General features: G+C 44.3%; 4 protein-coding genes across 5 annotated transcripts in view; 2 read left to right on the forward strand and 2 right to left on the reverse strand.

The window, feature by feature from the left end:
* RARRES1 (retinoic acid receptor responder 1) overlaps nucleotides 1-4,800 on the forward strand; it is a 36,111-nt gene extending 31,311 nt beyond the window's left edge. Inside the window, exons 5-6 of the mRNA XM_027876022.1 lie at nucleotides 3,895-3,957; nucleotides 4,053-4,800. Of these exons, the coding sequence (XP_027731823.1) occupies nucleotides 3,895-3,957; nucleotides 4,053-4,205 (216 nt within the window). The 3' untranslated portion in view covers nucleotides 4,206-4,800. The remainder of the gene's footprint in view (nucleotides 1-3,894; nucleotides 3,958-4,052) is intronic.
* An 8,020-nt stretch (nucleotides 4,801-12,820) lies between these two features.
* On the reverse strand, nucleotides 12,821-59,600 carry GFM1 (G elongation factor mitochondrial 1). The gene is made up of 18 exons (XM_027875834.1): nucleotides 59,497-59,600; nucleotides 55,000-55,149; nucleotides 54,121-54,253; nucleotides 53,002-53,206; nucleotides 51,181-51,297; nucleotides 49,827-49,977; nucleotides 41,768-41,922; nucleotides 41,124-41,208; nucleotides 40,508-40,645; nucleotides 38,877-38,978; nucleotides 37,930-37,986; nucleotides 36,458-36,595; nucleotides 35,214-35,296; nucleotides 25,320-25,482; nucleotides 24,017-24,161; nucleotides 15,438-15,598; nucleotides 14,716-14,769; nucleotides 12,821-14,219 (listed from the first exon to the last, which is right to left on the reverse strand). The coding sequence occupies exons 1-18, from the start codon at nucleotides 59,554-59,556 to the stop codon at nucleotides 14,088-14,090; spliced, it is 2,229 nt and encodes a 742-aa protein (XP_027731635.1). The 5' UTR covers nucleotides 59,557-59,600; the 3' UTR covers nucleotides 12,821-14,087.
* LXN (latexin) lies at nucleotides 28,244-35,192 on the forward strand. The gene is made up of 6 exons (XM_027875835.1): nucleotides 28,244-28,419; nucleotides 29,432-29,494; nucleotides 30,657-30,834; nucleotides 31,344-31,480; nucleotides 34,469-34,531; nucleotides 34,932-35,192. Exons 1-6 carry the CDS (start codon nucleotides 28,291-28,293, stop codon nucleotides 35,028-35,030), a joined length of 669 nt encoding a protein of 222 aa, XP_027731636.1. The 5' UTR covers nucleotides 28,244-28,290; the 3' UTR covers nucleotides 35,031-35,192.
* A 9,371-nt stretch (nucleotides 59,601-68,971) lies between the features above and the next one.
* On the reverse strand, nucleotides 68,972-120,593 carry MLF1 (myeloid leukemia factor 1). Of its 2 annotated transcripts, XM_027875959.1 has the most exons (8): nucleotides 120,470-120,593; nucleotides 89,617-89,755; nucleotides 82,751-82,831; nucleotides 79,397-79,480; nucleotides 77,984-78,112; nucleotides 74,984-75,143; nucleotides 70,599-70,737; nucleotides 68,972-69,093 (listed from the first exon to the last, which is right to left on the reverse strand). In XM_027875959.1, the coding sequence occupies exons 1-8, from the start codon at nucleotides 120,514-120,516 to the stop codon at nucleotides 68,988-68,990; spliced, it is 885 nt and encodes a 294-aa protein (XP_027731760.1). In that variant the 5' UTR covers nucleotides 120,517-120,593; the 3' UTR covers nucleotides 68,972-68,987. The 2 variants fall into 2 exon arrangements, with proteins under 2 accessions (XP_027731760.1, XP_027731761.1); XM_027875960.1 differs by lacking the exon at nucleotides 82,751-82,831.
* Nucleotides 120,594-144,179: the final 23,586 nt, after the last annotated feature.

Raw genomic sequence — 144,179 nt, forward strand, 5'->3', positions numbered from 1 at the left:
CCGTGCAGGCCAGGCATGGTGGACAGCTTAGTCTTAGAATACGGCCCGGGGCACCAAGAGGTTAAGTGACTATCCCAAGCTGAGGGCTGTAATGCCCACCTATCTGAGCCCCTGATTTTAAAGCGCTTGTAATTAGAGATCATGGGGAGAGTCCAATTTGGTGAAAGCCTTGAGCTCCCTTCTAAAAAGTCATTTACAGTAAGATGTTCAGACTGTCTGACCTCGTGACCACTGTGGGGGTTCTATGACCCTTCACCCAACACACGAGGCCCAAAGCATTTGGCTCAAGCAGACAGTGCCCAGGGCAGCCGCGGCCAGAGAGAAAGAGCTGATGCAGATCTGAGCAGCCAGAGGTGGCCTGCGCATGTCCTTTCACAAGATAACTGTGGGTCAGAACTGGCTCCATCCCAACCAGCTGGGTGGGGGCCGTGACCCCTCCTCCTGGTTCCCGATGGCTTTTTGATGCAATAGTGCTAGGAATCACAGGCCCATCAACTCAGAAACAAATGGCGCCCGAGATACATCAATAACACCGGGGAAGGAGGATTTAAATAAAAACATAGGCTACAGATGAGCAAATGGTGCTTCTTCAGGCTCCGTGCCAGCCATATCACTCTCAGCCCACTGGGGACTTGGGGAACAGCTGGGGAAATTCTGAGGACAGAAAAGAATTAAGGTATTCTTTGCAATAGTCTGAGCCCCTGTCCTAGAGCCCTAGGCCTCTTATTCAAGTCGAAATCCCTCCCCCAACACACACACACACACACACACACACACACTCACACACTCACATTCACACATACACTCACACACACACTCGCACTTCTTTGAGCACTCTTTTCCAACTTGACAGTGCATATGAAGAGTCACCAAGAGAACCCTGATCCATAATGGAGGAAGCCCACTGAAAGTTTGAACAAATGTACCCCAGTGCCCTCAGAGAGGGGAGATGAGGACCACAGTAGCTGCAGACAGAACACAGAAGGCACATAACGATCATTCCACCCTGGAAGTTTTCCTTGGGAATCTAGATTTGCCCCACCTCTGACATCAAAACCAGACCAGCCCTGCCGTGGCTCACCATCTCATTATAAAAAGTAAAAGACAAAATGAGGGGAAACAAAAGCCAAAGGAATGAGCCCTAGCTCTGAAGTCCAAAGTCCTGGGTTCAAATCTCATCTACCTGTGTGGCTTTGGGCAAATCTCCTCATCCATAAAATGAGGGACTTGGAATAAGGCGTCTTTGAGGTTCCTTATAACTCTAGCCCTGTGATCCAGTCTTTTATCAGGTGGAACAGATTCATCAAGGTAATCAAAATTGCATCATTACAGTGAAATCTCATCTACTCAGCCACTTCAGACTCTGTGATAATTCACTCAAAGCCTCAACCCCATTACATCTGGGACTGATAAACAAGAGGATATTCTCCTCTCACATCTGCCCTTCCCTACTGAGTCAGTTCTAATCAAGGGGTGAGAGTGAGGGAGAAAGATGGTTAGATAAGCGGTATTCCCCCCAAGCCCCAGGACCCTACCAGTAAGGACTTCTCCATGGAAATCAGCCGAGAAGCCTTCACTGAGGAAGGCAGTAGCCGTAAGAACAAGAGCTTCAAAACTCAGAGAAAGCTGGAAATTGCCACGCCTTAAAAAATGGGGAACTGCCTTGATTTATCTGATGTGTCTTCAGTAACATATTTCATGCGGGGGGCCAGATTCCCACCATTGACTTCAACACGAGCGCTGTCTCCGTTCAGCCTAAAATCAGCCTCCATGGTTTCCTCCAGGGCTATTCAGCCACTCTGAAGGACAGAGTTAGGAGAAACTGTTCTGGGAACACCATCCAAGATTTAAAAATAAAACAGATTTTTTAATTGCTGAAGATGACATACAGCAGTCAGGTCTTGAGAAGTATAGCAAAGGAAGAGAGCAAGCTAATGAGATGAGTTGGACAAACAGAAGCGTGGGACCTGGACAGAGCAGTTTCCTCTCAGACCCAGACAGAACAAAGTGAATCTTGTCACCCCAGAAGGATCAGAGCCAAACAGGGACTGGAAATCAGAAAAGCATTTCCTGAAGTACAGGGAGGGGGATTTTCTCTTCTGAGTTCTCTAGCCCTCTCCAGGGCCAGTGTTTCCGCCAGCATTTTACTGGCCAGCTGGTTCTACAGCAGAGTTGCTGGCTGACTCCATCTAAACAAATCACTCGGAGGGTGAGCTACCAAGAGCGGAAAGAAGCTACCAACAAGGCGTGGCCAATTCTAGATTGTAGATTATCCAGATTCTATCCTTATCCCCCACGCTGGGCACCTCATGATTTAGGGTCATGGATTTAGAGCTGGAAAAGACCATAGAGATCATGTAGCCCAACCCCCTCATTTTACAGATGAGGAAACTGAGGCCCAAAGCAGTTCAGCAACTTGACCCAAGGTCACACATGGAGTAAGAAGAGCTGGAATTCAGGATTTTTTCTGCTACATTATGGTGCCTCCTGAAAGGAGGGACCTGAGCAGCCATCTGTACCTGGAAAAGAAACCTCCACACACGACATCCAACATGAACCCCTTGCCTTGGGAGCCCGTGGGCTCCTCCTCCTCCTCCTCTTTCTCTGGAGGCCATTAAGCAGAAGCTGGATGACCATTTCTTGGGTACTTTAGTTGGGGGAATTTTTTTTTATATGGGTTGGACTGGATGGCTGAGGGCGTACCTTTCTAACCCTCAAATTTTGTGTTTCTATGACATCCAAGAAGGGGGAACCCATGACTTCCCAAGGCAGTACATTCTACTTTTGGATAATGTCGTATAATAATTATTAGGAAGTTGTTTTTTTTAGCTAGGCATCTAGGTAGAGCAGTGGATAAATTGCTGGACCTGGAGTCAGGAAGATGAGTTCAAATCTTTCAGACCATGAGTAGCTGTGTGACCCTAGGCAAGTTATTTAACCTCTCTCTGCCTCAGTTTCTTCATCTATAAAATGAAGATATTAATAGCACCTACCTCCCAGGGTTGCTTTTTTTTTTTTCCTTTTTGGTGAGGCAATCAGGGTTAAGTGACTTGCCCAGGGTCACACAGTTAGTAAGTGTCAAGTGTCTGAGCCTGGATTTGTACTCAGGTCCTCCTGACTCCAAGGCCAGAACTCTATCCACTATGCCACCTAGCTGCCCTCCAGGGTTGCTTTGAGGGTAAAATGAGATAATATTTGCAGAGTGTTTTACAAATCTTAAAGCATCATTATTTTAATTATTATTAATTTGCTTCTTCATATCCATCCTTCTGAGTTTTGTCCTTTGGAGCCAGAGGAAGTCTAACCCCTCTTGCACCAGGAGACAACTTTTCACATACCTAAAATCAGTTACCATAATCCCATTATATCACCACCCAACTCTGAGACTTAGGAACTATTAACACCTACAACATGTTTTATAAGGTCATGTTACAAGCTGGTGACAAAGCAGAAACCTTCCTCTTCCATCATTCGAGAACATCATCCCCAAGGAAATGAGGCAAGAAAAATATCTAGGAAAGAAAAGGAATGCTGAGTTAACGTCAGGCAACAAGCATCTATTAAGCACCTAGTATGTGCCTGACACTGGGCTGAGAGCTGAGAATAATAAGGAAGGTAAAAACCATCTTCGCCCTCATGGAGCTCAGTCTCATAGAGAAGACATCATGAGAACAACTATGTACATACAAGATATAAACAGTATAAATTGGAGTTAATTATCAGTTAAATTGAATTGAATAACAACTCATTATAACGCTTATGTAGCCCAGGAGTTAGAACAGTGCCTGGCACATCACAGGCATTAAATAAATACTTGTTGACTTGTTTTGACCTGACTAGACCTGGTACCAATTCAAACTATTCCTCACATTCATTCTTCTTTCCTTTTGCCAGATAACAAGAGGTGATTTTATCAATTTCAACTACACCGTCCTACTCCATGAATTTTCAACCCAGGTGAGAGATCCTACATGCCCTTAATAAATAAACAGGGCACTCACTCTAGGTCGCTGTACATGCAGTAATGCTACTTCTCATCCTATCTTCTCTAGGAGATCATTCCCTGCCAGATTCATCTGCTCTGGTATCCTGGCAAACCCCTTAAAATACGGTATCACTGTCAAGATCCTGGGACACAAGAGGAAGGTTCTGGGAATGGCGAAGGCTCAGCAGAGAACCCTACAGAGATCCTTAGTAACTTCTGAAAGATGGAATGCCTACTTACTACACTTACACCAAATTAAAATGACCATACTCAAAAGCTTCAGCTGCCATCTGGTACCATAACTGAGTAGAATCAACTCCAGGGATTCTGGAGATGTAGGCGACGGAGTGATTAATAGTCAATGTTCAGAAAACCCACAGTATTTTTTTTCTTAAATTAACTTCTGGGAACACATGCCTGATTCCAGTAACTCACGAGTGTACTTAAGTCCACTCAGAGCTACTCTGGGGCCACCTGAATGTCAGGACTGGTTAAACCCAAAAACACTCCGCATAAAGCTGGTAAGAATTAACAGCTAACAGAGTAGATGCTTCAGGCCGAATTTCCTATTCTCAAAAGCTTGTACCTAACATTACTTCAAAAACTATAGCTGATTATTTTATACCACCCAAATCTGAGAGTGTCCATGCTAGTAGGGAAATAAAGATAATCTATTTCAATAAAAGCAAACTGAAAGGGAACTATCAAGCTGGGTTAGAACAAAGTTTGAGATTTTTAAGGTTCCCAGAAGAATGATCTCTTCTTTAGCCTGAGAATCGACGGTGAAATAAATATGGTTACATTTCTAAATAAGACAATTGGCTTTGTCATCATTTGGCTTGACTGGCAAGGTTTGCTTAGCGTGGAGAGTGAAGTTAAAGCTGAGAGCGTGAAGTATAGATTGGCAAACAAATTCTAAGGGAAGATCTTCGGGCAGGATATTTAGGGCTGCTGGAGACTAAAGAGGCTACCCAGTCCACCTTTCTCACCTAACCGATGAGGAAACTGAGGCCCAGGAAAGGTAAATACCTTGCCCAGGCTCACAAGCATCTGAGATGGGATCTGAACCCATGATTTCAGGATTCTAAAGTCAATCATCCTTCCATTATATCCAGCTTCCTTCTGTTTTTCACTTACGGAAAGACCTTTGCACCCTGGATTTGTGCCCTTAGCCTGAGTAATTTAATAGCAAGCAGTACAGCACATAATGGAAGCTATAATTGAATTTAATGGAGTGCCTCCTTGGGGCAGGACCAAAATGACTGTGGGGAGGGGGAAAAAAAAGAGGGATGGAAAATAATGTTCCCGTTATCTGATGGTACCCAGAACTGGCATGTCATGGAAGGTCAGTATCAATGTCAGAAAAGTATTGAGCAAGTTACTTAGGCCAATAATGAGGAAGCAGCAGCCTTAAAAGCAGTTGACAAAAATACTGAACATTTCCCCATTTGCACTGAATATTAAAATACACGGCACAACTTTTATGCCTAACTGGAAAGTTCTCCAGGCTTGGACCCAGTTCTGGGTCAAAGGATGACTGCCAAAGTTAGTTAGTCCAACATTCTCATTCTACAGATGAGGAAACTGAAGCCCCAGAGGGTAAGTGACTTGCCTAAGGTCATACAGACAGTAAGAGGCAGAGCTGGGAATCGAGCTCATGTCAGAGGGCCACGGATCCTAGAAGCCATCTGGTTCCACCTTCTGACTTTACAAACAAGGAGAAGTGACTGCCCAAAGTCACACGAGAAGGGAACAGAGGTAAAATCTTCCACTCCAACACCAGTGTTCTTTCCACTATACCATGATGTCATATGACCATCAGTAACACTATGAACTACCCAGGTTTCTACTGCATCTCACACATTGGCATCCATTTGCCCAGCACCCCTCTCTCCAGGGATGGAGGCCAATGAAAATGTAGGCTGGGAGACCGAACATCTGGTTCAAGGAACAACAGAGGCCAGTGTTACTGGACCACAGAGTATTTGAGGGTGGGGGTACGGTGCAAGAAGAATGGAAAGGTAGGAACAGACCGGGTTATAAAGGACTTTGAATGCCAAATGGAGAATTTTGAATGTGATCCTGTAGGTGCTAGGGGCCCACTGGAGTTTACTGAGTAAGTGGGAGTCATGGTCAGACCTGGGGATGGACTGGAGTGGAGAAATATTTGAGGCAATGAGAACAACCAGAAAGTTAACCACCATAGTCCAGATGTGTGGTGATGAGATTTGGACCCAGGTCTTCCTAAGTCTACAATCAAGCATCTAACCATGATTTCACACTTCCTCTCTAGATCAGCTTCCATAGATTAAACACCCCCTTGAAATACAGTAAAATGAATGGCACATGTTCAAGCCTGCTCCCCAAAACAATGCATTATAGTAATCCAATGGGTGTGACACTTTCAGAAAAAGACTTAAAATTTTCAAGAGCTTAGCTCTTCTGAATAAGCACTCAGCCTCCCATGACCACGCACAGAAGAAGGGACTTTTGGTCTCTGATGCTAAAGCCAAGGGTCTTTGTGCAGTCTTAGTCCTGAGCCAAGAAATGCAAAAAATGCTTAGCTGGGTTATAAATCTACAGGTAAATGAGTCCTCCCCACTACTGACGGGGTATGGACCTAAGCCGAGACCACTGCCCCTTGCCCCCAAAAGAATGTGGGTCCCATTTGTCTAAAGGATTCTCCTTGAACTCTCCCACTTGATCAAGGAGGTCTCTGGAGTTCCCCTGAGGCTACAGTCCCATCAGCTGGCCTTTTGTTATTGCCTATGCCCAATCTCCCAATTCTGTTACCCTTAACCTAGCCTAGCTCTCCCCTGTCTTACGTTCCTATGGCCCTCAGCCACTTCCCACCCTAGACCCTATCTGGACCCCATTCTCAACCTCCCAGTCACTCCCATCAAGATCCTTCCTAGATCCCTCCCACAGTCTTTCTGTATATAAGGTCCATTTTGTCTCCACTAAGGTGCTCAGATTCCTTAAGAACCTAGCCAATGGCTTACAAATGTTAGAAATAAGGCCTTAGAGACTCTCACAGTGAAGCTTAAGCCCTGGCAAGCTGCCTCAGCCAATTGTCCCTCGTGGTAAGACTGAGAAATCAAGCCTTCTAGTTAAAAACAAAACTAAGCTCAAAATGAGTGAAGAATTGTTTATTATGGTTCTTGGGAGAACTGGGCACAGCTCTGGGAAAAGAGTGTGCCGAATACAGAAGCGAGAGACAGCTTTATGCTGTTAGAATGCCTCGACTCCTCCCTTCCAGGCCCGGATTGGTCCGTTCCTTTCCAGGTTACAATCTTCCTGGTCCGCCCATCCCATGTTTCCCCTTGTCCCTCCTCTGATCAGTTAATGAGGCTCTAATTCTATTCGGGGTGTGTAGCCCGTGCCCTTTGTCCTACTTAGGGCTGGTTAAAACCGGTTCTGCCCTCTAGAATTTTGGGGTTTATTAAAAGATTAGGGCCCTTCTCACTGGCTTGCCCTTTCCCCTGTTTTCGCAAGGTTTTACAAGCTTGTTAAAACAATGCAACTTGTTATTACCAACTTGTTTGCTGATGTTGTTAAGATTATCTTAAATTGTGGGAGCATGATACCTTGTCCCTTACACAAATGTTCAGATTCCTTATGAGTCTGACCAATATGGTGGATCATTAATAAATTTTGTCTTTTGCTGAAAGAACGTTTGGGTCGAATTCATTTTGGCAGAACCCACGTGTTTTGATTTTGGGGTCCCATTACCCTAAACCTCTAGATCTCATCAACTACTTTGTGGGATTCTAAGACCTGAGGTCTGCAAACACAGTGAGTTAATCGAGAAAGGAAATCTGCTCCAAAAAAGGCTATAAGGGAAGAATATACAAGGAGACACCAAGTATCTTGGCATTTTATTTTAAAATTAATACAAAATTCATAGAAGGGAAAGAAAAGGGTACCAATTTAGCATGAAACAGTTTTCTCAAAAATCTCCCCTTTGGAAATGGAAACTAAAATGACCTATCATCTTATTTAACTGAATACTTTATTATTCATGTTCTTTTAGGATACCTCATCCCAAATAACTGGAATCATGTCATTTTTATGCTCTGCATACAAAAATTAGATAGAAAATAAAGACTGGATAGATGTCAATTATTTAGAATAATAGTTAAATAGCTTCCCTTTTCCAATTTCATTTCCAATTTCCAATTTCATTTATCTAGCTGGTTATACTAATAAGTAAGGTTTTTCCTCTGAGAATCAGACTTAAAGCAGGAAAAGATCTCAGAAGTTGCATACAACCTTTTCATTTTATAAATGGGAAAACTGAGGCCCAAGTTCACATAGGAAGTAAGTAGCAAGAGTTGGGATTTGAACTCAAGTCCATTGCTCCCTCTGCTTTACTGGGCTATTCATTACCTTTCATGTTCAACAGATTCAAAGAACACCATCTATCTGGTTGAATGAGAGAATTAATCTATTTAATGGGATATTCAGGAGAAAAAGAAAAACTTGCAGATCTAGAAAGAGAACAATATGAAATATAAGAAAGGAGTCTACAACATTAAGCCTGTAATTCTTTTAGTAGCTTTGTACCAGGTTCTTTCCTTGGGGCTAACAGGACTCCTGAAAGCATAAAAATTTAAACCATTGTGACCAATGAAAAGTCTAGGAGACATAATTTCTGGGTAATTAATAATCAATTCATTAATTATGGCTAGCAAATAACCAATAAAATGAGGTCAGTGGCCAAACACTAACCTGAGTGGGTGTTCCCAACAGGTGGCAATCAACTCTGATTGGTTAACAATTAATGACAGAATATTACGAGAGGTAGGCTTATTCTAATGAGGGACTGGGGCACTATTTTGTCACTCTTTGGACAAAGAGACTCATCTCCACCCAGACCACCCCTACCTCAGGGCAAGTTACCTGAGTAAAACAATGGTGGAGTTACCTTAAGAATTCCACCTAGACAAGATGGTCTTTACCCTTTAATCAGAACTAAGCTTTCCCAGTTGGGTGGGGTCCTGCCCAACTTTGATTGAACCCAATCTCATCATCAGCCCTGTCCTTCAGAGACTGCTTTGACCTACAGTAGCTGGTTTCTGAATGAGGAAATAGAAAGGGAAAGAAACCCTGATCACCCCATATTTATCATTATTTCTCTCCCATTCTCTCACCAACTCTCACCAAGTTACTAGTGTATTGCATAGAACAGGAAACTTTTTTTTTTAGTGAGGCAATTGGGGTTAAGTGACTTGCCCAGAGTCATACAGCTAGGAAGTAATATGTGTCTGAGGCTGGATTTGAACTCAGGTCCTCCTGACTCCAAGGCCGGTGCTCTATCCACTGCACCACCTAGCTGCCCCTGAAACTTTTTGTATGTTTGCAAGATTTTATTAGAAAACTTAAAAGAACATGTGATAAGTCAAACCCTCCTGCCCCTAAACAATAAACCCTCCCCAGCAAATAGCATCCACTCTTTTCCTTGAAATTTACAGAAAAAGGCAGGAGTTCCTGAGTGCTTGCCATTGCCTAAATTCTTCCTAGCGGAATTGTGTCCAAAAATAGGGTCCTCTGATTACTTGTGAAATTATTTTTATGCAAAAAATTGAGACCTTCCTTTTATTTAGGTGAGAGAACTTCTGGCCCATATTAGGATGCTACTGAACTTTGGGCTAAGGATTTAACCTACAGAGAACTAAAGACATCTATAGAACCTAAGGGGAAATGGAGTTCATGGCTATTTTCAAAGGTTGAGTTATTTAAATACTTAGTGTGATGCAAAAGACCTAATGCCAAGCTAAGGTCCAATGGCCCACACACTGCCACAAGAGTGGGAACACGAGTTAGGAGGAAAGTGCCTTGGTGTTCCTAAACAAATCATCAAGTGATTCGATTCTGGCGGGAAAGGGCCAGGTTCAGTTCACATTTTCTTGTGCCAATACCTGTCGTCCGTTCATAGTATCTTCGAGTTAGAAAGTGATTATCCTTCACTACAGCATAAACGCTGACTTGTGCCTATCCTAATCACTCTTCCTCCAAACATGGGAGAGCTAGTGGTTGGTTTTTACCCATTTCAGCTCTTCGAGGTGATCAAGAGCTTCCTCTCTGCGAGTTCGCTAAGCCAACGAAATCACAGGTCTGTTCTGATTCAAAAATAAGATGGTTGTAACACGTAGACTTTGGGTCCACCCCACAACCAAGGAGCATGTGATGAAGTGCTTGGACCCCAGCTAAGGACCAGGAAGACCTATCTATCTACTGGTCTTGGGGCATGTCTATCAGCGTAAGCTAATCAGCCTCGCCTGGGTTGGTAGGTTTGGAATCACCTGGGAAGAAAGCGCTAAAGGTCCAGAGAAAGAACACGTTAGTTGGGTGGGAACCAACATGCAAAGAGCCAGAAGGCCCAAGGTGCCACGTGGTGTCAGTAGGAGACTTTGTTTGAGAGGCCCGAACCAGCTCAAAGGTCTAGCTTATGGGTGGAAAGAGAGGCTTTGAATAAGGTCAAAGCAAGATGACCTCGAAAACAGGCAAGTAGCTCTGCAGCCCGTTTCAGGTGGTCATTTCTTCACTGCGACCTTGGTGGCTTGGAAGGGAGGGGAGAGTAGGCTTGTCAACACCTCGAGGTTTGAGAGTGAAGTATTGCAAGATGACCGAGATGATGGCAGTGGAAGGGCTTTTCCATCCTAGCCACACACATACTCACACACACACACACACAGTACGTTCCCCTCTAGTCTTTCATAGTTAATTTTTAAATACCTAAGAGATTGGTGTGTTAACATTAGAGAACAGGAGAATGAGCAGAGTGAAGAAAAGCCTGTAATTCTCTTCCTATAAAGGGGGATCTTAGGTTTGGGATGTCAATAAGCCAGGAGAAGAGGATCTAGCTTGAAACCTGAAAGTGGCACCAATGAGCCAAGACCTGAATTAGAAAAAAGTGTGATTATCAGTGACACACAGAGATATTAGACTGGTAACCATGGTGCCATTACCAAAGTATGCCTAGGGTCTCAGCAAGACATTTGATGATTGCTCCTATCACGGTAGACTAGATAATAGTAAAATTAGGAAGATTCAGAGCAAGGTGAATAACTAGCCCCAGATAGTAGTAGCCTCCAATGTGGCATCACACCTTTTTCTTTGGCCCTATTATTATTTTTTTTTTTTGGTGAGGCGATCGGGGTTAAGTGACTTGCCTAGGGTCACACAGCTAGTACATGTCAAGTGTCTGAGACAGGATTTGAACTCAGGTCCTCCTGACTCCAAGACTGGAGCTCTATCCACTGTGCCACCTAGCTGCCCCGGCCCTATTATTTTCAATATTTCTCTTGATGCCTTCCTGAAAGCCTTTCCCCTGCCCTGCCCTAGCTCAACATGGCAGGGAGGGCAGGGACATCCACCAGCAGTAAGAAGACAGAGCAGCTCCACTTGCCACAATTGAGGAGCCCACCACCTAACCCTCACTGTCCAGTCCTCACCAAGTGCTGGACACTCGCTCTTGGGTGGATGCTGACCCCCATATGTCCTCCCTTGTGGAAGGTACTCCAGAGCCCCATTCCACTCTAACACTTGAACCCTCTGTCCTCCAGCTTGGGGATCATCTGACCTAACATTGCTCCCCCAAGTCTGGAGCCCAGGCCTTGCCATCTGCCCTGATGTTTTCCCTGCCAAAGAACTACCCGGCCCTTCTGTCTGCCATGAAATGAACATGAACACACACCCTCCTTTATGTTATCTTGCCCTGCCCTCCCCCCCCATTAGAATGTGAACTCATTGATGGTGAAGGCTATCTCTTCGTCTGTGTCCCCAGTACCTAGAACAGTGCGTGGCACACAGTAGGTGCTTAGTAAACGTGTTTCCATCACATTCCATTCTATAGATGGCACGCTATGTACTGTGAGGCTTGAAGAGATGGCCAATGGACCGGATGGTAACTCAGAAGCAAAGACTAACAGGCTGGTACAATGGGATGGATTTATCCTGGTCACGTTTTCTTATGAAAATCTTACACTTAGGTTCAAAAATTGAACTGCAAATGTACAGGATGGAGGGGCCATGGCTCAAGGGCAACAGTTCAGGTGACCCTAGGCTGCGTTCGGATGATGACAGCACCCCAAAGTCTGCGACGGTGTCACTGTCCTCTGGCCTGTCCAGCTGTATCTGATGCGTTGTGTTTAGCTGCGGCCACACCATCCTAAGAGTCCTCGAGATGCTAGAATGATTCCAAGATCTGGGTGGGGAGGTGACCCAAAAGCATGTCAGGAGAATCCGCCAAAGGAACTGGGGATGTTCAGTCTAGAGAACAGAAGACTTGAAGGAATACTCAAGCGCTCCCTGTGAAAGAATTAGACACGCTTTCCTTGGCCCAAGAAAGCAGAATTAGGACTAATGGCCGATTTCAGCTTGAAAGGAGTAAAAACTCCTGAAATACGCATATATTTATAGAGAGAAAGCAGCACCAAAGTCAATTAAGTTGCCTTGGGGAGTAGTGAGTGTGACCACTTGTCAAGGCTATCGAAGAGGGGTTCAGTTGTATGGTTCCTAGGATCCCTTCCAACCCTGAAAGCTTAATTTTGTAAGTACTCAGCAAAGCAAAGAGCCTCTTGGGTTAACTCATCCCTATTGCTAATATCCCAGAAAATCTGAACATGCCTAGGGCAGCTGGAGCAAATATGGCTGATGCAAAGACACAGTCCACGGGGACATTCTTCTCAAAAAATCTCAACCCAACTCTGAGCCTCTCTTCTCGTAGGTGGCCTCCAATGTTGACAAGTGATTCCTGGGAATTTACAAACAAAACAAACTCTGCAACACCGATGCTGAGTCAGTGACAACAACACTTACAAGGCTAATGGATTTGTCTCACAATCATAACTCATTTATTCTTTTGTGAACCTCTAAACACAAAGCCATGCCAGAAGATACTTCCAAAAACCACAAGGAACCTAATGTCATCTTGTAGCTACTTTTTTTTTTTTTTTTTAAACATCTCAAGAAAGAGGTGGGAAGTCTTCTATATCCAGATGGTCTTTGGAGGAAATGATCAGTATTTTCAACTTGGCTTAAATCAAACTGTTGATACAAATGAACGCCTCCCCTTTCTCTCATTTCTCACCACCACCCCCCTCACACCCAACAAAATACCAATTTTCCCCAAAACCATACACAATTATTTCATGCCTCCAGACCATCATTCATTCGTTTGCAAATAGAAACCATCTCGGTAAGAAGAAAGACAATAGTCTGCTGTGTGCACATCTCAAAAGGCTGGATACTAGGCTCTTTCGAAACCAAGGGATTCTATGGAAAGACAAACTCTTCTGCTACGCCAGACAGACTCTAGAACAATATGCCATCACAGCTATCCAGAATGTTTAATTGCTTTTATAAGCAATTATAGGCAAACGCTAATCAATGACCCTCTTTCAGGGAGCCAGCACTGGGGGCACTAGACCCAAGGCTGATCATACCCAGAAAAGGTTGACACTGACAGGGCCCTTGAGGCTGTCCATGGTGCTGCTGAGCTAAGGGTCACCTTCTGACTAATCTAGGCAGGAAATACTTTATGGCAATCTCCCTTATTTTACATAAAGCCCCACTAGAATGCCCCCTACCCTCCTAAAACCAAACAGAGTTATTAGGGAGCTGCCAGAGCAGCAAACTTAGGAGCTTAAACCCTTTGTAGCTAAAAATTCAGGCCAACACATCAATTTCCTAAAGCAAGGACCCAAGCCTGAAAAAGTTCCTTTCTGCCCTTTCAACAACCAAAAATATTCGACTACTTGGAATGCAGACACCAGGATTTCATTCGTATTAGTAGCCTTTGGTAAGAAAATAACATCAGTCCAATATGGTAATCCCTCAAATAAATGTTTGTACAGTACAGTATAATCATTGTTTTTAATAGACATTTTACAACAAACTAAAAAAACGAATCCATGGCTGTAGGGTATCATACATACATTATCTCTTGGTTGCTTCTGAATAAAAAGAGAGGAAATCTCCCCAAATCCCAGTCTCCTCGGCCTAAATCCACTCCCCTGGAGTCCATCAAATTGGGGGAACATGTGAGACCGCAGAGCAAATCTGAACCAAGTAGAGTGCTTGGCACGAGAGAGAAAAATCAGCTCTTGGCTTTTCCTTTCCTCACAGGGAGCTGACCGGTGGCTTCCAGGTACTTGTGGATGAGCCCTTCTTGGGTGGCAGGCAAACACTGCTGGTACCGAGAGTACTCCATTGTATATTCCCCTTTCCCCTGCAAGACGGAAAGGAGAGCACGATCTATCGTCCTGTGCTTATTTCAACTATTATGGAAAGACATGCAAAAACAGGATCCATTACCCAACTATCCAGCATGCATCTACATGCTTATTGTGTGCCAGGCATGATGCTGGGAACTCACTGGGAATACAAAGACAGAAATGAATAGTGCTTTCCCCCCAGAAGCTCATGTTCTATCACAGGAAATAAAATTAAATATAAAATATGCACAAAGTCAATACAAGGTGATTTGGGGTGGGGGTCAGGCTGTGGAGGTCATGAGGGCAGGGAGCGCTTTGTAGGAGTTTTAACCTGGAGACAGGACCATTCATTTCCCTTTTCTCCATAAGACAGAGAAAAGAGAAATCACTAGGTTTCTTACAGCTACCAGGTACAGCCAGGCTCAGATAAGACTGATTTCCTAGATCTCATCTGTTAGATGGGTGGTCTCTTCTAGCACACATGCGTCCCTAACTGAAACCCTGGCTTACCTCTGTGCACGACCGAAGTTCTGTGGCATAGCCAAACATTTCATTCAGTGGCACCTGAAAATCAATGCAATCAACATTTCAGCGATACTTCCAAAAAAATATTTAAACATAGAAAAGGCTCAGTTATTTCACTCTTGTGAAGTGAATGTTACTGTTAGAGGAAAAAGGCTAAAAGAACTCAAAAGGAACCACTTATTTCTTGGCTTCCAACAACCAGTAACTTAAAAGCACACTCCCATCTGGCCATCCTCAGCAAGCATCTGTCGATCTGACCCCTCTGCTGTGTGTGCCTCTTTCCTCTGGCTTCTTCAATCAGCTGCCATTGGCGCTGCCTCTGGGGAGGCCCGAGGCCTCTTCTCACATCACAGGGGCTCCTGTGACACTACCCCGATGTGGTCATCACCCATTGAATCTGAAGGCCTATGTTTCCAGGGAGGCAGCTAGACATATAAATCCATACTGAGAGAAAAACAAGACCGGGACGCATCTTAAAAAGATTTCAAGGCTCAGACCATATTCCGGGTCAGAGGTCTCTTTCTACAGCCGTAAGATGCAGACCTCACTGCAGACGCCACACCCTCTCAATACCCGGCCATCAAGTTCCCCCACATGGACATACAAAGTCAGGACTGAGAGCACCAGAAAGGGGCGTCTGCTTGAGTCCATAATTATCATAATGGACCTGCATTTCTCAGAACTCTCCCAAGATCAATGGCACTTACATCTGCATACAAAGTGAAGTAGTCCTCTACACCATCTTGTCCCGTAATCACTCCGTGGCGGCGGTTAATCCCAGCGATCACAGTGCCCTGGAACTCGTTAGGAGCCATCACCTCCACCGACATCACAGGCTCCAGGATGCACAGGGTAGTATTTGCCAAGGCTGGGGAGAAAAGGCCAGAGTCAGCGTGTTGGTCTCACAATCACAAGGTACAAAGGGTATCTGCCATCACCGCAAGCATGTGTGTGAATCTGCCAGGAAAGAGCTCAAAGGAGGGAGAATAGATTCACCAGCACCAACTCAGCTTTACTGTGCTTTGGGATGGATAAACATTGGGTGAATTGACCTGAATTCTGGCACCCACGAACGATTCTGCACAGTTGCAATGTTTGATCTGCACACATTTCCCTAACTGTGATTGGTTTCCCCAAAAGAGAAACTAGTGAACTGGGGCTTCATTCTGACATAAGGAATCTTTCCATTAGCAAACAGCTCCCCCCAATCACAGAATCCAGGAACACAGAGCTAGGAGGGCCCCTGAAAAGGACAATGAGCACAGCAGTATAGTACATTAGTACCTTGTCTCTAGGCATGTGAATGCCTAGACCACCCTGGGAAAAAGAACCAAGAGTCCACCCGGTACAACTTACTGTGGCAGCCCCTCTGGGGGCTTGGTTTTAATCACATCATCACAAAGTTCTTCCTTTTATCTAAACAAAGTCGTTCTTGTTTCAATCTAAATCCATCTTTTCTTTTCCTGTTCTTGTCAGACATGGAAACCAACCGCTCCTTTGGTCCCTGAATCATGCCTTCGGCCTTTCCCTTTTTAAGCTAAAAAACCTAATTCTCTTCACTTTTCTTCCTATAAATTGGGTTCCCTTCCATAAGTGACTTTGGAGATTTAAACACACCCAAACTTAAATGCATCTGCTGCTATCATGGAAAAGCCTGTTTAAGCTATCCGATACACAAATGAGTCATTTGTAGTTCGGGAGAACACAGTAATGCAGACCACTAACGTGACCTTTGGGATCACTCTGACAAAGGCAGGGCTGAAAATGGCTTTTGTGCTAGTTAACAAGGAAGGGTCTGCCTAAGTCTGCTAAGCCCTATGGACGTCTTCTCAAAATGTTTTTAAATAGCTAAAGAAATTTCAGTTGCTTCATGCTAAATTTCTGTGTGAGGGAAGTGAAAACAAGCTATCTATTTTCCCCCATCCAAGGTTACAAACTCTCTGAGATCTGTTCAAGGTTAAAGACATGGATCCCTGGGTAAGCATGCCTTGCCAACATAAAAAGAGTCAAAGGCCAAGTGTTCTAACCTCCTCCAGAAGTGCCCAGTTACTTCAAACATCCTAATTACCAGTCATGAAAGCATCTGCCCAGAACCTGAGCAGCTACAGCTCTGTTAGCCTAACTGAAGTTGTGTTCTTCAAAGTCAATGAACTGAATTTCTTGAAAATGTTCTATAATTCAGAGCAATCTGACCAAGCAGACCCCAATTCAGTCCAAACAAGTGAGCTTTATGGCATTTTTTTAAAAAGTCATTAAATGTAAAAGGCTATTCCAGACTCCTAGGCTCCCTTCAAAGATCCCTCAGGGGGCCGAGTTGGAAACACAGAAGCACAGATAGGAGAACCAGGAGGAACAAAGAACACAGACAGCTCTGGAGCTTTGTCTGCTGCACATGGAGGCATTACATCCACATCACAGGCTTCTCTAGCTCTAACAACAGCTGGGGGTTTGTTTTTGTTTTGCATTTTTTGGTTTTTTTTTTTACATGGACATGTTTTAACCAGATGATAAAATCCCCAATGAATAACAAAGTCATAGGAGAATTTGCACAGCTCTACAATGACCTTAAACTCTCCCTCTCTCTCCCTAAATCCTCCCGATTCTCCTCTCACCCTTTACTTTCTCCCACTACAGCCCACACCACAGGGCAAGATTCCAGAGTCGATCTGTAACCGTCGGTTGGCAGTCACCATGAAGGTAGCCAGTGGACCTGCGTGAGAGTGCCAAGGTGGGACCCTGAGGACAAGGAAGAAGACTGGAAGAGTAGAGACACCTTCAAGCCAAGGGCTGCAGCACAGAATCCCATGGGATGGCAGCTGAGGGGCTGACTTGAATAACAGGGAAACGTAGGTGTAGGGTAAGGTCAAACTGCTCAACAGACAGCATTCATCCAGAGCGCGGCCTAGCTGATCTAGAGGGCAATATGGATGAATGGGGTAAAAGTCAATTAGTCAGTTAGGCAACATTTATTAAGAGCCTACTATGCATCCTGTACTAAGCCCTGGAGATACAATTCAACAAGCAAACAAATATGTACAAAGCAAGATATATACAAGATAAATAGGAAATAATGAAGACAGGAAAGGCACTAGAATTAAGAGGGACTGGGAAAACCTTCCTGTAAGACAGGGGATTTTATTTGGGACTTAAAGGAAGCCAGGGAAGCCAACAGGTAGAGATGAGCGGGAAAGCATTCCAGGCAAGGGGGACAGCTGGAGAAAATGGAGAGAGAGAGAGAGAGAGACAAAGACAGACAGAGACAGACAGAGACAGAGAGAAAGACAGAGAGAGAGAGTCAGTCTTGTTTGTGGAAAAAAGCTAGTCCAGAGCTTTGGACATGCAGAGGCTGGAGGGTGTGATCATGTGATCATGATCCAGCAAAGGATTCAGAGGACAAGTGGTCAGCTACGTAGGAGAATACCTGGAGAGAAGAAAGGATCAAGGAGGGGAGGGTGATCCTCAGTGTCAAAGGCTGCAGAGAGGTCAAGGAGAAGGAGGATGGAGAAAAGTCCATTAGGCTTGGCAGCTAAGAAATCACTAGTACCTTTGGAGAGAGACATTTTGGTGAAAGACTGGAAGCCAGAGTGTAAGGGGGTAAGCAGACAGTGAGAAGAGCCAGGGAAGGCCGCCATGGTAGATGCCCTTGGATACAGGACGACAATCAGCAAGGAGGGGAGGGAAGGGAAGGCAAGGGCATGGAGATGTGTCTGCCACCTTGTCCCTCACAGGCTTTCTTCTTTTTTCTAAAGAAATGCTTTGTAAAGCTTAATGCTCCACAGAGTTCTGGTCACTAAGCTGGCTCAGTCAGGACCTTGGTTTACCCTGCAGTATGGCTAGAAGACAGGCATATTGAGCAAGGTACTTTTTCAGCAGAAAATGAGCAGAAGAAATAGTTGTAATAATTCCACTCACAAGGTGAAAAGCAGGCAGTGAAGGGAAGGCCTGCCATTTTTTATTGTAATAAAGACAAAGCAATATTAAGTCCCAGAGACAAAGTGCTGAGTTCAGATTCTGCCCTAGTGATTTAACCAAAAAACCAAACAAACAGTCCATTGAAAATGTGAGCCAGAAAGAACTGACAAGAGAAGGGATAATTCAACTGGGGAATGGCTGAACAAGATGGAAAATGTGATCATGATGGAATACTATTTATAGTGCTATAAGAAATGACGAGCAGGATGCTCTCAGGAAAACCTGGAAAGACTTACATGAACTGATTCAAAGAGAAGTGAGAAGCAGGAGAACGTTGTACACAGTAACAGTAATATTCTGAGTATAATCAACGGGGAAAGAATTGGCTACTCTAATCAAGATAAATATCCAAGACAATTCCAAAGGTCTCACGATGACAAAGGCTGTCCATCTCCAGAGAGAGAACTGATGAACTCTGAATGCAGACTGAAGCAAACTTTTTTTACTTTCACCATTTTTGGGGTTTTTAGTCTTTTTTCTTTTGCAACATGGCTAATATGGAAATATGTTTTGTGTGACTTCACATGTATAAATATCATATTGCATTCTCAAGGGGAGGAAAGGGTAAGAGAGAGAGAAAGAGAATTTGAAACTTAAAATGTTAACAAATGAATGTTAAAAATTTCTTTTACATGTAATTGGGAAATATTTAACAAAATAAATAAAAATATATTAAAAAAAAAAAAGAGAGAAATGTGAGCCAGATGAATTTATGCTGCCATCAATGTGAAGCTATTCGTCTGGGATGGAGAACACCCACAAGAGGATTTATTCTAATGTTTTCCCATCTTCAGCAATGATATATGGATCATCTCAGAAGGAGCTGAGGTAGAATTAGCAATGAGGTGCAGTGACCAGCATTTTGATTCTAAGCATTAAGATGGAAGACCAGTAGCAAGGAACCTGGAAGAACTGAAATGCCCACATTGGGCTTTTGGGTTCTTTCTTTTTACCCTAGAACAGCTGCCCCCTCTCAGTGACTAAAGCAGGGGGAGAGGAGGAGGAAAACTGACATTCTGAACTAGCAAGTTTAAAATAAGAAAAAAAGGTGAAGAAACAGACATTCACAATGAGCAAGTCAAACCAGCACTTTGCTTGCGGGCCTCCTGCTTGCTTGAGCCGGTCTGCGGGTTCTGCATAGCTGTCCAGTCTGCTGGGAAGTGACTGTCTAGACATGCATACACACATATGTATGCGTGCATGTGCGTGTATGGATGTGTGCATGCATGTATAAACAGAGATTTAAATGATCCGGAAATGACTCACCCTTAAATGTCTACTAGTTAACACTGATGGATACTTCTTTTCAGCATTTTTATTTAGGGTGGAGTGGTGGATTGAGCCAGGAGTGAAGCCAAGATAAGACCTAGAATCAAATCCTACCTAACAAATGCTATTTGTGTGACCCTGGGCAAGTCTAGGCCAGGGTGTGAAACTCAGCCATGAAAACTCCTGGATTCAAGACTCAAATGTAACTGGGAAATGTTTAAGAAAATAAATAACACAATAAAACATAACACTAATTTTTGGCCTTCTAAAGCAATATTCAGCAGAGTTTGATCTCACTGCTCTGGGCCACGCCTAAGTCCACCAGTGGAGGAGAAGCTGCAGAATGGGACCAGAGAAGGCATCATTGCAAGGCCAAGTCTCACCCCTCTAAGGCCAAGTCTCACCCCTCTATTTATCCTCAAATGCTTTCTTTAAAGGGATAGAGCTTTAAAAAAACGGTAAATATGGCAAACCTAGCTGTTTGTGTAATCCCTGCCCTCCAGGGAAGCCAATCCGTCTTTCGCTAGTAATAACTGAGAAGTGCACAATTTCAATTTTAAAAAAGTAATTTGCTTTCAGCACACTGCTCTAAAGAAAGAGGGGCTGATGCTTCATTCCTGGCTTTGGATTTATTAAAAAAATTCATCAAAACTAAATCCACCTACACGAAACAATGCTCAGAATATCATATAGTTCTTGAAATCTGGTATTTACAATGGATAAAATGTACAAAACATTCCTCTTCTCTACTGATGTGAGCATTTCCCCTTTGCTTTCAGCAGAAGGCTTAAGGCTACTGTCTGTCTTAGCTGTGTAAGCTTTAGAATATCTTAAGATTTCAGCTTAATTTTTTTTTTAAACAGGGAAAGATGGCTGAGTTCAATGGTCTTAAACCCAGAGCTCAAATTCATTTTAAGTTTACAGCCCTTAAAGTATTTTTGTAGTGGCAAAGAACTGGTAGCTAAGGAAGTGCCCTTCAGCTGAAGAATGGCTAAACAAGTTACGGGATATGAGTGGAATGAAATGCAACAGAGACGATTTCAGAGAAGCCTAGGAAAACTTGGATGAACTGATTCAGAGTGAAGTGGGAAGAGAAAGGAGAATAATTTACACAATACAACAATACCGCAAAAGAAACAACACCGAAAGACTCAGGAACTCTCATTAACCCCACAACACAGGCCACACACCTCCAGACAGTGCAGACTGAGATGGTTTTTTAGACAAGGCAAATGGAGGAACGTGTTTTGACCGACTATTCATGGCTCTTACCAGTGTTTTTCTCCCCCCTTTTATTTTTCTCCCAATAGTGGGTAGGGAGATGAGTGAGAAGAGACAATACATGTTGGGTAAATGAAAGTAAAATAAACTGATTTTTTAAAAAAACACGTTTAATAGGAATGTATATGCATAGCCTACGTAAGACTGTGGGCTGTCTTGGGGAGTGAGATGGGAAGGAGGAGAAAAATTTAAAACTCAAAAGCTTATGGAAGTGATTGCTGATAATTCAAAATAAATTAAAGTTAAGAAAAGAATAACCCCAAAAATGTTTAAAACACTCAGATGGAACACAACAATCACTTCAAAACAAGATGGCTTAAAAAACAAAGCAAGCCAAACTCCCCCGAGTCTCCTTGTTTGAAGAGGGTCACCAGACCAGCGGAACAAAGCTACGACTTAAACACAGCGCACCCACTTAATCAAGGCCCTGACAAAGGCTTGTCGTATCTTTTTGGAAAAGCTGGGCTGATATGAATCGTGGCAGTTCTGTCGATCTGGAGTGCTGATCACCTCAACCCAAAGGGTGGGGATTAATGGACTGATCTCAACCTAGAGATTGGCCTCTAGTGAGGTGAACCAGTGAAATGAATTGAGTGTCAACTCAATTCTGTTCTAAAGCCGTCTGCGGTATGCTTATCACAAATGCAGGGGATATGGAACACTGAAGGCAAAATTGGGATCCAAAAAGACCTTGAGAGACTAGAAAGATGAGCTGGGTCTAAGATGATGAAATTAATGGAGCTACTTAAGGTCTTCAATGGGGTTCCAGATGGAGGATAGGAGTCAGGGACACACAGTTCACATGAAAAGAATGTAGGCGTTTTCAGGGACACCAACACTCCTGTGACCTAGGTGACATTAACAGAAGCGGTGGATTCAGACCAAAGGGGTGTTGTCAGGCTTGCTGTGCACCCTCTGCCCAGGTCAGACTACAGCATGAGGCCAGGGGGCCTTTCTGAGTGCCGTATCTTAGGAGAACACAGTGACAACCTAGAATGCATCCAGAAGAGTCATCAGGAACATGAAGGGCTTAACAGCTGAAGGAAGTGGAGACAGATGGGCTGGGGAGAGAAGAATGCCTGGAGAAACGGGACAGCTGTCCTTAAGAATCTCATGTCACCACATGGACGTGGGAGGAGCCTTCTTGGATTTGCCACCAAGGGCAGCTCCAAGACCAGGGGGTAGTACAGAGGCAAATTTCAGCCTTACATAAGGAAAAACTTGCACGTGACTGGAGGGATAAGGCCAGATTGCCACTTACGGAGGTTGTGCAACTCAGAAAGGGACAGAATCCTGAGTTCAAACTTCTACTGATACAACAGGACTTTGGTTAAACAATGGCTCTGCGCATGGAGTGTTTTGGCCAATTTACCCTTTAGGTTAACTGAAAGTTAATCCTGAAATCCTTTTTGTTTCACTGATAAAAAATTCTTTCTGCCACAAACTCTCTCCTCTGCCTTAAGTACAAGGAACAGACTTTCATCATACTGTGGTGACTCGCAAGGCCACAGGGTCATCCTTAGGAACACAGAGCCACGGTCGGGGTGATGGGGGCAGTCTGTTCACCAGTGCAGCATGCCACCTGTCCACGTTTATCCATCCTGTGATTCTTATCACAGGACCAGAGAGTTAGAGCTTAAAGGGCCTTTGGAGATCACCCAGTCCAACCACCTCATTTTACACATGAGGAAAATGATGGCCACAGAAAGGGCCACATGGCCCTGGGGAGATTCGGACCCAGATCTTGCTGGCTCCTAGTCCAACCCTCTCTCCACCAGGCCTTCTCGTCCCTGTCCTTCTATAGATCCTCCACAGAACATCTACCCCAAACACGAGAAGCCTTCCTCTAGGCCTCTGAATATTCTGTGGACATTTGGACTGTCCATCTGTTATTGTTTGCTCTCAACTCGTGCCAGAACCTCCTCCTCTTCATTAAGATTGAGAAAAGCTGTTGAAGTAAATGAACATTATGGCTCATTACCTTTCTATCTCATGTTTCATGACAGTCATCACTATTAACGCACCACAGCCTGTCTCTGGGTCACCCGCACTTCCGACCCTTGTGAAGCGTTTTCCAGGACTCAGCCACAGGCCTTAGGGCATGGAGAAGTCCGGAAGCCCTGAATGTGTTGTACAAATTCCCCATGTGATCTAACCCATTCTTTTCCTCTTGCTAGGTCCAGGAGATTGAACCTTTGTGCCTCAGCACAAAGCCTCACAGTGGCTGGCTTAGATACATTTCTGATGTCAAGTGTCTTTCTTGTCATTTCTTTCTTTCATAAAAGTCCACTACAAAAAGAAAAACTGGGCAATTGAGGATTCTAGTGTAAATGAGTCTATGCATGAGAGGTTTCTGATTTCTGCCATACTACAAAGCTGTCTCTCCTATAAGGAGGGTCATTATACTTCTTTGCCAAATGATGAGCATTTTCTATGTCCCCAATGCCACAGATATAAAGAAGTCCGTTTCATGGGTAATCATGTATTTTCTGCCCTTTGCATAAATCACTTAAAAATTAGAACAAGACCACAGGGAATTTATATAAAAAATGCTTTTTTGAAATTCTGACTCTTCTTGGCTTGTATACAAAAGGCACAGGTGATAGACTCCCAAGATTGATCAAAGTTGTTTTTTTTTTTTTTAAAAGGCAAGAAACAGATAAGAGAAGTGGAGCTTTGTTGTTTTCCACAAGAACTCATCACCCCCACCCCACCCCCATCCCTAATGTCCTACAAAGAGCAAAATTCAAGAGATTTATCCTACCTTGCTTAAGTGCACCTTCCCCGGCTCGGATGAAAGAGATTTCATTGGAATCTACCATGTGGTGCGCTCCATCTTGTATGATAAATCGTACCCCAGATATCCGGTGACCCGAGAGGGGGCCTTTCTCACAAGCATCCAAGAACCCCTGAAAAAAATTATATAAAAGTGTGTGTGAGCCTCCAAAGTGAGTGATTCTTCACAACCTCTCTAAGAACCCCAGACACTCAGGGGTTTGAAAGTTGACGGATGCTTCTTCAACACCATTACTTGGGCATAAGACTGCAAGTGAATACTGAATGAGACATTATTTTACAGCTCTATTACACAGGTATTAGAGCAATACGAAAAAAAGGTCTGCCATCTTTGGCCTCTTTCCTTAACAGTAATTACTTCATTTCTGCAGCCGTCATAAAGAGAACATTATTATGATTTTCCAATGAGGAAACTAAGGAAGGGAGAAATGAAGCTACTTCACATCCCACTACAAAACCTCCATCAAAAGTGAGTTTGCACTATAGATCCCACTCTCTCAAGTAATAGGCCTACAGTAACAGACCATGCCTTTAAATGGTCCACAACATCCACAAGGACTGAAGTGTGGAAGATGTAATAACCTGCCATTTCCACGGAGCTGTAATGTAAGAGTATATTTCTTTAGGTTTTATAAATTTCAGTTCTATGTAATTAAAACAAAAATATTTGCCTACTTGAGGCAGGCTACTGAACAGAGAACACTGGAAAGAGTACAAAGGACACATATGACTGAAACAGAAGTACAAGGAAAAACTCAAAATCCACAGAAGTATTAGCCAATGCTACCTAAAGTACAGCCTGTCGACAAGGAACCTCTAATTTAAAAAGGGGGAGAAAACTTTGGAATTAAACAAGAAACAAAAATCAGCTGCAACTTTAAATTCTGCCCCAAAACAGGTAAATTGAGAAAAATAAAACAGCCAAAGTCCATGAAACTAAACATACATAATAAGTAAAGATTCCAATTTTTAAAATTATTTTACTAGGACTTATTAGCAACCAACTAAACATTTTTCAAGTTATTATCAGACAGCTACAGTTTACTATCATTGAGAAAGTACAATCTCTTACTAACCTCAAAAAGGCGTCAATTTATTGGCCACATAATTAAAGAAAAGAAATTCCTTCAATCAAATGAGAAGTCTAATAATGGTCAGCTATAAGAACAAAGCTATAATTAAGGCAAAGAATTTAGAGAGGAATGAGATGAGATGTTAAGTCAAAAGTTAGTCAGCCCACTGTTAAAACAAACCAAAGTTAATTTTCTCACCTTCTCTATGGCAGGAATAAACTGCTTTGGAATATTTGTCCCGTATGTTTTGTCTACAAATTCCAGCTTGGTGTAGTTCTCAGGTTCCAGAGGTTCTAAGACGCCTATCACTTTCCCATACTGGCCTGCACCCCCAGATTGTTTCTTATGAGTAAAGTCAAACCTGTACATGAAGTAAAGAGAGACACAAAAGTGACAGCATCTCTTGCTATTTTAATGGACCCAGGATTTCACTAACATGGCCACTCCCTCCACCAGTGAAAACTACACTCCCTTCTCCCTCTGCTCCTCAGGGGTGATTGCTGGCAATGCTTTCCCATGGATCCCCTGGAGGGAATCTGCCCTGTGTCCCAGGCTTTCCTTGGGCACCTTTCTGGGTCTCTGGGGAGCCAATGTATTACTCCAGCCCCCCCCACCCCTTCTTAGCTGTTCCTCTACAACATTTTTTGTCATTAAAATTAAGGATATTTCCACCATATCTCTCTTTCCTTCAGTAAAGAAAAAGAGGTCCCTTGGATTAAAATTCTACAGGAGAATTCAATCAAGGTGGGTAAAAAACTCTCAAGAATGAAGTTGTATTTGACGAAGAGTTAAAATAAGTGGTCGCTTAAGACAGGTGTGCAGTGGCCTGGTTCGCCAACCCAACTTAGACTGTAAAAGGAAATGCAGAGAATACGGAGGCAAGGCCAGGGGGCCATAGGATGACTCTAAGAGTGTGGCCTGGTCCTGCAGAACTCAGGGTAGGCTGCCAACACTCAGAATGAGCTGAGGCTGGCCTGGAAAGCTGAGAACAATCAAAAAGAGATGACCGTCTTTTAAAGTTCTATTGAAGGAAAGAGGAAAACCTAAGAAGGGCAAGGCCTGCTTCTGGGAGTGGATGGGGGGATGTCAACAGCCAACAGAGCAGGAATTGATGATCAGTTCATATTTCACTACTGTTTTCTCTACCCAAAAGAAGGACCTTTGGAGAAGGCAGAACCAAAATAGCTCCTAAGATGATACCCCAAATGTCTTCTCCATTTTCCCATTAGTGCCGAGCTCCACCACCCTCAGTGTCATCTCCCCCTCTCTCTCACTTCCCCTGCCCCTATACCAAATCTTGTCCTTTCTACCTTTCCAACATTTTTCACATATGTGTCCTCTGCCCTCACGACGCCCCCCATCCTGGCACAGGCCCCTGTCACCTCTCACCTGGACCACTGAAAACATCTGCCTGCCTCAAAACTCTCCCCATTCCAGTCCACCCTCCATTCAGTCACTAAAGTGATTTTCCTAAAGCACAAGTCCCACCATATTACTGCCCAAAATATAAAGCTTTCTATTTGGTATAGGCATAGGAAAAGGACTTCCTATCTTTCTGTCTTTCTTACACTCTCCACTTCTCTGTCTCCTCTGTGATTCAGCTATTCTGATTACTTGCAATGCCTCACACACAACACATCTGACTTCCTGGGCCTTTTCACTGACTGTCCACCATATTTGGAGGACAGCTAGTGGCACAGTGGAAAGAGTTCTAGACCTGAAGTCAGGATGACTCATCCTCCTGAGTTCAAATTCAACCTCAGACACTTACTGCTGTGTGACCCTGAACCCTGTTTGCATCAGTTTATTCATCTGTAAAATAAGCTGGAGAAGGAAACGGCAAACCACTTCAGTATCTTTGCCAAGAAAACCCAAATAGGGTCATAGAGTCAGACACTACTGAAAAACAACCAAACGACAACAACACTTGGAATGCTCTCCCTTTGGCCTTCCCAGGCCCCCTTTGGAAGGAGGCCTTTTTCAGTTCCAACTCCACAGAGGCTGGCACAGAATTAAGTACTTAGTAAATACTCATTGCCCCTTACTACCCTCGATGAATTCAAATCACCTGGCCCGGATGAAGTCCCTGATTACTCCAAGAATGAACAGATGGGATCATGAGCCACTGTCAGTGACATCTGAAAGACCAAAGATGGGAGAGGTTCTGAAGGCCTGGAGGACAAATGCTGGCCCAGTTTACAAATTATAGCCAGCGAGCTTAGCTTCAATTCCTCAGAAAATTCTAGATGGCTCTTTAAGGAACATCAAGAACAGAAAGCAGTGATTCTGGCTTCCTCGAGTCCTGGTCATGCCTTAGTACTGCCCTTTCGGACCAGGGGCACTTTCACTTGTCTCTTGAGCCCAGAACCTAACACCAACTCTGGTGCTAGCCTTAGGAAATGATTTTTAATTGATGGAAGAATTTCACTTCTGATTTGATGAGTCTGAGATGCCTAGGAATATCCAGGTAGGGAAGCCCGGTGGGTTTTTGGTGATCTGGATTTGGTGTTGGAGAGATTAGGGTAGGGGGTATAATTTGGAGAGTTCTCTGTACAGAGATGACAAGTAAATCACCTAAGCTGAAAACCCCAAGTCGCAGGCTGGGAAAGCCACAAGCCACCGATTGTGACGGCTCCCTGTTTGGGGGTGCCAACTTACTTGGGGTGGGTGGCCAGAGAGGGAAAAGAGCATGGAAACTGAGCCACTTCCCCTGGGCCTACTAACAGGTTTCATTCAAGGAGAGCGAGCTGCGTGGCAGGGGGGGCAAAGGGCAGAGTCCCGTCCCGCCCCGCCCGGCCCCGCCCGGCCCCGCCCAGAGCTGAGCCCTTGCCTCGGGGTATGGACCACACAAACGCTAAAAAGAAAAAATCCCAGGGGATGCAGTGAGTGGAGGTCCGCCCAGGGCAGCCAGAGGAACCAGAGGAAGCCAAGGCGGGAGGAGCCCAGAGGGCTCACGGCTGGCCGGGCTCTGCTTCCTGCCTCCCGGGAGGAGGGGAAGAGGGAGGGAAGGAGGAAGGAGGAGAGAGTGGAGGAGTCTCCGCCCCCGCCGCCCAGCCCGCCAGTGGCCGCCTCCTTTTTCGCGTCTCCACATCCTCTGCCCATCTGTCCGTCGGCGGACCCCGGAGCCCCAGCCCAGCCGCGCCCCGGCAGCCGCTGCTCGAGGCCAGGGATGGAGATCCCCCCGACCCACTTCCCCGCAGCCCGGGCGGCCTCGGTGGCGGAGAACTGCATCAACTACCAGCAGGGCACCCCGCACAAGGTGTTCCTGGTTCAGACGGTCACGCAGGCCAGCCTGGAGGTGAGTGTCCGCCGGCAGGGAAATCCCTTAGCCACGCCTGCCTCCTCCCGCTCCCGGGCCGCTCCCACTCCCCAGGGCTGCTTCTTCGGGGCCCACTTCTTGGTTTTCAAAGCTCAGATCGTCAAGTTAATTCATCGGGGCGGTTATTGCAGCCGGCGAGCCAGCAGCAGGTGGAGGGGTCGGCCAGCTGGCGGCCAAAAGCCTCCTCCCACGACAGCCCCCCATCCTTCCCAGAATTAACATTCCTAAGACCGAAAGGCGGGCGGGGGGGGGGGGGGGGGGGGGGGGGGGGGGGGCGCCCAACGAAATGAGAAATGCCCGATGCGTGAGGGACGAGCTGTCACCAATCCCGGCGGGTAAAACCCCAGCCCAGGCTGGAAGCCCCACTTCCACACCGTACCGCCACACCAGAGCCCGTCCCCTCCCTCCCCGATGGTCTGCAGGGGCTGGCCAGCCCGCGGACCCAGCAGAAGCGCCCCTTGTGTGCATTTCACTGCGGCCGGCCGTGGTCACAAACACGTTTGTGTCACAAAAGTCTGGCTAACGCGGAGCCACAACAGCTCCCAAACCGGACGGCCTGGATGATTCCAGGGGAGAGCATTTCCCGGGGCTTGAGAGCCCCGCTTCCCTCCCCAAGCCTCCGGCTCCCATGCGGCCGCTCGGACCGCTCCGCTAGCCGCCATTCACGGGGCTAAGGGGGGAGGCTGGACGAGAGCTTGGTGCTCTAACTGGTCCTGACTGGGCGAGCTGCTAAAATCATCTGAAAAATCCGACTGTGCTTGCCCCTTGTGTATGGAACCCTCTCTCTCCCAGGCTCTTCCTTAGGTCTGTTCTCATTCTGAAATGCCTTCCCTGACCAGCAAACCCGCTGTTGCTACCCACACGAGCACATCTTTACTGCTTCCTACGGTCCCAGGTCCCCTAACAAATTAGACCGGATTGCACCCCCTCCCAAACCAGAGAAGGAGAAAGGCTATTCTTCTCTTCCCTTCTCTCTACATTGTTAATTCAGGACATTCCAGGAAGTGGACATAAGTACCACCTGAAATTTTCCGTGGAAGAAATCATCCAGAAAGTAAGTAACACTTCATTTTTTAATGTGATTTGGGTTAATCTTTGAACAGAACATAAGGTTGCTGTTTTTGGTCCCTATTTTAAAAGACAAGATGAAATCCTTGCCTCCTAAATACTGAAATATTAACCTATACTGGAGGAGCTTTGTGGTCTGTATACTCAAAGACCCAATGGGGAAATGGGAATTTTTGCTGCATTATATATAAAACAAATCATCCATTTCAAACAAGATATGATCATGGTTAGTCTGATCTTGTGGATAACATGACTGTCCACGGCTTTACTGGAACTACCTTGAAGGAATATGCTTTTTCAATTATAGTTATTTTTTCAAATTGCTTTCCTCATTCCTGTTCTGATTTACAAGGGGTTGGAGGGAAGGAGGAGCGAATGTCTACTTCCAGGTATCTATGAGTAATAAAATGGCCAAATGATACCAGTGGACAAATATCCTTCCTAACATAATAGCAAAGATAGTAAGACATCAAATAGGCTTAGTAAAACATATTAATGTTAATATGGCAAGAAAAGGGAAGTTTGGGCCATTGCCCTGATAAAGACTGACATGAGGTAGTCTCAGAGTTTAAGTTTTGCCATTGGCACAAGATGTCAAACAGGATCCAGAGAGATACTGGGTCAGATAAGAATGATAATATAAGGCATCCATGTTACTAGACAACCAACCACCTTTAAAACAGTATGAGCTGTTGCTGCCTTCTCCTAAGGGATGAGAGATGAGGTACTTTCAGAAGCCAATAATAAACCTAAATGTTTGATTTTCCTCATTAGCACCTCACTTTGATACTGTAAAGGGAGGGGACTCGGGGTGATTTCACTTTGAAATCTGGTTCTGCAAATGGTTATTATTCATATTTAAAAATATTTGGTGTTACAATGCAAGTTGGAGTATGAGGATTCCACAGGATGTTCGTGTGTGTATGCATGTATACAGACACACACACATATCAGGGCATTTAAATGCTTCTTCTAGAAGAGCACAGAGTGGGGCCAAATAAGTCACCCTGATTAATGGACACCCAGATTAATCACAGAACCAGCCCAGAGCAATAAAAAGACAACAGAGTATTCTGACCCAGAGCACCAGGATAAGACCTTTACTGCATTCTACAGATATGAACTTTGTGTAAATATATTTTAAACAGCAAATTACTGTGAACTGCCGAGCACAAGTACTCTACCCAACAGCTGGACAAAGCACTGCACCAGAAGTGGACTTCACGTTTGAGGGGGAGATTGGGAAGAACCCAGATGAGGAAGACAATAAATTTTATGAGCAACTCAAATCCATGAAGGAACCACTGGAAGCAAAGAATATTCCAGGTACATATAAAAATGATACAGACCTTATTTTCTAATTTCAAAGGTAAAATGGAGTCATCCATAGCCCAATTTTAAAATACCAGCGGCTATTCACATTGCACAAAAGCTCTGTGAGTGAGGTAGGTCAAGTTAGCACCATCTCCACTGGACAGATAGGACCCCAAGAAACGGCAGGCAGACCCAGCACCCCACAGCTGGAAAGGGAGAAGGAATGGATCCTGGGTCTTCTGATGCCAAGCTGATTGCTTGGGGCGGCATCCCCCTGGTTCCCTCTCGGGTTCAGGAGATTCAGCTTTGGCACAAAGGGTAACTGAGTCAAACGACAAGGGGGTGCTTAAGAGTGGGCAGGCAGTCACTTTTCATGGTTTTTCTGCACATAACTTTGGAGATTCTCAACTTTCTATAGCTGAGAGGAAAGCTCAACTTCTGATTTGGAATTGTGCGCCGCTTGCTACTGTGTCGATAAAATGGTGGCTGCATTTACCATTATGAATGTTTCCCCCCAACAGACAGTTTTGGGAACGTCTCTCCAGAAATGAAACCAGTCCGACACCTAGCTTGGGTGGCCTGTGGTTACATAATATGGCAGAATTCCACCGAAGACACATGGTATAAAATGGCAAAAATACAAACTGTCAAGCAAGTGGTGAGTAGCAACTTTTGGACCATAAGACGTTGGGGATAAAACTGAAGATCCATTGTGACCATATAATTAGCAAAACAGGAAACGCAGATGTCCCCAAATCAATGCTTAAACATCCACTCTGAGGGGGAGCAAGCAGCGTAAAGAGTAATACAGAAATCATTAATATCTGGCTCTGGAATACGATGATGAAACTATTTGCAGCACACTTTTGTTCCCAATTATGTATAGTTATTTCAGCCTGACATGAAATTTAGTTTGCATTTCCTGCACACAAGTTTAGGAGACAGCATGGCGATGGTAAGGGGCAGGATATTTTCCTGGGGGGTTACTAGCTGCAATAGTCATGCAGAGGCAGTGGTGATCAGAGATTACATGCTCCATCTAGGAAAATGACCACTCCCATGTATCCAAAAGAGAGACTCAAACTACATAAAAAAGATCTCACCTAAAACTTTTGACAACGAGAGTCAGATAATAATGCAAACGCTAGATTAAAAAAAAATATATACACACATACACACATATATAGACACATGCTGCCAATATGTATCAGCAGGACTTCAGCACACCAATGAAAGTCCAGGTCTGGACAAAAACAAAAAAAAAAGCATACTCACCCACTGGTGTGTGCTTCTTCCTCTCCTACTAGCTCTTAACTGCATCTCAACACTGCTACTTTTTATTCAATCACAAATTAAATCGACTAGTAGGTATTTCTGAGAACTTATTTAGAACACATTGCCTGGGCATAGGTCTTCTATTAAGTCATTTATATTTTGCTATTTCAGTTTCAGATTCTTTAATCACAAATACTTTGATTTTAATCCTTTCAGTTTTATCAGTAATTCCGTATTCCACACAACTTAGTTTTACTTTATTAAAGACACCCAAAAAACAGTAAAATTACTCTCCCAAGTTGTGTGCTCCAACCTGCTCAGATCACGTTTGGCATCTGTCCTTTTCAACTCAATATTTGCAAATGAACCGCATCGGCTCTAAGTCATCAGTTCCTACTGAGACCTTTCTTTGAGCCTTCCAAGGTCTGTAAATTTAACTGTTTCGATCGTTGTTACTACTACATTATGGAGTTTTTACAAATTTTTGCTTTTCAGCTTCAAAAGTCAAAAAGGGAGACTATTAACTATATAAGGAGTTGAATTTGAAGGGAAGGAGAAAAGGGGGAAAAAGCCCCTGACTGCAAATAACCACCTTCTTCCTACCCTTTCATTACAGTTTTATTTTTCATATAAGTAAAAATTCAAATGCAGAAGTATTGTGTTGCCACACAACTAATCACTTCTACAATAGGAATAAAACCCTTTAGCTAACTTGTTGCATGTGGTTGACTTGCTTTGTAACAAGACCAATTACAATGGACATTTAAGTACTTCTCTCCATTGGCTCACACAAATTTTAAATGACCCTTAAATCCAGATTACAAGAACTGTTCTGTCAAAACTCAAAGCCATGTCACATTTTCAGCAATATTATGTTGATGACCTAGCATTCTCAGGGCTTTAATTTCCTTCACCCATCTTCCATATTATTTGACAATAATCCACGGAGAAGTTAGAAACATATTATTTCCTTAAAAAAAAAAAGCAGGAAAACTGAGGCACAGAGAAATGATGTACTTGCTAAAGTTAACGAGGGAATGAAAATCACAAATAACCACTGACTTTTTAATAGATCCCTGCTTTTTAAATGTTTTTATAGAATGTCACATCCATAAGTTATTTTTAGGGATTTTATAGAGCCTGGACCCAGACGAGAACATTGAGTCACACCAACTACCTTAACAGAAAGGTTCCAATTTTCCCATAAAATGTCTCGCTACTACAGCAGGCAGACTACTGGCTGCACTCCCTTAACAGTCAAAGGAAATGGTTTCTGCAGAGCCAACCAAAAGCAAAGCCAACCTTCCCCTGTTTTAAGACATTCACTACCAATCTGCACAGAAAAGATCACGAAGCAGAATTGCATGCTGAGAGCCGGGAAGGCCCTTTGAAGCATCCAAGCCAACTCATTTAAACAGAAACACTCCTTACATGACAATGCAATCACACGAAAACAGCCATATCTCCTAACGAATTGAGAAATATTCTAATATAGACATTAGTGGTCTTGAAGAGCCAGAAGCTCTACTCACAGGATAAACCAATGTCTAATTAGCTTTCCTTAATTAAAAAACTCAGTAAACATATACATTGTGTTTATCACAACTTCTAGATTTTCCAGAGTAAGCTTTCCATAGAAACATGTGTTTGCTTTACTACAAATAACTCATTTCAACCTTGAGCTCTGCTTTCATGAATAATGACGGATGCTCTCAGGGTTCTTAAATAATAAACTAGTCTTTTAACAGTTCTCATGCAGCTGTCACAATAACGAGGAGACTAACATCACAGAGGGCACAAACAGTGTCTATGGGGGCAGACAGAAAACAGACTTGTGGTGCTTTGTGAAGAGTGCTAATTAAACCAGTCCCAGGAAAGCCAGAATTAGAGAATGAACTCAGGCTGGAAGGGATCTGGGGGGTCATCAAGCCCAACCCCCTCACTTTGCAGAAGAGGAAACTGAGCCCTACAGAGGTGCCTCCACTTGGCCCAAGTGCCCCAGCTAAGGCAGGAGCACAGCCATTCAGAACTCACTAGGGAGCTCTTTCCCATTATTCCAGACTGCCCCCTGAATTCAGCTCAAGTTTGAGCCATCTTGTGATCTGCATTCTATGCATCTCAAAATGAAAGCTGATTTCTTTTTCATTAAAAAGTGACTTTTTGGGGCAGCTAGGTGGCGCAGTGGATAGAGCACCGGCCCTGGCTTCAGGAGGACCTGAGTCAAATCCGGCCTCAGAAACATAACACTTACTAGCTATGTGACTCTGGGCAAGTCACTTAAGCCCCATTGCCTAACCAAAAAAAAAAAAGTGACTGTTTTTGCTAAGGAAAAGTGTGTTTTGAATGTGGGCTGTCTTTATTTTTGTTACAGAAAAGAAACGATGATTTTATTGAATTAGACTATACCATCCTACTTCATGACATTGCATCTCAGGTAAAGTAACATCACCATACCTCTGCCTCAGGAACTGAGTTTTTAGAGAAAATGCCAACTTGCTGATGGATCTTTCATTTCACGTGTGATTTGGGGAGCCAGTCAGTAAGGCAACTGTCAGCTGCTAGTGCCTTTTCCTCAGGGATGACCCGGACATATCTAGTGTGTGCCTACACCTGTATACATCTTGTCTCCCCCATCCCTGAAGGCAGTAAAGCTGCTTTTTTTTGTTGAGTTCCTACTGCTTCACAGAGACCTGCCACATAAAATCCTCATTGATTAATTGACTGACCATCAGCACAACTCAAAGGATATCTTGCATTTCTTTTCAGTAAAATGCCAAGTATGTTTCCTTAAATATCTTAAGAACTTCACCTTATGTTTAATTTTTCCTCCCTAGGAAATGATTCCTTGGCAAATGCAAGTCCTCTGGCATCCCCAGTATGGAGTTAAAGTGAAACACAACAGCCGTCAACCCAAGCAGGCCCAACCGGAATAAGCAGCAACATGCAGTCACCAACGTACCTGCTCGTGCCATTCATCCATCCACCTTTAGCTTGGGAACCAAACCCTTCCCAAGACAGTGACGTATCAGTGTCCAGCCCGCAGTGTACTACTGTGCAGACTCCATAATAAACACTTCAATTCATGTCTAACTAGATCAATGGTATGGTGTACTTACGGGACAGGTTCAGTGATGCTTTCTCTAAAGGCCACTTTGGGCTTTCCAGTGATGCAAGGGCAGCCATATTCTCGCTCCATTCTCTAGGGAAAGTGTGTAGGGGAGGGGAAAGAGACAAGCAAAAGTCATCAAGTTATTCTTATAAACCAGAAACGTTTACAATCCAAACACCTCACTGCAAATTGGATTGTTAGGTCTACACTGGAAAGTGGAATAATTATGAATTCTGAAGCTGGAGTTAACCTCATTAATTCTGAATTACTACTTGAGAAGCAGTGATAATTCAGACTAGTGCTGAATTGTCATTTACCTAAGCTTAATTAGCAAATCATTCATAGATAATGTAGATTAATATAAACCAATTTGCTGCGGGAGGGGGTAAACATGGCAGGCACAGAGGGGAGTGAGATCAGTGGGCAGAAGCACCTGCTTTTATAAAGTTGAAATGTTAATTATATATATTTATCTATTCATAAAAGAAAGTAACCAGATGGAGAGTTGGCATGTGACTATGACTAATGGAAAGCAAAATAATCCCACATTTTTACAAGTGCTTTAGAAAGAGTTTTTTTTCCAGTTCAAACTGGCATGTTCCTAATTAAATAATATTAGTGAATGTCTGCTATAAATTAAAAATTTATTTACAATTCATTGGAGTGGGTTATTGGAGTGGAGTACGGGAAAACAAAAAGTATAGGTGTACTGAGGCTTTTCACTACATTTCAACATAAAAAAATACAGATCAAAATGGGACAGTTTTTTACGGTATATTTAAATCACACAAACAAAATTAGGTTTCCAAAACCTATGCAAGTCACTAGGCCATTCTTAGGGAGGTCAGGAATCTTTAGAGAAATCCCTGCTCTGTCCGTCTCCAGTTACTCCCTCCAGAAGAGCCCACATTGAAAAGCGGTCAAAGAAGGGGGAGGAGGTGACGGGGGCTCTTGGGTGAGGCCCAGGCAGACCCCCCCCACCCCTGCACACAACTGCAGGTCTATGTCAAGAGAGGCAGCGGGCACTGTAGACAGAGCCAGGAGATCTGGGTTCACACCTCACCTCCAACAGAGCTGCAGGTCACTGAAGCTCTCAGAAGATGCCAACCTGGCTGGTAGGGGAGCTCACCACATAAGCCAGGGAAATCCCAGCACAGCCTCCTTGGCTCGCTCTCCAATCTTGTCCTCTACAAAAGTAAGGGTGTGACACACAAAGTGGCAGGGCCTGGCCAGGGGGACAGCGGTCATTACCTGAGCATAAATTTCCAAGTGTAATTCTCCCATTCCAGAAACAATGGTCTCTCTGCTTTCAAGATCATAGTGGATCCTAAATGTAGGGTCTTCTCTTGTAAATCGGGCAATGCCTTTTGAAAATTTCTCCAGATCATTCTTTTCAAAGGAAAAAGCAAAAAGTTACATTATTTGCATAGTTTCAAAGACACAAACCAATCCATATCTTATTCTTAGACATACTTGAATTTCAAGGACCAAGACGACTGAATTAAGTGAAAAAACAAAAAAGTCTATTCCCATGGTGGCTGTTTTTTTTTTCCCTTAAAGACCTCAGGGTTCTGGGGGAAGGAAGACATCTCATACTCCATGGGCTAACACTGGATACCTGCAGAGTCAACAGGAGGAGAGGAACTTTTCTGCTTTTCTGCCCTTTCACAAGGAAAACAGGCACCTGAAGTTTGTGTTAAGCCTCATTCTCTTTCCTACTACACTGAAAAAGTGGTCCGTTCTGAAAAGGGAAGGGAGGTCTGAGCAAAACTTCGGGACCAGGCACAAATTCTAGAAAGGCTAGGCCTGCAGCAGAAGCCGGGGACCACTGGGACGTATTTAACATGGTTGGTGTAGAAAAGTTGCCCCACAGAGCCCATTAATTTCTGTCCTGACAAGAAACCACAATCCAGCTGTCCAGATTTACTCACTCACCAGGACAGAGGACAGCCCTGAAGGAATTACTGAAAGGAAAAAAATGGAAATAAAGGTCTTCCCCTCCCCTACTGGAGCCTTCGTACCAGTGGTTACAAGTAGGAAGGTTTGACATCTGCCATGATGATAGCAACCTAAAAGTATTCACCATCTAGACATGACATCCTCAACCCTTGATGAATGAGCAGATGGCAAGGGAAGGGACATTCACTAACCAGGACCTTCAGGTGACATACAATCTGCTCCCATCTGTAACCACCGCAGCTGATTTCCAGAGGGCAGACCTAGACCTTCTGAGTGGGCTGCTTCAGGAGGTCTGAAGAGGTTTCTTCCTCACAGGAGGTCTTCAAGAGAGGCCTACATGACTATTTGTCAGCTGGGTCATAGAGAGGATTCTTGCTCAGGTCTCTATAGTGTCTTCCAACCCTCAGACACTACACATTTGCCAATCCTGGTAACTCCTCCTTGAAAACAATCCTGTTGCGGCTTAGAGACAAGCTCTGTACACTAGCTGGGACCTCTCCACGGGAAGACTCATATCAGCAGAGCTGGGCCTAAAGAGAGCAAGTGACTCCTTGCCTCGGGTCATTCAGATATCAAGTGGCAAAGCCAAGATCTGAACAAACGTCCTGACCCCAGACCCAGTATTTCTGTTGCTCCCCAACATTCATTCAGTAGATCAGAAAACTCAAAAACTGACTCCAACGTTAAGAAAAAGCAGCACAAACTAAAGGAGGCCAATGAAGAAGCAGGTGGGGACGGGGCACGTCTTTCAGAAAACTGCCTACCTTGTCAGAAGGCTTCATTGATATGGAAATGACAGGATCAGGGACATGAATTGACTCCTAGGATTGTTTAAGAAATAAGTTCTAGTTTAGGTTGGAACAGATTGGAGAATTACACAGAGAAACACAAACTGAGGAGCACAAAGGACAGGTCTTGTGTGTTTTCTCCCAAACTACGGTCACCGAGGCAGCTAACGAGCCCTGGTGGGAATCCGAGCTCTGTGTGGGGCTCAGTTTCCTTACAAGTCTCTAAATATGATACTCTCTGCAAAAAACCATAGTTTTATTCCCCAAAGGAGGGCCTTCATTCATTAGAAGGTAAGCTCCCTGAGGGAAGAGTCTGCTTTGCCTTCCTTTCATCCACAGTGTTTATTTAGTACAAAGCCTGACACACAGCTAGGACGACAGTGAACTAGGTCTGCACAATCTGGGTCAGTGCAGTTCCAAGATTCTCTGGTTGGATGCTTAGATAATGATTTCAAATTTTAAAATAAAAACAAAAATCCCAATTCGGAAACTTTAAAGGGCTAATTCACCAACAAAGGAATCATCAACCAAGCAACCAACTTAACAAGCACCTAATATGTGGCAGGCAAAAACATAAAGACGAAAATACGAGGCCTCTTCTCCCTCAGGAAGCCTCAATTCTACTTGGGGGGGGAAGACAGTGAAACGATCACTGTCCTCATCTGTAAGAGAAAGACCAGGAAATACAGAAGATTCCAAAGCATGGAAACTTCTCCTGGATACCACCTCTCTCTAGGTACCCAGACTGGACCTTTATTTTTCAGTGGTTACAAAAAAAAGGTCATTAACTATGGTATCCGAATAGCCCAAATGGTAAGACTCAACAAAAAGAGTTTTCATGCTTTTCTGAGTTTAAATGGACCGCACAAAAACACGTATTTTGCCAAGTCAAGCGATGACCGCCCTAAAGCCACGGAACTCACCATGGAGAGATTAATATTGTCTTTGTTTGTGAACGTATCTCCACTGGCGCAATCGATACCAAACAATGCAAAGATATCTCCAGCATAAACTTCGTCAACATCCTAAATGAAGAAAAAAATGTGCTAGGGTATATGCGTGTGATGCATTAAAAATATAAACATCAAGTGCACAACATTCAAAAGAAACAATACATGACCAATCAGGGTAGAATCTCCCCAGACTTCTGCAGCGAAACAGCAGCAGACCACAGCGCCTTCAGCTGAGTCTCATTTCTGTACATTTAAAATGGACCACTCAGGGATGAGCCAGGACTGCTCAGAGAATCAATAACACTGATATGATCAAGTCCTTGTGGCTAGAAAATGATTTCTTTGGGATTCAAAAGTACCACATGCGTTACTTCAATCACATGAGATGTGAGACAGATATTTTCAATCCATAACTTCAAAGGAAGTTCTCAGAGTGTAGGCAGGAGAAAGAAGTCCATTGTGCCTAAAAATAACCTTAATTTTCAACAGATGTAAACCGGCTGAAAACACAGGAAATCCGAGAGCAAAATGCTAAGCTTCCTGGTTTTTGTCCATTTGTATCAGCTTCATTCACAACGGCTGCATTTTCTTTCTTGCTTGGTGGGCTGCCCGAGACTGGTTGGGGACCCACAGAGCAGCTGACAAATGCACCAGGTCCCGCTTCCCTCTGTCCACGCCCTCTGCTGCCCGAATAACAGAACAACAATACTGTGGAGCTCTGAGAGATGGCTTGGCAAAGGGAGATGGTCAGTGGAAAGAATACTCTTCTTAAGATGGACATACTTATGTATGTTTGTATCTACTTTTTTGTGTACGTGCATACAGACATACCTACATATGTACACACACACACACACAACATACATGAATACACACGACTCTCTGTTCCACGATCCTGGGCTCAGGAACGTGGAGGCTGGTATGGAGGTGTAGCAGCTGGGTGGGCTCTTCTAAGTGACAGCCCGAGCAGGAGCCCTAGGAGCACCAAACCAGAGCCTCTCCCCCAGCTTGGCCCTCAGTCTGTCCCACTTGGCAGGCTGATGGCAGACTGATGTTGGCATCAAAAGGCTTTCACCTGGAAATGGGAGGAGGCAGGAACTGTCCTTTGCACTCCAGAACACCCTGGAGTGTAGAAAGACCTACAGTCTTACTCCAGATTCATTAGAAAGAAAACTGATCTGATGCCATTTCTAGGACAGACTAGTGTCCCCTAAACTTCTCAGCCCTGAAAACCACCCCAGAAATCACTCCCACTCTATGCACTTTTTCCTGCCCCTGCTCCCATAACAAAACCTTGCTGAGACCTACAGCTGATTACTCTTGACCAAGTATTGGGAAAGAGTCCACTCTCTCTGACTTGGGATGTTGCTACAGACCCTCCCCAAAGCAGATAAACTGGCAAGATGTTATATACAGCTTGCATCATCTGACAGAGAATGTTTCTTAACAGGGACTGCTTTTCCTACTGCTAGGAAACATCGAGTCAGAACTAGGAGACACCATAGGAAGGAAAAGCAATAAAGAGAGAGCAAGTGCCTTTCGTTAGGTGGCGTTCAGGAGGGAAGGAACCTTCTGGCCTCCACGGTGAGCCTAATACTTGCCTCCATCATATCCGCGTGCATTCGGACGAGGCGCTGCACTCGAACCCTCTTCTTGGTCCTGGTGTTATAAATGGTGTCTCCTTTCTTCAGCTCACCCTGATAATTTCGCACATAAGTCAGCTGTCCAAATCGCCCAGCCTGGAAATGTGCATTGGATGGAAGGCAGACAAGAAGAGCACATGGCATTTCAGAACATGTCACAACTGCACCACCTTTTTTTTCTTTAAGCCACTGACTCTTCTGTACAGTGTTTGAGTCACCAACCATCAGAAGAGAACAGTCATTCTTCCCAGGGAGCCTGAATGGAGTTCCCTAGAAGTTCTTCAGCACTCCAAAACAAATCCCTCTCTCATTTCCTTCACATCATATCATTAGGGGGAGTTTTCAAAAACGATTTAAACAATGTCTGGCTAAAGTCCAATCCAGTCATATTTAGGGGGAAAATAAACAAACGCTAGTGGTACGTGAACTACTGTCTACGTGATCCAAGGACAAATCATCTTTTCCAAATTTCCAAATTCAACCCTCCCCAAAAGACATCTAACTACATTCACCATTCTTAATTAGCATAGTTACATTCAGCAACAAAGTAAAATAAAATAAAATAACAGCTTACCTCCAGTTTAAAAGCCAAGCCGACAAAAGGTTGGGAATTATCTCTTTTGGAGCTCATTAAGACTTTGGATTTCTCATCAGAGTCCCTTAAAGTAAGGGGGAAATGTTTATACACTGTAAGGCTGGACAGTTTCCCCTCACGATCATTTAGCAGCTGTCATCTGAGGGCAGAGCATGGCTGCTCCCCTCTTTCTAAATCACATTTCATAGCCAACGGGAATGTAGCTATAATAGGGTGGCAGGAGCCTGCCAGGCCTTGCCTCTGCCTTCACCAGATAGTAAGTGAACCAAAATAAAGCAGGGATGGTAAAGAAGAGGAACAAAAAATCTTTCCAGCACTAGAGCCTATTTACAAATCTCATCCTAGAGCAAAGAGAAATGAGATTCACCACACACAATACAACATGTTCTCTACTCAGACAAAGTATATGAAAACCGAGATTGTTTTTCTTTTAAGTTATTTGCAGAAATTGCTGATCAAGGTTCCCTGACAACACTATTTTGTACATTGAAAAACGAGGCCTTCACCTGAAGACTAAAAAACTAAACCCAGTAACTCCAAGGCCCAGCCCTGTATTCAAGGCCTCTTTGGAGAATGGAAATGCCCCTACAGCCAGAAAGCTTCGCTGCACCTCCCATACTTACTCCTGATTGAGAATGGCATAGTTCTGGACCTCGGATGGATTGGGGAGGTACGCCAGGACCCCGTCGAGGAGAGGCTGCACCCCTTTGTTCTTCAAAGCGCTTCCCACAAAGACGGGCGTAAACAATCGCTTAATGGTCGCTCTTCGGATTGCGAGCTAAAAAGACAAAAGATTATCTAGATGTTACTTCTGTCTGACTACATGTAAAAAGAACATTTTGTGCCTAAAATCAAATAAGCACGAGTAAATTAGTAGACAGCAGAATTGCTATTAGTTAAGATTTTATAGTACAGAAACCAGTAGCAATCAGGAGAGCCGGCCTCTTTTTCTAAGGCCATAATCGAAAGCAGAAAGGCCACTGCCCGACAGTGAATCCTGGCTCCAGGCGCCCTTTCGAGCCTTGGCCTACCCTGCTCCGCTTCACACAGTCTGCTTTACTGTTCCCCTGATGTGCCACTCACTGTGCTTAGTGCTGGACAGACAAAGAAAGGCAAAAACACAGCCCTGGCCTTCAAGGAGCTCACACTCTAAACAAGGGAGATGACATTCAAAGAACTGACTACACACAGGATGCACACAGAGCACGGTGGGTGGTAAGGGGACTGCCAATCAAGGGAAGGCTTCCTGCTGTACTTTATGAGGATGCAGAGGGTGCAGGAGGCGGATGCTAGGCAGGAGAGCGAGCCTCCTAGGGACAGCCAATACTGTCCGACCCTTCCCCGAGCTCCTCAGCTCCAGTAACTTCCTTTCTGCTGAGATCCTCCTCATCGGAGGGCCACACACGAAGGCTTCACTTCTCTAGTCCCTTTGCACATTTCTTACAAAACTCTGCCTGGACCCCACCTTTGCCCCAACACATTCTACCCAGTGTCAAACTGACGGATGATTGACTCCCCACCAATCACCACCATGGCACTGTAAGGGCCTGAAGGACAGGCACTGTTCTATTTTCTCTTTGCATCCCCAGGTTGTTAAAAACAGCAGACGCTTAATGAATATTTATGGACTTGAAGTCAACATTCAGTTTTAATTGAGAACATTAAATTGATTGTGTATCATTTTCTATTGATCTGATTTTGTCCTGTAACTGCCTAAGTCATGTCTCTGACAAAATTCAGCTGGCCTGTGATGGTTTTAGAAATCCAGTTCTCTTGCTAATCTCTGTTCTATTCTTGCCTGGTGAATTCTGCCAACATCGGGGCATGAGCTTGCCATAAGGGAGTTAGGCCTAATGTGTTTGTACCATCCTTCAAGGATTTCCAGTGTGCTGTCCAAAGAAGGGCGCCCTTGGCATGGCCAAGATGGCGGATAGAAAGCGGTACCTGGCAAAGCCACACAGTGCAGGAGGCAGCAATGCACAGTGGGGCTGGAGAGAGAAGTCTGGGCCAAGCTGTCAAGGGCCTGATGAGCCACTAGAGCTCACTGTGTAGGAAACGACATGGCCAGATCAGCACTTCGTGAAAATGCCTTTGGCAATTTTATGGATGATGGACTAGAACGTAGAGAAACAAGGCAGGAAGACCAAGTAATTACACATTTAAGTCACAAAACTTTTGGATCTGTGTTGGTTAAGATGATTTCCTCGTCAAGAATTCCCTGCACCAATGAAATCACAAGACCGGACCAAACTAGCAAAATTGTTCCAGATTTACCCAGGACACAGCCTTGAAGGGTACATCCACCATTAGGGGGTACGCTCTGGATGATGACTCCAAAAAGTAGTCTGAGGAGTAGTCAGGGAGGAAGGAAGAAGAACCAAGAGATGGCAATGTCATGAAAACCCAAAGCAGAGGGGAGGCTCAAGAGGAGAATGGTCAAAGACGGCACAGAGCTCCAGACCAAGGACTGAGAAAACCATCCGAGCTGGCAATTCCCTGGACCTGGGAGAAAAAGGCTCAGCCGAGGGACAGGGCCGCATGCCAATAGGCACTCTAAGGGCTGGGAAGCAGCATTCACGAAGGGGACGGTGAAACTGGGCGAGCGAGATGAGGAGGAGGCTCCGGACGCCGGGCAACCTGAAGAGAATCGGTTAAACCGATGTCACGGACGGAAGATGCTCCACGAGCTTTGGGGAATCTAACTACCACAGACAACGCTGTTCCTATGACAAAACAAATTCTGAACCAGGGATCCCTGACCTTCCTTGTGTTGTGGACTCCTCCGGCTGGTGAAAACCACAGAAGCTAGGGAACTTGCTCAGGGCCCTACAACCAGTCAGTGCCTAAGGAAGGATCCGAGTTCAGGCCCAAGAACAGAGAGCCTGGGGAGACACTGGAAGGACCTGCGCTGAGCCCTGACCCCACGGCAGACAACCAGCGAGGAGCTCCTAGGCCCTGAATCTCTCTCTAATAATCAGTAGGTTACATTACATTACATGTACCTCCCCCTACACTTTTTTTCACTTGGCATCCCCCACACCGGCACAATATTGTGCCCTAGGAAGGGGAGCCATCATGTGCTCCACCTGCTGCCATGCTTGCATTCCTAGTAATACCAAGAATCTGCAGCCACCAGCGGGCGACAAACGCCCCTTATCTGGAGGCACTGCCAGGGTCACAGATTTAGAGTGGGAAGGACCTCCAAGGTCGAGAACTCTCCTTTTGTGGCTGGGGAAATGAAACCGAAAGTTTGAATCATCATTCACTCACAGACTCTATGGTTTTCTTGCTTATCTGGTTCATCTACATTAACGGAGAGACCATGCAGCGGCGCTAGGATTCAGAAAGGAAGCTGAAGATGAAGCGCCAACCTCAAGGACAGAGACGAGGGCTGGAGATGGGGACCTGGGAATCACAGGCAGGCACGGGAGCTGAGGAGATCACCCCGTGAGACAGTCTACGGGGTGAGGAGGGCTCAGGGCAGGCTTCAGAGGGCAGCCACGGATAGTGGGCAGGACCTACTGACTGTCCAGAAAGGAGGCTGAGGAGGAGCCGTCAGACGGGGGAAAACCAGGAGAGGAGAAAATCTTGCTGCTGAGACAGGGCCATGCAGTGGGGTGACTGAGAGATCCTGGGAGAGGATGGTTGCTGCAGCTGCTGCTGCTACTACTACTACTACTGCACCAGCCACTCCTGCACCTGCTTCCACTATTCCTGCTGCACCTGGTGCTGCTCCTACTCCTGTAGCAGGAGGCAGCTGAAAGGGGGGAGGTGCTTGAGGAAGCCTGAGAAGGTAAATGGACAATGCCCAGCCACTGCCCTGTAGCACAGTTTGCCTGACTCAGGCAAACACCAGTAATTCAGGAGGAAAGGAGGCACTCATAAGCCATTCAACAGCTACCAAAAGGAGGCTCCTTTTGCCACAGCATAGAAAGGAAGCCAAGTCTGAAGGCCCCAGCCCCACATGGGTGGGCCTTCTTACACACGTAGGCAGTCAGGAACAACAAGAAGAGGGGGTATCGGGTGAGGCCCCCCCCTTGGCAGCTTGGTCACCTTTCAGAGAAATGAAACTGACCTTATCCATGCTGCAGGGGGAGGGCTCAGCTGAGATTCGGTCCCAGTTGCCATCACTACGACTTCAGGATTTTCTCCTCTGCTCAGCAGCACGTGAAATCAGAGTGAAGGATGCAGAAGGTAGGAATGATCCAGGGTTGGGCTGGGCAGAGGACAGGGGACATTAGTGGGAGGAAGGGATTCTACAGCAGAGAATGATGTAGAGGTGAAAGAACTCACCAACAAGTGAGAGAAAAGGGAGAAGTGGGTGGGCAGCGCTGAAGTGATCGATGACCTGGCAAAGAAGTGAGGGGCGAAGAGAATGGGAGTCATAGCCTGGACGGATAAGGATGAAGGAGTTGTGACGCACCAGAAGAGGTGGACCGATACAAGGTGATGACGCTGTGAGCCTGGCGCCCTTTCCCTCTCCAACCACCGACAAAAACCCCGAGGCCAAGAGTCCTTCACTCCGGCATCACTCCTACTTTGGCTCCCAGCTCATGTCCCAGGCCCTGAGCTGAGCCAGGGCTGAACACTCACTCCCCCGCCTCGTCAGGTCAGGCCATTCCTTCCTTGGGGATGCAGGCTTTCCCCAGGGCTCCGAGAAGAATCAGGCCTAAAGACAAGCCAGACACAGTTCACTTGCTATCCTTTTTAGCTAAAACACTAAAACTTTCTCGGATTTTTATGCCGAAAGCTAACACTGCTTAAAGTGACTAATCCTCGTGTGCCTCCCACGGCCTGTTCTCCCAGCAGGAGCGCTACCACATGGAACTATTACCTAGACCTTGTCCTTTACACTTCAAACGTGGGAAACCGAAAACCACGCGGTGCACACTTCAGACACTCTAGTCTGACTTGGTAAAAAGGGCAGATCTCTTACTACGATTCGGTAATATAAGTTAACAGCTATCCATGCTCCATATCCAAAGACAGAGCCGAAATTAGCTTTCCAAAATGACTTTTCAAAGTCACGATGAACTTTCTCCCCCAATTAGATCTTCTGCGTGTCTGGAAGAATCAAATGCATTTGGCAAGTGCTCAGCCCTACTCCGAAGTGCCTACAAACCAAGGTCCCGGGCATGACGGTGGGGGGACGCTCCACCCGCACCAGACAACCTGATTCCACACAGCAGCTTTTCCACATTGCAGAGATCGTGAAGGAAGAGGAATCCTCTCCCTGCGACAGCCCATTAGATCTACGCATGACTTGGTCTAACTGGAGAGCACACACTATAAGGACTCTGTCTTTGCAAATTTTTTCTTTTAACCAAGCAGCACCATGAAAGAAAACACAATTTTTTTTAATATGGTACCTCAAATATTACCAGATTAAGACTCATAAAATTTAGCTAGTCCTTTTGGAAAATGGGAGAATTCAAGAACATTGGAGCTGGCAGAAACGTTGGCTATGCATCCCTCATCCCATTCGGTCTGCTTGTTACAAAGGTCAGGTAACCAAGGCCAAGAGAAGTCATTTCCCTAAGGTCACAGAGTTGGTCTCTGCAGGACCGAAAGTTACTACTATGGTATGTGTACCTGCCTCCATTCAGTCTACGGCCTGCACACAGTCAGGCCTTTTCTTCTGCTGCACTTCTGCTCGGTCAATCTCTCCACAAGCCTATACTGAGTACCCACTTTATGTCAGGCACAGCACAAAGCACAGAAGAGAAAAAGAAGAGCAAAGAGAGCTCAGATGCTAAGAGGCCAAGCACGTACAACCCAGAGAAACGCCATCTCAGAGGAGAGGATCCAACACTAAGGGACTGTTTCTCTCACCTGAAACAGCAACTCTCCACCATCCCCAGCAAGTCTCTAAGGCCCAACTCAACCCTGGATCACTCCAGGGCAACAATCTCTTCACTCAGACTGGCAGCCCGCTACTGCCGTGGATCTGGGGCTCTCCCATCCTATCCACAAAGGAGACCTCTAATGAGGAGGCTGAGGAGCCCCCAGAGCCCAAGTTTATAGCTCTCTCAGTGCCTATATGGCACTGTCACACAGTAGCCACTTAAATGTGTTTAAACTGAATAGTACTTCTAATCCATGGCAAACAGGAAACCGGACAACCCACTGGTTAGTAACTATAAGGATAAATCGCCTCTGAATTTAGAGCCAAGGTTTTGTAACAGCCATGGTCCAGGCTCAGGTCTTTCTTGCAGGTGTTACCACATATGTCTGTATCTTCTCCTATTTTATTTTATTTTATTTTTTTAGGCAATTGGGATTAAGTGACTTGCCCAGGGTCCCACAGCTAGTAAGTGTCAAGTGTTTGGTCTGAGGCCGGATTTGAACTCAGGCCCTCCTGACTTCAGGGCCGGTGCTCTATCTACCACCCCACCTAGCTGCCCCACCTTCTTCTATTTTAATTCAATAGGTGTTCTATACTGGCTACTGGGTGAAGCACTGGGAACATAAAGATGAGGAACTGGCACAGTCCATGGCTTCCGGAAGCTTTCAGTCTCGGGGGAAGGCACCTCCTGGATGAGAGCTAATTGTGTAGAAGTTACAATGTGGTCAGTGTGGAGGAAAGGTCAAACGAGCCGTGGAATCAGGGCAGAAGCAGCTCCTCGGCTAGGCCTTAAAGGAAGAACCAGAGTCCACTCCAGGTGAGGGGACAGTGGCAGGAGACTGCAGGACAAGAAGGACTGGTGTTTACCGAGAGGATCAAAGTGTCCAAGTGCCCTGCCTACCTCCCAAGGCTCTGAATCAGAAGAACTTGTACACCTAAAGTACTACAGAAATCTGAGCCACCATGACAGAAAAATGGCTTTATGTTACAAACTGTGGTACAGGACAAGGGGGTCTGCCCAGAGAGCCCGGCATACTAGACAGCACAAGCAACTTTACAATGCCCTTGACACTGTCAATCAGAAGGGCTCTTATGGGGGAAACAGAGCGAGCTCAAAAGAAAGGATAGTGGAACCAAAGCATTCTAGAGCTGAAAGCAGTCATGAAGGGAACTTTTTCCAACTCCTTCATCTTTTATAGAGAAGAGGGGGAGTGAGCATTTGTTACAGAACACAGGAAATACTGAAATAGCCTAAATACTCGGTTGCCAAGGTGGCCAGATCTGCTGCTGGCGTGAGCAGAAACTAGAGTTCACCGGCCTGTGGCTGACCTTGCATTCTCCTCCTGACCCCTTAAGGCCAGTGCTCCCCCAGAGCTTCTGCCTTCCTGCCTCTGTCCCTCAGAATGAGGAGGCGGGCAACCAAGTAGCCAACAGTTGGGCTTGGCTAGCACCTTGGGCAGAGAAGACTCCTGGACAGCGAGTAGATAGAGTGGAGGAATGGGAGAGAAGGCACGAATGGCAGAGGGGCCTCCCCAGGTGGGCCTCAGGGAGCCACCAAAGACTTCTGAGGAGAAGAGTAACCTGCCCAAGACTGGTACAGAAGGAAGATGAGCTGGAGGCAGCAGGGAGGACTGGCATGGGGAGAGGTACTCTGGTACCTCTGGTACTCAGCATGCCAGGTTTTGTGGCTTGTGCCTGATCATACTCCTTCTGGTCTCTACCTGCTCTGGTCAGTGTGGACAGTGAAAGAATCAAGGGGCCTCAGGAATCAGGAAGGCTCTGCCCAGGCTTATTCTGCTTTTGTAGAAAGGGAGATGCAGGAGAGGGAGGAAGAGAGGGAGGGAGGGAGGGAGAGAAAAAAAGAGAAAGAGAGAGAAAGAGAGAGGGAGGGAGAGGGAGAGAGAGGGAGAGAGAGAGGAAGGGAAGGGGAGAGGGAGAGAGACAGAGAGAAACTGGAGCAAACCAACCTACAAAAGTTTGTTTCCCAAGTTTCTATTGACGTCAGCCTTAACCTGGCTCCCCAGTGAGACACATATGCTCTAAGGAAGGTGAGAACACCCTCAACTGAGGGCTGTGAAACTGCCAAGTGCTGTCTGGGCCAAGGGCCACCTCCATTCTGCATGTCCGCCTTCCCTCTCCAGCAGGCTTGTCACCTTCTTGAATACTGGCTGGGCAGTAAAGGTATTTAGAGGTACATGAGACCCAAGAGATGACAATTCTTTATGTGTGCACAGTCTTAGCTAATCTGCCAAGGACACCTGATAGAATTAAAGGCAAAATAAGCAATAAGTGGGTCCACAGAGGAATCAAGTTCTTTTTGTTTGGCTAAAAGCATGGTAGCTAAAAGGATGGTTCATAGCTTCCAAATGTACATAAAACACTCAAGAAACATTTATATTAGCAAGTCCTCTAACACGAGATTTGAAACTACATCAGTTAATAGAAAACTGAAAAATTCTTCAAGTGGTAGGGCAGGGGAGGTACCAGTCAAGACACAGTTCTGACATCGAGATAAACGCTCTCCAAATTTTTTCTATGCTTCTATATTTATTTTCTTCTGTGGAAAGGGCATAGCCAATTAGCTAATTATGTTTATGATGTGTCTTCCTCAAAGCATATATTATTATTCCTTCTTTTCTATCCCAAAATAACGTACAAGGCATTATTTACTTAACATGACATGTTGTGACAAACATTTTCCCAAGACCTCAAACTTTTTTTGTCATTATTTCCTCCATCAGCCATGAGGCCAATAGAAATGCTGTTTCCAGAAAGAAAAAAATGCCAAGATGTTACTGCTTCTCTGCCAATGTAAGGTGCATTTTAAGAATACCTGCCTGTAGGTCTGTCACTGAGGGGACCTTTTCTTCCAAAAACAGCTCTCCAAGTTGCTCATCTGAATTGGCAACACATTCAATGAGCTCCTGGCGGTGGTCAGTCGCTGCCGCCCTAAATTCTGCTGGGATTTCAGCATATCGGATGGTCTGCCTGGAAGAGAAAGTCTTTTGGTTCAGAAGATGAGACCTTTTCTGGAAGGCTGGAAGGCATGCAGTGTGAGCTTCCCTCAGTTCCCTCTGCTCAATCCTGAAAGCCTCTGGGCATCACTGCCCATTCTGTCTTCTTTCCTTCCATGGCCCATCCCCTGGATCCCCTTCCTGCCCGTCTCCTTCAGGACCCTGATCTAGCCGTCCTTCCCCCATTCTCATGAATCCTCAACATCTCCCTATGGAATGGCTCTTTCCCACCTACTTACTAACATGCTCACAGGGCCATCTTCAGTCCTCCTGATCTGTATCTGGCCACTGGACCCAGATGGCTCAGGAGGAGAAAATGAGGCGGGTGATTTTGCACAGCCCGGCCTCACTGAAATCCAATTCACCTGCAAATCACGGCGTCATCTGCCTGATGCCGTGGTCCTTCTGAAGGACAAAACACACAACTAACATGCTCAGATTTCCCCAATCCTAAAAATACTTTCCTTTGGCCTTTCTCTCCCATCCAGATGTCCATCTCACTTCTCTGTCCTCCCCCACGCTGCAACACATCAAAAGTTTTCCCCGACTACTCCTATGAAATTGCCTTCTCAAATGTCACCAACGACTACCTAATTGCCAAATTCAACAGCCATTACTTTCAGCCTCCATCTTTCTTGTCCCCCTTTATGGGCACTTTTTGAAGGAAGAAATTCAAACTATCCACCAAAAAAAAAAAAGATGCTCCAAATCACCACTAAAGAAATGCAAATTACAGCAGCCCCATGTCACACCCATCAGCAGGGCAAAGATGACATAAAAGGAAAATGGCGAATGTTGGAGGGAGTGCAGGAAAACATGCACATGAACATATGCTGGCGCAGCTTCACATCAGCCTGGCTATTCTGGAAAGCCATTTGGGGCTCTGCCCAAAAGGTCACTAAATCTCACAACCTTGGAGCCAGCTACTCTACTCTACTACTGGGCCCATGCCCAGAGAGATCATTAAAAAAAAAAAGACCATACAAACAAAAATCTTTATATCAGCTTTCTGTAGTAGCTGGACTTCAGTGAAGAGAGATTAGATGTAATTTTTCAATAAATATTTTGGAAGAAATCATTCCAACCAAATTTCCAAGAGATACTATCTTTTGAAAGGAATTAATTTTCACTCTTTCTTATTTCATTGCTCTCCAAATTCCAAAGTTTTGCCACTCACCCAAAGTCTCCATCAAAGTATATGGCCCGCTCCTCAATGAGGTCTATGATGCCTTTAAAATCACCCTCCAAGCCAATGGGTATCTGTACAAATGCTGCATTATGATTTAACTTTGATCTGGAAAATAAAAAATGCATTTGGGATTATAAGGAAGAAGGTGGCAAAGCACTAGTTAAGTAACTACTTCACATTTTGAGTTTAGACAGAGCCCTCATTTGCTACTCCAGAACTCCCAGCATTTAAATACGAACAAATTCAGCTTTACAGTTTTGAACAACTACATAAGTCAGACTCAAACGAAGAACCTAGGGCTGACTGCCAGATAACTCTGCCTTGACTTCTCTACAGCCACGTACCCAGGACAGAAAGGACCCTTGCCATCTACAAAATCTCTGCCCTTCTTGACTTGCTGTGGCCTCAGCAAGCCAACCGACTTCTCTACGGATGCATTTTCCTATCTGTGAGAGAGAATGATAATGCTCCAGCCTGTCTATCATCATGAAGGCCAGGAAGAAAGCAAAGCACTGAACTTGTAAAATGCTGAATGCTACAAATGATTCCAAATGACAGTTTTAAAGTAAGGAAGATGATTTACTTGGGTTACTGTAGGTGTCAGCAGAAATAACAAACCAAAGAGAATTTCATTTTATCCTCCAGTAATTTAAAGGTTATTAACTGCAATTCCTAACATAAAGGTTAAAGTTAAAGATGATCCTATCACATTTTTAGGTTTTCCTTAATATTTGTTTAGGCTATTCTGGGGTTTAAAGGCAGCACGATATAATGAAGAGAGCTGGCCTCAAAGCCAGAAAGTCCTTCTGACATACAGGGGAACCTGGGCCCGTCACTTAACCTCTTAGGATTCTAAGCAGCCTTCAGGACTCTCTGCTTGTGGAGAAGGAGCTGACCTGAATTGGGCAGTTTTCTCACCGGGGAATTCCCAATTCAAGGAAAACATATCTCTGTTGTGGGTTCTAACAGGCAGTTACATAGCATATGAAATGTTGGGCCTGGAAGACTTGGATTTAAAATCCAACTGAGATTCAGACCAGCTTTGTGACCCTGAGTAAGTCACTTCACTTTTCGGTACGCCAGACAATGCCCCAGGATTAATCTACGTCACAGATGAGCCTTCATCTACACAGGCCATAGCTGTTCACATGCCAATCTTTCCCCAAACTGATGAAATCATCAGTCAATTAATAAATATTTATTTAAGGCAGCTACATGGTGCTGGGAGTACAGGGCAGGACTGGGGATCAGGAAGCCCTGAGTTTGAATCCTGTCTCAGACATGATCTGTATGACTGAGCAAGTCACAGCCTCTCAGCCTCAGTGCCTTCACCTGTAAAGTGGGGATAATAATAACGCTGACCTTACGGGATTGTTGTGAGGATCAGATGAGATAACACATTTAAAGTGCTCAGCAATCTAAAAAGCACAACAGCACTACTGTTTTTATCACTACTACTGTTATCATCATCATCATCATTACTATCATTATTATTATTATTATTAGCATCTACCATGTGCCAGACACTGCACATTTGGGGCTGGGCATCATTCTAAATTTGCACAACACTTAGAATCATAAAATTCATGCCTAAAGGACAGTAAACAAATACGCACACCGAGGTCTAAAATGTCTCAGCAGCACGGCTGACTCTGGTTACTGAGGGAGATAAAGCAGTTCAGAAATCCTGGGCCACGGGTGGGTGCCAGGACCAGCTGCAGCGAGGCCCCAAGGGTCCGAGGCAGCCCCTCACCTCCCTCCACAGCACATTCCCAGCAGCCAGGTGGGATGAGCCCCACCTCTCAGTACCTCATTTGCTGCAGTGCCCTGGATGGGTTAGAGCCCATCCGGTCCAGTTTATTAATGAAGGTTAGAAACGGAACGTCGTATCGTTTCATCTGACGGTTGACAGTCATCGTCTGGCACTGAACGCCTCCAACTGCACAGAGAACCAGGACGGCGCCGTCCAGCACTCGCAATGCCCTCTCTACTTCAATCGTGAAGTCCACGTGCCCTAAGGAGACAAAAGTGGCCGGTGATGGTACAGAAGAGCAGCCAGGGTGCCAGCCCAGCAGGTCCTCTCAGCTCTTCCATCCAGGCTCACCAGCCACTCTGAGCAGCACTTCGGTAAGCCCACCAACTGAAAGGACAATGCTGCAGCCCAATGACAGGGCTCAGTGACCATGAGGAGCTCTTAGTCACTCCCTTCACACCTGCCTCTCTAAGGAGGTCACTGACACGGCACCGGGGAAAGGTAGGCTTCTTGGGGAGCGTGCTTAGCACAGGGCCTGGGTACCACACACATGATATCACACCGGGTGTGGACAGCTCCAGAACAAATTACATAAAGATGGGAGGAGCTAAAGGTCCCAATTTAGTCACTTTGGCTATGAATTAATTAAGTGGACACCAAATCCAATTACCCTAGTACTTTGTAATCCATTTTGAATCACAAGGCAACTGTTAGAGGAAGTATTTAAGTGTTGGGATCAGGAACCCAAGGTGCCAAGGACCCCGTGGCGTCTGGCATCCCATTAATCACTTGTGTCTGGGCATCATCTCAGCGCCTGGCACAGAACCGAGCACATTATCTATGACTGACTGCCCACATGGCACGGTGGACGATGTCCTGGGCTGCTGGGTTTGAGTCCTGCCTCCCCATTCATTAGCTCGGTGACAAGGACAAGGCCTGTGACTTCTCTGAGGATGTCTCTTCATCAATAAAAGGAGGCTCAGACTCTGCGGTGCCAGAACAACCTGCTTATCGTGGAGCAGAAATCAGGTAAACTTTAAAGCCCTACGTAAATGCAGCTGGTGTTACTGGAGGACAGACTCTGAGCCGGAAGGGGCCTTGCCCAAGGTCACAGCAGCACATTAAGGACCAGGGACTGGGAGCAGGGGAGGTAAAGGTCCTAACCACTTCCGCACCGGGTGTGTCTATAATGTTGATGTTCACATCTTTCCACAGAGTGTAGGTGGCTGCAGACTGGATGGTGATTCCGCGCTGTCGCTCCAGTTCCATGGAGTCCATGACGGCACCAACTCCATCTTTACCTTTCACCTAAAAGCCAAAAAAGAGGCAGACTTACACACACCCATGCACACCATGAGAAAGGAAAGATTCCAATGTGACAGGATCCTGACTGAGAGAGCAAACTAAACGGATTCTAAGACCAAGATTCACCCGACCCCGAAGCTGCAAAGTCTGACTTATTCCCAAAGTCAAGGCAGCCGTGAGCAGTGAAAGAATCGACCTGAACGCCACAGCACAAAATGACCTATTCTGACCCGTCTTCTTCTTGGCCATTCAAAAGGCCACCAAGGGGCAAGTGATCAGCCAGCCCCACATAGGCCCACTGGCGCTGAGTCTGCTGCAATTTGCTTACAGATGAAAAGGACTTTGCTGCCAGCCTCTCTGACATACAAGATGACCCCTCTTTGGGGACATGTGTAACTAAATGCTGAAATACAGAGTGCCACACATGTCTCAGAATTTCTTTCATCCATGTCATCAAACACCCAAAATCAACATGACCTTTCTCCTTTGTACTCCCCAAGAACTTAGGTTTTTACTTTCTTTTTTTAAAATTTTTTTTAATTAATTAACTTTTTTTTAGGTTTTTTACTTTTATCAAAATGTAGCTGAACACTGCCAGAGGTAAAAAAAAAAATCATGTTTCTATTTTAAAGTGTATTGGTTTTTTTTTTCTTTTTTAGTGGAGTCTCGTAAGCCATGATGGAAATGCAGCTGTCAGAGCAGTGACCAATCACCCCGTGTCTGGAATGTGGGGCCACAGCGCCTCCTACCTCGTGCATCTTCGCTATTCTTCCAGTGTAGTAAAGCACTCGCTCAGTTAATGTTGTTTTCCCGGAATCGATGTGAGCAGAAATGCCAATGTTGCGGATCCTCTCATTAGGAACAACTCCTGAACACCATCGACAACTCTTCCAATTCACCTGAAAAAACAGGACAGGGTCGGCTCCACTTTCAAATCTACAAAGAGGCAATTAGGGTTGGCTCCATGGGCAGGCCTTCCTCCAGCACAGGACGACAGACACCATGTCACTCAGAACAGGGAGAACAGAGACAACAGAAAAGCAGGCCCCGGGCTGCTAGGGCTGACACACGGCCTCACAGGCAACAGGAGGGGACTGGGCCAGATCCCCAGACTTCCCTGGCACTGAGGTGAGGCAAAACAGTGAATGAAACTCATCCTCCCATCTGTGGTACGTTTCTTCAGTGTATATTGTGAGGGAGGATTTTACAAAACCATCATAGGCTACTTATTCTATTAACATTGAAGCTCTGTAGCTCACTTTCCCTTTCTTTGTGAAGTCATCCTTCATCAGAATGAAAGCACAGATATTTTCCTCTTCATCTCCTTCACCCTGCTGCATTTGGGGTCCCCTCCTTGTTGCTTAGTGGTTACATGTGCCCTGCAGGGTCCAAGCTGTCCCTCGGCCACGTGGTACATGCTCCTCTCATGTTCTCACGTGAGCAGCCAGCACGTACTTTTTGAGCACCTACCATATGCCAGGCTCCGTGCTGGATGCTGAGGATACAGGACAAAATAAACAGGCCCTGCTCTCAAGGAGCTTACCTCCCGTCAGGGAAGGTAACAAACACACGTAACTAGATTTATGAAAACATGTGTAAAATAAAGGCAAGGCCATTTTTGGAGGGAAGTTCTAACCATTTTGGGAGGACTTTCCATGGAAGTTGGAGAGAGAGGGCTTTGGAAGTGTGGAAGAGAGCCGAGAAAAAGGCCCAGAGACAGACGATGAATGACTCATGTGAGGGAAAGCCAGAAGGCCAGTTTGCTAGAACATGGAATGCTGAGAGGCAGATGATACATAATAATGCTGTAAAGGCAGGTAAAAGGCTTTAAATGTATAACCGAAGCTTATATTTGGTCTTAGAATCCATGGGGAACCACTGGAGTTTACTGAGGACAGAAGAGCAATATGGTCAGACATGAACTGTCTTTCTTTCTTTTTTTTTTGGTGAGGCAATTGGGGTTAAGTGACTTGCCCAGGGTCACAACAGCTAATAAGTGTCAAGTGTCTGGTCTGAGGCTGGATTTGAACTCAGGTCCTCCTGACTCCAAGGCCAGAGCTCTATCCACTGTGCCACCTAGCTGCCTCTTGAACTGTATTTCAAGAAAATCTCTTTGGCAGCCATGGATAAGACAGACTGGACAGGGAAGGGACTTAAGACTAACTGTAAGGCCACTGCAAAGATCTGAACTCGAGTGGGGTCGTGGCCACAGCAGAAAGGTGGCTTCCGAAGCCATTCGCTAAGAGCTGCCTCTTCTCTCCTCACCTCAAATCCCTCGGCCATCTCGCCGTCCCCTACAATCTCCTCCTTCATCCGTGGGTCACACGAAGACGTGTATCTTCTTGCCAATGTGAAACCCTCTAAATGCAATGTGACTTCTCACAATCCAGCTTCCGACCTCATCATCCCAACCAAACTGCTCTCCCCAAAGTTCCCACTGATCTCATAGCTGTCAAACTCAATGGCCTTTTCCAGGCCTCATCCTTCTGGATCTCTCTGAGGCCTCCGGCACTGTCGATCACTCCCTCGTCCTCTCTAGGTTTCTGGGATATCCCCCCTCTCCTGGTTCTCCTCCTACCTCTCTGACCGCCCCCCTTCAGTCTCCTTTGCTAGACCCCCCTCCAGATCACGCCCTCACACCCTAGGTGTCCCTCAGGGCCCTGTCCTGGACCCTCTTCTCTCCTCCCTCTACACTGCTTCCCTTGGGGGTCACATCAGCTCCCCTTGATTTAATGACCATCTCCAAGGTGACGGTTCTCAGATCTTCCTATCCTGCCCCAGCCTCTGTGGACCTCCAGTCTCACATCACCAGCTGTCTTCCGGACTTCTCTAACTAGACATCCCATAGACCTCTTCAGCAAACGTGCCCAAGCCAGAACTGACTTTCTCTTTCCCCCTAAATCCTCCCCATTGCGAACTGCCCTATTACTGTAGAGGGCAACACCACCCTCCCAGTTCCTCAGGCTCCCAAGCCAGGAGTCAGCCTGGGTTCCTCACTGCCTCTCACCCCTCACATCTAAGCTGTAACTCCCTCTCTTAACTCCCTCCAGATCCCTTTCATGTGTTATCTTCTCACGTCAGACAGTAAACTCCTTGAGGGCAGGGACTGATTTCCTTTTTCCTCCTATGAGCATCCCCAGTGCTTAGCAGAGCAGCTGGCACACAATAAACACTTAATAAATGCTTCTTGCTTGACGGACTGCATGACCTTACAATCCAGCCACACCAGTCCATCACCCTTGCCAGGTGTCCTTCCCCAGCTTCCAAAGGAGGCCTTTCCCAGGCTCTCCCCACCCTCTGCTCCTGCCTTCCCTTCCCTTGGCCCAGTGAGCTGAGATTATGTTCATCACCTCCCCTCCCCCTCACCAGAATGGGAGCTCCCTAAGGGAAGGATGGGGCTTTGCCTTTCCCAGGATCTATCACCTGGCACCTAGCCCTAAAGAGAAATTCTTGTTGACTGAATAGGTTGAGTATGTTTTAGACCCAGAAACCTCGCCCAGCCTCACTCACCTAAACTAGCAGCTGAATTCAGTTCCCTGTGGCAAATACTACCTTCTGGATGTGAAAGGAGCTTCTGATCAGTAGAGGCTACCCTGCCTGTGTGGGCAAGTGAGAGGAGGCTGAGGGCAAGCTTCTGCCAGACGTCACAGGTTCAAAACTACAGACGATAAATGCATCCATTGCTTCCCTGGGTTTTCTGGGTACAAAGCATTACTTACTGCGCCATTCGCAAAGCTGACAGCTTTAAGGCAGCCCAAGAAAGAGGTGAGGCGGGTTACCTAAGTAAAAACACTGCATGAAACGGGGTTTCCTTTATTCCTTTGGACAAGAAACACGTTTTTCCATCACGTAGGCCCAAGATGTCTCACAAGTCAACTTCCAAAAGGCTGCACCACAGATGGGCTGATCAGGGGAATCCGCGGACTCAAAGCTCACCCTGGCTGACAGCTCCCCCAGCCCCAGAAACCAAGCCAGCAAGTGGACTGGATAGATCCGTGGCCCCCTTGTCTGTCAACCCACGGAAAAAAATAAAAAAGGGTCTGTCTCTCTCTCTCTCCTGCCCTCCTCCCGCTCTCTGTTCTTCCACCCCAAACCCGGAGGTGAAGAGAAGAGAGAAAGGGCAGAGGAGGCGGCACGAGGACTTGTGTCGGGGCACAGATCCCCAGCCCCAGCACCGAGGGATGACGACAAATCTTCATTCGGTGCAAGAGAAAGAGCACCGCATCCCAGGTCAAAGCCAGCCTCAGACACTCACTGGCTGTGCCATCCTTGGCCAGTCATCGAACCCCTGTCTGCCTCAGTTTCCCCACGGTTAAAAAAAGAGCTAATAACAGCACCGACCTCCCAGAGTTACTGTGAGGATCAAATGAGATACTCATGTTTGCGCCCCGCAAACAGTAGATGCCATATGAATGCCACCGCTATTGTTAGTTGAAGTTTCCAAAACACTTTACATACATTCATCTCGGCTGGGCTTCTCAATAACCCTGCTTGATTCGTTTGTAAATAAATATTCGGTATTACATAACTACACTTAAGTAACACAAATACGGCGTTCACAAAAAGCGGTCCGTGCAGGGCGTCACCTCGCCGTGACAGCTGCGATTTCCGCGGCTTTCTCTACCCGGCAGCCTCGGAGCCCTCCCGCCGCGCCGCGCCGCGGGCCGGCAGTCCACCCCGACGCCGCGGGACGGCGCTTCGGCGACGGCCGGCAGTCCACCCCGACGCCGCGGGACGGCGCTTCGGCGACGGCCGGCAGTCCTGCCGCGCCCGGCTCTCCGCCACCCCGCCCGCTCGACACACCTGGACACCGAGGCACGCCGGGCCGGCCGCAGAGACCAGGGCCGGCGCGGGGCCCGAACCGCAACGCTCGCGCGGCGCTCTGCTCGCGGCGCGTCCAAAGCGCTTCGGGCTCGCAAAGCGCTCGACTCACACCGTCTCATTTGTTATTCGCGGCCACGCGGGCAGAGAGGTTCTGCGTCACTCCCGTCTCAGGGATGGGGAAACTGAGGCCCAGGGAGGTTCGGGGGCGCGGCCGGCCGGTGCTACACCCCCTCCCCACCTCCCCCAGCCCAAAGCCGGGTAGAGACCGGCCCGAGGTCGGCTGGTGAGATTTGAACCTAGGCCGCCGGAGGTCGGGGGACCCTCCCCCCCCCCCCCCCCCCCCCCCCCCGGGCCTCGGGCCCCACGTGGGGAAACTGAGGAGGGGGCGGGGCAGCGCTGCCGAAGGTCACCCCGCCCCGTACCTGCCTCCCGGGCCGAGGCCCGCGCCCGCCCAGCGCCGCCCGGACTCGGAGCAGCCACATCGCGGGATTGTCAGTCAGACGGACGGACGGACGGACGGACGAACACACGCACTCCCGGCGTCTCCCGGCCCAGGCAGCTCCACACGCAGGCGCAGCACGAGCCGCTCAAAGTCACGCCGGGCTCCGGCCGCTCACTTCCGGACCGGCGAGGCCGGGCTCGAACACTTCCGGAGCAAAGGACAGTAAAGAGGCTGGGCCTGCACGAAGGCCTTCTGAGGGAGCTCGGGGCTCCGAGCGGCGCCGCGCCCCCTGCTGGCCGGAAGGAGCGCTGCAGGCGCGCCGGAGCCGCGGGCGGAGCGGGCGCCACTCTGGGTCTGGACGGTGCGCGGCGGGATCCCCCTCCAGGGTTGCCCCGCGGCGATAGCCGGCATCCCGGGCTGGCCCCGCGGGGGTTACGCTGCCCCCCCCACGAAGAGAGGGAGCACCCCGCTACCCCATCCTCTCCCCTTCCCACCTCCATCACCTCCTCCTCCAGTGCCCATTCCCTCTTCACTGCATCAACCAACCACTCAACATTGATTAAGCACCTACTGTGTGCCTGGCACTGCGCTAAGCGCTGGGGAGACAAAAAGAGGCAGAAGAGTCCCTGCCTTCAAGGAGCTTACAGTCTAACGGGGGGGGCAGCACGCAAACAAACATACACGAAGGGAGCTGTGTACGGGGTAAATCGGAGCTACCTGATGGAGAAAAGGCTTGGAGAAGGCTGGTGGAGCGTGGTGGAAAGGGACGTGTGCTGTGCCTGTGAGTTAGGAGAGGTCTGGTTTTCCAAATTTACTAATTAAAAGCTGGAGATAAAGTTTGCAGATTACTCTACAAATATCTCATTTTATCCATGGAAGGACCTTAGAAGGTAGATGTTATGACTATCATCTCCATTTTTACAGCTGGGGAAACTAAGGCATGGAGAGATTTAAAGGACTTACCTAAGGTCTAACAGTCAATAAGTATCTGAGGCGGAATTCAAACTCAGTCTTCCTGCTTCTAGGTCCAGCACTCTGTTCACTGGGCCACTTTATGTAATTGTGTATAGATTATTAATAAGTAAGGCTGTTTCCTCATCTGTAAAATGGGGATGATATTTTGTACCTACTCCACATGGTTGTTGTCAAATTCAATTGAAACAACACACAAGATGCTTTGCAAATCTTAAGATGATGTGTAAATATCACTATTATTACAAAGAAGGAAACTGAGGCACAGGAGGAAAGTGAGTCCAGTTCAGAGTCACAGAGAGGTAGTGACAGAGCTGGACCCAAATCCAGGTCTCCTGAGCCCCAGGATATCCTGAATTCCATGCCAAGCTCTCCTCAAGGTGCCTTCAAATCCTGATACACTGTGATTCCATGGTTATTTTAGGAAGGGTGGCTACGTGTCAGAGCCCGAGTACCTGTGGGAGCTCTGCTTCTCACGCTCCCTGGCTTGTGACTGGAGTTCTTTTTGCAGAAGTGGTGATCCTTGGCCCAGTCTCAGCACTGGCCGCTTGTGGGCAAGAGTACCTCCAGCAGCACTTGTCCAGCGAGGTCCCCAGAGAAACTCAGACACTCAATTCAGCCTTCGGTGGAGGACACTTAGGTCTTCCATGGGTCATCACGGGTTTGGATTATGCTTTTCTGCTTGGAAATGTTTTCTTTACACCAACCCCAAATCTGCATCTTTACATCTTCCCCACCTTGCCCCCAGCTCCGTCCTAAACAATCTAATCTTTTCCCCACTTGATAGCCCTTCACTCAAATCCAGTTTATGAGCAAGTCAAGACGTCACCCTGTGATGTCACTGGTTTCCTGCAATGAAGGAGGAACAACAGTCCTTCACACACTTGAAAGCCGCTATCGTCTTCCACCCCTCCCCGCCGCCAAGGCTTCTCCTGATTCCCACTTCCTTGGGCTGATTCTGGGTCTGAGTCTCTCCCGGATGCTGGGGAAAGGCTTCTGTGAGGTAATGACAAGAAATCAAATGAAGACGGGCTGTTTCAGAGTCAAGTCACTGGTCTTATTTTTCCATGAAAGAACTTGCAGTCTTTGGGAGATGAGGATGTCAGATCGATACACTCACAAAGGGATGGAAGCTCAGAGTGTACCACAGACCACCCGGACAAAACAGATGAAGAGTCTGGGAAACACCAGAAGCCTGGCACAGGGTGGTCCTTATAGCAGTGCAGAGGAACTTCAATCAGCCAGGCATCTATTGCAGCTCTCCACAAAAGGCAGAGCAGCTGGTGACCTTTTACTCTGAATGATAATGTCATCCTTCCAAAGGGCGAGCTGATAAGAGGAAATTCTTTGCTGGGTCTGATTCGCACCTACAGAATGGAACTGATTGCTAGGGTGGAAGTGATGGGAAGCTTGGGGGGAAAGCATCTCTCCCTCCTCAAGTTTTGGTTTTAAAGAGAGGAAAACTGTCCAGAGTCTGACAACTATGGACTTTATGTGAACCGATCTCAAAGGGTTCAGAGAAGGGATGGGTAGGAAGGAGCATAGATACTTCAATTCTACAGGGGAAGTCAACAGAAGGATGTTTGTGCTCTCAAGCATGAAATTCTGAAGACACAAAAAGAAACAATTCCAGTGATTAGGAAAGAAAAACAGGAGTTAGCTGAAGATACCCATGTGGATACATAGAAAACTCACCAACTGATTTCTAGAGGGAGATTTCCTCAGCAGCATGAGTCTTTTTTTTTCTTTTTTCCATTATATATAAAGATAATTTTAATGCTCATTTTTACAAAATTTTGGGTTCCAAATTTTTCTCCTTCCCTCTTCTCCCCTCTTCCTAAAATGGTAAAGAATTCTATATTAGTTATATATGTGCAATCATGCAAAACATATTTCCATATTAGTCAAGTGAAAGAAGAAACAGGCCAAAAGGGAAAAAACATGCAAAAAAAAATAAAGTGAAAATAGTATTCTTCAATTTGCATTCAGACTCCACCAGTTCTTTCTCTGGATGCGGATAGCATTTTCCATCACGACTGCTTTGTAATTTTCTTGGATCATTGTATTGCTGAGAAGAGCTAAGTCTTTCATAGTTGCTCGTCACACATTGTTTTTGTTGTTACTGTGTGTCATGTTCTCCTGGTTCTGCTCATTTCACTTTTCATCAGTTCATGTAAGTCTTTCCAGGGTTTTCTGAAATCTGCCTGCTCATCATTTCTTACTGCACAATAGTATTCCATTTACATTCATATACCACAGCTGATTCTTGGAGAAGGAAAGTTACCAACATGACCCCAACAGCTGATGAACTAGAGCCATGTTATGAGGGCCAAGAGATGACCTTACCTTTCCAAGCCTCCTTGATATTTCTAAACTCCAAGTACATCCACAAACACGAAGATCCACATACCTGTAAGACCTTAGACTATTCCTCTGTACACAGCTAGATGAGAGGGGCTAAGTACTGAAATCAAGAAAGAAAAAACTGGACAACAGTAGAGAAATGTATATTTGGGGCACCATGATGTCTCACTGGACCAGAAAAGGTATACCCTCTATAGACATCACCCTTGGAAAGGAATCATCTGGTCTATTTCGAAGATTCTGCTCAATTCTAGTCTTTTCTTCAAGGATAAAGTTCTCTATTTCATTAAATGACTATTTCTTCCTCTGTAGGAATAGACAGTCAATCGTCAACTTCTGTGGGGGTAATATTCCTAGAAAATGGCTCAAAAGCAAAAACTGCAAATATGGATACATTGCACTCATGAAAATATAGGGGGTTAGGTTCCTGCAACCACCCAAAACTGTGACCTTTCAGGAGGGATTGCTAAAAATACACTTTTCTGTATGCATTTCTTTATAACAAGACATTAATTCTGATAATAAGTACTTTTCCCAAAACAGTAACCATAAAATCACCCATAAGATGCAATATATACAAAGTAAAATTGCTAACATGCAAAACACTTTTTCTTGCTAGTAATTCCCTAGAATTCTGTGACTTTTGTGCTAACACCTCAATTAAAAAAACACATCAATTTCAGACAACATTCACTTTTCATGAAACATGAAATCCACAGGACCGTAAATACTTTCTTCCTTTCTGCGGCCACACCAAGTAGTCAGTTGGTTACTACCAAGCTTACAGCCCACAGTGGATGCAGACATTACAGCAGGAAGTTTATCTAACACCTTTGTTTTCTCACCAAGTCCCATCACTGACTTTGCACACTTGGACTTAGAGCCCCAAGGATTTGTACTATGCTTTGGGGGCACAATTACAACACAGAACTTGAGTTTTAAAGGCAAACAATGAAAATATGCAACAAATGCATGAGGAGCTCTTTACAACACGAAGACGAACTAGAGCCATGAAGCACCAGTAGGTTACCGACAGCTTCACAAGCCTGCCCACACCACGCCTCTCCTCTACTGCGAATAGCTGAAGATGTGCATGGTTGCCAACACAAAAGTGAAAATGAGGTTACTAACAAAATCATAGGACTGCTTGATGCTCAGAAACTTCCACTTGGGAATGTTGAGGATTGACTGTCCTCCGTTTTCCTTGGTAAGCTCTGTGATCTGCAGCTGACTGTGATTCCTTGGTACTTGAATCCTTTCTTACTGTCTGCTTGCAGCATTTTTCTTGACCTGGAAGCTCTAGATTTTGGCTTAGATGTTACTGGGAGTTTTCTTTTGGGGATTTCTTTTAAGAGATGACCAGTATATTCTTTCTAGTTTTAATTTGCCCTCTGGTTCTAAGACAGTGGGGCAATTTTCTTTCTGCTGCCCTGCCCGGTTTCAATTCCATGGAACAGGATGCCCCCTTGCTGGGTCCCCCCTAATGTCCTGTAACCCCCTCCAGCTTTCCTGCCTTCTTTTATGTGTCTTCCCCCTTTAAACTGTAAGCTCACTGAGGGCAGGGACTGTCCTTTTTATTAATTGTATTCCCAGCACTTAACACAGTGTTTGGCACCTTGCAGGTGCTTAATGAATGTTTATTGGATTGACTTGGATTTAGAACCCCCCTTTTCTTCTGGTTTTGTGTCTTTGCCATTTTGGTTTTTTTACTCATTTTTTCAATTAACTTCCTAAATTTGTTATTTGTGATAGAGCCAGGTGCTGAGCATTACGTGTTTTTTGTTTTGTTTTGTTTTTAAGGCAATTGGGGTTAAGTGACTTGCCCAGGGTCACATAGCTAATAAGTGTCAAGTGTTTGGTCTGAGATGGGATTTGAACTCAGGTCCTCCTGACTTCAGGGCCGGTGCTCTATCCACTGCCCCACCTAGCTGCCCCTTCTGAGCACTTATGGAGAGAATGTCTGGGATGTGCTCAGTCCTTTGTTCTTTTGGTTCACCCTGGCGTTTTCTCCTTGTGTTGAGTACTATGTTCAAGGATCTCAGGGGACAGTTCAGATTAGGAATCCACAAGCTTTCACTGTGCCAGGGCCAAGTGTCCTCACTGCCTTCCTGGGCTGAGCTCCCACGAGGGTTTGTGTCAGACAACACAACTGTGAGCTTACTCCAGTGGAGTTCCAGTAGATGGCTGCTGGCACCAGCCACCACTGGCTAGCTAGGAGATGCTGCAGGCTCCCTGCCCTTTTATTCTGCTGCAGGCTTCAGATGGCAGGGCTCAGGGTTGGATCTGAAACCCTGCCTCTGCTCTTGGAGGCAGAGCCACAGAGGAATACTTACTCCTGCTCCTGGGGCAGTACTCAGCCTCAGCCCCTCTCTGGACCCTCCTTGCCCTGACCCACCACCCCTAGGGGAGGTCCCTTCCTCAGTCCACACTGAATCTGAGACCCAGCTGATTTCTCAGTCCCCAGCTGCTAATGCCTTCCAACTTGAGAGTCCCTTCTACTTTAAATATACCATTTGTACCTATTTACATGCTGTCTTACTGACTGATTAAACTGTGAGCTCCTTGAGGGTGGACTTCTTGTCTTTGTTTAGCCAGTTCTTAGCACATTGCCCAGCACAGACCAGGCACTTTGCTTGTAGATTAACTAGTCTAGTAGCCAGACCTGACCACAGCACACCACATACAAACTGATCAGGGAAGAATACAATCCTGGGGCTGTCACAGCCCTCTCTATGGGCACTATACTTCCACTAATGTCATTAAAGATTTTGTAGCACAGCATTTGGCATTTAGTAGGAGCTTAATAAGTACTTGTTGAGGTGAACTGAAATGTCATCCTGTTGACTCACGTTGGGTATTTTTTCTACTAAAACTTGTTGAACTTTGGTTGGCACAGAACTCATTATTCCCACACATTTTTCCATCCAGCCCTGCACAGGAGTGCAGGCGAGGGATCTAATTTTACATTCATCTACATTAAAGGCTGCCCTGTCAGATAAGACCCATCGTTCTAGCACACAGGTTCAGCGGAAGCTATGCATCTCTAAATGCTGTCTTGGATGATTACTACTACCATCAGGGGAAATCTGATGGGTGGAAGGATGGAACAATTACCAAGATCTCTCTCATTCCTCCCACAAGAAATTTCTCATTTGTGGCTGTGATGTTGCCCTTCTTGAACAAGGGGCTTGCTCAGGGCGGTAACCAAGGTCAAAGAACTTCTTTTATGGGACCTTAATCCATTTCCCCTCCTCAGCCTGCCTCCCCGAAAACGTGACAACGATCACCTGGTAGGCTTAGCAAGGCTGATTGTCCTGGGAGATTTCTCTGTTGTATCCCTCCCTTACCCCCAAGTAATGGGAGTTTTAACAGAGGCTGTTGGCAGTGCCTTTATATACCCAGGATGCCCTCCATAACCCTTCCTCATTTCCACCCCTTGGAATCATTAGCTTTAACCAAGGCTCAACTGGAATGCTATGAAATAAGGTCTTCCATGACCCTCCCCTCTCCCCCCAATTGGATTTCTTTTATGAATATACAGTACAACTTTAGTAAGAGAAATCACTAAAAGGTCTTTATTATTCATGAAACAGTGAATCTATAGTTTTAGAACAATTAAAGTCCTACCGGACCTGGTTGATGCCCCCATGGTAAAATAAGTAACATTTCTCTTAGTTAGAAATGTTAAAGGTAAGGCCAAAGCTAGCCCTCCGAACAAACACTATGTAAATAAACATTTTAGCACACATTGGGGCTACTTGAAGGAAGTCACCCTCATTGTGACTAGTCCTCATACTTCTTCATTGAGCTCATTCAAGTCCACACACACACACACACACACACACACACACACACACACCCAAAAAATGCCCCTTGCTCCCTTCCCTTGAGACTGGTTATGGGGAAAGATTACCTGCACAAATGATGTTTGACTGAGGGACACAGGTGCTGGGTGGGTAGGTTTTGTAGCATTGTCTTCTCTTTGTTCAGAGTATAGAGATGACATGTGATACCTTTAAAAACTCCTGAGTAACTAGTGACAAGGTATCTCCTTTTAAAATAGGAAGAGGAAAACTGTCAAGGTAGCAGGCAACCTCAGCCTGCAAGTGGGCCCGAGTTCAAGTTGTTTGGCAAGAAAGGTCGTAATCCTGCACTCATCAATACCCCTTGGGTTTGGCCAGGAGGCAGCCACAACCCCCTTGGCACTCCAAGGAGTGGCAGAAACTCCTGAGGGGCTCAAATAGAATGATGTGAAGTAAATGAAGGGAACAGTCAAAGCCGGCTGGCTGAAAGCTACAGGGATCCTCTTCTCTGTATCCTTTATGCTGAGGCCAAAATGAAGCTGGTCAGTTTTTCAAGAGATGCAGGACTCCAGGACCATTAATGAAGGTGTTTGCATTCCAAGCACTGAATGCCAGGAAAGCTTCTTTCCTGGTGTGTTTGTGTGTGTGTGTGTGTGTGTGTGTGTGTGTTCAAGGAGCATGTAAGAAAAGTATCCCCTAATCCAAATTTGGGTTGCAAGTTGAACAAATTATCAGGAAAACGTTTGCTATCTACAAGTACAGAATGAGTCTCACAGCTACGGGAAATGGAGGAGTATCCTTTCCTGACTTATCATTATGTGGCATATGCAGAAAAATCATTTTTGCCCTATGAAACAAAGAGTACAACCAAACAGAATGGGTTAAATTCACCTCTGGACGTGTATAACAACTTAGGTTACCAAGACAGTACACCAAATCAGGAGAAACGTCGCAGGAGGAAGACATTCTAACGATTTTCTTTAACAAACAGCAAAATGTTTTTAGGAGTAAAATGAAGTAACATGTAAAATATTAAACTTGATACATCTGTAGCTTGATGATTTAAAAATGTGAAATGCCCACCAGATTGCCGACCCACATAACAGACAGCTAAAAACAGATGGCTGCAGTATACAAAGGGCAGGTCTCACTCCCCACCCCCATCCCTGCCATTGTCACTACGAGAAGCACAGCTGTATTCACCTTGAGGATAAAGGTCAAGATGATGACCCCTGTTTCTAACCCTAATTCCAAGGCAGTAAATGAGGCTGAATGCTTCTTCTGCCCCTCTATAGAAAAGCATTTCCAGAGTTTCTGAAGAAATAACAAACATGTTCAGGGGAGGGGGGGCAAAGAAATCCTTGAGTTTTATAAGAAAAAAAGAGATTTGTATCTGTAATCTTTAGTGTAGAACTTATGTTTCATGTGGTATAAATTAAAGAGGGCAAAAAAGTATAATAATCAAGCATCTGTATGCATCTCACAGCTGATGATTTTCAGACAATTTATTAGTCAAGTTTTTTAGAATGTCAACCATATTTACTTTCTATATGTTACAAAAAGGTGTGGGGGGGGTCTATCCAGTGAGAAATACGTACTCAAGGGTTACAATCTGAAAGGGGAAAACTCTTGCTCTGTGGGGCAATCTAACATACCAGCTTAAGGAGAACAAGAAAAAGGTCTACGTGGAATTGATGACATAAACCAATGAGACCACATAATATGACAACCCATACCCACTCACAGTCAGAGATATACTTCTCTTGAAAAATAAACCACTTGACTATGACCACATCAAGACCGAGAACTACCAAGAAAGTGACCACAACGAAAGTGAAGAGTCGTCCTAAGGTCTGGGGTAGGCTAACTAAGTCATACCACTAGCCTGTGTTCAACCAAAGCTTTATTAACACAACTCCAGGACCGACAGCCACTGAAAAAAATCTTTTATTTCAAAAGATCTTATTTTCATATAAATTTTATTTGTAGATCATAAAACTAGACACATTAGCCAAACCTGCTTAACATGGCCATAAGAAAGTTAGAAAAGCAAAATTAGCATTTTCTATCTTTAAAGTTTTTTAAATGATGCATGCTTTTGTGCAAACAAACTTAAAAGTGCTTTTCGTGTTAATGATTTCCCTTAATTGGTGAAAACCGGGCACTTATCTTATGTAGCTATCATGGAGCAAGAGCCCCCAAACCCTGGTCGGGGGTAATAAAGCAAGGCAGATAATGATGAGGAACAAGACTGGTCTTGTTCTAGACAGCACCATCCCCTTTGTTCAGTTAAAATGAACAAAATGAAAACTCAAATCAAATGCACAGAAATTTATTTTTTGCTGGATTTGACAGATGATCCCTTTATACGGAGATTTCCCTCAAAAGCCCTTGGTCTTCTCTGGCTTTCAATGGATGATCTTTGGCGAGGTCTCTCCCTGGGTAATACAGACACACACAGAGAAGCAGATGTGTTACTATAGCCCTGAAATGGTGCTATCTTTAGAAAATCAACTCAAGTGTCATAGAATCCACCATGACATCATTCGTTATCTTTTAACAGCCTTAATTTAGCTTTGAAGATTCTGACCCGAGTTTATTTCACTCCACATTAAATCAGAAGAAGCAGTTGCTGTTTTAAAAGAGTGCACTGACACCTTACCAGCCTATAAGCACCTTTCAGTCCCTGCTCTTTGTTTCTGTCTTGCAAAGGACCACTACTAGGATTTCAGCTCTACACTTCATCCAAAAAGTTAGCACCTTCTGCTGGTGTTCAAGAATCTCACATGAAAAATCTACATTGCCACGTCTCAGTCAATGAGATTTTCAAAGCAGGCGAGGGACACAGCTGAGCTACTTAGCAACAGGGTGTATGTGCTCAAGTGTTTCCACTGAAAACATCCCTATTTTAAAAGATTGATGACTTCACTGTGCACAGCTTTCTCCACCAACCTCATCTCCACCCACCCCCATTTAGGAGAATCTTCATGAATTGCTATGGCCAAAAAAAAAGGGTTCTCCATCACCTGGGAGCCAGCCTTCTGGTGACGGTCTGCCTTCAGTTCCTAGGAAGAAAACTAAGTCCTTAACTAACTGCTTAAAAGGTGCTAGCATAGGGGACGCTCGGCCAGTCAAGGCCGCTCTTTACTTTGTAGCCTTCTGCTTGATCCAATGATGGTTCTGTGAAGCCTTCCACCTTCTGCAGCATTCCTCCCAACTCCTACAGCCTAAAACAGATTTCTGTGTAAGGCCTTGTACAGCTTCCCAGAGTTGGAGCGTAAATTCACAAGGACTAGGCATTCTCTTTCCATTCTTTTTGTTTTTAAAACTAAGTCGAAGTGTAAAGTCTAGTCCTTGGTAAAAATAGGTTTAAAAATTAAAGGAAAAAAAACATACCCAAAATGTAGCATAAAATGGGACATCACACCTATGACTCCTTTTTCATTTTGTCCTCAAAGTGATTCCAAATAATTAGCTTCCCCTCTTCCTTCTCCCCATCCCTTCTCCACACAGGGCTTTTTTTTCCCCCTCTGTCCTACACCGTGAGAGAAGAACATGCAGATGCAAATCCAAATATATTCAGGAGTTCAGCAACTACACGAGTGTAGCATTTTTCATCAGCAACTTTGTCTTATGTCTACATCTTGAAGCACAAAATAGCATATGCTCTTTACTTCTTTGAGACACTCAGTCAGTCAGTCAATAAACATTTATTAAGTACCTATTACATGCCACGCACTACGCTAAGCACATTGACAGCTAGTATCATCTAATTCTAAGCTTCAAATTGTTATTCAAAGCATACACACGCACACCCCCCCCAACACAGGCCTAGTATGGGTATGGCCAGCCTGTCACAACAGCCTCACATCTCTGTCACAGCATAAGCATTGTCTATGTTAAAGAGACATACAGCGCAGTCACGTTGGACTTCGTTTGTTACCTTTTAGAAATGTCTTCATAGTTTACTGAACTGTCAGAGTGACCATTTATCAATCTGGAGCTTTCCAAGTTTCTCTTTCCTGAGTGAATGAACTTGAGAATCTGGTTCTGCCATTCATCGTTGAAGTCACGGGCATCAGCTTCAGGAGACACACAAGAGACATCGTTAGGCCTCCAGGGGGAGGGACGCCTACCACTGACCCCGAGCTGGCTTTGACCTCTCCCTCCCTGCTGCACTCCCTAGGAGGGGCCTTAGCGTTCAGGTGTGCTCCTTCTTTCCACTGTGCGCTCATTAAGATGTTTATCCCCCTTCCTTAAATGTCCCTTTTATGTCTTAAATGTTTTGGGAAAATGTGCCTATTTACACCTCACATCAGGTGATACCAAATGCTGAAAGGCATGTCCTACCATGTTGTGGCTTCTACCTGAGGGAAGTAACTGGGCACAGTCATTCAACTATTAAAATCATTATACTCTATTGCTTCTCCTTACCAGAAATTTCATTTTCTAGAACCCCAGTATTTATCTCTACTTCGACTTAAGATTCTGTTTCTGATTCAAAGTCTACACAGAGAGAGCACAGAGTATTGACTGTCTTGAAACTGAACTGTTAATAATGAATGTATATGACAAATCTAAAAATGGAAAATACCCATTTTGCACAGTATCCCGAAACGCCACCAAACATTACACTTCCACTCTCATTAAGAACTAATGATGGAGTGGATTCTGGAAAGATGGCAGAGGTAGGTCCGAAGACTTCAGGCTCTCCAGATTTCCTCCACAAATAAAGCTAGAACATCACCTCAAAGTGACTGGAGAGCAGCAGAAATGAACACAAGTAGGGGTAAAGCAGATTTCCTCCTAAGACAACCTAAGAGGACCCCAGGAAAGACTTGACCTCCAAGAGCAGAGGTCTCGCCTGAGGGAAGCGCAAACACCTCCAGCCAGAGTCTGTGGCATCAACAAACAACACGCCCTGAGGACAGCCTCAGCCTCCAGGATAGGGTCCTGGATAGCATCCCAGGCTGAGGCTGCACAGCACACGCCCAGTGAGGGTTGTAGCAGAGAGGCGGGGACCCTCATTGACTGCGGGCACTTTCAGCAAAGCAGCGTCCCTGGTTTCAGTTTCGGGGCAGAAAGGACAGTTGAAGTTCGCGGCCACCAGATGGACCACAAGAAGCAAAAGAGTCTGTGGAACAGCTTGGCTGGGGGCCCTGGCTGTTGCCTAGGGGTAGAGAGGAGAGTCCAAGGTTGGACCCCACCCCCAATAAAGCTCAGAAAATAACAGTAAGAAGGACCTGAGGCATCATTCCCCACACCTTGGTACTAGAGCTTGATTATAATAATAGCTGCTAAAAATAAAATAGAACAAAATAAAAATAAAAATGAGTAAGCAAAGGAGAAAGAACCCAACCATAGAGAGCTACTATGGGGATAGAGAAGATGTGGGTTCATATTCAGAGGAAGATAGTAGAGCTAAAAAAGCAATCCCTTTTTCAATGAGAAACATCAAAAGGGTCATAAGTTCAAAAGGAGTTCTTGGAAGAACTTAAAAACAACTTTAAAAACGAATTAAGAGAGATTGAGGAAAAATTAGGGAAAAAATAAAAGCAATCCAAGAAAATTATGAAAAGAAAGTCAACCAACTGGAAAAAGAGAATCAAAAACTTAAGGAAGAAAATTATTCTCTGAAAACTAGAATTAGGCAAGGGGAAGCAAATGATGTTATAAGACACCAAGAAATAACAAAACAAAATCAAAAGAATGAAAAAAATAGAAGAGAATGTGAAACATCTCATCGGAAAAACTGATCTGGAGAACAGACAGAGGTGAGACAACATAAGAATAGCTGGACTACCTGAAAGTTACGATAAAAAAAAGAATCTGGATACAGTATTACAAGAAACCATCGAGGAAAACTGCTCTGAAATTCTAGAATAAGAAGGTGAAGCCGAAATGGAAGAAAAAAATCCACCAATCACCACCTAAAAGAGATTCCAGGAGGAACACTTACAGGAATATCATAGCCAAGTTTCAAAGCTCCCAGGTTAAGGAGAAAATATCACAAACAACAAGAAAAGGACAGTTTAAATAACAAGGAGCTATACACTCAGGATTACACAATATCTTGTTTTTTTTGTTGAAAGACTGTAGGTCTTGGAACATGATATTCGCAGAGCAAAAGAGCAGGGTTTATGACCAAAGCTAATTTACCCAGCAAAGGTAAGTATATCATCCTGAATGAAAAAAAATGGACATTTGAAACAAATTGAAAGACTTTCAGGTATCTGTGACAAAAAGAGCAGAACTTAACGGAAAATTTGACATACAAGGTCCAGGAGAAATATAAGGTAAACGTTAAAGACCAATCATATGGGACTCAGTAAGGTAAAATTATTTACTTCTTTTGGGGGGGGCAGGGCTAGGCAATGGGGTTAAGTGACTTGCCCAGGGTCACACAGGTAGTACGTGTTATAAATGCGTCTGAGGCTGGATTTTTGAACTCAGGTCCTCTTGACTCCAGGGCCAGTGTTCTATCCACTGCACCACCTAGCTGCCCCCTATTTATTTCTTATATGTGAAAATGTTATCAGTACTCTTTTGACTGTCATCATTATTTGGGTCGCTTGAAACAAAGGCTTGAGTTGAGATGTGTAAGATGGAGTGATCCTAAAAAATCAAACTGCATAAAGATAGATAGAAAGGGGTAATCATCTCATACAAATGAGGCATGAAAGGACGAACTGATACAGAAGAAGCAGGTGGAGGTGGAGACCTGGCAGTGCTGGAACCGTGCGCACTCTCCTCAGAGACGGGTCAAAGAGAGAACAACATATACAGCCAGAAAGGCATGAAAGCCTTCTGAATTTAGAAGGAAGTAAGAGGGCAAGAGGATAGGATAAGGGAGGGACTTTTAGAAGGGTGTATAGATTAAGAATGAGGAGGGAGAGGGGAGACAAGGGAGAAACTTTTAGAAAGATGGCAAGATTAAGGTAGAGGGCTGGGGGAGAGGTGGGTAGATTGAGGAACAGGAGGGCAAGGTAGAAGGCAGAAGTAAATTAGATGAGCGAGCAGGGATAGGGTAAATAGGGTGAGAAGAATAGTGAGGAAAAATAGGATGGAGAGAAATACACAACAAATAATTATAGCTTAGAATGTGAATGGGATGAATTTACCCATAAAATGGAAATGGAATAGCAGAATGGATTAAAAATTTGAATTCAACAATGTTGCTTTCAGGAAACAATAAAAATGAGAATTACACAGAGAGGTAAAATAAAGGCTGGAGTAGAATTTATTATGTAAAAAATGCAGAGGTAGTAATCACGATCTCAAAATTAAAGCTAATTAAAAGAGAAAAATAGAGAAACTATACTATGTGTATATACTAATATAATTCTAATGAATACTAATATACTAATATCATTCAATATTGTTTAGGTCTCATTTCTCAAATGATATATAAACAGGCAGTTTTTTGATGAAGAAATCAAAACTAGATATGATCATGTGAATAAATGTTCTAAATTATTATTGATTAGAGAAATACAAATTAAAACAACTTTGAGATATCATCTTATGAGACTGGTTAACATGATAGATGCCCTTCCACTGAGGAATGATTAAACAAGCTGTGTGTACATGATTGTGATGGAATACTACTGTGATATAAGAAATGATGGGATGGTTGATTTAGAAAAACAGGGAAAGATTTAGATCTATGAAGGAAAATGCTATCCACCTTCAGAGAAAGAACTGATAAATAGAAATATGCATTGTTATGGTCTTACATCTATGTATATGTGTGCCTATGTTTATAGATATCTATGTACATGCATATATATTTGCATTTGATTGTAGCCTTCTGGGTGGGTGGGGGGAATAAAGTAAAAAGTACATAGCAGAGAATAATAGGAAACCTAGGAGGAAGCACAGAAAAGCTGGGTAGCTTTGAAAACAATGGACAGTAATCCTTTATACTGAATCTTCTCTTGTGTTCTGCTGAGTACATGGAAAGTTTTTATTTTCCTTTTCTCATTTTATATTAAGTTTAAAATAAATAAAATTTTAAAAAATTAATGATAATTTCTCCCCCCTTCTCATAGTGTGGTTGTACGGAAAACGCTTTATGAAATTTAAAGCATCATGTAAACGTTCAATCCCTTATTGATGATGTGAAGGATTCCATTTCCTGAGTGTAAAAGAAGTTATGTATGTTGAAATGCACGGCACATATTCTGACAGACACAGTGTGTCTGCTGGGATCGTCTGTCTAACACGGGGCATATCTAGAAATGACTGATACATAACGTATATGGTGCCTCGTACAGGCCAGCTCGTAGCTGGGGCAAGACAGAGGCCCTGCAGGCCGGCTTCACTTACATTCACGCATGTTGATGAACTCTTGGTTTAACTCCTGGTCACCAGTCTTGTTGTTTTTTAGCCCTTTGATGACATGAGCACGGTCATAAATGTGATGACCCACAGCCATCTTCTCTATCCCACTGTCAGAATCTCTCATTGATTTCCTGGTTTCCTTAATCTAAATAATTAGAGAAAATAACAAGTCAAAGCCCAGCTTACTGATGACCGCTTCATCCTCCTGGACAGCAGACTAGGGGAGAAGCTCCCATTCACACGGATCGCAGCTTCAGACCCTGACATCCCTTCTGGCTTACTGAATCCACACACCCTATTTTAGGGGTGAGTCAGGGGAGGCCCAGGGCTAAAGTGGCTTGCCTAAGAGTTCACACAGGTCACAGGTCATTCAGTCCATATGTATAATGTGGACAAAAGGCTTGAAATGGCAAATCTTCATAATGTGAGAAAAGTCACAGGCGTCAGAGAAACCCGCCTTCAAGCTGCTGCTAGTGTGGTGTCCTGGTGTCCCGGGCAGAGCCAACCCTCAAGACAGGATGAGCAGGGTTTAAGTCCTGCTTTCGAGATCCTGAGCAAGTCACTTCAGCTGTCATTGCTCCAGGAAGCTCACTCAGACTGTGCTTTCCAGAGTGGCTGACAGGCATCAGTGGAGAGAGTTTCCTCATTCGGGAATCTTCCCCTCCCCCTGACCATGAAGTACCATAGCAAGGCTTTTCAAGAAACATATGAAAGGAAAGATATCTCATCAGTGTGTCATAGACTACGGAGAGATGGGAAGGTATTCAGAGGCCCCGCCTAACCCAGAGAGGGAAACTGAGACCCAGAGAGACAAAGGACTTGCCCAAGAGCTAGGATTCATGCTCTGGCCCTCTGACTCCGATTCTGATGCTCTCTCTGAACACATGGAGACCAAGATCCCAATGAGGGTCATGGGGGCACTGGTAACTACTAGTAACAGCTCCCATTTACTCAGGACGCCGAAGTTGGTAAATGACTCTACATACATCATTTATCTCACTAGAATTTCCTAACAACTCTGTGAGGGAGGAACCACAGGCACTATTTTCGCCATTTCACAGATAAGGCTCAGGAAACTGAGGGAATTTGTTCATGGTCACAAAACTAGTGGGCTTGGAACCCAGATCTTCCCTCCTTCCATGCCTGAGTTCAAGGGTGCTTTCATGACGCCGCCCTGAGACCACACTGGGATTACCAAGGGCTGCCTCAAAGTATGGCTCTCTATAACTAAACATGGAGGGCTGAGGGGACGGGAACAGTGGTGACATTAGTGATGCAGGAACAGAGGAGGTCAGGGCACCCCTGTGGAATTCTTTTCAGTTACTCTGACAGTCATATGAAAAAATGCTCTCCATCATTACTGATTAAAGAAAAGCAAATTGAAACAACTTTAAGATATCATCTCACACCTATCAGACTGGCTAAAATGAGAGAAGGGGAAAAGGACAAACGTTGTAGGGGATGTGGAAAAACTGGGACACGAATACACTGCTGGTGAAACTGTGAACTGATCCAACCATCCTGCACAGCAATGTGGAATTATACCCGAAGAGATATAAAACTGTATACCCTGTGACCCAGTAACACTACTATTAGGCCTGTTTCCCAAGGCGATCAGAGGAAAGAGAAAAAAAACTTATATGTTCTAGAATGTTTATAGCAGGTCTCTTTGTGATGGCAAAGAACTGGAAATTGAGAGGATGCCCATCAACTGGGGAATGACTGAACAAGTTGTGGTGTATGATTGTGATGGAATACTACTGTGCTGTAAGAAATGATGAGCTCAATGATCTTAGAAAAACATGGAAAGACCTGCATGAAATAATAAAAAGTGAAGTGAGCAGAACTAGGAGAACACTGAAAACAGTAACAGCAATATTGTTCGAAGAATAACTGTGAACAACCAAGTTATTCTGAGGACTTTAAATACTCAAATCAACTATAAAGGACCTATGAAGGAAGATGCTATCCACTTCAGGGAAAGAACTGCTAAACCGAAGTAGGCCTTGTATGGTTTTACATATATTTATAAATCTGTGTCAAAAGCTGGCCTTCCCTAGTTCGGGGCCAGGAGGAAGGAAAGGAGACAGTTTGGAACTTAAAATGTAACCAAAAAATTAAGTTAAAAAAGATAGGAAGGCCCTATGCAAAAATAAAGGGATCTAGGAATGTCTACTATCAATAAAGAAGGTAGAGAAGGGAGTCTAGAGATTGCTTCTGAACCACAGGCAGCCTGCTTGGGGTGATCTCAAGGATCGTTTTCCTTCTCGATTAAAGCCTGTTAATGAAAAACTAGTGAAGTCTCAGTGACCTCTTCCTAGGTGAGGCGAAAGAAGGGCTTTGGTCAGCCATGTTCCCTGACCTCATTTTCACCGAAGACTTCGGTTTAGGAATCAGAAATCTCTCTGGTTTGGTTTTCCATCTGCCAAATGAAGCCAATGCTCTGGTCTTAAGGAGGCAGAAGAGCTCTAAGACAAATGTGAACAGAGGCAGAGCACAGAGCTACGAAAATGAATTGAGAGGCAGAAACACGACATGGTTCTTCTCCATAGCTTTGGGCCCAGACACTTCCATGGAGCAGAACATTCAATACTTGAAGGAAATGACTGTTTTCCCATGGCATTTTGTCACGTGACAGCTGCCTGTTTATCAGGTGGAAAGGCTCTGGGTAGGATAGGTCGGCTGGCGGTGGTTAAGGCAATGCACTAGACAAGGTAACTTTCTAGGCCTCCTTCATTTTTTTTCCTAATTATGGCAGCAGACACAGGCTTGATTAAAACAAACAAACACTTTGGGGTAAAGGACGGTTCTCTGAGAGGGGAACCAAGGAGGAGAGGGTATTGGAGGAAATAATAATTATGGGGGAAAAGCCATACAAATTTATTTTTAAAAAGAATTAATTTTTAAATAAGAAAACATTTTTAAAAAGGCATCAAAACAGCAGCAAGCTGTTCCTGCTTTTACAACTTGTTTCCAAATACTCACCCCCCCAGGAGCTCTTCGTGTCTGAGAAGAAGCTTGGAAAACCTTTGGAGGCTCATTACCTACTTTGGAGAAGGTCATAATGGAAGAAGAACAAAAGGAGTGTCCTTCTGGGTCGACTGACATATCACTCTACAGAGAAAAACACAAAAAAGATGAGGGTCAGAAATACACCCTTCTTATCTCTGAATCACTGTAACATGAGAGAGAATCAAAGAAATGACAAGAAGTTAATCAGCAAATCGGTTTTAGGATGTTCTACATTCCTCATGGTGTAACAATGGCACTTACTAACTAACTTGCCTCTTCTCCACCCTTGCTGAAGCATTCACTAACCCCATTAGAAATCGACAGAAACAACACCTCGCCAGAGTAGTGTAAATGCCAATTAGCACGGCCAAACTAGTGGAGCCTTTGATCTGAGCCCACAGGTCCTCCCAGGCTAAGCCAGGACCCAGCTGAGTCCCTCTCAACCTTCTCTTCTATTCAGGAGAAGTCTGCAGGGGTTTTGCTTTTGCCCAGGATGCCTAGGAGCCTCTGGAACAGAAGAGAGTCCCTGTGAGAACATTTAAGGGGACTGGCCCCCAGGCCCACTAGCTCTTCAAAGTCAGCCTGGAACAGGATCCCTGGGGAAGCAATGGGCCTCTGTGGTTTCCCTCAGAAAGTGAGTGAGAAATCAGGGTGCCCCAGGGCATGCTGCTGCTGCTGCTTGGTGCAGCCATTCTGGCCCCTGGGCCAGAATGGCCCCTCTCCGTCAGGCAGGCTCCCCTCACCAGGAGTGAATCAGACACAGGCCACATCGGACACATCTTCCCATCACCCTAAGGGTACCACGCTTGTTAACTTCATCCCGACAGCAGGAGCAATCATCTAGTATTTACCTTTACAAGTTGGCCTAATCAAACAAAATTTACCCAAACTAAACAAACTGGATGACTATGAAATTCTTGAGGTGGAGCCCTCTTTTTGGCTAGAACAGTTTTGTCTTTGGTTTTAAGTGTGTGACTGTTAGCTTTAGGTAATTGTTTTCTTCCTTCATAGAATTCCTGTTTTATCTATTAAAGCTTCAGCATTCTTTTTAGGTCAGTCACAATTTGGCATTAGAGTGAAACTTATGAGGGCAGAAACCATTTCCTTCGTAAAGTGACTTAATTTTTATGTTGTATTTTACAGGGTTCTATGACATATTATTTGAAGACGTTTTAGAACCTTTTAAAGATTACTATTGTTTCTATACCCCCCTCCATTTCCAAATACACTTGTTGCCCATAATATAAGGCCTATAACAAACGAGAAGAAAGAAGCCACTCAGTCACCCATGGAGTCTGACAGCGGATGCCATGTTCTGCACCATAGTTCCCACCACCTTGAAGACATTATCATAACTTAAAGTACCAATTAATTTTTAATACTTACAAAACGTCTTTGTAAATCCTGCATGTTGTGTCGCATATGTGACATCATTCTGTCCATTGCCTGAAAAGGGCTGACATCTGCATTCTGCAGGATATTAGGAAGTGAGTTATTAACTAGGAGAGTAATACAGGAGAAACAAACCAACATCCCCAAAACACAAGTCAAAGAAAATTCATTAGGTTTATGCAAATCAAGTCACATGCACATGGCTCAAGCAGGCAAATTTGGAATTACACAATCAGAATAAAACTGTCTCCAAAAACAAGGGCAAACTCAATACCCAATGAGAGGAGAAGTGATTCTCAATCCGTATTTTTTAAAAAAAGAAACACTGAACTCCTGGGTGCCTCTCTTCAGCGGCAGGGTGGATCAGGCAGGGTTTCTCAGCCACATCACCCTCCCAACCTCTCAGTATCTCACTAACAACCTACCCCAGCTGCCAACAGCACTGCTTAGATCTCCCCTACAATCGGGTATCTCTGTGATGGCCTCTTCTGATTCTCCGTCATCTCACCTAGCTGTCCTCTCTCCCTCCAGCCCCAGGACACAGTCTAGGGGCTGCATTGATGCTGCAAGCCCTGACGTGCTCAATCACTGCTTTCCAAAATTCCTCATCACAGCGGCCTCACTATCTCCTCTGCTCCTGGCTCCTCTCAGACCAGGCTCATCAAGGGCCCGGGCCCCGCCTGGCACAGCAGCCCAGGTTCCTTTAAGAAAGAGCTGTCCCTGAAGCCTTAGTAAGCATGACGACTCACTCCAGCCACCCCACTGCTGATCACGACCTCTTCTTTTGGCCTGCCTTGTCTGCCTTCCGTCCACAGCCGAAGGTGCTGGTCTGAACAAACTTCCCTACCCTGCCAGAGTCTTCAAAGCCCCAATGATAACTTTACAGTTAGTGATGTTTTCTTGCTCTTCAATGTTTGAAAGTTATTTCCAAAAGGTGCAGTGATGTTATGTCCTATGTCTGAATATTCGGAAACAAGAGAGGGAGGAGAAATGGGAATGCATGAGGAAGTGGGAGGGAAGCAGGCAATCCCCTGGGGGAAGGTGGAAGGTAGGGGCTGGCCTCCACACTCTCCTCTCTCCTGGACGATCCTGAGGCTGTACCTTGATCTTACTCCATTCCTCCCTCTCCCCAGGCCTGGCTCCTCTGGGCACGCGTTTCTCACTCTTGTATCCACAATCTCACTTCTGGCCCACTTCTTCCCATGAGCAATGTTGAGGTCTTTCCTGGCCTTAATGCCACCTATCCATCCGTCCCCTTTGAACCACTTGCAATATGGTGCCTTCTGTTCCCAACACCAGGCATAACTCAAACCGTTCTCTCGAAGGCCACCAATGGTCCTATTGCCAAGTCCAACAGCCTCTGCTCAGAGAATCAAATCATGCCAGTCTGAAAGTCCAAAATCCTCTCGGTTTTACATAGGGATTTAACTGAGACAGAGAGGTGAGATAACTTGCCCATGGTCACCAAGCAGTAAGCAGCAAAACCAGGATCTGAACCCAAAAGTCTTCCAGCCAACATTATTATTTTATAGGTGCAGCGTACTGGAAGCCAGTATCAGATATCATACTCAGGAAGAACTGAATTCAAATCCTGCCTTGCTCGTTGTGAGACCTCGTTCGTGTCGTTTAACTTCTCTGTGCCTCAGTTTCCTCATCTCTAAAAGAGGTTGGACTTGATGGTTTCTGAGGGAAACATGACCGGGAAGCCTCTTAAGTCCTCTCAACTCTAAATCTTTGCCCCTGTGAACTCCCAGCAATGATGAGCCCTTCCTGGTCTCCCCTCCCCCACACGGACGGTCGTTCAGAGCTCTGCTCTTAGATCTCTCCTGGTCACTCTTCTTTGTTGACAACTCCCAAATCTACCTCCGGTTCCAGTCTCTCTCCAAAATTCCAATGCCGTGGTTCTAATTCCCTGCTGAACATCAACTGAACACCTCCCAGGAACCTCAAACTCCTTCTGTCCCCAGTCAGCCATCGTCTTATTTCTGTTGCCCCTCCTCACTGGTCACCCAGCCCTTCACAGGCATTCCCGCCTCCCTGCCCCCTCAACGTCTCCCAATCGTGAGTGTTTCTTCTCTTGGCTCTATCCTACACAGGGCTGGGAAAGTGATTCTCCTAAAGCACAACCCTCTGACCTTGTCACTGCCCTCCTTGAACACCTCTAGCGACCTCCTCCACCCACAGGACACAGTTCAAGGTTCTTTGCAAATAGGGTCCCTACCTCATCCCAAGGTTCTCCTAGACATTCTCTACGCTTCAGACAGAGCTGCCCCTTTGTCATTTCCTGAGCTGAGCTTTCCTCCACGTCCTTCCTCTCCCACCTATAACTCTTCCAATCTTCTCCACACTTGGGATCTCTCCCTCCTCTGAACTCGCAATTGCTGTGGATTTTCCTCAGTCACGTCATCCCAAGATATTACCCTTCGTGTACAGCTCATTCCCTCCTCCAAACTGTTCTCTGAAGCTCTCTCTCTCCCCTGTGGTACCTACCACAATGCTGTACAATATTTCAATAAATATTTACTGAATTCAATCAAATTTGAGCTCCCATCTCAAACCTAACAACAGATGTTCTTTAAAGAGCTTATGAGGAAAAAATACTTAGGACAAAGAACAAACTAAATAAAAAAAATGATAAAACCTCATTTCAGTGAAAGGCATCGAGCAAAGGCAGCTTGGTGGGATCAAGAGGCATTTTCAGGGCTATTTTCTTTCCTGCCATCTCAAACAGCATCTCAATTTAAACCTCAAATAGTTATCTTCACTGCTTAATTACTAGTTCCCCAAATTGCCCCCCTCCCCGTAAGCCAATTTTCCACTAGAGACACTATCCCATAATCACACCTTAAGCCAAATGAGAACAGAATAGAAACCACAAGATTCCTTTTTAATTTGGCTACAGTAACAAATAAATCATGGCCCACAAAATCACAGGGAGAGAAGTCAGAACTTCACTTCATGCTTAATTATCCATATATATGTATAGATACACATATCTGTATGTAGATAATCTACAGCAAGTTTAAACCATTAGGTGGGGCATTCACTTCCTTCCTCCCAAAAACTTCTTTAGCCAGATCCCTGAATTTTTTCAGGATATTCAAATTTATTTTGATACTTACCCAATACAGACACAATAAGGTAAATCTGCCTAGAAATGTTCTAAAATGCTAAATATCTTATTTGGTTAAAATTTAAATACAAATTGAGACTAAATCAATGCATATATTTCCAACAAGCAATTATGAGGTTAATGGAAACGTGTACCAAAAAATCAGTCTTCTTTAGTTAAAAGACAAAAATTAAAAACCAAACACCCGCAAAAGCTCTGCATTTCATAATACAAACCATTGCACCAAAACTGCCAAAAGGCACAAGAGAAGAAGGACCACCAAAGGTGCCAAAAGGAGCAAGGGCATGGCTCCTCGCCTGGAAGAGAAACGTCCAATTACTCCTCCCGATAGCATCGATTCGAGATGAGGCCTCAAAGATGAGGGATGCAAAGCACATAGTCACAAGGCTTAGAGCTAGAGAAATTACATAGACTTTTAATTTTTAAGAATTGAGTGTTTGTTCATGTTTTGTTATCTGTTTACAGTCACAGTCAGACCAGTAGTTATAGAGCAAGAAAAATAGTTTTCTTCAAACAAACAGGAAGACCATTTATCACTGTGAGCATGACTGAGCTAGCAGCCATTAAAGACATATGAAAAACCGGATTAAGGGAGAGATTTTTAAAATGAAACTTCATATTTCATACCAAAGTTAATTAAAAACATAAGGTACAATGATTAAAATGCTATCTTCTTTCCTTTCAACCCAGGAGACCAGTTCAACTAGTCTGCTACAAATGCTGATTTAAAACAAAAGTCATTTTTCTCAAGGTAACTAAAATTTAAAAGGTTAGGGTTGTACCTAATAGCTTCCTAAGTACGCATTTTATGTCAAATAAGAAATTAATGTAGACTGGCAATGAAATATATACTTGGTTTCTAAAATATTTATAGGTCCTCTGGGAGAGGTGAAATCCATTTGGCCCCAAAAGTTGTTCCAAAGGTCACTGAAAGGAGATTCCATGTAAGTCTTTAATTATATAGGTATGGGAATTGGGCCTATGATATTAAAAATATAAGTAACTATGGAAAGAAACAACTCTCTCTACCTACCTCTTTTGCTGCAGCTTAGTGCTCTAGAAAGTTGCCTGCAGCACTGTCCTGAGATGTGAGGGCGAGGGCGAGGGTCCCACATGTGAGAGGCAAGATGGACCCAGGTCTTCCCCTCTGAGGCCAAGCTCTTTAGTCATGATGCCATCTTGCCTTTTTTTCGCTATACAGAAGACTCTTTAAAAACAGATAAATATAGGGGCATCTAGGCGGCCTAGTGGATAGAGCACCAGCCCTGGAGTCAGGAGGACCTGACTTCAAATCCAGCCTTAGATACTTGACACTTACTAGCTATGTGACCCTGGGCAAGTCACTTAACCCCACTGCCTAGCCAGAAAAGCAAAAACAGATAAATACTTCGGGGATTTGCAGGATTCTAGCTTCAGAGCTGGAGGACGTTGTGAAGCTCATCGGGGGGGAGGGACTTGTCCAAGGTCACAAAAATGAGAAAGTGCCGGCCTTAGAACCCAAGGCTTCCAACACTGTTTAAATAGATGCTTTTAACAACATCAAAGTCACTTCCTACAAGTTCCAAATACCGGAAATATATTTCTACAGAAAAAGTGCACAGCACATCTTCCTATCATTTGGTGAGAGATAATACTCCCCTGGCTGAGAAAATACAGGAATAATATATTCACTAGGAAATTAACAAAGCAGCAATACAAAAATAAACAGAATTGTATAGAATCAGATGAAATATATTAATACAAATGATATGAGCAATTTTAAAAGCATAATTTCCAAGAATGTTATTATTTTTACAATATATTAGTATGATACATTGTTTATATACTAGCAAAATAACAGTAATAACTGATAGTTTATAATACTTTGCACTTGACAAAGCGCACACACGTGTGCACACACACACATGTATAAATATAGTATAATCTCACTCAATCCTTCTAACAACTCTATGCTGTAGGTATCACCGTTCTCATTTTCTAGGTGAGCAGACAGTTTCAGGGAAGTGAAGTGATTTACCCTCAGTCACAAAGTTCATATTCAAAAGCAGGATCTAAACTTGTCTCACCTGGTTCCAAGTCCAGGACTTTTTTTCCACTACAGATCCTGCTGCTTCCAACTCAGGAAGGAACACCAAGGGTCACTGGGTTTACCAGAAAATACACAATACTAGAGACAGTAGGGTGTAGTTCAAAGAACCCCAGACAGCATCAAGAAGGTCCTCGGTTCAAATCTGGTCCTACCACTGACGCGGGCTGGTTGTTCACCCACAGGGAGGCATCAGGACATATTGACACAAAGAGCTGAAATGGCTGAAAAATTTGGGAGCTCTGACCATAATGTAACTCTACCAGTGCCTATGATCATTCTTATCTGATTGACCTGTGGCCTAGTACATTTAAAGCACCCCTCTCTCTGCTGAGGTGTTTGTAAAAACCTCCATCTCCCTTTTCTGGCAACAGGTAAAGGGCAGAGAGGTTGGGAGAGCCTGGGGCAGTAGTGGTGGGATTCCCTTCACTCAGGGTCTTCCAGTGAAGGCTGGGGGCACCACTTTTTTTGGGGGGTGGGAGGAACTAGACACACAATTCTGGGACAGCCATGATTGAGATTAAACTAGAAAAAACATAGATTTAGAGCACGAAGGGAGACCACCTGGTCCCTTGCTCCCCCAAGGAGATACGGGGAGCGCCAGGGGCTTGCTGGGAGATCGCACAAGTACCATGCAGCACAAACAGTCATTCCCGTTCATGATATCCCAGAATAGGGAACTTTCGCTTGCTTCAGAATTCACATCTTCCTTCCTTCCCAATGGCACACGCCAGCCTCCCAGAGGCTCCATTCCTCATCCCAGGGCCAGTCTTAGCCGTTCTTTTCCTTCTGCAGAAATTTTGTGTGCCTACCTTCCTATGTTGAGCCATTATATTTCTATGTCCATAACACATTAGTTGGAAAAGCCCTTGGGAAAACTCATGGACTCCTCCAATATTTTTCAACACTGATTCTCTTTATAACTGTGATGCTAAACATAGTATGCTATCATTTAATTTTGTCATAAAAAATGTCATAAAAACTACTCTGATTCATTCTTTTTCGTTCTTAAGAATTAGGGCAACCTAAGAATTAGTTGCAACTATAATCTAAATTTTACTGAAGATAAAATCAACTTATTTTCAGATTTTTGGTTTCCTTTTTCAGAGAAAGACCTAAAAGAACCTTTTCTTCATTATTTACTAATACATGGTAGTCTCCATTTTAAATGAATTTACTTTATTTATTTTTTGTTTTGTTTTTTTTGCTTGTTTTTCAGCTAGACAATAGGGTTGAGTGACTTGCCCAGGGTCACACAGCTAGTGCATGTTACATGTCTGAGGCCAGATTTGAACTCAGGTCCTCCTGATTCGAGGGCCAGCGCTCTATCCACTGCACCACCTAGCTGCCCCCAAATGAATTCACTTGAAAGGAACAAGGGACCTCTTGTATTTCATCATATACTTTCTGTTATGGAAGCATATTCATTAGGTGTCAATGTCAACTGTTTACCATTCAGAGTAACTTCAGTGAAACCGGGGATGCTGCCGGGGATAATATAAAATACAGTTGTGGAAAAGAGAACCAGATCTCAGGAGTCAGGAGGCTTCAGTTCTAGTCCAGGGTGTCCTACTAACTAGCTCTGGGACTTTAGGCAATTTGCTTCATCCTCTCTTGGCCTCAGTTTCCCCATCTGTAAAATCAGGGGCCTTGAGAACTCAATCATTTCCTGGAGCCCTTATTTCTTGGATAATTTCACGACCTTTGCTCTTTGTCTACACAGTTACGGCACGCAGCACAATCAGCACTGATCTTGGCCACTCGAGGCAACAGGAACTTTTCAGCCAAAATGCAGTCAGGTATTCCTTTTGTCTGAGTTTCAGTGGCCCCCCACTCCCTCCTGCCAATTTAACTCAATGACTACCGTTTAAATCACTACTTTATGCAGAGTCCTAGTGACACAAGGACAAAAAACAAAAACAATGACAATCAGAAAAGTAACAATGGAATACATCAATCAACCAATCAATAACCATTCATTAAGCGCCTATCATGTGCCAACATCTTCTTTGACATATGCCACACCTCCCCAGACTAACTTCTCCTCTAAATGAAAGGACAAAGTTCAAGCGGGATTTTTTTTCCCAAAATGGCATCGATCTTGCCCCAGCAATGGGCACGTGCTGCAGTGTACAAAGACCCTGGGTCCCTGAAGGCTCCTCCAGCAAAGGGCAGGCTCAGCCTGAAGGACAGGCTCAATGATGCCCCATTCCCACCCTCCCGACACGCAGCTGCGCCCAGTCGGGTATGGAGAGCTCATCCCCACAAGGCCAGCCACTGGTGAGTGTACTTTTCTCAGTCATAAAATCTCCTGAAGACAGCCCACCAAGGAGCGAAGGGACTGCAAAGGCTTTACTGGCAGGAGCGGTGAGATGCAGTGTGGTGGATGTGTGGACCCTCGACTCCAACTCCAACACTTGCTAGCTAGGTGGCTCCGAGGAAGTCAATGAACCTTTCTGTGCCTCAGTTTCCTCATCTGTAAAATAAAGCTAAGAACACCTGTGGTACCTCTCCCACAGGGTTCATGTGAGGCTCAAAAGCAGGAATGCCTGGAAAGGGTTTCACAAACCCTAAAGCATTATAGAGAGGTGAGTATAATTGTGATAAGGAGGAATTGTGCTGAAGAAATCACGGCATCTTAAAACTGAAACACAAATTGCTTCTCTCCTTGGTTAACTCTGAGCCTGAGTGTTTAAGTGGTGATGCTATAGGACAATTGCAATCATTACGGATGAAAGGTAATGAACAAAATTTAAACTTTTGTTTAGGGCTCGAAAAAGGTGTCTTGTAAAATCACTTGGTAATTTCACTTTCCCAGACCTGGCCGCCATGCCTCAGCTGCCCAAGGGACCCATCTTCCACTGGTAGGCTCTTCCTGGAACCGCCATTTTTGGGGAAGGGGCAAGAGCAACCATCCTGCATCTTTCACCTGCTCCCAAGCCTAGCGCCACATCTCCCCGCCCCCACTCCCCTTTCAAGTGCTGTCTTCACCCATAGAATGTAAGCTCCTGGAGGGTAAGGACTTTTTTTTGTATTTGTATGCACAGTGCTCAGCACATAGTAAGCTTTTAATAAATGCCTGTTGAATCACACACACGTATGCAAATAGCATCCACCTTAATGGGAAAAGAAAATGCATTCCACCTCTCTTTTGTGTTCTACTTCTGCCAGTAGTTACAAAGAGAGCATCTAAAATCACGGACTTTTACGAGTCGCATGTGCCAGTGATACCAAGTGATAACTGCCAGCATGATTTGTGAAACTTCCACTTAATGGCACAGATTTGATTTCAGTTCCAAATGGGGACCCCCGCCCCGGCCGTGCATCTCTCCCAACCTCACTTTCAAGCTACAAAAAGTCTGAAATGGATTTGAGGATCACATTTCAGTTGTGAAACCACAAACTTCTCCCAGGAAAACTCTCCAAGGAGTCACTCCAGTAAATCCCTGAACATGCTTGTTGACTAGAATGCGCTGTTTTTAATTTAGAAAGATAAGAATACAAGGCGTTCCAAAAGTCTCTGAGTGGTTTTGGGCTTTAACAGCTTAAAGAGCTACTTAAATTAAGCTTTAACAACCTAAAACTGGCCCAAGACTTTTGGAACACCCTGTATAAGCAGCAAGTCCCGACTTCATCATAAAAACTGAAAACCTGAGAATGGAAGTTAGCCGTAGAAATTTCCGTCACTTTGGTAATGTGGCAATCCTCAGAATGCACCCTAACGAGGCTTTGCAGGATGCTCAGTGAACAGCTGGAGAGCAGAGGAATTGATTTCTGCTTTTATTCACGGCTGGTCTTTCCTCCACCTCTACTGGGATTTGTGTTGACCCCCAACAGGATCCTTAGGGTCTTTTTCAAGTTTCTATACCTAAGAAGTAGACAAATTGTGAAATATTTTGCTCACGTTGAGGGCAGTACTGAAAGCAAATGCTTAAAGCTCTGTAGTTCCCACAGTCCACTGGAGTGAGAGTCAGGGGCTCTAGCCTACATCAATTTTATCATTATGAAGTTATTTTTTTCCAACATCAATAAGCATTTTTTCAGATAAATAAAGGTAGCCTTCAGGAACAGAGAGTCTGAATTTTCTTGCATTTCTACTCCTAATGTCCCCTCTAAAGCTGGAAAAGTTGCTTAGGCATTCAGGACAAGTCACAGCACTACCAGCAATCATCATTTACTTGCTAAACTCTCATTCCTGCAAACTAAACGGAAATAGGTTACCCAGTTGCAGATGGTAACAAAGGTACTAAACTCTAGGGATGTTCCTGTTTCTCCCATCTTTTGGCATTTCTTTGATATCTAGAGTATAAGATTCTCCTAAGTTGGAATTACTGATGCTTATGGGGAGGGGAAGGTTCTGCCCAGGTACCGAAAGGTAACATAGCCATTCAAGGTTTACTTTGCTTTCTCTGGCTGTGGCCATTTGGAGGGGGACGAGGGAGGTAACTGAGCTCATTCCTCTGCTCTCCCCAGAAGACAACAAGGGCCAGTGGGCAGTCAACAGCCCACATCTGTGTCTGCTCTGGTGAGGATTAAAAAAAAAAACCAAAAACGCATTGTACTTAGTATCTTTTGTTAACAGCCCCAGCTGCTATTTCACAATGGGAGAGGAAGGAAAAGGATGAAAATTATATGTAACAAACATGTTTCTTGATTATTTTCTTAAAATATGATGTGAGAAGATAAATGTTTATTGATTAATATGAATGATATATGAGTAAATATGAAAGCAAAAGCTTTTGGTAAATTGTATGGGTGAGCTATAGCCCTATAACCATGAGAATTTTGTATCAGCAAACCCTATTATACCACGATACAAAGGTTATCATATTACAGAATTTTAGACATGCCTTGAGTTAAATCCCATCCCAGAAAACATGGCAACTTCAATGCTGGTAGTTGTGACCCAAAAGCAATTAAATACATTATATTTTCATTCCTTTCTGAAAATTCCCACCATTTTCTTATTAAGAACCTTTAAAATAAAGAACCTACGGAACAAGAAACTTTATCATCATCTTCATCATCCTCACGACGGCCTCTCCCACCAGCGACGCTGAGGAGCTGTCCAAAAGGCTGAGCGAAACTTTTCATCATTTGACGCATATTTTCATTGTGAGAAGAAAAGGAGTCTCTGTGAAAAATAGACAGAAGGTAGGAAAAGTCATTAATGACGGATTTCAAGCACCAAGTAGATATGTAGACTCTATCTGAGTTGATGTACACTTTAAAAAAGAAAGAGTAAAAGTTAAATAAAACAGACCCATTCTACAATATAAAGAATCCTCCATAATACCTCACTCGGGCGTTCATTCAACAAATGTTTCTTAAAGCAAATATCATGTTAAAGGCATTCTAGTAGACAAAAATGAAACCATCCTTGCGCCTACAGAACATACATTCTATTGAGAATGAACAATATGTGCACGGATGATTATATAACAAGTCCAAATATATTTCCAAATAGGAAGAGCTTTGCGGGAGCAAAGAACTGAAAACAAAATAGATGCCCATTCACTGATGGAGGAATGTCTAAACAAATTGTGGAGCATGAATGCGATGGAACGTTACTGTGCTAGAAGAAAAAACGTGCATGAGTATAGAGAAGCACGGAACTTTACATGACATGGCAAAGTGAAGTAAAGAGAGCCAAGAAAATAATACACACAAGGAATACAACAATGCAAATGGAAAGAAGCACTACCACCACCACCACCAAACAATCCAAACTGAACACGAGCTCGGCCCCAAGAAGAGACGTGTGGAGACTCCCACTGTTGCTCGTTTGCAGAGGTCAGGGTCCTCAAGTGTGGGGTGCTGCATGTAACATCAATGGGCTAGTGAGTTAGGTAAATCTTTTTCTTATTTCTCTTTTTAAAAAGTGCTCTGTTATAAGAATGGCTGAGAGGGAAAGGGCAAGGAATACACATGGAAATACAGGCCTCCTTCTTGTTAGAGATGACAGCTAAACTGTCCTCTGAAGGCAGCTAAGACCTGACACATAGTAGGCACTTTTAATATATGCTGGAATGATTGATTAGATGAGGCAGAGGTGAGTGGGAGTGTTTTACAGCAGATGTAGGAGAAAGTAGGTGCAAAAGCGATTCTGGTGAAAATGGCATGTCGTGGATGGATACGGGCCAGCAGGCAAACTTGCCTCGGAAAGAGAATTGAGAAGGTTGATAATATGAAAATGTGTAAGAGTTCTACTTCTCTGGCTGAAGGTTTTGTATTGTATCTTGAGGCAATAAATGAGGACTTCCAGAAGACTTCTATGGAGAGCGGCTCAGTCAGAGCCTTTTGGGGAATGCCAGTCTGGCAGCTGTGTGGAAGACTGATTGAGAGGGATGTGAATGATGGCAGGAAGCCCAATTAGGACGTTCATGGAACCGTTCAAGAAAGAGGCGACAGGGGCCGGCAGCACACGTGTGGGGGGTAGAGGGGTGTCCACCTCGATGACCGTGTCCCCTCAGACCCAGATGCAGGCAGCCCAGGACAGCGAGGCCAAGAACCTTGGGAATGGCCAGACTTTCAGGCCAGGGCCCTCAGCCCCTCCTGTGCAGATACGGCCCAGTCAAGCAAGGCTGCTGCCACTGAAGTCTTTGGCTCAGTCCGATGTCACTGGTGATCACATTAAAGCAGTCTTGTGTCTGCTCTGTCCCTTCACTCTAAGGTCCACAGGACCTTTCCATCTGAGCTGCAGCCGAGGGCTCCCCATTACACCAGGGGCTCCTTGGGAGCTGGGGCTCTCACCTTAGGTTTCTCTTTGTACCCTCAGTGCTTTGTTTCCAAAGCACTTAATGCTTAATTCACTCACTTGTTCACTCATTCACTCATTCATTCATTCATTCATTCATGTAGAAGCAACAAGACTTGGCAGCCGAAAGAATTCATAGAGCAAAGGAGAAGGAAAACTCCAAAATCACTCAAAGGTTGCAAGTCCACTGGTAACTTCCACAGAAACAACCAAGTATGGAGGGAAGTATAAATTCCATTTCAGGTAGGCTAAGTGTGAAGTATCTACAAGACATTCAGGTGAGGGTGTTTAGCAGCCATTTGGTAATGTAGGGCTGGAATTCAGGAGATAAATGAAGGCTGGATATATGGTTTTGAGAGTCATCTGCATAAAAAATGGCAGCTGAACCACTAGAAATGTGAGAAAAAGAAAAGAGCCCAGGAAAGACTCAATGGTCGGGGACAGACAGAATGACAAGCCAGAACGGGATACTAAGAGGGCCCAGGCAGACAGGCAGCACTGGATGAAGACCTGCTTCTCTACCTGGGAGTTACCAAGATCACTTTCACGAATCACTACAATCATCCAGGAAAGCCCACTCATTTAGCAAACTCTGAGTGGTGACCTTATATAAAATCCATGACTGATGCTCTTGTGTGACTTATAAATTGACTTTGAAGGCAATTAAAGAGGAAAGCTAAAAACATTTGGGAAAATGGTACCCATTAATGAAACATCATATATAATGTCTCTGTGGGTAGGTATATATATGTCTACAGCTTTCCAAGTTGATTACTCCAAAATAAACAATACTAATTTAATTCTACTATTGTAAGTCACATTTTCAAAAGGTTTAATATCATGTAAAAGACCACTGATCCTTAGAGCTGGATGACCTGAGTGCTTGAGCCTCGGTTCTCATAGCTCCAGAAGTGGACAAGAGAGCCCATTTCCCCAAACCCTTCTACCATCGACCATTTGTCTTTTATCATCTTTGCCAATTTCCCAAGTCTGAGTGAAAACTCAGATGTTTAAATTTAATGATTAGTGATTCTGTAACCTTTTATCTGATTCTTTTTATTCAACAATTATCCAATGCCAAAGCCATTGTGGAGGCACAATAGAAGATATAATAATATAAAAAGATTACCAACCAAAAAGGGCCAGGCAACAGGAACTCAAATCATGGACTACAACACGGAATGATATTAAAAGTACCATACAAGTAACCAAGTGATAAAGGAATTCATAGCAGGAAAATAAAAGCAGTATTGCTTTTAGCATGTGAGTAAGACATTCAGGGAAGACTTCACGAAAAATTGGTATTTGAGAGATGGTTCTTAAGATCACAAGATCATACACTCTGTACAGCCTGCAGTATTAATGACATCTTGCCCCACACAGGCTAGAGGATTGAAAATAATAAAATAAAGGTTTTAAAGTTTACAAAGTAATTTATATTTAGGCTTTCATGTGAAGCACACACTCTGTGTAGTAGGTAATAATACCATTTTACAGATAAGCTGAGGGTCATAAAAATTAAATATTATTTTACTTGACTTTTTTCAGCTAACAAGTATGAATTCTCCCTCCCACCTACTACCACAGGAGGGAAAAAAAGAGATACAAACCATTATAACAAATTATTGTTTGTTAACATTGCTAAGCAAAACAAATTCTCAAATTGATCATGCTCAAAAATTTGTATTTATTTCTGCATCTTGATCCTACCACTTCTACAGAGTCTTACATCACTAATTACCTCTGGATACCTCAAGTTGGTACCCATACCCACCCCTGTTCCCAACTTCCCTCCGTTGCCAAAGTTGTCTTTACTGTATTGTTATGGTATAAATCGTCCTCCTGGCTCTGCTCACTTTACTGGACATCAGTTCATACACACCTTCCCAGGTTTCTCTGAAATCATTCCTTTCATCATTTCTTACATTATATTCATATGGAATAATTTGTTAAGTCATTCTCCAATTGATGGGTACTCCCACCCTCCCCCACCAGTTTCTAGTTTTCTGTCACCACAAAAAGAGCTGCTAGGAAATTGGGAAAAAATCTTTGCAGCAAGTTTCTCTGATAAAGGTCTCATTTCTAAAATGTGTAAGGAAGTGAGTCACTTACATAAATAAGATATGTGATATATGGTCAAAAGGTAATAGGGCAGTTTTCATAGCTATGCACAGTATGAAAAAATGCCCTAAGTGATTAACAATTAGAGAAATACACATTAAAACAATTTTAATGTACCACCTTACACTCATCAGATTTGTCTGAGATGACAGAAAAAGAAAATGACAAACGTTGGAGGGGATACAAGAAAATAGGTATGCTAATGCATTGCTGGTGGAGTCCAGTCTAACCATTCTAGAAAGCCATTTGCAATTGTGCCCCTAAAGCTACTAAACTGTACATGCCCTCTGATCCAGTAATGCCACCAACAGCTTTATATCCCAAAGAGACCAAAAGAAAAAAAAGGACTATAAGTACAAATATATTTGTATCGGCTCTTTTTGTGGTGATAAAGAATTGGAAACTGAGGAGATGCCTACCAATTGGGGACTTGCTGAACACATTATGGCATATAAATGTGATAGAATACTACTATGTTGTAAGAAACGAAGAGGATGGTTTCAAAAAAAAATCTGATAAGATCTGTATAAACTTATTTACAGTGATGAGAACAAAACCAGGAAAATAATTTATATAGTAATATTAGTATTATAAAGATAATCAACTATGAAAGACTTGGTAACTCTGAGTAACACAATGACCAGCCACACTTTCAAAGGAGGACTGACTCAGAGTATAGACTGAAGTATATTTTTATCTTTTTCTTTCTTTTTGGGGGAAAGGGATTAGAGGAAATATGGCTGATGTAGAAATTTGTTTTGTAAGACTACACTTATTTGTAATTGGTTTTATTTTTCTTGTCTTCTTACTGAGTGAGAGAGGGGGAGGAAAGGGAAAGAATTTGGAACTGAAAATAAAATAAAATTGAATTTTCAAAAAAAGGCAAAGGATTCAAGGAGCTACTACAAATTAGTGCAGGGCTTGCTTTATTGTTCTGATGATTGTTTTGACTTAAGAAAGTAATGGAAAAAATGTTAGTGATGTAGATTAAACTTTTTTTTAAAAGTTGCTATAAGTAAATATTTTTGTACATATGGATCCTTTTCCACTTTGTTTGATCTCTTTGGAGTATAGTCCTAGTGGTGGTATAGCTGGTTCAAACAGTAAACACAATTTAGTGATGCTTTTAAAGATAGATCCAAATTGCTTTCCAGAATGGTTGGGTTATTTATTTCATAGCTCCATCAATAGTATATTAATGGGCCTATTTTCCCACAGCTCCCCCAACATTTGTCACTTTCTTTCTTTTTTTTGTCAACTTTGTCAATCTGATGGATACGAAGTAGAACCTTAGAGTTGTTTTTAATTTGTACTACTCAAAACAGTGATTTGGAGCACTTTTTTCTTGTGGCTATTGATAGTTTTAATTTTTTCCTCTGAAAACTGTCTATTCATATATTTTAACCATGTATCAAATGGAGAATGGCTCTTATTCTTATAAATTTGAATTGGTTCCTTATAGAACTTACCAATGAGACCTTGATCAGAGAAACTTGCTGAAAATTTTTTTTCCAGTTATCTGCTTCACTTCTAATGTTAGTTGTTATTGGTTTTATTTGTATAAAAATTTTAATTTTGTGTAATGAAAATTGTCCATTTACGTTCTTTGATCCTCTATATTCTTTGTTTAGTCATGAATTCTTCCTGTATAGAATATAAGACATTACACAAACCTATCTATCTTGGTTGGTTCTCCCTACCAGAACTTCTGTGCCAGTGGGACAGCCTTCAGAAACCCCAAACCACCTGCAGGCCATGAGTAGGCAGCTAGGTACGTTTTACATACATATTCCTATTCATTTCTCACTAGGCTACAGTCCAGAAAACCCTTCGCCTTCATCTTAGAAGATGATGTCAGCCTTGCAATTCACAACTTAAAAGTATCTCGGCCCCTGTGGCCCCTCTTTCAGATTGGAAGGCTCCTCCCAGAATCTTCATTTAAAGAGAGCTGATAGGTCAGTCTTCTTTTCATTTCTTATCTGGCTGTAATTCAGACTCCTCCCATCATGGCCCAGAAAATTTGGGGAGTAAAGATCACCCACAAACAGGAGCATCTGGAGGCTCTCTTCCATTTGGACTCTGTGCAACATATAATCCACAACAGTGGTGAACACCTTTGATAAGCATGCATTTCTGTTTTGTTTTGTTTTTTGTGTGTGTCAAAACTTTCATCATCAGAGAGGTGTCAAACAAAGTTATCTCTGAAGTTGCACTTATCACAGAATCTTGTTATTAACACATATTATTAACACATATGTTCTTCTTGTTGGAAGACAGCATTTAAGACTATTACTGGTAAGTTTTCTCTGCACCTTTCAAATAGTGATTGCGAAGATGTGATTGGTAGTAGACATTCATTTGCAAAAGTTTTCCTTGTTCCTTTCATTTTTATTGATATACCCCCAGTATACATATAGGTCATTTTCAGAAATACTGTATAAAAATGAGAAAGTACATAGGCTGGAGGCTGTGGGCTCTCAACTACCTTTTTTGGGTAGCAATATCATCTATGATTTTCCCCCCGTTCTTTTGGTAAAAAATAAAGATTGTAGGTATCCTTTGGTCGTTTTGAGAGTTGGTGTACTTAACTTTGTCATGGATACCTTTGTCAATTAAGCCTATGGACCATCCCTTCTCAGAATCATGTTTTTAAATGGCAAAAAGAAATGCTCAATTTCAGTTACAGGTTAGTGACAATAAAGTAATTCTTTTTCCATCCAAGTTCAAGGACATCCTGCGACTTATGCATAGACTTGGGAGTCCATGGACTGCAAGTTAAAAAACCCTAAAACGGAGGCTTGTCCTGCCTGAAATGTCTGGGTATCCCTAGTCTGTTCAAACAGCAATTGCCAGATTTATCTTCTTCCAGACTCTGAGACGCAATGGAAAAGTGACAACCTGAAGACCGTCTGCACTAGACGGGCTACTCATTCTGTTTCTATGTGTATGGGAAATGCAGTGTTGGAGAAACCACCACATTCTACCTGGTTGCTGATGGGGGAGAAAGATCACTCATGAAACATTAACCAATGTTTTCCAGCGTGTGTTAATTTGTGGTCTTCCTGGCAGTTTCATTTACAAAGGCCCTTGGGAGGATGGCATTTGCCTGGGTCTCAAGCCAAGCTTTCTGGGGACTTCTTTTTCTCTTCCACTGATTTTTGTTGTTCTAGAAGATGATTCTCCTAACTAACGTGCCATGCTCTTTCACTGTAGCATTTCACTCATGAGTTTGTATGCGAAAGCATTCCTGCCCCAGGTGGTCGTCTCTCTACCCTTTTGGTAAAGAGACCAAATGTTTCTTGATTATGGGATTTTGGAGGCTTTTCTGACCTTTTTTTTTTTGGGGGGTGAGGCAATCAGGGTTAAGTGACTTGCCCAGGGTCACACAGCTAATGGCAAGTGTCTGAGGCTGGACTTGAACTCAGGTCCGCCTTACTCCAGGGCTGGTGTTCTATCCACTGTGCCACTTAGCCGCCCCATCCTTGTCATTCTAACAACTCTCTTACATCAGTTAAACTCTAGAAGGAAATGATAATTAAGGCTAAAATCTTTGTCTTTTCTACTACCCACTTTTCTGAATCACTGGTTCACTGGCAGTGATCAGGTTGAAGCGATGGTCCTCGGTTTCGTCTTCTCGGTTTTCATCCTTTCTTGTATGCTGATTTTGCCTTTACTCTCTATTTGACCTTCTTACAACAGATAACGGATTCTTGATTCCCACTATCAGGAACCACTCATTTCAAGTCAATTTTTTTGCACTGTTGTTCGGTATTCATTCACCATATTCAGCCTCTTCAGACTTTTGGAACAAGGTATTCACAATCTGGAGGCGACAAGGTCTCTGGCCTTTCATTTCTGCAAAATCACTAAGTATGAAAGGATCAAAGATGAAAAGTCTTTTCAAGGACTTCATTTCTTTCCATGGTGCTGAATCCCAAGGCTGGCACTGAACTCAAAGTCACAGGACCTGAGATTAAATCCCAGCTCTGTCTGCTACTTCACTATCTGTGTGACCCTGGCAAGTGTGTGAGACCTCTGAGCCTCAGCTGCCCATTGGTCAAATGAGGAGGCAGCACAGATAACCTCTAAGAAACCCCTGAGCACCAGAGTCAAGGCCCTACGACACTGAAAGAAATGCTGGCGTAGAAACTGCAAGAATCTTCACATGCCAATCTCCTCTTTTTCCCTGTGGACCTCATATCCTAGTCTAGTCATGGGTGTCTAAGGCCAAATTAACAAAAGCTGAGGCCCAACTCGTCATCCCCAAGGTACTGGGAGGTGCCTAGATCTGACAACATATGTGAACATAGAGAAGATTCATCTCACGTCCTCCTTTCTTTCCTCCTAGGGGTCCTCTACATTCCCCGGGCAGTTTTCATAAGGGTGATGTTGCTTCAACCTGTTTCGTCATTCTTTTTTCTGTTTTAGGGATAGTAACTCAGTTACCTCCCCAACTCCCAAGAAAATTGGGCCTAAGACCTAAGTCACAATGTGGATCATAAAATACAGTGATTACCAACCACCAACTGACTTCTTCACACAGTCCAGGCCAGTAGATCCTAGGGATGTCATATCAAGAGTCCATCCCTGTGTTTTACTTCAGTAGCAATATCACTTTAGACAAGATGGTGATAGATGGGTAGAATGGTAATAGATAAGCAGATACAGAACAGGGTAAATAATTATAACCTAAGCGTGTTGAGTCATAGCTCCACGACAACCTGCCTCAGGATGGCTCAAGTAGAGTGCCCCATGGCTCTATCCTTGGGCCTATCTTGTTCAGTTTTTTACCAGTAACACAGCTGAAGACAGAATGCTCATCAAATGGCAGATGGCGCAATGATGCTGACAAGTAATACCATAGGTTTGACAAATGCATGCTGAATTTAAACAGAATGGCTGCCTGGGTCAAAATAAATAAATAACAGAGGTAAATGTGAAGCCTGCTGTTTGGTTCAAAAAATCAATTGCATAGGATATTTAGGGCAGGAGCAAGGGTAATCCTCTTGGCAATGGTTAAAGTGAAAAAGTTTAGGATGGCTAACTGGGGCAAAACAAAGCAAAAAAAAATTAAAAGCAATAAATGTAAAGCCCTGTATTAAGTACAGGATGTAGGGGAGAAGCTTCTTTGCAGCAATTAATGTGAAAAAGTATGCTATTAACTACCAATGTGACTTCAGTGGGAGGTTAAGTTTCCTCATATGTAAAATAAGGGGCTTAAGACTAAATGGCTTTTCCAATCCCAAATCTAAGATCTGATGATCTATGAAATCTTTTGTTTCCCTTTCCAAAGAGAACCCATGAGTCATTTTCCCATTTGGCTATATCTTACTTTTATTTTCTTGTTTAGCTAAGGAGAAGATAAATATTGATGTTATTCAGCTCTGCCAAGAGTGTATCCATGAGTTAGTCACTGAACAAAAATCTCAGAAAACTTAGAAAACCTAGAGTTAAGCTCATGTTTATTTACAGCAGTACGTGTACTTGGTCTACTCTTTCTCACCAACTCCTTAATGACTCTGGCAAAGCGGAAAGGGATTGCACACTACTTGGTGCCATTTTGTTTGCTTGTTTCATGGGTTGCCATGACCAAAGAACTGATCACTTACTAGCTAATCAGCTGGTGACAAGCCTCTACCTCCTTCGCTAGGTAGGGACTCAGAAAACTGATAAATGCATTGCTGGGAGTGTACTACTTGTCCAGCATGGTATGAAAATGCAAGAGCATTTTCAAAACACAAGACCACCTCTGAGCTGGGATGAGTCATTAGTGTAGGGCCTGCATGGAAAGATAAGAAGATTAATTTGGATAACCTAGAACTAGATGAAATCAGGTCCTTTCTGTTTCCCTCATTAAAAGAATGCAGAATCAAAGAAGTGATTAGAAAAAGAAACCTGAGGGAGAAGAGAAAAAGGAAATGTGCTCTCCCAATCTAAAAGATCAGGCAGAAAAAGAGGCAGAATGAAATACAATATTGTGGCACTTCTGACCAAGAGGTGCCCCTCAAGTAGCCCTGCTTGGCCTCCAGCTCATCCTGCCCCTTCAATGAAGTATAATGTTGACTTCAGCGTCTAAGAGATGCCACAAAAAACAAATGACATCATGGTTACCTATATTGAAGAACTGGTCATTTTCAGTACTGACTACAAAAATGAAACAATTCTGCCCCCCAATCATAATTACAGCATTGAAATGATGAAATTACAAGTGACTAGAGCTTTGGGAAGATATAAATTTGCATCAGAGACGAGGACACTGAGGCCCTGAGACTTTAAGTGCCAAAAGTCACAAAAAGGAATGGAATTTAGGGCTCCTGACTCTACATCTAGAGGGATATAACACATATATTCCATCCACTCATTCGACAAGCATTTATTAAGTATCTAAATGTCAGGAAAAGATAAAAATGAAACAGCTCCTACCCTCAAATTCTACTCTACCCTACATTCTACTGAGGAGTAAAAATGGATCATAGAAAAGTAAACATAAACAAGATTCACAGTAGATACGAAGTAATTTTAGGGGAGCAGGGTTTAGGAGAGGCTTCCTGGAAGAGGCAGTGAGGTACTCTCTGAGAGAAGCTCTGATTCCAGGAGTTGGAGGAACCAAGGAGGTATAATCGATATACTCGAGTGCAGCCCTACAAAGGCATGAAGACAAGAGGTATTCTACCATCTCCCATATTTCTACCTACAAGGAACCTACCTCATAAGGACCATTTTAATTTCACTGCTCCTGAGTCTCTATGTCACATATGATGGCAACCACAGCTCTAGCGTTAGGGCCTAGGGAGGTAAGGAAAAGTGGAGCAACAGAGAAGGGAGAAAATCTAGACCAGCTGTGGGAGACCTGGAGCTCCTTTCTAAATGAACTGTCCTTTCACAGGAGTGATAACAGTCAGGGTCCCACAGACTAAAAGTCTACAGGGGAAGTCAATCCAGGAAGGATGGGAAATGCTCAAGAATGAAATTCTGATGACACAAAGAGAAATCCTTTTAAAATCATTTTTCTATTTTGAACTTTATGAGCACCAAATAAAATGAGAACTTCCATATATACAGCAGAAGAGAAAAAATACATGAAACTCTATCTCTAATACATCCAGTTCTCTTTCCCTTTTAAACATATGTGAATTCAGCCCATAACTTGCAAAGCCGTCCTGCTTGTCTGTGTTGTCTTTTGGTCTTTTCTTCTGTTCTCCTTTGTGCATTTCATAAAATACCCAATATATCTTTTTTCTTTCTTTCTTCTTTTTTCAACAACCCTTCTCTCCCAACTTCCCCTTAAATCGAAAAACAAACCAACCCAATAATAAGCATAGTCAGGCATGAACAAACTCCCATCTTGGCCATGTCTGAAAACACATGCCCCTTCTCTCTCGGGGGGGGGGGGGGGTTAGCATGTTTCATCATGAGTTCTCTGGAATCATGGTTTGTCACTGAAATAATTTGAGTTTTTAAGTCTTTCAAAATTGTTTGTCTTAATGATGTTATTGTCGTATAAAAATTGTTCTCTGGGTTCTGCTCACTTTACTCTAAGATAGGAAGACCTAGTATCCCTCTTCCCCTTCCCCTGCAAAAAGGGAGGGAGAGCAAATGTCTTGATTTTCAAAATGGGGAACAGACAGTCTGCAAACTATAGGCCAGTGAGCTTGACTTCCTTTCTGGGGAAAATTCTAAAACAGATTAAAGAGATGGCTTCCAAGCACGGGAGAAGTGGTGATGACAAGGAGCCAGCATGACCTCACCAAGACTAACCTCGTTTCCTTTTTTGAAAGAACTGGTAAGCTAATAAACGAGAGGAATGCTGTAGATACAATTTACCCAACGCCACTCTTAAGAAGATGGCGGGAGAGACACAAGTTAGACAACAGCACAATCAGACGGACTTTACAACGAGACGGATGGCTGGAGTCAAGAGAGCTGTCGATAGCGGTTTTGCTGTCCACGTAACGCAGCCTGTAGAACGCTATCCCAGGGATCTGGCCCTGGTCCTTTGATGGTTACAGTTTTATCAATGTCTTGGATAAATGCAGAGATGGCATGCTTAGCAAATCTGCATACGACACAAACTGGGGATCACAGAGTGTCAGGATCCAAAAAGATCTTGACAGACTAGGTAGTGTTATGCTAAATCTTATTACGTGAAATTCAGTAAGGATCCGTAAAGGTTAAGTCTTACTCTTGGTCACAAAAATTCAACTTTACTTCACACAAGAGAGGGGAGCCATGGTGAAACAATAGTTATTCTGAAAAAGATTGGGGGGCTTTAAAAAGCAAAGCTGGCCTTAGTACGGTACCTGATGGACTTTCATCCACTGCAGCTCAACACTCCTACGCTCAGGGGATCCACAGACCCAACCTTCCCTGGCAGCAAGGATGACACACGCATGCCACCGTGTCCAGCTGACACTGACTCCTTTCTATTGTTACCAGAGCCGTTTCTCATGACCTTTCAGATATTCCTAACAAGTGGCTCAGCGGCTACAACTAGTACCTGTGGGTGTGGTTCATCTGGGCCAGGCTTGACTGAATTCATTAAGGGAAAACTTGGTGCTCTCTTACTATTTCCTTACTTCTCCTGGGTATGAACTCCATGCTAGTCATTTTTTTCTGTCCTTTCTAGTGGAAAGGTCATTCTTTCCGGCAGGTAAAATTAGCCAAATTTTCAAGGACTGATGATAAGGGGGACTGATGAGTCAGCAATGTGGTGTGGTAGCCAAAAACGCTAACCAAATCATGTGCTGTATTACAAGGGGTATCACTTCCAGGAGTTGGTAGATCACTGCCACACTCACCCTGTGCTACTCAACTGGAATACGACATTCAGTTCTAGAGACTATGGTTCAAGACTGACATTGATAACCTAGACAGAATTCAGAGGAAGCTGACCAGGACAGTAACGGTTCCTGAGTCCATGTGATAGGAATCATGGTTCAAAGTAATGGAGATGTTGAGCCTGGAAAAAAGACGACACCAAGATTACCACTGGCTTCAAATATTTAAAGGTCTTTCATGTCAAGAAGGTACTGGGCTTGCTCAGTTTGGATGCAGAGAGCAGAATCAGGAGCAAAGGGTAGAAGCTATAAAGAGGCAAATTTAGGCTTAATGTCAAGAAAAAAACAAGCTCCCAATTAGAATTATCCCACAGTAGAGGGGCTGCCTTGAGGGATGACAGTTCCCCTTCCTGGAAAAGGTTCAAGCACAAGCTGGATGACCAAGCGCTCATCCAAGAGATCGCCCCAGGCATTCCTTTTGTATACAGATGATACCAGAGGTCCCTTCCAACTCCCGATTCAGTGTGCTGGATGGAGCAAATTCACACTCTGAGGAGACTGAGTCACACGCTTGTATTTAAGAAGACTTGCATTCAAATTCTGCCTCTTGCCACTCTCCCTTGAGAAGGTCCTTGGGCAACTCTCAGACTGATCGGCCAGATTATTGATTAGATGTGGTCACATAGGCCCTGACATGGACCTGTTCTTTTCCTCACAGCCCAGTTCAAGCGTTCTTGGGCTCCTCTGAGTAGAGCAGGTCTTTGTGTGAGCAATTCTGATGCAACTTTCTTTTTTTCTACTATTTTTAGTTCAGGGAATCACTGATGAGCTAAATAGAGATTTAGAGTTAAGGAGAAAGTGTCATTCCCTATCTTCAACAGCACACTCCCCAAAAGTCACATTTAAGCAAAAATTTATGAAAAGACATTAAGTTATGCTGACATTTATGGAAAATTGGGAGGAAAAGGTAAAACAGTCATGTCACAGAATTACTGAACTTCAAGAGCCAGAAGGGACCTTGGAGGCCAGAACAGTAATCCTTTCTACATCACTCCTAATAAATGTGCATCTATACTTTGGTTCAAGACTTCTGATCAGGAAGAAACCATCAGCTCCTGAGGCAGCCCCACATTTGGTAGGAACCTCTCAGGATTGAATTCAATGAGCATTATTCAGTTTCTACACCATGTGGGCACTAGTGATAAAGAACAGTCCCTGCCCTCAAGCTTATATCCTAATGAGGGGTAGATGCAACATTAAATAATTCAACACATATTTTGAGAGGAGATAGATCATTAATAATAATTCAACACATATTTTGAGAGGAGATAGATCATTAATAATTCAAGGGATCTTCCAGAATTTAAGTACAGAGACACTTGTCACCAATAGGCTGCCCACTTGGTGATGAATTCACTGGTCATGGCAACCAATTAAACAAAGAAAAATACAAAAAGGCCTTTAGTCCTATGAGGCACCTTTTTGTTTCTGCATTGATGGTTGCAGTGGAAGAAAGGGGCCAGGAAATAAAAGGACTAAGAATCATACAGATTTTAGACACTCTAATAAATATTAACCTAGCCCATTAGTGCTCTGTATTGTATATGAGTTCTTTGTCCAATGATCAGTTGAAGAAACAAAAGTGTATCATTCTTAAAAGTAGCCTGAATGAAAGAATGGCTCACAGGTTGTCCTTGAAGAAGTGAATAAAGGAGCTAGTGGAGTTGGCTTTATCATGTATCCAGAAGCAATAAGAAACATTTAATGAACCATTATATTATCTTATTACTATAATGTTCATGGCAAATATTTGAAAAAGGATCACAGAGGAAAAACTGTAAATTACATGCTAACTAACATCTATTGCAGAAAAAGAAGAGGAAAAGAAATTCTATCAAAAACCTGATAAAACCTTCTTCCAATTAAATCAACATATACTTTGATATTCAGTGACTTCGATGCATAAGTAGGCCTAAGGTAAGGTCTGTGAAAATTGTATGTTGTTAAATAAGACTCAGGAGTAAGACCTGAGATTGGCCAGAGACTTGTAGACTTTCTTCAAGAAAAGAATGGGGAAGTGAGTACCAAACTGGGAGTCTCAAACAAATGGACTAATTTTAACAAACAAGAGTCATTTTCAATCAACCTGTGCTTACTCAAGACTACTGATTTCTGTTAAAGAAAAGTTCAAAATTAATCCAAAGCTCAAAGAATAAAAATGAAATAAAGGCTATAGTGTGTTATTAAAACAACTGGAATATGACCTATATTTAAAGGAGTTTTTACTGCTCTCAAAATGGGAAATTAAAAGAGGAAAGGACATTTACAGCAATTTTAACAATTCTACATATAATATTTAACTTATGTAAAATGTAAATCACATGCCACTGGGAGAAGAAACTCCAAGAAGCCTATAAAAACTGCTTCAGTCCACAAAATCTCAACTTACCTCACGCTATGTGGTACATAAGATGATGGCAGTCAAAGGCAACACACCCGTTTAGAATTTAAACTTGTTTGAAAATTTTACTGACGTGAGCAGCAGTATAGGCACCTCATAAAACAGAGAAATTACATAAAGCACAACTTTGAGTAACGTATGATAAAAGACTCAGCTACACAAAGTCAGCCCTAAAGTTTAAAGTGCTGAATAATACACACTCATTTTTTGAGGCAATCAAGGTTAAGTGACTCTCCCAGGGTCACAGAGCTAGTAAGTATCTGAGGCCACATGTGAACTTGGGTCCTCTTGACTGGAAAGCTGGTGCTCTATCTACTGTGCCCCTAGCTACCCCAATATACACTCATTTTTAACATTTTATACCCTACATTTAAATATGGAAATGAGAAAACAGCAATAACCATCCTTAAGTATAACAAAGGTTTATAAACACCTACTCTTTTATAATGGCAAGATTAGTAAAGCTTATCTCCTAGAGTTCTCACTGAAAAAAAGTAAAACTCACTTCTAATAACATAAGGCTTACCTAATTTGGAACTATACCCTAAAAGTTCATAAAAGCTATGTATATCCAGCTAAACTGATGGGGTGGCTCGGGCCCCAGCCCTAAGATCATGTCTCTAGAAGCCTCCCACAATTTCCTCAGTAAGCCCCCATCCTATGAGAAAATTTTCTCTTGTTGCAGAACATATTCTCTTATCAGAACAGACAGAGGGGTGTCTGGCCCAAGGATTTTTGTCCCTGGCTGGCCCAGTGACTCTCCCTTGTGCCAGATCCCCAAGGTCCATGCCTCTGACAACTCCTTCAATGTTGGTATACTCCCTACATTTTCCCATCCATAGCTCCCAAAGACACCTGGACCCCTAGATTACTCAATTTGCATCCCTGGCATTCTTTTCCCATGCCCGTTTTCCATATACGCCCCAGCACCCTTCTCACTCTCTCACAGGTTCCATAAGGACCGTCACCCACTTTTGCTAAAGAGTTACAATAAACTTTTTGCCACTGGACTAAGAAAAGGCTTATTAAGTGTGTGAATTCATTCCAGGCAACTCTGCTTGGGCATTCTCGGGGTCCCAGCACCCCCAAACTTCTTCAAGACATTGTCAGACCTATACTACCAAGAAATCAATGAAAGGAGAAAAGGATCTCTATGCACAAAATTATTTATAGCAACTTTTCGTGGTAGCCAAAATTAAAAGCAGAAAGGGCTTTCCTAATGGACAATGGCTAAACAAATTTCGACATATGAATGAAATGTAACATTACTGTGCCATAAAGAATGATGAAATGTACATTTCAGAGAAAACTGAGAACTTTATGTAGTGAAACAGTGAAGCAAGCAGAACCAGAAGAACAATTTATACATTAACATTATTGAGAAAGACAATTTTTGAAAGAATTTTGATCAACACATATCACTTAACTCCTGCCAGAAAAGTGATGAACTTAAAATACAGATGGGGGGGGGAGAGAGAGAGAGAGAGAGAGGGAGGGAGAGAGAGGAATACCTTGGGACACGACCAATGTGGAAAATTTGTTTTGGTGATCTATCCATGTATGTATTTTCAAGACTTGGTTTTTCTTTTTTTTTTTTTCCCCCTTTTAATCTATTCAATAGGGTGGGGGAAGGAAGGAGGTTCAGTGGGCAGGACCGAGTATAAAGGTAAAAATAAAAGAAATTATTGAAAAGAATTATGAGTAGCAGTGTTATCAAAGATACCACATTTTGAGAAACTGTACCCCAAAACAAGGCAAACCAACACATTAATATTATGGTTATTTTCATAAATCACAACGATTTCTATGTTATTTCATGTTCAAGATTGATTTTTATGTCAATAAAATTGTAAACAAGTTCTTAAAAAATTTGAGGCTTGTCTAATTCAGTTGCTCACAACACAATTTGATGAATTTTTGTATTTAGACAATCTGAGAAGATTTCCCAGCTGTATTAGTAAGCTGCAATTTATGGCATTAAATTTTGACATAGTTTGAAAATTCTTTAAGACACGGCAAAAAAAATTCTCTTATTCAGTTTTCAGAAGATTACTTTGATTCAAACACAGTTGATCCTAATTGAAAATCTCCAACCTCACCAAAGGATCCAGATTAATTTTATTAGGAACTCATAAAGAAATGCTTGAGCCAGCTAGATGGCTCCATGGATACAGCCTGGGCTTGGAATCAGGAAGACCTGAGTTCAAATCCAGCCTCAGACATTGACTAGCTGCATGACCCTGGGCAAGTCACTTAACCTCTGTTTGCCTTAATCCACTGAAGGAAATAGCAAACCACTCGAATATCTGCCAATAAAACCCCATAAGAAGTCACAAAGAGTACGACAAGACTGAACAACCGAAAACCAACAACAACAAGGGTCTCCACGTGGGGTTGTGGAGAGCTGGACACAAGTGAACAATGAGGCCTATGTGTGCCAGCACACTCAGTCACCCTGCTTCTCTGCACCCTTCAGAAGTGGGCTGACATCTCAGCCCGGCATCCTACCCAATGTACTTTTAGCACCAGTCTCTGAGCAAGTTCCGGTAACCCTAAATCGAGGTCCCTTGTTCTAAAGGCAGTACTGCTGCTGCTGCTGCTGCTGCTGCTGCTGAGTTTTCCATGACAGACAAAGCTCATTTCACGTCAGTCTGTCCTGGACTCATTACTTCTCAGTCACCAGTGATGATAAAAAACAAAATGTAAACATGAAAACAGGAGAATGATCCATTCTGTACAGAAAGGTAACTGGGGACTGGGGAGCAGAGGTCCAGAAATAAAAGGCCATCCACAGGAGGCCTAACTATTTTTAAAATGCTGGGTTGGGTTATTTGCTTATTTTTGTAACTTTGCAAAAGAAAGCCCTCTGGTATTGAAGTCACATTTAAAGATCTAATTTACATTTTTGACAGAAATGAAGTTAAACCTCTAGGCAAATTGATTTTCTCCTGCTTAATTCAAAGTACTGAGAAACAAACAAGAGGTTTACAGAAATTCAAATCAACTTTCCTTCTCACCAACCCTTACATTTCCTCTCCAGGGCATGGCTGTGTCACTTGGCACACATCTCCTGGAGAATGGCACAGTGCTTCAGATGGCTGGTTGGCTCCCACTCCGGTAGGACAAAGGTCGGAGGAGGAGCTGTCTCTCTGTAATGTCCTAGAAGAAACTTCTGACCTTTTACTCCCACCATCACAAGGAGGCCTTGGAGCAAGCCAAACGGGAACCACAGGCTGTCCCACAGTTACCTGAAGGGAGGGTAGCAGCACTTAGCACTGTGCTTGGCACATACTATTAACTGATTGATTGATAAGGGCACCGCCAGAGCAACGGCAGAGGGGTTCAAGAGCATGTGTACCCAATCCTGGAGGGACAGTGACAAAGCAGACGCAGACACAGACACACACACACACACACACGCCCCCAGGAGGGGGAACATCTGTGGGAGTTTCTGAACCCAATCTTCTAAAGGGGTGTTGAAATTTTCTCCTCAGGGGTTCAGGAATCAGACAAAGGAGAGTTCTTGGGCAGTACCTCATCCTACAATCTAGCCTTCTCACAAGACTGTTCATATGGGCAGTGCCCACCTTGGGAGGTACCCTCCTAAGAACCCCAAGACTGCCCTTCTATACGACGGCAAGGTTGCTAGGGCAAAGTAATTATATTGTGGAGAGAAGAGGATTTCATATGGGATCCCTGGCTCTGAATGACTAGTAATGGTCTAAAGACATGATGGGGGATCAAAGGCTACAGACTTTGTAACTCCTATGTATCTGGATGATTTAGTTTTGTCTGATCATTAAGTATGCTTCCCACCAGGGGATCTCAAACAGTCAGTGTTACCTATCTAGAAAACCCGAGTTCATTTGCCTTCTAAGAGGTAAGTCTAAATCATGGGGTACCACTAAGTGTGGAGGATGTGAAGACCTAGGGGAGAGTAGAGCTCAATGGAAGGGAGACCATGTTGCTGATTTCTTGTGGGGGAGGAGTGGAGAAGGTCCTGGGAGATCTTTTTGTGTTTTGCTAGATATCTTATGGCCTGTTGTGAGTCCTTTTCTCTCTGTGGGGTTTTTTGGTGCGGTAGAATAATATATAAATAAATAGATATATGTATACACACACACACACACACACACACAGTTACCTTGAATGTTTATATGACATGTTTAGAAGACATTTTTGTCCATCTGTGGGGACACAGATGATCTACAGCCAAAGATTTCCCCACATTTAACTTGGGGGAGGGAGGCCAAAGAGAGTTATGATTTTCTTGGTATAGCAAAGACTTGTCCATGCAAACTCAAAGGCTTGGGTCACGGAGACAGGAACAATTTTTAAAAAATACCCAGTAGAATTAAAATCCTAAACAGGATTCTGAATCCTATTTAGAATTAAATGTCTAAATGTTGCATTTCAAGTGTGTTAAAAAGAAATCATAAAATTCAATAGTTATAGTACCATGTATGTGACTATAGTGCCAGCCACATCATAGCTGGTTCTAACTCACTCCATCTGATGTAGAAATAGTTTTCCATCATCCAAAGCAGTTCCAAATCTGTCCTACTCAGATGAAGGCCAGCTTTAATTCAGGTCCAAATGTGATAAACACCTCTAGAGCTGACAGCATGTTGGCAAGGGCTTATTTTCACAAGGTGAAGGGGAAAAACCCTAAGGACCAAATGAAATAGATTTTCTGAGTATAAGATGACCCTTAAAACTCCAGGACTCCATTTTTCCAGACTCACCTCACCCCCAAAGGTTTACTTTTACAATCATATAGTCTTTCATTAGTAAACATGCTATTATTTCACAAGGGGACTAAAACAAAATAAAGCAATGGCTGCTAAGTGAGGACTTATCTTGGCCCCAGTGCATCATTCTCATCCACAACCATCCCTCTGAACAAACCTTCCCTGACCTTGGTCACCCCCAGGAAAAAACCTGCTTGCCCCATGACTTTCTCAGACCACTTTCTCCTTTGAACTTTTTTCTGCCCTGTTTTTTGTAGGGTCTTACCTTCCCCAAGGCTGCCTCACCAGCCCCTAATACATTTATTTCATATACAGTCACAAGCCCACTTAAAATACTTGTGCAACTGAACAGCAGTCACTGATAATGTAGTTTTCTGTTACTTCAAAAAATTCCCATCACTTGTGACTGACTGATGTGGGAGACAGACCGCCACAGGTCCACAACAGGGAGTTCCCAACATTCCTCCCCTCACAGAGCCCCTCTAAAATCTCCAGGCTGGTCCTGGATCAGGAGACACACAGACCATTAGCAGGTAAAGTCTGCCTGCACTGACCTGCTCATCCACTGGCTCTCAGGGTGGACGACTGCTCTGGGTGTCTCTACAATGGAACTTTGACAAGGGCTCCTTCCTACCTGGACAACATTATCGGTTCACGGTCTTTGTTTCTCTGCTTTGACAAAATGTTAACAAAACAAATATCAACACGATGCTACTATAATGTATGGAAGAATAGAAGTAAAGAAAGCGAGAAACAAAGGCTTCAGTGTAGCTGAAAGAAGCTTTATGCCTACACATCAGCAATGCTTTCTGTGAGAAAACCAGAAGGTGATGGACATTGGAAGTGCCAAGGTCTCACTTAAACAGGCAGAAAACAGCTTGTGACTGATGTGAGAGCGTTCCTATCTTGATGCAAGACAGGCACAGACCAAAATTCATACAAAGCCAGAAAATGAAAATTATAAAAAGGGGTCGCATACAATCAAAACAATTCTAACCTGATCTACTGGTGGAGCAGATAGAGTGCCATGCCTGGAGTCAGCAAGGTTCATCTTTGTGAGTTCAAATCTGGCCTCAAACACTTACTAGCTGTGTGACCCTGGGCAAGTCACTTCACCCTGTTTGCCTCAGTTTCCTCATCTGTCAAATGAGCTGGAGAAGGAAATAGAAAACCACTTCAGTATCTCTGCCAAGAAAACCCCAAATGGGGTTGCAAAGAGTTAGGCACAACTGAAATGACTGAACAACAACAAAAACTGGAAGTGTCTGGGGGCCACTGACACCAATGATAAAATTTTATACAGTAGTTTAATTAATAATATAAAGAAACAGAAATAAACAATATAAATCAACAATGACACTAAAAGGGCCTAAAATTCCCATAGTCAGCAAACTGTCGACAAGGAGAGAAGCAGGTAGATAAGTCAAAGGGAACACCACTACTTTGGATGGTGGAAGAGTATCTATCGAGTATTGCATCACAAGGTCCTATTTGGATTCACACAGCTACATGAGATCCCTCAGATGAGGAAACTGGGGCCTGAAAGCTGAACTGATTTGCTTAAGGTCCAGCAATAGTAAATAGCAGGGCCACATTGCCAATCCCAAGTCCACCACCTCCAGATCCAGCCTTCTTCCAGAGAACAAAAATGGTGGAGGGAACAAACAGTAGAAAGACTGGTTAGCAAAAGTCCTACAAAGAACAAAACGGTGAGGATGCGTGTCTGTAGGAGGGCAGCTGAGGGCTACCCCAAGAGGAAGGGTAACCTATGGGCCCCTGCAGAAAGTCACTGCCCAAAGGGGAAACGGGCTGGTCACCAAGGTCAGGAATCCTGGCGACCTCAGGAGAACTCAAAGAAGTCCTCGCAGCACCCCAGCACTCTGGTGGAATCCAGTGGGCAGATTCATGGGAGGATGTGGGTGGGGGCGGTCCGAGATAAGGAGGCATGGATAGACTGTAGTTTATGGGATGGGTGGATCCAGCAGTGGTGGGGGAAGCAGACAAGTGCAGGATTAGGGGCTGCCACATTCAACAATTATTTTTACCTCGGAGGGACCAAGAATTCAAACCATATTTAAGACCAAAGAATTTACATTTTTAAAAAATCAGTTCCTTAAATTATTCTGAAATTTAGATAACTGAATAGTGGTTGTAAATAAACTAAATGAATGATGCATCTTCTGAGTGGCTGAAACGCAGGCATTACTGACACCATGGGAGACAGGACCTGTAGTACTCATGGGTCCCAAAACGGCGGACCAAGATACAAGAGACTATTTTGGGAGCACTGGGATTCGAGGAGAGACCCCTTATAAAACCGTGAATGTGACCCAGAAATTAAACTCATGTCCTTAGTATGACCCATGTTAATGTAACTCATTGGAAAACTTTTATTATTGGAGTAGGTATCCCTAAGATTCTTTTCAGATCAGTACTGGGTTACTAACTAGGCAGCATTTCATCAACTGTGGTGTCTCTACACCAAGCTTTGAAGGTGCCAAACCAGGTCAACTACCGTCTCCAACAAGCTTCAGGGGGGCGCTCTATTATTGCTAGGATTCAATATAAACCCTCATTTAAAGCCCTTCATGCTACCTTTCTGGTCTTGTTCTACATTACACCCCTCATCCTCCCTTCTTTACTCTTCATCTGTGTCCTATCATGTCCTGGCTTTGCCCACAGTCCCCGACACCTGGAATGCACCCCACCCCAACGCAGTCTCCTTTAGGATTCAGTTGATGCTCTACAGACTATAAAGTATTACGAGAGAAAAAGAAAAAAAACACTGCATATAAACAAATAGTAGCGAGGTGTGTGGTCTACAAACTCTTCCAAGGCTTTGAGCCTGTCAAGAAGATTTCCCTGAACGCTTATCAAGCACTCGACTTCTGTACCTCAAACAGAACTGTGATCACCAGTCAGGGGAGCCCGCTCCAGGGTGCCACAGATCACAAACATCTGGGCGCTCGAATGCGGCCAGCTCCTCCCAGACTGGCATCCCTGGCCTTTGATGCCCTTTCCCAAAGCTGACTGAAAGCGCCCTCACGCTCCAGGGGAGTTTCGAGAGTGCCCGGAGCTGGTATTTTTTGAGCTTCCTCGTTCTCCTAAATGACCCCTTCAATCTCTCCGAACTTGACTTTCTCATCTGACTCAAACAAAGCCTTAACATCTCACAATCAAGGTTTTCCAGATTCAATAGTGTACAGCCTCCTCCAGAAATACCCACCCCAGTGATGCAAAGGCCCAACACCTCATACCATACCTCACACAGAGGCTCCTTACATAGTCATCTCCCAAATGGCCCTTCAATTTCTATTTAGTTGATCTATAGTAGATAATCATTCCTAGAGTTACAGTCCAGAGGCAGCTAGGAAGCGGAGCAGATAGCATACCGGACTTGTGAGTCAGGAAGACCTAAGTTCAAATCTCACCTTAGACACTTACTAGCTGTGTGATCCTGGGCAAGTTACTTCACCTTTACCTGCCTCAGTTTCCTCATCTGTAAAATAAAGATAATAATAGCACCTTCCTCCCAGGGTTGTTGTGAGATCAAATGAGATATGTGTTTTCTGTAAAGTGCTTGTAAAGTGTAAATGCTAGCTATAGTGATTGTTATTTTAAAGTGTGCATTTAACGGTAAGAACACTAAAGCAGATGAAACAAAACGACTGATGATCTCACTGAGGCTTTTCCCATTCCCACAGAAGTGCCTAAAATCCTGAGATGAAGAGTTCAAATCAAGACAAAGGAAGGAGGGTTCCAGGAAGAGTCCCTTGTCTATTCTGACACCCGCTCCACATGTTGCTGCTTCGATATCTTTTTTTAAAAGAATGTTTTCATTTTTCTCAATTAGAGGTAAAGACAGTCTTTAACATTCTTTTTTATAATTTCCAGTTTTATGTCCTCTTCTTCTCTTTTCTCCCTCCCCTCTCATTGAGAAAGCAAGCATTTTGATAGAGCTCATATGTGTACAGTCATGCAAAACATATTTCTCTTAGCCAGGTTGCAAAAGAGAATACAGACCAAAATATAAAGCCCAAGAAAAATAAAGTTTGAAAAGGCTGCTTCTATCTGCATTCAGACTCCATCAGTTCCTTCTCTGGAGGTGGACAGAATTTTTCATCACGAGTCTTTTGGAATTGTCTTGGACCCCTGCATTGCTGATAACAACTAAGTTATTCCCAGCTGGTCACTGCACAATGTTCTCCTGGTTCTGCTCATTTCACTTTGCATCAGTGCATGTAAGTCTTCCCAGCCTTTTCTGAAATCATCCTGCTCATCATTTCTTATGACACAGCAGTATTCCATAACAATCAGATACCACAACTTGTTCTTTTTCTTTGATTTCTTTGGGATACAGACCTAGTAGTGATATTACTGGGTCAAAGGGTATGCACAGTTTTATAGCCCTTTGGACATAGTTCCAAATTGCTCTCCAGAATGGTTGCATCAGTTCACAACTCCACCAACAGTGCATTAGTGTTGCAATTTTCCCACAATCCCTCCAACATTTATTTATCATTTCCCTGTTTTGTCATTTTAGCCAATCTGACAGATGCAAGGTGGTACCTCAGAGTTGTTTTAATTTGCATTTCGCTAATTAACAGTGAGAGCATTTTTTCATATAACTATAGATATCTTAGGGGCAACTAAATGGCACAGCAGATAGAGCACTGGGCCTGCAGTCAGGAGAACCTGAGTTCAAATCTGGCCTTACTCAGACACTTAGTAGCTGTGTGACTCTGGGCAGGTCACTTTATCCTGTTTGCCTCAGTTTCCTCATGTGTAAAATGAGCTGGATAAGAAAATGGCAAACTACTTCAGAATCTTTGCCAAGCAAACCCCAAATGAGGTCATAAAGAGTCTTTCTCTGTTCATATCCTTTGACCATTGGTAAATGTCTTGGATTCTTATAAATTTGACTCAGGTTTTCCATATACTTGAGAAATGAGGCCTTTATCAGAGATACTTGCTGTAAAAAGTTCTCCCCCAGTTTCCTGCTTTCCTTCTAATCTTGGCTGTATTGGTTTTGTTTGTGTAAACCTTTTTTAATTTAATGTAATCAGAATCATCCATTTTACATCCTATAATGCTCTCTAGCTCGTTTGGTCAAAATTTCTTCCCTTATTCACAGATCTGACAAATAAAGTAATCAATGCTCCCCTAATGTGCTTACAATATCACCCTTTATTTCTAACTCATGTAGCCATTTTGACCTTATCTTGGTATACGGTGCGAAATGTTGGTCCACACCTAGTTTATGCCAAACTACTTTCCGGTTTTCCCAACAGTTTTTGTCAAATGGTGAATTCTTTTCCCAAAAGCTTGGATCTTTGCGTTTATCAAACACTAGATTATTATGGCCATTTACTACTGTGTATTATGTACCTAATCCATTCCACTAATCCACCACTCTATTTCTTAGTCAGTAACAGTGTTTTGATGATGGCCACTTTGTAATACAGTTTGAGATCTGGTACTGCTAGGTCACCTTTATTCACGTTTTTTTTTTTATTTATTCCCTTGATATTCCTGATCTTTTGTATTTCCAGGTGAATTTTGTTATTATTTTTTCTAGCTCCATAAAATATGTTTTTGGTAGTTTGATTGGTATGGCACTGAATAAGTAAATTAATTTAGGCAGAATGTAATTTTATTAGGCTCAGGCTATACATGAACAATTAATATTTCTCCAACTGTTTAAATCTGACAATGTGTGAAAAGTGTTCTATAATTGAGTTCATTTCTAATCCAGTGAGTAAAGCACAGTAATTCTCCATCAACACCCAGAAAAAGAGAAATGGAGGCAGTTTGAATTGAAAGCTGATGGCAGGAGGGGAATAAAACAGTCAGAAGACCTTGACTGGAAAGAAGAATGGAGATGAGCCAATGTAATAGTAAAGGAAGTAGCCAATGAATGCAGACCATTGAGAATCAGGGTTATTTCATTTTTTACAAAGTCCATTCATTATTCCTTTCAACTCAAAGGGTGATTTTTTTTAAAATAGAAAAACCACATAATTTGAAATTATTTTCAATTCAACTTTAGGACAGGAAAAAAAAATCACTCATTTTTACCTGCTTTCCAGTCAAATATGTAAATGGCATGAGGGCTGTCTGCTTATTTTGCACACACAGCAGACACCAAATCTGTGTGTACTTGAGTGTGTGCACGAGCACACACCCCACACTAACCCAGACTGCTTGCTGGAAAACAACAAACATTGGGCACAAAAAGTCTGGCTTCAGGATCTGTCTGAAGCATTCAGGAAGATACTCATTGGGGCCCTGGAGGGAGTTCAACAAGTGACTCCCCAGAACAGCTGCTGGGAGAAAGAGACTCTTATGATGCTTCTCTTATTCCAAACATTAATCCTATTTCATGGAAGCCAAGACACTCTTGGCGGTGGGAGAGGCTATTTTTAGTTTTTGGAAATTAATCTAATCTGAGATCTTTCCTCACATGAGAAGTGATAAGAGGTGACTTGTACTATTAGGCCCACTTATATTTTCTTCTTAAAAATTCACCACTCCAAGTGGACACTACTCACTTGCTTCTTATGCCATTCAAGAAGTGTGATTCCTGTGGCTACAAAATCACCACAACCATGCCTCATTCAGTGTGGCATGTGATGCCCCAATTGTCTCGTATTACATTTAAGCACGGAGGGCCGAGGGAGGGAAGAAGGCTGCAAACAATGAATACATTTCTCTTCTTGCCCAAATGGCTCCCTGACAAATAACCAGTGTGAACCTCCCCATCCATAAGATGGTTAGTGTCAGCATAGGACCCTGAGTTTTCTCTGTTAGACTTCTTACAGTACCTCAGAAATGCTTGGGAAAACAATGCTAACAGTGCTCTAAGGAGCACCTGAAGGGCCTTTTCCAAATGAGCTGGCCCATGCCATCGACTACCCCACTTTAAAGAATCTTTTTAAAGTCAGTATATGTAATATCTGGAAACGGACCTCATTTTCTCCAGGTTGTTCTGAATGAGTATGGAAATAAAACTAATATAGGAGGGGTGGGAGGGAATAAAACTACTATGTGCCAAACATCGTGCTAAGTAAGGGCTTTACAAGTATTTCATTTTATTTACATATACACACATGCCAAATATCAAAATATATCAAATATATATATAACATATAGAATATAAGTTTATATTTTAGATAGAAAAAAGTTCATTGTTCAGTCATTTTAGTAGTGTCTGACTCTTTGTGATCTCAACTCAGGTTTTCTTGGCAAAGATACTGGAGATGTTTGCCATTTACTCTTCCATCTCATTTTCCAGATGAGGAAACTGAGGCAAACAGGGTGAAGTGACTTGCCCAGGGTCACGCACCTAGTAAGTGTCTGGGGACAGATCTGAACTCAGGAAGATAAGTCTCACTCCAGGCCCAGCACTCTATCTACTGTGCCTACCTAGCTGTCCTATTAGAAACAAGTAGCTTTTTCTAAAAGAGAAATTATTTTATATACAATATGGATTTCCCAGACCTACTCAAGCTACCTTCACCACAGAGCATGAGGAAAGTGACAGAACATTTCCTCACAAGCAATGCACATACTCTCAACACTAAAAATTTACGTACATGTATGTACAGATGGACGTACATCTAGACAGATGTCTGAGAACTCTAGAGACAGCAGCAAGCAGCTAATTAAGGTCTCTGTTAATTTATCTAACAAGATAATTTTCTTTTCACGTTCTCCACTCTTACAATGCAACATCCATGAGTCTTACCATCAATGCTCCTCCCATGTTAGAATCAGTGCCAGCCTTCCTTGCGGAGTACTCTCCGTCTTAATTCAAACAGCTACTGAAAAGGTCAAAGCAGAACCCTGTAACATCTGTATCTCCCCAGCCTGCTAAAGACTGTGATGTGTGGTTGCAAACACAAGCTTCCACGAGACTTGCCAAGTTCCTGTTCCTGAGTCTTTCATCTCTACTACGTGAACCCCAGTCGGAGGGAGCATCAGGTCACCTCTGCAGCCCGGCCTCTGTACCATTCAGCAGGCTCATGGCTCCTGTTCCTGGGGCACCTCTTTTCTGCCCATCCTAAAGTCGCTCATATGTGTGGCAGCAATACCATCTAGTGCCTTCAAAAGCATAAGGTCCTTTATAAACCTTTTTCCTTTGAGGCAGATACCAAAAGTAGATTAAGCTGATTAATATTTCTTCTAAAAAATATCTTCTTTGAAAGGTTAGCCATCATTTTTCACTCTCTCTACCTGTGAACGGAGCATTTCTTGAAAAACAGCCAAGTGACTTGTCTTCAAAAAAGAAAGTAACTGCACACCATTAAGAACCAACATTTTAGTGTTTATGGTTTCAGTCAAAATACTCTCATATCTATTAATGAGTTTCAACAACGTCTATAATTCTAAGACAAATTTGTATTAAGTCCTCTTCTCAATTAACTTTTGATACATGAAGTAAGAAGTATCCATTAGGAAAAAACTGTACCCTACATATACAAACAAATTAGGCCTGAGACAGAAAAATCTTTTAAAATGTTCACTCACTGAATAAGCAATCATTGATGAAACATTAGCCAGCAGATGACTTTATTATTGGGCTTTACAAAAGTGGTACTCAGAAGTCAGAAAATAAAAATAAAGTAACCTAGTCTGCATTACTAAAAACTGGCAATATAATCTAATTCACACAGTTACTGCTCTGTCTTATGAGGAGCATCCCTGATAGCACTTTACCTAAGATTTTTGCCTGCCTGAAATTTCCAGCTTCCTCCTTGCAGGTTTTCGGAAAGCACAGAGAATGGAGGACCGTTTCGGTCTGGTACAGCAGCGGGAAGATTACCTTTTGTGGAACCTTGGCTGGACTAAACAGGCACCAAGGCTCCTTCTGATTCTCAAATTCTGGGGTTCTGGGATATCTGATTATTTCTGACTTTGTAAAACAATTTATCAAAGTATCAAATGCAAGGTAATCTTTCACTTATTTGGGAAGTTGTTTTTTTTTTTTCCGCCATCACTTATTATAATTTCTTTCCAGGTCTCTTTCATGCTATAAAAAAACCCTAAACAATTTACTATATTGCTGTTGACAACATAGGAAGAAGCACAAAATACATGACTCAAAATATTTTGTTTTCTTGGCAAATGGGGTTTAATTAAATAACCAGCTCTGACTGATAGATTATACTGGAGTATCCATTCATCTTAGCCTATCAAAGGTCCATTTGCTGAGCCTGCTTAACTCCCCTCAGACATTCAGTCAATTTTCAGACCTTCCCCATAGCCTTAACATAGCCGGTCAGTTGGGAGATTAGAGCTGAATACTCCCCCTTCAACAGCAGTGAGAATACTGTGTTATGCAATTGGCAGTGACGTGAATGAACTGCCTTCCCTCCCTCCATATGTGATTCTTCTCACAGAATAATGGATTTTCAAAATTGGAAGCCACCTAAATTTGTGGCAATTCACATATTCTGTAAGTTTGAAACAGCTTCCTATTTAAGGGAGATCAAATAGTAGCCTAAAAGGTTACTCCCAATATATAGTAGCACAAAGCATATACTCTGCGTAATTATCATTAATTGTGGATTGACAGCAATAATTGTGGTGATTTTCTGAGACTCATTTGTATGGTTTTAAATGTTACCCTAGTTCTGTCTGCCTGTGAAGAGTTACCTCCGACGTTAACGATGGTGCATATGAGAGAAAAGATGAACAACCCACGACCCAGCAAGCCCTTGAGAAGGTGAAGACCACCCTCGGCTGCTCCTTGTCGCTGACTGTTGGCAGCCAGGCCCGAGTTCTAATGCCGCTTCGGCTGGGTCACTGAGAGTGGGCACTGCTCCCAAAGGCCAGGTCTGTGTGTGGTGGGCACCCCGGCCCGGAGGTGATCAAGAGCTTAGCTTGAAATGCCTGGTCAAGCCCCCTGACCCCCATCGTGCTGAGGTCACCACCTCTATGCAGTGACTTCTTTAATGACCCAGATGATCAGTTTTGTCCTGCTTTTCAGCACCTGTCAGAAGTCACCGAAGGCCCTTAAAAAACAAACACGGCCCAAATAAAGATATCTTGGGCGGACAGCCAACCCAAGAGCTCTAAAAGCGTCCCATGCCACGACGACCTATTCTGGGAACCCTTCGGCCCATTCTGATAACGGCACAAAAATAAACTTGTCTGGTCCCTAAGATCCCCTACTGACCCAAAACTCTTAAAGGGGATTCCCAGGTCCTGAGCATGACCATGGGCCGGGGTCCCAAGAGCATGGGGTCTGAGGGGAGGCTGGGGAGGGGGCCGGGCTCATCCTGGCCATAAGCCAAGCCTGGCCTCTGAGTGACCCCTGGGGCGGCTGGGGGAGGGGTGGGGCACACTGGCCCTCCCGGTGTCCTGTTCACCAGCCTTGGTCAGCGGGGCTTTCCGGGTGGTCCCCCATTCAGCCGGCTGCCCCCAGGGGCAGGGGCTCTCATCCTGGAGCTCCCTCGGCTCGGCGCCAGTCTCCCAGAGGACGCTTAATAAGTGCTTGGTGACAAGCACTCGCCTGCCCGCCCGAGAGGCTAACAGCGGCCCGGGGTGCGGATTCGGCTGGGCCACGGGCTCTCAAAGCTGGGGGGCGGCGGGGACATTAAGGAACAACGACTGTCCAGCAGCTTCGGCCTCTGGGCGCTGGCCGGCCCTCGGAGAGGGGGGGGTTCAGGGAGCTTCGAATTCAAATCTGGCCTTAGATCCTCCTCCCGGGGAAACTGAGGCTGGGCTCCTTCCCAACTTTGGAGCAAACACCCGGCGCTTAATAAGCGCTCCAATAACTGGTTCCGGTCGGGGGGAGGGTCCGGGACTTCGAAAAGGAGAATTTCCTGAAGCCCCCCCACCCCGGGCCGTGACCTTGGCGCCAAGCGGGGTCACTCGGGACGGATCAGGGCGACAAGACCCCCCCCCCCACCCGCGGCCCGGACCAAGCCCGTCCTGGGACAGGCGCTAAACCGAGGCACGCCCCTCCCCCACTCACGAGAAGAAGGGGTCTTCCTCGAAGCTGCTCCACGACGAGCCGAACATCGTGGCGTGGCTCCCTGGGCGCGGGGGGACGCAGGCAGACTGGAACCTCGCTGGACCCGCGGCAGCGGACCCGCAGCTCGCCTCCTCCCGGCCGGGACTGAGGCGCCCGGCCTCCCTCCGGCCAGGGCACCGCGGGGGCAGGCGGCGGGGCCGCGCGCGCGCGAGAGACACAGGCCGCGGCTCCCGATTGGGCGCCGCGGCGCGAGCCCCGCCCCCGCCGCCATGGCAACGCGGGCAACACAAACCGCGGCGGGGCGGGGCCGGGGCGCGTGGCGGCCTCCCACGGAGCGGCCGCGTGCTGAGCGCTCCAGGGGGCCTCGCGGGATCCTCCGAGTCCGTTGGGCCAGATAATAACAATAACAACAGCTCACGTTCTTACCCCGCTTACTGTGTGGGGGGCGCTGTGCGAAGCGCTTCTCACGGTCACGACCTCAATTGCTCCCCACAACACTTTGAGGAAGGGACTATTATCCTCGTTTTACAGAGGAGGAAACTGAGGCAGGCAGACGAAAGTGACCAGCCCAGGGTCACCCAGGCGGGCGTTGAACCCCGGCCTCTACGCCAGGCCCTGTCCTAGATAACCTCGGCCAAGGAGCCCACGGAGGCTCAGGGAGAGGTCCCTCGGTCGAGGTGACCTCTCTGGTCAGTGATGGAGCTCGCACTCGGTCCCCCCATGAGGCCCCCGGACTCTTCTGCAATCTCAGCCTGGCTTCAGAGGGCGAGTCGGGGGTCTGGAAGGCCCGCCCGGGCCGGGTCAAGGCAGCGGCCGCCTTGGCCGCCCAGGACTCACTTAGCACGTGGGCATGAAAGGTGCCTGGGGGCTCAGGGGGGCAAGTGGCTCTTCATCGGGGGCTGCCGGGGCCGGAGGGGAGGCCGTCCGGCTTGGGGGGGGCCCATGGAGGGGAGGCCGTCCGGCTTGGGGGGGCCCAGGGGGGGGGGGCCGTCCGGCTGGGGGGGGCCCATGGGGCGGAGGAAGGATGGAGCCTGAACGCTGGCCCCCGAGGCTGGCCACCTCCTGGCCACCCGGGCCCTGGGCAGCTGGCCGGGGACGAGGCCTGGCCTGGAGGTGCTCACCGGGGTATTTTTAGAGCCTGAAATCCAAGCTCAGCCACGTGCCTCTGCCTCCCCAGACCGGCTCCGTTTAGCCCCGGTCCCGGAGGTAGAGCCAGGTTTCACCGGCCCAGTTTAAGAGAGCCCTGAGACAGAACAATCCTTCCCTTCTCTGCCCAGGTCCTAGCAAGAAAACTCTGGGGACATGTCCAGATCCAATGAACGCTGGAGCCATGGAGTAAACAAGGCTGCCCCTACTAAAAACATTTTTTTTTTTACAGAAAATGAATATTTCCTCATCAAGCATCACCGAGGACAAGATGGCACTTTTTTTAAAGCCTCAAAATGAGACAATGTCCCCAATCAGTAATAATTGGCAACATTTGCACAAAGTTTGTGTCAAAGGAAGGGGATGAGTATTAAGTGCCTGTGACGTGCCAGGCACTGTGCTAGGCACTTTTTACAAATACTATCTCCCTGAAAAACAGGTGCTGTCCTTATCCCCATTTTATAGTTGAGGAAAGGGAGGCCGAAAAAGGGTCAGTGACTTGCCTACATTTGAATTCAAGTGTTCCAGACGACAGGCTCTAACCCCTGCTCCACCGAGCTACCTCAAGTCATTTTTGAGAAAGTCGCTTTTGAAAAATGAGAGAAAGTTAATGTGTTTTTTTTTTCTCTTTTATCCAAGGGAAAACTTGGATCTCTCTTTGTAAAACATCTCCCAGTATTGGGTACTCATACAGGCTACAGATTCTCATTATCTTAATGTAGTGGAACTGACAATATTCATTTTTTTGGTATTCTTAGAGTTCCATGGTGTTCAATTTTCTTAGAATTGTTAGTTTTCTTCACGTTTTGGAGCAGACCTGTGGCTGCTCCTTGTAGGGAGGCCCAGGGAAGGAGCTTACCTTACCAGGCAGTGGCCTGGGGCCTTTTTGAGGTGGTTACTTGCCCAGGGTCAAGCAAGCCAGTAGGAATCATAGGTGGGATTTGAATTCAGGTCTTTCTGACTCTAAGGCCAATTCGATACCTGCAGGCCCAGGTTACTGGAATGTTTTTACTGCTCATTCCTGGCCTCTCACCACTGACATTTTGTAAGCCTCCTAAGTGTGAGCTCTTCTTATCATAAACTGGGGGTTTGGGGAGGGGGTGCTGTGAGCCTGTGGTTTTATCTGTTAATGTGTGGAGCCGGTTCCTAGGAGCCGCAAGAGGCAGAGCCAATTGGGAAATGTCCAGTGTGAGTATTTATTCTTCAGCAATCTGCAAATGCTACAACCCAAGCTCGGTTTATTGGTCTGAGAAAGTGAACAGAATGCGGTAATGACGCATGTTCGACAGAAATGTGTGTCCCGGGGGCACATTTTGGCCCGGCTGGTCGTTAAACATTAACCTGTCCACCCTGAGGCTCCTCCCCACCCTGCAGGGTAGGACAGCATGGGCTCTTGAAGAGAGCTGCCTTGGCTGGTGGGTGCCCTAGGAATGCACCCCAGTACCAGCTCCCCAGCCAGCCTAAGGACTCCTCCTCAACATAGGATTAGGGACCAGAATCAGTTACAGAATGTTTCCATGGGCTCCAAATCCATAGACCCTTCCATGACAAATAATGTCTTTTCAGACACAGGAGTGGAAATTGGATCAAATGCACACACTCCTCAGTCCCCTTATGCAGTAATAATGAGGATAACAACTTCCAGGTTCACAAAACACTTTATACATATACATATTATACACACATACATATACACACATATATGATTCTTACACAGAGCAAAGCAAGTGCTATTACTTCGCCAGTTTTACAGGTGAGGAAAATGAGGTGGATTCAGGTTCAGTGAACTGACCAGTTATCGCACAGCTAGTTGACATCAGAGACAGAATTTGAACTCAGGTCTTCCCGATTCCAAATCTAGCATTCTCTCCACTTTGCCACCTGGCTCCCCACATTGGTTAAGGTCATTAGCTATTTTCAAAGTTTTATTTGGGATTTTTTCCTAAATGCAAAGTTTGTAACTCCAATCTGGATTCCTCACTGAATCATAAACTTTGTTGTTCGGACCAGATTAAAATGTAATTGGGAAATATTTAACAAAATAAATAAAAATACAACAGAATGCAGATGATGTTAATCTGTGCTTTTCTAAGTCATCCTTGCGGCTGGTGGTTTAGTAGCCCCTGTTTCTATTTATAGAGTTTGACCCCACTGGTTTAGACCATGGATCAAATAACCAAGGCAGTATCACTAACTTATTGGAAGGTAAAGTATCTGAGAGGAAACAGACGGCTTCCAGAGGGCTAAATTTGTGGAGCTAGTCATGGAGGAATCGCAAAGTCTGAATCCTCCAGTGGCTGTGAGGCGCCAAGGTTCACAGTCATCCCACCATTGCTGGGGAGAACACGGACTTTGAAAGTCGGGAGTTTTCTGCAGGAACAGCTTAGGATCACAGTTTCTCCAAAGGCAATACAGCCTACTGTCTCTCCCTCTTTCAGTCAACAAGCTTCCTTGGGACTTACCGTGCACCAGCCACTGCACTAAGAACTGAGAATATAGAGCAGACGGACCCAGACTGAAAGGAGTCGTTCAGTCCTGGGCACGTGGCCTGGTTCATCCAGGGAGCCTGGCCAAGATCCCACTTCCCGTCAGAGTCTGGACAATGCCCATTCTCCATTTCTCCTGGGGGGGGGGGTTTCCTGTGTGCACAGTTAAGATAAATTCTTTTTTTTTTTTTTTTACTTTTTAGGCAATTGAGGTTAAGTGACTTGCCCAGGGTCACACAGCTAGTAAGTGTCAAGTGTTTGGTCTAAAGCCGGATTTGAAGTCGGGTCCTCCTGTCTTCAGGGCCGGTGCTCTATATACTGCGCCACCTAGCTGCCCGCAGTGCAAATTCTTTTGAGTAGCTATGGATCTTATTAAAGAGAAGTGGGGGCAGCTAGGTGGCACGGTGGATAGAGCATCAGCCCTGGGTTCCAGAGGACCTGAGTTCAAATCCAGCCTCAGACACATAACACTCACTAGCTGTGTGACCCTGGACAAGTCACTTAACCCCATTGCCAGGCCCCCTCCCAAAAAAAAAGAGACGTGCAAGTGACCCAAAGGGCATTGGAGAGATGCCTGGGCAGCCTATCTAGCCATGGGGAAGTCGAGCTAGGCTTGGAGTCAGAAAGACCCGACTTCAAATCCAGCCTTAGACACTTCCTATCTGTGAGATCCTGGGCAAGTCACTTAGTTTCTGTCTGCCTCAACTGCAAAATGGGAGTATTACTTTTACCTACCTCTCATGGTTTTTGTGAGGATCAAATGAGTGCTTAGCACAGTGCCTGGCACATTTGTTGTTGTTTAGTTGTTTTCAGTTGTGTATGACTCTTTATGACCCTATTTGGGGTTTTCAAGGCAAAGATTCTGCAGTGGTTTGCCATTTCCTTCTCCAGCTCATTTTACACAGGAAGAAACTGAGGCAAACAGGGTTAAGTGACTTCCCAGGGTCACACAGCTAGTAAGCATCTGAGGCCAGATTTGAACTTGGGAAGAGGAGTCTTCCTGACCCCAGGCCTGGCATTCAATCCCCTGTGCCACCTAGCTGCCCTTGTCTGGCACATAGTAGACAATAAATGATTATTCCCTCTATCTCCTAAATCTAACCCAACTCTTATGAATCTGTGACTTCTTTGAACTAAAGCAGAGGGAGGTTTGTGGAACCTAGACAATGGAAGACACAGTGACCACGGTAACAAAAACAAACTGACCCCTGAAGAGCTGAGAAGGCACACGTCCTCATGGATGTGCAATACTGCAAACCCTTCAGTCAGTCCATGTGGTCCATGGTTTTGCTAAATTCCACTCTTCTTTTAAAGAATTATTGTAATGCATGGCTTGCTGGACATGAAGGTGATGTTCAGAAATTATTTAAAATTCTTTTTAAAAAATCCCTTTTGCTGGAGTCCACTCCTGTAAAGTCTTCCCCCAGTGCCTTCCTGTGTCATGTAGGTGACCCAGAGACTTCAAAGGTTGGGCCAGGGAAGCACCAGCCCTGTCGGGGTCTTGAGGGCCCACCCTTCCAGGAGAAAAAGTGATCCTAACCCTCAAAAAGATGAAGGAAATAGAGGCCAGAATGTCTTCTCTAAAGAAAAGAAAGGGAGCAGGAAAGGGAAAGGAAGGGAATTAATCTTTAAAAACCAGACCATGATCCACACCCAGAGACAAAACTACAGAGTCTGAAAGCAGATGGAAGCGTGCTATTTGCTCTCCTTTTCCTTTGTTGTTTTGTTTTACAGCTTCATTCTCATGGTTCCTCCCATTAGCTGTTCTTTACATCATGACTAATGGGAAAATGAGCTTCACATGAATGTATATGTAGATCCTGTATCAGAATGTATGCCATTTTGAGGGGGGGAGAAAGAAGTGAGAGGGCGAGGAAATTTAAAATTTTAAACTCAAAATCTTATGGAAGTGAATGTTGAAAACTAAAAAATAATTACCCCCCCCCAAAAAAATACCAGGCCATGAATCGAGGGAGAATCTTCTGTTCCCAGGCTGTGTCTCACACCAGGCACAGGGCATTAAGCTGCTTGCCATGACTTTCACGGTCCTCCCTCACCACCTTCTTATTCAATGGCTTCTGTGTATGAAGCTGTGTTAACAGAGGGGGTCATGGAATCGTAGGCTCAGTAAGCGAGATGGGGGCTGTGATGAGGGAGGCAGCTTGACACAAGGATGCCAGCATAATAACATTCTGGATGGAAGACCTGGGTTCAGATCCTCCTTCAGCTATTTGCTTAGCTGTGTGAACCTGGTTAAGTCACAACGTCTTAGAACCTCCAAAGGTGTGAAAAATGGGAATAATTACGCCCCTGCTGACCTCCCCGGGTTTTTGTGAGGATGGAAAGTGCTTTGCAAGCCTTGAAGTCCTGTATTCATGTCAAGCCCTATGATTTGGTACCGTGAGGGATGGCAGTTGGCTAGTCCCAATGCTGGGGGTGAGCACCGCATAAAACAACAGAATCTTGAGACGAGCCCATCTGCTCAGCTCACAGGGTTCAGGCGGACAGGGATGGGGAGTGGACAAGAAGAGAGAGTCAGGGCTGGGAGGGAAGGAGGGTCATGATCATGGAACCATCCAATCAGCTCAAGCTGGGCTAGGCTACATTGTGCTGGGTTGGTAAACAACCCACATGTTGATAGCTAGCATTTCTACAGCTCTTTAAAGGCTACAAAATGCCTCACAAAAATGATCTCTTTTGGTCCTCACAACAGCCCTGGGAGGAAGATGCTATTTTTATTCCCATTTTATAGATGAAGAAACTGGGGCAGACTGCGGTGAAATGACTTGCCCAGGGTCACACAGCTGGTGAGCATCTGAAACAGGATTTGAATTCAGGTCTTCCTTCCACTAGGCCCGGTGCTCTCTCCATTAAACTGTCTAGCTGATTTAGAACTGAAAGGGACTTTAAAAGTCAGCAAGTCCAGTCCCTTAATTTTACAGATTAGGAACCTGAGATCTGGGGAAATTAAGTGACTTTCCCAAGGTCACACAAGTAGTAAGTATCAGGACCAGGATTCAAACCCAGGTCCTCAGACTCCCAATCTGGCATCCTTTGACATGCTGTAGTCTACTGCCTGATAAGTCTTTCCATGCCTCCTCAAATTCTTCACATTCATGCTTTCTTACAAGTCAGTGACATTTCATCTCATTCAGGTAGTGCAACTACTTTAGTCATTTCCTAACCAAGGGCATTTACTTTGTTTCTAGTTTGTTGCTTTGGGTGTATATGGAAACTTTCGCTCTCTTTTTGATCTCCTTGGGATACTTTCCCATTTCAGGGTCAAAGGGTATAGACAATTAAAATTAAAATTTAAAAATTTAAAAACAGTTTAAAAAGAAGCCTAATTCCCCTCTGCTATTCAGGAGAGCTGAACCAATCTACAACTCAGCTTATGGTTACAGAGGTTTAAAAAAAAGAAAAGAAAAGAAACAGGCAGCATTTCATCAATTAAGAAAAAAAACCCACAGGTAAGAGTGTGGGCATTTTCCACATTTCTCATCTGCAAATATGTATGACTTAGAAAAGCTTATTGAAGTTATTTTGGAAGAAATGGGCATTATGTTAAGTGGCACAAGCGGACTCCAGTGAGAAAGAACTGTCTGATGGGGACATTTCCATAAATAAACATGGTCAGGAAGGCCCCCAAGCTGGCCAGGTCCAGTGAAAGGTCACCAGCAGCTTTAGAATTCTCTTTCAAAAACATCGAGTATTAAAATGAAATGGAATCAGTGACTATTATTTCAAAGACACAGAGTATTAATGACAATGTAACAAAGTGGATTGTGTTGGGTTTTTTTTCCTAAAGGAAAAGTTCAGACGAGCAGCATTGTCTGTCCAATGTCTCTTTGATGAGTGATAAACTTGTACAGTGTCCTACCCAGGGCCATATACCAGCGAAGCTGGTGAAATCCCAGGCAGGAGAAGAACGGGTCGATTTTGAAAAACAAATTAATGTCCAGTTATTCCTGAGTCCTTTTTATTGTCTTTGAGACTCAGGTTTTGTTGTTTTGGGTCATGGACGACGGTTCTGCAAGGAAGCATTCCCTATGGAGTTAGCTGCTTTCATGTCAACTCCTGGCAATATTTCTTCAGTATATGGGGTAGAAGAAACCTTTTGTGGCTCCAATAAATGAGGAATTTTAGGATCACAGAGCTGAAGACAGCTCAAGTCCCACAGTTTAAAACAGTCTCTGGTAAATACCACCACCACTGGCCATTCTTGAGAACTGTCTAATGTGGTCGTGTGTAGAGAGGATACGAGTCATTTTGAAATCTTCCAGAAGGCTCTCCGAGTTTGTATCCCACTGAGAAGATGATCAGAGAGAGCCTTGCTCTAAGAACAAGGTGATTGCGTTGGAAAATATTAAGAAAGTGGCAAGTCTCTGTCCTTTTCTCAAAAATAAACTTAGATACTTTTGAGACTTGAAATGTTCAACACCTTGTATCTTGAAGGAATTTTTTTTCTTAATTTGAAAAAAGTGGGCAAGGGAAATGCTAATCATAAAGACCATCCCAGTAGTCTGTTAGCCCAACTGATGGTGCAAATTTGGGGGCAGAAGAACATGAGGAGGAAAGGAACTGGGAACTAATTCAATTATGTTCAATTTGATCCAATTCATTTCACTACTTCGTGCAAGGCTCTGTTCTAGGCACTAGAGGACACGGAGAGAAGTAAGTAACTACAAAGTAATCTGAGGAGGGAGAGAGAACAATTTGGGAGGTCAATCAATCAGTCAATCAACAAACATTGTTAACCCTCTACCAAGGGCCAGGCTCATTTGACCTCATCAGTTGCAAGGTAGATTTCTGGGGCTCACACTAATTGTCTTTGCAATTAGTCCAGGTTCAGTAGTGGAATGAATTGAGGCTCTCTCATGTCATTGTCCAGTTAATTAAAGACATTTTACTTAGACTGGCATAGAAAGGCTATTCAACAAGGATGCTCCAGCCAGCACTTGGCTTGAGTAGGTATGGCCCATCTCATCTTCATCTAGAAATGCTTCTCCGGTCAGCAGGGCAGGGTGTGGTGACTGAGCTTGCTGACATTTGCCAAGTCCAAAGGGCCCTGACTCTCATATTTGTAGCATTAGGCAGCTATGTCATTCCCACCAGAGGATACTAGTTAAGAGAGGGGGAGCTTGGCTCTCTGGGCCAGTCAAATTCCATGGACATTTCATGTAGCTTTCCTCCATGTTTTCCAATAAGTTCACCATAGGGAGTTCACTTAATGTGTTGGGAACCTTATTCAAATGCATGGAATATCAATGGAACAAATGGACTGCCCATGATTTTCTCTAGCTCTTGCTAAGTAACCAGCCTTTTTTCCAGACATATTTTTCTCTGAGGATGTATTTTGTGCTTCTTCTCCTGTGAGAATCCTCACTTTTAATGTGTTGCAGTCAAGTTATGCCCCGTGTGCACTTCTCCATTGCTTTCTGGGTGACCCAGAGGTTCCAATCCTTGGGGACTGAAATACCTTCCATGACTCTCAGTTATATTTTAATTCTATTGCTGGCTTCTGTAGGAGAAGGATCAGGAGGAGAGGAAAGGCTAGGAACCAAAGCTGAGGGGGAAAGGAATGTGGCAAAGGTGATTTGGAGGAGTTTGCTCTCGAAAAGGTCACATGTTGACCTTGAAGAGAAAAACTTGGTAGTGGAGATTGAGGAAAGGTAGAAAGAGAATAGTGTCCGGGTTCAAATTCGACCTTAGATTCAATGAGAGAATGTCCAGGGGAAGGAGTGGGTGAGGAGGCAAGAATGCCAGGCAGGGAGAAGCTGCAGCCAGCTCTGACTGGCTGACTGGCTCATGAGTGATCAGTTTTCAGCATAAGCTTTTACAACTTGGAAATCAACAAACATCACAAATTAGGGATTGACTTATTCCTTGTTGAATTGTCTAGACTTAAGAAAGTGATGGAGACATATTATCTCTTTTGGTCCTCACAACAACCCTGGGAGGTGGGTGTTATTATTATTCTCCTTTGTAGATGAGGAAACTGAGGCAGGCAGAGGTTAAGTGATTTGCCCAGGGTCACACAGCTAGTGTTTGAGGTGGGATTTGAACTCAGGTCTTCCTGACACTAGGTCCAACACTCTATCCTCTGTGTTGCCTAGTCGCCTGGTTCAAAAAAATTTTTTTTGCAAAGATCTTAAAGAAGCATTTGGGAGCTTAAGTCTAAATGTCTACGATTAGTTCAGAAAACAAGGCTGAGAATCTCAACCCCTGTGAAGAGCTGGTGCCTTTTCCTGTGGCTGCTCTGAGTGTCCAGTATTTATATTTCCATCACGGCACGTGACCATGATCTCAACACTAAGTGGAGGCTGGTCTCTGTCCTAGCAGATAAGGCTAAGGGACTTGTGGGATCCTTCTCCATGTCTCCAATGTCTGGCCCAGTGAGGGCATCCTTCCTTAACAAAATGGATGAGTAGGAAATAAAACGATCTAAGTCTCAAAGGGGAAAACTGACCCTTTTGGGGGTTCATAGGACCATGGGTCAGATATGGAAGGGACTTCAGAGACCATCTAGCTGAACTCTCTGATTTTACAGAAGAGGAAACTGAGGCCCAGGGAGGTTCACGGACCGGCCCAATATCACACGAGGAGTCTGCATTTGAACTCAGGTCTTCTGACTCTAAACTCAATGGGCTTTCTGTGACACCATGTAGTCATGCAGTCTTACTGGCTTGAACCCTTTGCTTGAGCTGTTATCAGTGGAGAAATTAGTTTGTAGGGGCGTTCATTGGGAATTTTATAAACAAAGTGATCCTGCAACATGGTAGATATGACCAGACTGCAATACTGAAACCGTGACCCAGTTTTGCCAGAGGAGCAGCGACTCTCACACCACGTTTCATGATGACCTCCTTCGGGAAGAAAAATCTCTGGATGAGAACTGAGATATGGGTGAGCAGCAAGCCCTCTCTTCTCACACCAGAAAACCAAACCCAACTTTGAGATACTTTGTGGGGCTACATTCATTGAAACTAACATAATTCGTGGGCAGCTAAATGGTGCAATGAATAGAGCTCAGGGCCTGGAGTCAAATTTAGCCTCAGACAGTTACTAGCTATGTGACCTTCGGCAAATCACTTAACCCAATTTGCCTCAGTTTCCCCATCTGTAAAATAAGCTGGAGAAGGAAATGGCAAACCACTCCAGCATCTTTGCCAAGAAAATCCAAAATGGGGTCACAGAGAGTCAGACACAATTGAAATGACTGAACAACAACAACAAAACCGTAACTCATGAGCCTTCGCTAACAATTTACTTTTATTAGTCATTCCAAAGACACAGTTAGTTCAAAGGAAAGACATTTAGTGAAATAGCATTAGAAAATGCAACAGAAAGGCTAGCAACAGAAAACCAGCAATAGAGCATTTCTTCCTATGCCTGGATGACCTCTACTACAAATACACACACCATTGGTTAGAAAACTAGACATGCTGAAAGTACATTGATGGAAGGGTTTTCTCTCAGGGTCACTCCCTGACCTCACGGTGTTTCTACCTCTGGGCATGGCCTTTACTGGTCCTGCATGTCCTGTAGTCTCTAGTGGGTGGCGCTCTGATATTCTTTGCTACCATGTGGTCCCACTGGTTTCTGCTGGGTGATGCTGCATGGGTCCTATATAAGGTCACTGCCAGGCATTGGTCTCATCCACTGGACTCATCCATGATTTTGCAGTTCTTTGCTTCCAGCTTCAAATACAATCCTTAGTAGAGATGCTACTTCTTTTCCATAGGAGAGAAAGTGGCATGACCATCCCTCTTTTTAGATTAGAGCCCAGAGCCTTACATTTTAGCTCTTTAAGGAAGCAGGCCTTTTACACACTCAGAGTCAGACAGGAAAAACAGCCACAACAGCCCTTTGTGAATTTGCTCTCCATTACAAAATAGAGATCTGTCCGTTCCAAGAGCCTTACTGGGGTCAGATTTGTTTCCCTCTACAAGGAGAATTTAATATGGACAAGCTCTTTTGGGACACAGAACAGCCATCTAGCTAAGTTAAAACACCCCTTTCTACTCACCAGGGGCAAAGTCTCTGTCTTAGTATCTGACTTAGGATTAGAAAGTACTTGTTTGTAGCTTTGGCTGCTTTCCCTCATGGAGATCTCTTGTCCTTAAACCCATTTCAAGAGGTTCTGCTTAAACATGCTCAACAAGAGTGATGCAGGTTTTCCTCCAGCCACCTTTATTTCCATTTCCACTGCCGTAGTCATGGTAAATATTGTTTCTCTGGTTACACTGCAGTCTCCGTCAGTCCACATGTCTTCCCATGCATCTCCGTTCTTCTTGTTCTCATTTCTTATGACGCAATAAGCTCTGCTCCATTATACTCATGTTCCACAATTTGTTTAGCCATTCCCCAGTCCATGGGCACCTCTGTTGTTTCTTGCTATGACTATTTACTTCCCTCCCATCATCTTCTAAAGCAGTTGATGTCATTAAAAGTTTTAAACAGCAAATGAAGGGATGGTTGACAAATACTAACCTTTCGTGCAATGGGATGAATGCTGGATTCAGGGTCAGGTGACCCCTTGGTTTGAATCCTGGCTCTGGTCCCCATCACCCATGTGACCCTGGACAAGTCTTCGCTGGGTCTCAGCATCTTCATTTGTTAGATCAAAGGCCATCACCTCTAAGGTCCCTTCCCCAGCCCTTAATCCTAAACTAAATCCATGGTTCTGCAACCTTGAACTTTTATGATGAGGGAAGGCTTGGTTTCTGGAAAACAAGGGCAGTAGCTACCTTATAAAAGTCTGTCAACAATTGGTCTATTTGCATAGATCTGGCTCCAAGGAGCACAGCAAGTCTCCTTTAAGGGGATGTTAGTCAACAGTAAACCACCAGCCAACACACTCTGTTCTACAATAGCAACAGAAGATTTTGATTTTCGGGGCTATTGATTGATCGCTTTTCATATGGACTTAAATTTAATTACTATATTAAAAACATTGGAAAGAAAATAATAAAAAAAATCCAAGTAGTATTTAAGTAATAGTTTTAATAATGATTCAATAATTCATAAACTAAGTTTCCCTAGAAACATAAGTCTTCCAGGAAAGATGTATGGAACTAAATACTTAGGAAAGTATGAGCATAATTAATGATAGTATGAAGCTCATTATTCAAAGCAAAATTATTATTCCCTTTTATTCTAAAATGTAAACTGTAGGCTTTTGCTTCCTTTTTCTATTTATATATTCATTCAAGTAAACACTTATTAATGGCATTCTAGGTACAATCACTTAATCAATAATTATTTATTAAGTGCCTGCTATGGGCCAGGTACTGTTCGAGGCTCTGGGGATACAGAGACAAAAAAAGAGAGGGTTGTTGATGACATTTCCCTATGTAAGCATATACAGAAAAATAGAAGGTAGTTAGGAAGGGCACTAGCAGTTGGGGAAAGGTTTCACCTAGAAGGGAGGACTTGAAGGATGGGAGAACTACTATGAGATGCACGAAAAAGGGCAGAGCATTCCAAGTTGAGTGGACAAACAATGCAAAGGGAGATAGAATGTCTTGTATGAGGAAAAGAGAAAAGGTCATTTTAACTCAACTGTAAAGGGAGGGAAATGAAATACTGTATAATAAGGTTGTAAAAAGGTTAGATCTAGGTTATGAAGGGCTTAAAAAGCCAGAGAGGAATTTATATTTGATTCTAGAGGAAACCAGAAGCCACTAGAGTGCATTGGGTACATGAGTGACATGAGAGCTGCGACTGTACGGATGATGGATTAGTGTGGAATTTGGGCAAGAGATGTTGAGGGTATGAACCAAGACAGCATCTGTGTTAGTAGAAAAACAAGGTCAGATAGGAATAGTATAGATAAAAATCACAAGATCGGGCAACTGATTGGATATGTGGGATTGGGAAATGAAAACGATGCCAAGGTTATAAACCTGGGAGACTAGAAGAATGCTGTTACTCACCACAGAAATAAGAAAGTTTGGAAGAGGCCTGGGTTTGGGGGGACGGGTGATTAGTTCTGTGCGTGACATATTGAGTTTGAGTCATCTAGCACCCAGTCTGAAATGTCCAACAATCAAACGGTGATGCTGAACCAGCAGTCAGAAGAGAGACTGGGGCTAGTCATTTGCAGGCAGCAGCTGATGAGGTCACCAAGAGGACCTCATAAATATAAAAAGCAGATTGTAGACAGAAAACAGAAGAGGGACCAGGACAGAGTCACTGGGAACATCCACAGTTAGGGGTGTGATATGAAGGGTGAGCTAGCAAAGAATGCTGAAAAGGATTGGTCATGCAGGTAGAAGGAGAACCAGAAGAGAGTGCCAGAGAAAACCCAGACAAGACAGTGTGCTCAGGAGAAGAGGTCAAGAAGGATGAAGACTGAGAAAAGACTATAAGATTTGGCAATGAAGAAATAGCTGATAACCTTGGAAAGAGCAATTTCAGGTGAGTGATAAAGTCACAAGTCAGACTGCAAAAGGGTGAGGAGGAAGAAGTGAGAAAGTGGAATGAGTGAGGACTGTTTTTTTCTAATCATTTGGCTGAGAAAGGGAGAAGATACCTAGGGAAGTCGAGGATATGTAGGGCATAATGAAGTGGGTTTTGTTTCTAAGGATAAGGAATACTTGGGAATGTCTATAGATATCAAGGTAGAAAGAAACCAATAGAAAAGGAGACCAGAGATTTGAGAGAGATTGGGGAAGGCTGGAAAGTTGGGATCCAGGACCCATGTAGAAGAGTTAGTCTTGGCAAGGAGAAGGTTCACCTCATCATCCTTCTTGACCTTTCTGCTGCCACTGATGCTGTCATTTATCCTCTCTCCCGGACACATTCTTTTCTCTGGGTTTTATGTGGCTGCACTCATTATTAGAGACTGGAGGAAAGGAAGAGAGAGTAAGAGATGGTGTTCAAGTATTTTTCACTAAAGAGAAGAAGAGAAGAGGGATCTCACGATGAATGGCTCCAATCTTCTCCGTAGAGTAAGAGGTGAGAACCTCAGCCGAGGGGGAAGAGGGAGATGTGGGAGATGAGGAGAGAAGGCAATCAGTGAGGGAGGAATAAAAGGACTGCCTTGCTGCCGTGATTGCACAGCCTCCTCCAGGTCTGTTGGACAGCTTGTGAGCAGAGAAGGCAGATGGTGGACCTGAGTCAGGAATGGAGTTTGGCAAGAGATGAGCAGCAATGGGTCAAGAATTTGAGAGTTGGATAGTATGCAGGTTAACTGGTTAATTATTTAGGGGCAAGTTTGGGAAGGAAGAAAAACCTTAGAGGAGGGAAAATGGCCTGAGAATATACTAAAGGATGGAGAGATTGGACATAACATTGAGGATGGAGACCATGCGTAACAGGGGGTAAGGCAGAGGGAGAGGTGGAAAGGGAAAAGGTTCAGAACAGATACAGGAATACCAGAGGTTTTGAATAAGGAAGCGGAACACTCGTGAACAATGGTGAAAGTCGGTCATTGGATTTGAGGATATCGAGCACCTGGGAGATTAGGACACTTGAAGCCTCCACATGAAAGCTGATGTACCCTGATATCACGGTAGAAATGAGGAAGGAGAGGAAGATGATGAGCCGATTGCTGAGGTTTCTGAGAAAGAAGAGAGAATGACCAGTGAGCTGGTAGACAGCCACCACCACGATCTGTACAGGGTGAAAAATGTTAATAGAGTGAACTTCTGTGGAGAGGAAGTTGCTCAGTGAGGATGACGGAGGGAGTCTGGAAGCTGAGAGGGGAAGCAAGGTCTCTCTCCAGGGTTAGGAGTGTGAGTGTGTGTGTGAGTGTGTGTGTGTGTGTGTGTGTGTGTGTGAGTGTGTGTGAGTGTGTGTGGGAGATGAAGTGGTAAGAGAAGGTACAGTGAGTGTTCTAGGGGATGGTCAGGGATGCTGGATCATCCAGGGGAAGCTAGGTCTCAGTCAGTGCAAGTAGATAAAAAAAGGAAGAGATTAAGAATCACAGAGTGAAGGAAAGTTTGATCATTATGGCCCAGGAATTCCTGAGAGCACGGTGGGAAGTGTGGGGAGAGCTGGAATGGGGCATGAGTGGGGCAGTTGAGAGAACAAGAGGCACCATTTTGAAGGATGAATTACTTTTACCAACTGATGATTAAGTAACATAGGGATAGAAAGAATAACAGGTGTTAGGAGTGTGTTAGTCATGAGAGGGGTAATGAGGGACAATGAATTGGGGTGCTCAGTCCGGAGGTGGGGCTGGGGCTGGGGTGCAGCTACAGGATAATAGCCAGGAATAGGGGGGTTGGGGACTGGAGAGGGCACTAAGTCTGCCCGACGTGCTCCTCTGGGCTGAGGTGAGGTCAGCTGTGTTTCACGAGCCCAGGGAATTGTCAGAATTGTGCAGGCACAGTAGAACAATGGAATGGGTCCTGGATTTACAGAAGACCTGAATTCAAATTTCACCTCTTCCTCTTACTGCCTGGGTGACCTTAGGAATGTCATTTCTTTTGTCTAGACCTCAGTTTCCTTATCTGTAAAATGGGGAGGGGAGGTGGCCTTGATGATCTCCAAGGACCTTCTAAGATACAGTCCCTGCCCTTGAGGAGCTTACAGTCTAGCAGAATTATGGTAAATCTGTAAATGACTTAGAGGCAGTCCCATGAGAAATGTGGCTTAAGCTCTAGAGGAAACAGCTTCCAGAGTTCCTGGAGGACATGCTGACAGCATATGTCGCTTTAACAGAAGAAAGAAGAGGGTTTGTAGCCACTGTTAATTTGGGGGGATAGTATGGAGACGTGGGGCTCCATTAAAGAATAAACTCATTATAAGAGGCTCTCCCGTGATAAAGTGCCCACGTCTTTCGCAGAGTGATGTCTCTAATTGCTCAGACCTTTTCAGGCTCTGTGTCTGCATGAGTTATAGCTCTTTTGTGCAGATAAAAAGGCTTCTGCAGGAAATCACTCCGATGCTATAAGGACTGTCAGTCTGGAGGGCAACGCCAGCGAGATTAATGATGTCTGCCTTCATATAAGAAAATTTTGCATAACTGAGATTATGGATTCTGCGGAAACCTGCCAACTCTCATTTCTTTGGAGTAAATATTATTTTTAATTAAAGTCTTAAGGTATGTTATTCTTGAACTAATGAGATCCACAGTGATTTCCATTGGGGATTAATTTATCTCCTCATTTGGGTGGCGTGGCTGATTCCATCTGATTCATGGCTGTCAGCTTTTTGGAGCAGGTTGATCTGGCTCCAAAGAGGGTCTGTCACTAGGCCCTTCCAGAGGTGCAGAGCTAATGGTCATTCCAGGTGAAGCCCTAGTGGGCAGAGGGCTGGACTTGGAATCATGAGAGATCTGGGTTCAAATCCTGCCTCCAACATTTACTAGCTGTGTGACTTACCTCTCTTGGTCCTTATTTATCATCTGTAAAATGGGGATAATAAACCTTGTAAAACCTAGCTCCCAGGGCTGTAGGATCAGAGGCTGAGAGCTATAAGGGACCTTAGGGATCATGTAGATCAACATTCTCATTTTACATATGATGAAACTGAGGCCTCAGAGAGAAGTGAATTGCCTGATGTCAGAGAATCAGGATTCAAACCCAGGTCCAGCTTTCTTTCCGTTGTATATAAAGTGCTTTGAAAACACTGAAGCTTATGCAAATATCGGTTATTCATTTTACTGTTGTTGTGTTAGTGGCTGGTAGGTCTGGTTGGCTGAGCTCCACCTAGTGTCTGATTTACACAGATACAGAGACCATTCACAAGATGGCAGCAGGGATCCTCATTGGGATAAGCCAGAAGACGCCCATACAATGTCACAAATGACATCTGGTTAATGACCAGGGTTGTTGACTCTTCACACCACAGTCCTCATTGGATGCAAACCTGACCTGCCGTGACTCCAGGGACCTGGGAGCAAAGGCCATGCTAGAGAAGGTGTGTTCAGTTCTACTAAGTTTCAGGGTCCTGGTTCCTGTAATTCCAGGATAATGAAAGGCAGAAACCTTAGCAAAGTCTTTCTTTTAATTATTGTGCTAAACATTTCCTTTGGTAGAAAACCTTGTTGAGAGTCAGCTTATGGTAGCAGTGCTGGTCTTGCAGTCGAGGATATCTGAGATTATAACCTGCCTCTCACACATACTAGCTGACTGACCCTGAACATGAAGTTGGGTGGCTCAGTGGATAGCACTAGGCCTGAAGTCAGAGAGACCTGAGTTCAAATCCAGCCTCAGACACTCACTAGTTGTGTGACCTTGGGCAAATCATTCAACCTTGACCTGCCTCAATTTCCTCAACTGTAAAATGGGGATAATAATAGCATGGAACTCCCAGCGTTGTTGTGGGGATTGAATGACATTAATACTTGTAAATATTAGCACAGTGCCTGGCACATAGTACGTCTTTAATAAATGCTTATTCCATTCTTACTTCACCTATCAATGCTTCAAACAACTCTCTGAAACTATAAATTAATGACCAGCTGCTGCTTTGCAGGAGTGGAGAAAGATTCAACACTGGAAGTTCCTTTATACTAATGGAAATTACAGGTTTAGGTCAAACAACAACAAAAACCTTGTTACCCAAAGGACAGCTGTTTCACAGATTTGTCGATACTGTAAGCAGATGCTTTCCCCAAGTACCCAGTAATTACCAATGAACACTGATTGAGAACTTAACTACATGCCCAGCACTGGCATCAATCAGTCAATTAACCAACACGTATTTATTGAGTGCCCACTATGTTAAGTTAACAAGCATTTATTAAGCATCTACTGAACATTCCAGGTACTATGTTAAGTACTGGGAATACAAACAAAAGCACAAACAGCCCCTGCTTTAGAAGAGCTCACAGTAATGGGGTAGACAACAAGCAAGCAACCACGTGTAGACAAGCTACAGACTGGTGAGTTGGAGAGGGTTTCGGGGGGCGGGGGGAGGCACAGGGATGGAGGAGGATTGGGAAAGGATTCTTATAGAAAGGGAGGTTTTTGTTGGGATTTGTAGGAAGCCAGGGCAGTTGGCAGGCAGGAGATGGAGGGAGAGTCCAGGTATGGGGAAGGCCAGAGAAAACATCGGGAGGCAGGAGAGGGAGTGTTGGGTGTGTGAGGAACAACAAGGAGACTGAGGAGGTGGAAGAGAAGTAGAAGACTGGAAAGGTGGGAAGGGGCCACGTGGGAAGGCTGGACAGGTCATAGGGAGCTACTATGCTATGTACTGTGGATACACAGATAAAAAAAGGAAATAATCCCCACTTGCAAAGAGCTTACATCCTAACAGGGAAGATAGGTTCATGTAAAAACATGTAGCATAAATAGAAGGTATAGATGATACAGATACAGATAGATACACAAAGTCAATAAGGCACATCCTTAAACAATTACATTCTACTGTACTTAAGAAAATAACGGTATAGGAGTGAGAAGGTCCTCAGCCTTTTGCACGTGGTAAGTCACATGCCCTAGGTTCAGTTTTTAAAATCTGTGTAATTTGTGTAAGCACAAGTCCCCAGGGAAGCGATATTCTGGTAAAAAGTGGGATGCGTAGGTCCTCAGAAACCCCTGCCCCGTTGTGTGGTGGGGCATGAAGACAGCAGTCTGACAACATTTATTTTGGAATGTTCTTGAAATAGAACCCTGGAGTCTTTCATTCTTGGGCTGTTCTTACTTTCCCGCACTTGCTTCCACAGCTTGAATTTAAAGGGAAGCCTCCGAATGGGCGTCACCAATTCACAAAGCAGGGGCTGCATTTGAACCCCTCGCCCTCGCCCTGCCAGCCATTCCCCAGGACAGCAGCCCGCCCAGCATGGGCATCTTGTCATCATCCCTGCAGCCTCTTCTCCATTCCTTGTTCTGAGAACAATAATCAAATCAATGCTCAAATTTTTTATTTTTGCTAGAAAGGATGTGGCAACTTATATCCCTGTGGTCCCATAGACAATCTTCATGACTTCCTAGACCCAAACTCTCTTCTTTCCACCCTTCCTCCCCTGCCCATTCCCCTGTGTTTTGTCCTAGTATTCTCCTCCCCTCCCTTGTCTCTCTCTCTTTCTCTCTCTCTCTCTCTCTCTCTCTCTCTCTCTCTCTCTCTCTCTCTCTGTTTCTGTCTCTAGGTCTCTGTCTTTCTCCTGGCCTCCCTCCTTCCCTCCCTGTTGCTTGTTTTTCCTAGCACTATCTAGTTTGTCTGAGGGCTAAGAGTTTCAGTAACTTGGTTTTTTGGCTATAGCAGGAGCTCCAATGAACCCCTGCCAGATGAAAGGTACTCTCAGAGATACTCTGAGTGTATGTCGTAGCCTCCTTGTCCATATGTAATATTCTATCTCTGTGCATGGGTGCGTGCATATATGTTTAAACACAGACATAGACATCTATATGTGCATCTCTCTCTCTCTCTCTCTCTCTCTCTCTCTCTCTCTCTCTGTTATCTGGAGTGTAGGGTGTGTCTAGGGAAGACTAGTATCTCTGCTGTGAGGGCTGCCGAGCCCTTTTCAGGACTGCTTTCCACCTTTGGTGTCCACCTGAGCTACCCAAAAATCATCTGTGGCTCCAGGAAGCTGTAGCATGCACAGTGGCCACACCCTGGTAAACCACTTCAGAGATGGGCTAAACCAGGTTGAGGGTAACCAATGGGCCTCAAACCCATTGGTGAATTAGGAGGATATCTACCCCAAGCGTGTGAAGACCACCCAGTGGAATCGGCAGATGAGAACAATTTATTCCAATGGCCATGAAGGCAGCTGAAACAGGTGCTGTGGACCACTTAGAGCTTGGTCAGACATCAAAGACGCCATGGTCATTCACTGCATCCTGCGCCATTATAGTCATCTTGACTTCTGTCTTGCCACTGGATTTTGATGACTCTGGAAGAGAGAGTGAGGCCAATGATTTTGCGCAACTCTGCCTCACTTAAATCCAATTTACATGTTAGTCAAAAGACATCTCCCATACCATTTTACCATTTTTACCTACCTCAAAGACCTGTGGCAATGGACAAGTGATGAAGCAGCAGGTGTGGATACACTGGAAGCAGTAGTCGCAACCCTGCACGCAGGCAGCCCAGGGCACAGGGTCGTCTTCTCATTGGACTGAAGCAGCAGCGGAATTCGGCAGCCCCTGGGTGTCTGAGCAGCCTTTTTTAAGGATCACACTGCTCACCTCCTGGCATAAGGAAGGAGCTAGAAAAGAATTGTCTGCTTGACCCAACCCTGGCCTGCTTACTGCAGCAGGTGGGGATCCTACCCTCCGATCAAAACACAAAAAGATGTATAAAAACTTTTAAGATGATTCCACTCACCACTGACACATGGAATGTTTGCATGCCTATAGATAACACAAAATCCAGTAGACCTGAAAGTCGAACAGCTCTTGTTGTGAGAGAGTGCAGCAGGTATCACGTCCAAACAGCGGCTCTGAGTGAAACAAGGCTGGCAAGTGAAGGCCAGCTCACTGAAGTTAAAGCTGGATACACCTTCTGGAGTGGTTGCAGTGAAAGGAAGTGCTGTGAAGCCGGTGTGTAGGTTTTGAAATCAAAACTAATCTAGTCAATAAGCTTGCACACTTCCCAAAAGGAGTGAACGTCAGGCGCATGACAACGTGATTGCCATTTGCAGGAAAACATCATGCCACCTTCATCAGTGCCTGTGCTCCCACCATGATGAACCCTGATGAGGCCAACGAAAAATTTTATGAAGACCTGGAGACCCTCATCATTAGTGAGCTAAAAGAGGACAAGCTTATAATTCTGGGTGACTTTAATGCTAGAGTAGGCTCAGACTAGCAGACATGGCAGGGAGTCCTTGGGAGGAATGGAGTTGGAAACAGCAACAGCAATGGTCACTTACTACTGAAGACTTGTGTATCTCATGACTTTCTCATCACCAACATGGTCTTCCATTTACCTAAATGCAATTAAACTTCATGGATACACCCTTACAACAAACATTGGCATTTAATAGACTATGTGATGTGAGACAATATACAGACAAGATGCGAGAGTGATGGTGATATGTGTGGCACACAGTGATGGACTGATCATAGACTCATCCTCTCCAAGCTAAATATTCACATTCAACCAAAGCATCGGCCCTAAGACAAGACAACTACCAGAAGACTTAATGTCAACAGGTTAGAGCGCTTTTCTACATGCGAATAGTTTGTTGCTAACTTGGAGGGAAAGTTGAGCCAACACAGTTGGAACAGTGGAGCAGAAAAGGCGTGTGCAGCTCCCAGAGGTTTGGCATACAGCATTTACTCATCTGGGCCAGAACACTGGCAAATATCAAGACTGGTTTGATGAAAATGATGGAGAAATTCAGAAGCTGCTAAACAAAAAATGAGAACTCCACAGGGTTTACCAGCAGGATAGTTCATCCACCTCTAAGAAGGCAGTGTTTAACTTCATCAAAAGTAAAGTACAAGTGAAGCTTAGAGAGATGCAGGATTCTTGGCTCAGCGAGAAGGCAGATGAAATACAGTTTTATGTTGACAGTAGCAATCCGAAGCACTTTTATGATGTCCTGAAGGCTATTTATGGGCCAAAGACCTCTGGTGCATCTCAACTACCCAGTGCTGGTGGAGCCACATTGATTAGTGATAAGGACATGGTCCTGAAGAGACAGGCTGAACGCTTTTCATAGAGTCCTCAACAGGTCATCATTAATCAATGTTTAAGCCACTGACCACATACCTCATGTTGAAGTCAATCCCTCTCTAACTGAACTTCTAACTGAGGAAGTGGCGAACGCCATTCGGCTACTCTTGTGCAGCAAAGTGCCTGGTGCTGATTCCATCACAGCTGAGATTTACAAAGCAGAGGGTCCATGGCTCGTACAAAAGCTGACTGAAATTTTCCAGGTTATATGGCAAGAGGAGGTTATCCCTCAGGAGTTCAAGGACGCCTCCATTGTCCACCTCTATAAGGGTAAAGGAAATAGATTGTCCTGTGACAACCACAGGGGCAAATCTCTCTTAGTCACTGCTGGCAAGATTACTGCCAGAGTCCTCCTTAATAGGCCTGGAACATAGTCATCTATCTGAGAGCCAATGTGGCTTCAGAAAGGGTGGAGGAATAGTCAATATGGTATTTGCTGCCTGACAACTCCAGGAGAAATGCCAGGAGCAGAACAGAGGTCTGTACACAACATTTTTTGATCTGACCAAGGCCTTTGATACTGTCAGTGATGAGGGCTTCCGGAAAATTATGGTAAAATTTGGTTGCCAGAAGTTTATCAGTCTCGTGCGTGAGTTTCACGGTGGCATGCTTGACCGGGTTCTGGATAATGAATGATGCTCTCGAGCTTTCCCAGTCACCAGTGGAGTGAAGCGGGGCTGTGTGCGTGCTCCCATGCTTTTTTTTTTTTAGCATGATGTTTTCTGCAATGTTGTCAGATGCCTTCAAGAAGGGTGAAAACAGTTTCAAGGTCAGCCACCCAACTGATGGTAAATTGTTTAATTTGAAAAGGCTACAAGGCAAAACTAAAGTGGAGGGAGAGTTGGTGCATGATTTTCTGTTTGCCGATGATTGTGCACTCAACGTAGCCTCTGAGGTAGAGATGCAACAAAGTAAGGATTGATTCTCTGCTGCTTATGCTAATTTTGGCCTAACAATTAGCACCAAGAAAACAAGAGCTTCTCCACCAACCAGCACCACATTATCCATACGTGAACCACTATTTATAGCAAATGAAGGAATTTTGAATGCTATGGATAAGTTCACTTACCTTGGTCGTACACTTCCAGGCATGTACACACAGATGATAAGGTTGACGCCTGCATTGCCAGAGCTAGTTCAGGTTTGGAAGGCTCCAAAGGAAAGTGTAGAAGAGAAGAGGCATCAGACTGCCTACCAAAGTGAAGGTCTACGGAGCTGTTGTGCTGATCCCATTGTCGTATGCCTGTGAAACCTGAAGAGTCTAAGATTGCCATGCCAGGAAACTGAACTACTTCCATTTGAATTGTCTCAGAAGATTCTGAAGATCACTTAGCAACATAAGATACCAGATACTGAGGTCTTCTCTTGAGCTAAACTGCCAAGCATTCACACTCTACTACAGAGAGCACAACTCCATTGGGCTGGCCACGTTGTTCAAATGCCAAACGTACATTTGCCTACAAGACTATTTTATGGAGAGCTCACACACAACAAAA

This window comes from Vombatus ursinus, unplaced genomic scaffold, assembly GCF_900497805.2.
Source record: "Vombatus ursinus unplaced genomic scaffold, bare-nosed wombat genome assembly UNPS02014810.1, whole genome shotgun sequence".
In the NCBI taxonomy this organism is placed as follows: Eukaryota; Metazoa; Chordata; class Mammalia; order Diprotodontia; family Vombatidae; genus Vombatus; species Vombatus ursinus.

Coding starts and splice junctions, on each gene's coding strand:
- LXN (XM_027875835.1), top strand. CDS start 28,291: ATGGAGATCCCCCCGACCCACTTCCCCGCAGCCCGGGCGGCCTCGGTG. Junction 30,835..31,343: donor GGAAGCAAAGAATATTCCAG/GTACATATAAAA, acceptor TCCCCCCAACAG/ACAGTTTTGGGAACGTCTCT. Junction 31,481..34,468: donor TACAAACTGTCAAGCAAGTG/GTGAGTAGCAAC, acceptor TTTTTGTTACAG/AAAAGAAACGATGATTTTAT.
- GFM1 (XM_027875834.1), bottom strand. CDS start 59,556: ATGTGGCTGCTCCGAGTCCGGGCGGCGCTGGGCGGGCGCGGGCCTCGG. Junction 25,483..35,213: donor AGCATCACTGAACCTGTCCC/GTAAGTACACCA, acceptor CTTCATGTACAG/GTTTGACTTTACTCATAAGA. Junction 14,770..15,437: donor ACTTCACTTTGTATGCAGAT/GTAAGTGCCATT, acceptor ATTGATTTTCAG/GTGCCACTGAATGAAATGTT.
- MLF1 (XM_027875959.1), bottom strand. CDS start 120,516: ATGTTCGGCTCGTCGTGGAGCAGCTTCGAGGAAGACCCCTTCTTCTC. Junction 75,144..77,983: donor CACGAAGAGCTCCTGGGGGG/GTGAGTATTTGG, acceptor CTAATTATTTAG/ATTAAGGAAACCAGGAAATC. Junction 69,094..70,598: donor TATGAAGACATTTCTAAAAG/GTAACAAACGAA, acceptor TGTATTACCCAG/GGAGAGACCTCGCCAAAGAT.